Source organism: Nannobrachium achirus (genome assembly GCF_963921795.1).
Source record: "Nannobrachium achirus genome assembly, chromosome: 15".
NCBI lineage: Eukaryota > Metazoa > Chordata > Actinopteri > Myctophiformes > Myctophidae > Nannobrachium > Nannobrachium achirus.
In genome coordinates this window covers 50,082,046-50,226,224 of record NC_137822.1, presented here as the reverse complement: position 1 = coordinate 50,226,224, position 144,179 = coordinate 50,082,046, and the positions used below count along the sequence as shown (strand labels likewise).

At 42.4% G+C, this 144,179-nt stretch overlaps 1 protein-coding gene across 2 annotated transcripts; it reads right to left on the bottom strand.

Annotated features, from left to right (window-relative positions):
- Window positions 1-88,514: 88,514 nt before the first annotated feature.
- scai (suppressor of cancer cell invasion) lies at window positions 88,515-143,923 on the bottom strand. 2 transcript variants are annotated; one of them, XM_080743128.1, is made up of 17 exons: window positions 143,591-143,923; window positions 133,375-133,511; window positions 123,572-123,667; window positions 122,779-122,865; window positions 120,759-120,857; window positions 120,465-120,561; window positions 118,819-118,917; window positions 104,228-104,380; window positions 100,580-100,681; window positions 98,999-99,100; window positions 95,683-95,761; window positions 94,852-94,951; window positions 93,147-93,228; window positions 91,536-91,608; window positions 90,265-90,438; window positions 89,623-89,723; window positions 88,515-89,338 (listed from the first exon to the last, which is right to left on the bottom strand). In XM_080743128.1, exons 2-17 carry the CDS (start codon window positions 133,479-133,481, stop codon window positions 89,189-89,191), a joined length of 1,701 nt encoding a protein of 566 aa, XP_080599254.1. In that variant the 5' UTR covers window positions 133,482-133,511; window positions 143,591-143,923; the 3' UTR covers window positions 88,515-89,188. The 2 variants fall into 2 exon arrangements, with proteins under 2 accessions (XP_080599254.1, XP_080599255.1); XM_080743129.1 differs by lacking the exon at window positions 123,572-123,667.
- Between the last annotated feature and the right edge of the window lie 256 nt (window positions 143,924-144,179).

The window sequence follows — 144,179 nt, the reverse complement described above, 5'->3', positions numbered from 1 at the left end:
ATCATGCCTTTTGTAGGCATGTCATCATCATGTCATCATCATATATACCCTTTATATAGAAAACCCGGACAGACAGACCGACATTTGCTTATGTAGGCCTACCCATTTCATGGGTCTGGCAATAAGTAAGTATAATATTATTGTGCAAGTAACTGTCAGTAGTTTGTCATACTCCCTAAATATGCTTGCACCGCTCACTTCGCACGGGTGCGATTTTTTAAACCTAAATTTCGCATCCACTGGGCCAAGCAAAGCGCTCTGATCGGCTACTTCTCCCTTTGCGTTTGTTGTCTCTTCTTGGTTGGTGCATCGCTATGATCGGTATGCCCGAAACTGAAGGTTCTGTGGTGCAAAAACTAATGCGATTAAAATGCGTTATTTTTTTTAATCGCGTACATTTTCTGTAATTAATTAATCGCAATTAATCAGTTAAAGTCCCAGCCCTAATTTATATACATTTGAGACAAATTTGAATGAATAGAACAGACCTACAGGATGTTAACCTGGTGAATGCTAACCCTAAGCTCAGTAAAACTATGCCTAAACCTAAACCTAAACCTGTAGGACTAATGAGATGTTGGGGGGGGGGTCCGTGGCCAAATACCCAATATCATTTTAGGGGTCCTTCACATGAAAAGGTTTGAGAACCACTGACATAGTAGTCTCTCAAGAATAGACTAACTGAGCTCCAGTTAAGTGAAAAGGACCTTTTCTTTGACGATGGCTGGCCAGATTGCTGACATAGAAACATAGGTTTTTTTTAAAAAAAAGAAAAAAGGAAAATAAAGAATCGGGTTAAAATTCTAATGTTCACGATTTATCAAAAATAGCAGATCTACAAGCTCACAGCGCGGCACTCGGTGCCGCGCTGTGAGCTTGTATATCTGCTATTTTTTCAATAGTTAAAGTATAAAATAATAATACACAATAATGTGCACCTGTTCTGAATGCGTTAAAAGAGTAGTTCACCCCCAAAATGACTTTTTTTTCCTATTGATTACTCACGTCATGGAGACTTGAGTTCAATAATATTTTTTTTGCAAAAATCGTATTACAATACATTTACCCATATTGATTCCTGATGGGGAATTGATTCCGGGAATCCGGAATCCGGAATCACACTTATGTGTGATAAGGGCACAATTGATTCCGGGAATCCGGAATCAATTGAGGTGAATTTACTAAAATATTTGTCTTAGGAATGCGACAAAAAACAAAAAAAAAACGTTTTTGGGGGTGAACTACTCCTTTAAGGATGAGGTCATATGAGGTTATTGATACACATTATTATTATTGACTTTATTCTGGTGGTTTATGGAAGAATTGATTGACAGACTGATTGATCAAAGACTTTATTAGACACAATGTAAACAACACAGCAGTACAGAAACACATGAAGGAATTATTTATGAGAAAATAATAATCAAAATGAAACACATTTGATTTGAACAGTAATTCACATCAGGTGATCAGTAGCTTATTTTTACATACATTACAATATAAAAACTGAAACCCTAGGTGGGGTTGGCTAAAAGGCCTTTCTTAAAAAAAAAAAAAAAAAAAAGAATTATCCCACGATTTTGTAACCCATTTTCACCCAGTGCCAGTTGCCTATGTAATCCTGGGCTCTGCTCTCCCTCTGCCACGCCTGGGGTGACAACAGACTGACCTCATGCTTCCTTCAATGCATGAGGAGTCCAAGTAGTTTCTTTTCCCCTGACAGGGGGGGACTTCCCCCGGGATGGACGTAGCGCGTGGAAGGAACACGTTATTCCAACCAGTTCCTTTCCCCTCCATCAGGCGCCCCGGCTGGCCAGGGGGAGGCAGTATAGAGACCAGGATTACTGCATGTTTTTGTGAGGGTATCAACCCTAGGAGACACGGGGAGAACATGCAAACTCCACACAGAAAGGCCCTATCGCCAACCCCACCTAGGGTGTGGGCGCTGATGATGCGGAGGAGAGAACACGCCCACAGCGCCCACAGCGTCCCCCGGCGGGAATCGAACCCAGGACCTTCTAGCTGTGAGGCGAAGGGCCTTTCTGTGTGGAGTTTGCATGTTCTCCCCCTGTCCCCTAGGGTTGATACTCTCACAAAAAAAACATGCAGTAATCCTGGTCTCTATACTGCCTCCCCCTGGCCAGCCGGGGCGCCTGATGGAGGGGAAAGGAACTATGGTTGGAATAACGTGTTCCTTCCACGCGCTACGTCCAAACAGGGGGAAACTCCCCCCTGACAGGTGATAAGAAGCGGCCTGCTCACTCCTCATGCACTGAAGGAAGCATGAGCTCAGTTCAGGGCTCTGCCCAGGTTGGCAGAGGGAGAGCAGAGCCCAGGATTACAGCTTAGGATATTGGCATTGGGTAGGAAAAATAATGGGTTACAAAATCGTATAGGATAACAAAGAAAGAAAGAAATGAAAAGAAAAAATAAACTAATAAAAAACTAAATCAGATCTAAGCATTTTCACTAAATGGAAACCAAACTATTCTAAACTTAACACGCCCCGAAATTATAATAGTATGATACAATAGGTCACCTGGTCTCTCTGAAAACGCTCTGAAACAGTCTGAAACTCATGTTACAGTGAAATCTGCCCCACGCCCCCCAACAACAGCTGACCAGCTGACCAACAGCTGAGCAGTAAGTAGTCTGAGTACAGTCAATTAATTTGATTGGCTAATAATTGCGCATTCCCACAATGACATCATCACAATATTAACTCATATTTTAAGATTACTTTTTTAAAGTGACAGTATCCCTTTAGGTGACAGTAACCCTTTAACCAAACTCAGGGCCGATTCTAGGGTAGAGCGAACGGTGCGGTCGCACAGGGCCCCGCACCTGCAAGGGCCCCGCGCTAGGCTTGGTTAATTGATTTAGTTTTGTTTTCATATTAAATCTTCACACAAACACCGCAATCTGCAGGACAGAGACAGAGCCTGTCAACCGATTGGCTGTGATATCTCCCTGACAACCAGCAACAACCAGTGAAACAGCTGACTGTCCCTTCAGGCTATGGGATTTACTGTATCTAGTCTTGAGACACGGGATCCTACAACTTGATTCAGCGTTCCCTTCCCTTCCGTTACTTACTTATGAGAGAGTTGAGAGAGAGAGCATCATATCTGCGCGAGGTAGGGCCAGGGTAATGTTCTACAAAGTTATGAGGAATCCCCTCATCTGACAACATGACGATCTTGTGTCTGATTGATAGCCTAGTGAAGTAAATACATGGTCCCATTCAGCTATTGCATTCATTCTGCAGGAGTCTGCTTTGTGGCCGTGTACAATAAAAGCAGCAGAATAAACATGCTTCTGTCTTACCGTTTTAGAGGTAGAGTTGCTGCATAATTCCATAGCATTTATAGATGCACAGCCACAGCAAATCGTTTGCGCACACGCGCATCCAAGTAAAAACAATCGCGGCCGCGCTCGGCGGCGGTGGGGGGGGGGGGGGGGGGGGTGGAACTTCGCTCAGGGCCCCGCATTTCTCCCAGTCGGCCCTGACTAAACTAGCAAAACCTGCTTTAAAATCAAATAAAACGTCAAATGAAAACAAGAAGTGAAAACAAAATGAGAACAAAAATGAATGAAGGATAGTAAATATTACATGTTGTATAAAATAGTGTTGCAGATGAATATTGCTCATATATTTCATAGTTGAACAGCACTGTGTTGTGGAAATCAATGTTTGTTTTGTTTTGTTCACACATTAATATCTTCTATCAATCTGGTGGATTCATGTTCAAGTGTATTTTTCACACATTTAAAGCCCTCAATACTCAGTGAACTTTGACCTGTGGCTCTGTACTTGGTCTGCTCTTTTTCTCCTCTACACCAAAGCTCTGCTGAATTCTGCGGCATTCGTGGAATGAGCAACACAACCAAACGTGTGGGTAGCGTCCCTCCAAAAATGGTCAAAATGGCCTGGCAGGCCTGCAATACTGTTCTTTTGGTGTTTGCCTGTGTTGCTCATTCCACGAATGGCAGATCCTTACAAGCTGTACCTCGTTGTAAAGGTGACAAATCAACGATAACAATGATATCAAACACAATAGCATTCGGCATAATTAAAGGGGGGAAATAATAGACCGAATGTTGGCAAATTTCGCATTGAAAGCCATTTTTGCCAAAAATGTGTCGGCGCTACCCAAACGTTTGGCTGCATGTGTAGCTCATGCCTCGAATGCCCGATGCTTACAAGCTGTACCTCGTTGTAAAGGTGACAAATCAACGATTAAAATGATATAAAACACAATACAATTTGGTATTATTAAAGGGGAGATATAATTAATTATTAAAATGTTAGAGTTTATATACTGTAATACTCTATGGGTTTAACCCATTTAGACTGGGAATGCATTATTACGCGTTATTTTGTGCTTTAACTATTGAAAAATAGCAGCTCTACAAGCTCACAGCACGGCACCGAGTGTCGCGCTGTGAGCTTGTAGATCTATTTTTTATATATATATATTTTAAGAGTTTGTGCAAGTCTTTGAATATAGTTATATATTTAATATAGTTAAAAAAAGCTCAAACCTTTTCATGTGAAGGACCCCCAAAATGATATGTATTTGGCCACGGACCCCCATCTCAAAATATTATTGTTCCAAGGACCCCCCAGAAGCAAAATTTGAGTTACTAACGTTCGCTTAAAAAAAGATACATAGGCTATATTCAAAGATTTGCACACATTTTCACGACTTTTCAAAAATAGCAGATCTACAAGCTCGCAGGGCGGCACTCGGTGCCGCACTGTGAGCTTGTATATCTGCTATTTTTCAATAGTGTTCCACAGATAAGTATTGTGAAAATAGCAGATCTACAAGCTCACACTGCAGATCTATTATAATCATTTATGAAAATGAGTTTAAGACGTTGCAACACAATGTGAGCTTGTAGATCTGCTACATTTATTTTGAAGTATTATTTATTTATTCCTGTTTGTTTGTTTATTTATGTATTTATTTGTGTTTGTTTTTATTGGTATAAACCAGGAACACCAGGGTGAAAGTTTGTAACCGTATGAACCCTAGCGTCCTTGTGCTGGGGAGAACATCAGACAGAAATAGCAGATCTACAAGCTCACAACGAGACGCGCCGTGTGTTGATTTTGTCGACTAAAACTATGATGAAGAATGTTCGTCGACTTCCTTTTTTCACTGATGAAAACTAAATAAAAACTAAGATGACTAAAACTATGACTAAATATAATGACAATTTAGTCAACAAATAAAAACTAGACTAAAATGTCAGGGAGAGACGAGTGGAGAAGAGATCCAGTAGAACTAAAAGACAAGATATTTTATGTTTGTTTTTTATCTTTGGTTGCCGATCACAACGTGCCGCTGTGCGGCGCGTTGTGAGCTTGTAGATCGGCTATTTTCAGCTCGCAACTAAATGTAAATTCAGCCTTTACGACGCCATCAAGGCTCCGACAAAATACATTTTAGTCGAGAAAATCACTGTAGATTTAACTAAAATATTATGATATAATACTAAAACATTTCAGATGACTAAAATTAAATAGATTTTTATTCAAAAGACTATGACTAAACAACACCAAAATGTGCTGTTAAAATCAACACGACCGTGAGCTTGGAGATCAGTTATTTTCGACAAAGAGATTCAGCGTAGGGAGGAAAAGGAGCGGACCAAGTACAGAGCCCTGGGGAACCCCGGTCAGCTGTAGTACAGAGGGTTTAAGAGTTTAAACATGTTTACCAGATCTTACACACCTCTACTGTACCACCAACACTTATCCCTGCATAGAGAGGTCGTGTGAAGGTGGTTCTCTCTGTGTGAAAGAGACTCATTGAGTTTCTACCAGCATCAACACAGTAAAAGCTCAGAACCCCTGCTGGGTGGTCAACAAAGACCCCCCACCTGTTCCTCCCTGTGGAGGGAGCAGGTCCTGACACTGCTGTACGAATGTTGTTGTGAAAGAACCTGTAGCATTTATCACCATAAGGACCCCAGCAACCTAACACCCAGGACTTATCATTGCGTCCAAAGACTGATAGACGCTTCTCCTTCCTGTTGATGTATTTATAACTGACTGCTATCTGAACACCCTCTCCACTCCATTCTACTTCAAAGTAAGAGCGTGCAGACAGACTCTTTCTACTCAACACATTAGAGTAAATGGTAAATCTCTCAGCATGTTCAGGATAACCTTGGTCTTGGTCTGTCCAGGTCACCTTCATGTTGTCCTCTGACAGGATGAGCCAGCTGGCCACTGTGTTTGGGTCCAATGACAGAGGAGAGGCATCTGAGAGAAAAACACATGATAACATATCACAACTAATGAAACACTTTCTACCTGATGACTGTGTGTTATTATGTAATATACACCAACATGAGCTTGTAGATCTGCTATTTTCAGCAAAGGCTTTCCCCATAATATGGATGCTGGGGTTTAAAGGGTTAAACACTTTCAAATAATAATAATAATAATAATAATAATAATAATAATAATAAACAACATATTACAAAAAATGTGAAAGCTATCTGATCTACAAGCTCACAATGTGGGATATCATGATGATATGTAGATCTGCTATTTTCACTATTCAGTTTGAGTCAGGGGTCTTCAAAAGGGGGGCCTGGATCCCTAGGGGGTCCCCACAGTTACTACAGGGGGGGGGGGTTAACATTAACCACTTGAACCCTAGCATCCATATTCATTAGCTGAAAATAGCCAATCTACAAGCTCACAACGCCTCACACTGTGAGGTGTTGTGGGACCCCCCCCCCCCCCCCCTTATCTGAGGGACAGATGAAGCAGGGACCCCCCCCCCGAACCCGACCCGACATTAGGGTAGGGTAGGTTCTAAAATGTATGCTAATTAGTAGGGCCGGGTAGGGCCTCGGGCTCAATGAAAACGGAAAATATTTTTTTTATTATTTTATTACTATTACTCTGTTATAGACCCGACCCGACCCGAAGGTTTTCGGGCCTGGTAGGGCCTAAAATGTAGGCTAACTAGTAGGGCCGGGTAGGGTCTTAAATCTATGCTAACTAGTAGGGTAGGGTAGGGTCTTAAATGTATGCTAACTAGTAGGGTAGGGTTGGGTCTTAAATGTATGCTAACTAGTAGGGTAGGGTAGGGTCTTAAATGTATGCTAACTAGTAGGGACGGGTAGGGTCTTAAATGTATGCTAACTAGTAGGGTAGGGTAGGGTCTTAAATGTATGCTAACTAGTAGAGACGGGTAGGGTCTTAAATGTATGCTAACTAGTAGGGTAGGGTAGGGTCTTAAATGTATGCTAACTAGTAGGGTAGGGTAGGGTCTTAAATGTATGCTAACTAGTAGGGTAGGGTAGGGCCTTAAATGTATGCTAACTAGTAGGGTAGGGCCTTAAATGTATGCTAACTAGTAGGGTAGGGTCTTAAATGTATGCTAACTAGTAGGGTAGGGTAGGGCCTTAAATGTATGCTAACTAGTAGGGTAGGGCCTTAAATGTATGCTAACTAGTAGGGTAGGGTCTTAAATGTATGCTAACTAGTAGGGTAGGGTAGGGCCTTAAATGTATGCTAACTAGTAGGGTAGGGCCTTAAATGTATGCTAACTAGTAGGGTAGGGTAGGGCCTTAAATGTATGCTAACTAGTAGGGCCGGGTCGGGCCTTAAATGTATGCTAACTAGTAGGGTAGGGTAGGGCCTTAAATGTATGCTAACTAGTATGGTAGGGTAGGGTCTTAAATGTATGCTAACTAGTAGGGCCGGGTCGGGCCTTAAATGTATGCTAACTAGTAGGGTAGGGTAGGATCTTAAATGTATGCTAACTAGTAGAGACGGGTAGGGTCTTAAATGTATGCTAACTAGTAGGGTAGGGTAGGGTCTTAAATGTATGCTAACTAGTAGGGTAGGGTAGGGTCTTAAATGTATGCTAACTAGTAGGGCAGGGTAGGGTCTTAAATGTATGCTAACTAGTAGGGTAGGGTAGGGCCTTAAATGTATGCTAACTAGTAGGGTAGGGTAGGGTCTTAAATGTATGCTAACTAGTAGGGACGGGTAGGGTCTTAAATGTATGCTAACTAGTAAGGTAGGGTAGGGTCTTAAATGTATGCTAACTAGTAGGGTAGGGTAGGGCCTTAAATGTATGCTAACTAGTAGGGACGGGTAGGGTCTTAAATGTATGCTAACTAGTAGGGTAGGGTAGGGTCTTAAATGTATGCTAACTAGTAGGGTAGGGTAGGGTCTTAAATGTATGCTAACTAGTAGGGACGGGTAGGGTCTTAAATGTATGCTAACTAGTAGGGTAGGGTAGGGTCTTAAATGTATGCTAACTAGTAGGGTAGGGTAGGTTCTTAAATGTATGCTAACTAGTAGGGTAGGGTAGGGTCTTAAATGTATGCTAACTAGTAGGGTAGGGTCTTAAATGTATGCTAATTAGTAGGGTAGGGTCTTAAATGTATGCTAATTAGTAGGGTAGGGTCTTAAATGTATGCTAATTAGTAGGGTAGGGTCTTAAATGTATGCTAACTAGTAGGGACGGGTAGGGCCTTAAATGTATGCTAACTAGTAGGGTAGGGTAGGGTCTTAAATGTAGGCTAAATAGTAGGGACGGGTAGGGTCTTAAATGTATGCTAACTAGTAGGGTAGGGTAGGGTCTTAAATGTATGCTAACTAGTAGGGTAGGGTAGGGTCTTAAATGTATGCTAACTAGTAGGGTAGGGTAGGGTCTTAAATGTATGCTAACTAGTAGGGTAGGGTAGGGTCTTAAATGTATGCTAACTAGTAGGGACGGGTAGGGTCTTAAATGTATGCTAACTAGTAGGGTAGGGTAGGGTCTTAAATGTATGCTAACTAGTAGAGACGACTAGTAGAGACGGGTATGGTCTTAAATGTATGCTAACTAGTAGGGTAGGGTAGGGTCTTAAATGTATGCTAACTAGTAGGGTAGGGTAGGGTCTTAAATGTATGCTAACTACTAGGGTAGGGTCTTAAATGTATGCTAACTAGTAGGGTAGGTTAGGGTCTTAAATGTATGCTAACTAGTAGGGTAGGGTAGGTTCTAAAATGTATGCCAACTAGTAGGGTAGGGTAGGGTCTTAAATGTATGCTAACTAGTAGGGTAGGGTAGGGTTTTAAATGTATGCTAACTAGTAGGGTAGGGTAGGGTCTTAAATGTATGCTAACTAGTAGGGTAGGGTAGGGCCTTAAATGTATGCTAACTAGTAGGGTAGGGCCTTAAATATATGCTAACTAGTAGGGTAGGGTCCTAAATGTATGCTAACTAGTAGGGTAGGGCCTTAAATGTATGCTAACTAGTAGGGTAGGGTCTTAAATGTATGCTAACTAGTAGGGTAGGGTAGGGCCTTAAATGTATGCTAACTAGTAGGGTAGGGCCTTAAATGTATGCTAACTAGTAGGGTAGGGTAGGGCCTTAAATGTATGCTAACTAGTAGGGTAGGGTAAGGTCTTAAATGTATGCTAACTAGTAGGGCCGGGTATGGCCTTAAATGTATGCTAACTAGTAGGGTAGGGTAGGGTCTTAAATGTATGCTAACTAGTAGGGTAGGGTAGGGTCTTAAATGTATGCTAACTAGTAGGGCAGGGTAGGGTCTTAAATGTATGCTAACTAGTAGAGACGGGTAGGGTAGGGTCTTAAATGTATGCTAACTAGTAGAGACGGGTAGGGTCTTAAATGTATGCTAACTAGTAGGGTAGGGTAGGGTCTTAAATGTATGCTAACTAGTAGCGCAGGGTAGGGTCTTAAATGTATAGTAACTAGTAGGGCAGGGTAGGGTCTTAAATGTATGCTAACTAGTAGGGTAGGGTAGGGTCTTAAATGTATGCTAACTAGTAGGGAAGGGTAGGGCCTTAAATGTATGCTAACTAGTAGGGACGGGTAGGGTCTTAAATGTATGCTAACTAGTAGGGTAGGGTAGGGTCTTAAATGTATGCTAACTAGTAGGGTAGGGTAGGGTCTTAAATGTATGCTAACTAGTAGGGACGGGTAGGGTCTTAAATGTATGCTAACTAGTAGGGTAGGGTAGGGTCTTAAATGTATGCTAACTAGTAGGGTAGGGTCTTAAATGTATGCTAACTAGTAGGGTAGGGTCTTAAATGTATGCTAACTAGTAGGGACTGGTAGGGTCTTAAATGTATGCTAACTAGTAGGGCAGGGTAGGGTCTTAAATGTATGCTAACTAGTAGGGTAGGGTAGGGTCTTAAATGTATGCTAACTAGTAGGGTAGGGTAGGGTCTTAAATGTATGCTAACTAGTAGGGTAGGGTAGGGTCTTAAATGTATGCTAACTAGTAGGGACGGGTAGGGTCTTAAATGTATGCTAACTAGTAGGGTAGGGTAGGGTCTTAAATGTATGCTAACTAGTAGGGTAGGGTAGGGTCTTAAATGTATGCTAACTAGTAGGGTAGGGTAGGGTCTTAAATGTAGGCTAACTAGTAGGGACGGGTAGGGTCTTAAATGTATGCTAACTAGTAGGGACGGGTAGGGTCTTAAATGTATGCTAACTAGTAGGGACGGGTAGGGTCTTAAATGTATGCTAACTAGTAGGGACGGGTAGGGTCTTAAATGTATGCTAACTAGTAGGGACTAGTAGGGTCTTAAATGTATGCTAACTAGTAGGGACGGGTAGGGTCTTAAATGTATGCTAACTAGTAGGGCAGGGTAGGGTCTTAAATGTATGCTAACTAGTAGGCACTGGTAGGGTCTTAAATGTATGCTAACTAGTAGGGTAGGGTAGGGTCTTAAATGTATGCTAACTAGTAGGGTAGGGTAGGGTCTTAAATGTATGCTAACTAGTAGGGACGGGTAGGGTCTTAAATGTATGCTAACTAGTAGGGTAGGGTCTTAAATGTATGCTAACTAGTAGGGTAGGGTAGGGTCTTAAATGTATGCTAACTAGTAGGGACGGGTAGGGCCTTAAATGTATGCTAACTAGTAGGGTAGGGTAGGGTCTTAAATGTATGCTAACTAGTAGGGTAGGGTAGGGTCTTAAATGTATGCTAACTAGTAGGGAAGGGTAGGGTCTTAAATGTATGCTAACTAGTAGGGACGGGTAGGGTCTTAAATGTATGCTAACTAGTAGGGTAGGGTAGGGTCTTAAATGTAGGCTAACTAGTAGGGTAGAGTAGGGTCTTAAATGTATGCTAACTAGTAGGGTAGGGTAGGGTCTTAAATGTATGCTAACTAGTAGGGTAGGGTAGGGTCTTAAATGTATGCTAACTAGTAGGGTAGGGTCTTAAATGTATGCTAACTAGTAGGGTAGGGTCTTAAATGTATGCTAACTAGTAGGGACGGGTAGGGCCTTAAATGTATGCTAACTAGTAGGGTAGGGTAGGGTCTTAAATGTAGGCTAACTAGTAGGGACGGGTAGGGTCTTAAATGTATGCTAACTAGTAGGGACGTGTAGGGTCTTAAATGTATGCTAACTAGTAGGGACGGGTAGGGTCTTAAATGTATGCTAACTAGTAGGGACGGGTAGGGTCTTAAATGTATGCTAACTAGTAGGGACTGGTAGGGTCTTAAATGTATGCTAACTAGTAGGGACGGGTAGGGTCTTAAATGTATGCTAACTAGTAGGGCAGGGTCTTAAATGTATGCTAACTAGTAGGGTAGGGTCTTAAATGTATGCTAACTAGTAGGGTAGGGTAGGGTCTTAAATGTATGCTAACTAGTAGGGTAGGGTAGGGTCTTAAATGTATGCTAACTAGTAGGGACGGGTAGGGCCTTAAATGTATGCTAACTAGTAGGGTAGGGTAGGGTCTTAAATGTGTGCTAACTAGTAGGGTAGGGTAGGGTCTTAAATGTATGCTAACTAGTAGGGAAGGGTAGGGTCTTAAATGTATGCTAACTAGTAGGGACGGGTAGGGTCTTAAATGTATGCTAACTAGTAGGGTAGGGTAGGGTCTTAAATGTATGCTAACTAGTAGGGTAGGGTAGGGTCTTAAATGTATGCTAACTAGTAGGGACGGGTAGGGCCTTAAATGTATGCTAACTAGTAGGGTAGGGTCTTAAATGTATGCTAACTAGTAGGGACGGGTAGGGTCTTAAATGTATGCTAACTAGTAGGGACGGGTAGGGTCTTAAATGTATGCTAACTAGTAGGGCAGGGTAGGGTCTTAAATGTATGCTAACTAGTAGGGTAGGGTAGGGTCTTAAATGTATGCTAACTAGTAGGGTAGGGTAGGGTCTTAAATGTATGCTAACTAGTAGGGTAGGGTAGGGTCTTAAATGTAGGCTAACTAGTAGGGACGGGTAGGGTCTTAAATGTATGCTAACTAGTAGGGTAGGGTAGGGTCTTAAATGTATGCTAACTAGTAGGGTAGGGTAGGGTCTTAAATGTATGCTAACTAGTAGGGTAGGGTAGGGTCTTAAATGTAGGCTAACTAGTAGGGACGGGTAGGGTCTTAAATGTATGCTAACTAGTAGGGACGGGTAGGGTCTTAAATGTATGCTAACTAGTAGGGACGGGTAGGGTCTTAAATGTATGCTAACTAGTAGGGACTGGTAGGGTCTTAAATGTATGCTAACTAGTAGGGCAGGGTAGGGTCTTAAATGTATGCTAACTAGTAGGGTAGGGTAGGGTCTTAAATGTATGCTAACTAGTAGGGTAGGGTAGGGTCTTAAATGTATGCTAACTAGTAGGGTAGGGTAGGGTCTTAAATGTATGCTAACTAGTAGGGTAGGGTAGGGTCTTAAATGTATGCTAACTAGTAGGGACGGGTAGGGTCTTAAATGTATGCTAACTAGTAGGGTAGGGTAGGGTCTTAAATGTATGCTAACTAGTAGAGACGACTAGTAGAGACGGGTATGGTCTTAAATGTATGCTAACTAGTAGGGTAGGGTAGGGTCTTAAATGTATGCTAACTAGTAGGGTAGGGTAGGGTCTTAAATGTATGCTAACTAGTAGGGACGGGTAGGGCCTTAAATGTATGCTAACTAGTAGGGTAGGGTCTAAAATGTATGCTAACTAGTAGGGACGGGTAGGGTCTTAAATGTATGCTAACTAGTAGGGCAGGGTAGGGTCTTAAATGTATGCTAACTAGTAGGGTAGGGTAGGGTCTTAAATGTATGCTAACTAGTAGGGTAGGGTAGGGTCTTAAATGTATGCTAACTAGTAGGGTAGGGTAGGGTCTTAAATGTATGCTAACTAGTAGGGTAGGGTAGGGTCTTAAATGTATGCTAACTAGTAGGGACGGGTAGGGTCTTAAATGTATGCTAACTAGTAGGGTAGGGTAGGGTCTTAAATGTATGCTAACTAGTAGAGACGACTAGTAGAGACGGGTATGGTCTTAAATGTATGCTAACTAGTAGGGTAGGGTAGGGTCTTAAATGTATGCTAACTAGTAGGGTAGGGTTGGGTCTTAAATGTATGCTAACTACTAGGGTAGGGTCTTAAATGTATGCTAACTAGTAGGGTAGGTTAGGGTCTTAAATGTATGCTAACTAGTAGGGTAGGATAGGTTCTAAAATGTATGCCAACTAGTAGGGTAGGGTAGGGTCTTAAATGTATGCTAACTAGTAGGGTAGGGTAGGGTTTTAAATGTATGCTAACTAGTAGGGTAGGGTAGGGTCTTAAATGTATGCTAACTAGTAGGGTAGGGTAGGGCCTTAAATGTATGCTAACTAGTAGGGTAGGGCCTTAAATATATGCTAACTAGTAGGGTAGGGTCCTAAATGTATGCTAACTAGTAGGGACGGGTAGGGTCTTAAATGTATGCTAACTAGTAGGGCAGGGTAGGGTCTTAAATGTATGCTAACTAGTAGGGTAGGGTCTTAAATGTATGCTAACTAGTAGGGTAGGGTAGGGTCTTAAATGTATGCTAACTAGTAGGGTAGGGTAGGGTCTTAAATGTATGCTAACTAGTAGGGACGGGTAGGGTCTTAAATGTATGCTAACTAGTAGGGACGGGTAGGGCCTTAAATGTATGCTAACTAGTAGGGTAGGGTAGGGTCTTAAATGTATGCTAACTAGTAGGGTAGGGTAGGGTCTTAAATGTATGCTAACTAGTAGGGAAGGGTAGGGTCTTAAATGTATGCTAACTAGTAGGGACGGGTAGGGTCTTAAATGTATGCTAACTAGTAGGGTAGGGTAGGGTCTTAAATGTAGGCTAACTAGTAGGGTAGTGTAGGGTCTTAAATGTATGCTAACTAGTAGGGTAGGGTAGGGTCTTAAATGTATGCTAACTAGTAGGGTAGGGTAGGGTCTTAAATGTATGCTAACTAGTAGGGACGGGTAGGGCCTTAAATGTATGCTAACTAGTAGGGTAGGGTCTTAAATGTATGCTAACTAGTAGGGACGGGTAGGGTCTTAAATGTATGCTAACTAGTAGGGTAGGGTAGGGTCTTAAATGTATGCTAACTAGTAGGGCAGGGTAGGGTCTTAAATGTATGCTAATTAGTAGGGTAGGGTAGGGTCTTAAAAGTATGCTAACTAGTCGGGTAGGGTAGGGTCTTAAATGTATGCTAACTAGTAGGGTAAGGTAGGGTCTTAAATGTATGCTAACTAGTAGGGTAGGGTAGGGTCTTAAATGTATGCTAACTAGTAGGGTAGGGTAGGGTCTTAAATGTATGCTAACTAGTAGGGACGGGTAGGGCCTTAAATGTATGCTAACTAGTAGGGCAGGGTCTTAAATGTATGCTAACTAGTAGGGACGGGTAGGGTCTTAAATGTATGCTAACTAGTAGGGTAGGGTAGGGTCTTAAATGTATGCTAACTAGTAGGGTAGGGTAGGGTCTTAAATGTATGCTAATTAGTAGGGTAGGGTAGGGTCTTAAAAGTATGCTAACTAGTCGGGTAGGGTAGGGTCTTAAATGTATGCTAACTAGTAGGGTAAGGTAGGGTCTTAAATGTATGCTAACTAGTAGGGTAGGGTAGGGTCTTAAATGTATGCTAACTAGTAGGGTAGGGTAGGGTCTTAAATGTATGCTAACTAGTAGGGACGGGTAGGGTCTTAAATGTATGCTAACTAGTAGGGTAGGGTAGGGTCTTAAATGTATGCTAACTAGTAGGGTAGGGTAGGGTCTTAAATGTATGCTAACTAGTAGGGTAGGGTAGGGTCTTAAATGTATGCTAACTAGTAGGGTAGGGTAGGGTCTTAAATGTATGCTAACTAGTAGGGTAAGTTAGGGTCTTAAATGTATGCTAACTAGTAGGGACGGGTAGGGTCTTAAATGTATGCTAACTAGTAGGGACGTGTAGGGTCTTAAATGTATGCTAACTAGTAGGGACGGGTAGGGTCTTAAATGTATGCTAACTAGTAGGGACGGGTAGGGTCTTAAATGTATGCTAACTAGTAGGGTAGGGTAGGGTCTTAAATGTATGCTAACTAGTAGGGTAGGGTAGGGCCTTAAATGTATGCTAACTAGTAGGGTAGGGTAGGGTCTTAAATGTATGCTAACTAGTAGGGCCGGGTAGGGTCTTAAATGTATGCTAACTAGTAGGGTAGGGTAGGGTCTTAAATGTATGCTAATTAGTAGGGTAGGGTAGGGTCTTAAAAGTATGCTAACTAGTCGGGTAGGGTAGGTCTTAAATGTATGCTAACTAGTAGGGACAGGTAGGGTCTTAAATGTATGCTAACTAGTAGGGCTGGGTAGGGTCTTAAATGTATGCTAACTAGTAGGGTAGGGTAGGGTCTTAAATGTATGCTAACTAGTAGGGTAGGGTAGGGTCTTAAATGTATGCTAACTAGTAGGGTAGGGTAGGGTCTTAAATGTATGCTAACTAGTAGGGTAGGGTAGGGTCTTAAATGTATGCTAACTAGTAGGGACTGGTAGGGTCTTAAATGTAGGCTAACTAGTAGGGACGGGTAGGGCCTCGGGACTGCTAGTTAGTAAGCTATTCCTCACTAAAATAAAGTAAAATGCCTGTAATATTGTTTTTCGTGATCATTAGAATGAACACGTGCATATGTTAATATTGTGAAAAATATCCCGAAAATGCAAATTAGAGCATGATTTATGATTTATGGCTATAAAACCTTACAAAAACATGATTAATTTTTTTAAACTAGAAGCTGAGCGTCTAGTCGGCGACCTGGCCAACTCGGAACAATGTAAATAGGGAATGAATGCCCCGCCCTTTAATGCAAACCCCATTATACCTGTTTTCATAGGACCCGTTTTGACCATCTGTCTGCCTGTGTCCATTTATGCCCATATATGGAGATATCTGTATCTGTCTGTCTGTCGGCGTCCATTTTATGTCCATATATGGAGATCACTGCAGTTATAGTTCTGGGTCCATGTTATGCCCATATATGCCCATATATGGAGATATCTGTCTATCTGCGTCCATTTTATGCCCATATATGGAGATCTCTGTATCTGTCTGTCTGTGTCCCTTTTATGCCCGTATATGGAGATCTTTGTGATTCTGCGTCCATTGTATGCCCATATATGCCATATATTGAGATATCTGTTTATCTGCGACCATTTTATGCCCATATATGAGATCTCTGTCGCTTTTTCAAACAGATGGTCAAAATGGGTCCTATGACAACAGGTATAATGGGATTTGCATTAAAGGGGGAACCAGCACTGTGTCTGCAACACAGTCGGAGGCACAGACAGATACAGAGATCTCCATAATGGGAATAAAGGGACACAGACAAACAGATGGAGGAGGAGACAAACTTAATGCAAACCCCATTATACCTGTTGTCATAGGACCTGTTTTGACCATCTGTTTGCCTGTGTCGATTTATGCCCATATATGGAGATATCTGTATCTGTCTGTCTGCGTCCACTTTATGCCCATATATGGAGATCTTTGACCATCTGTTTGCCTGTGTCCATTTATGCCCATATATGGAGATATCTGTATCTGTCTGTCTGCATCCATTTTATGCCCATATATGGAGATCTATGCAGACACAGTGCCAGTTCCGGAAAATCCTGATGACATCAGAATCCGAACCTTTCGTGCTGGTTCCAGAAAATCGTGTATCGGGTCGGGTCAAGGCCGAGCACTGCACTACCTGCTGCGGTGGGGAACGCGCGTGCCGAATTTGAAATAGGGAATGAATGCCACCCTTTAATGCAAACCCCATGAATGCCCCACCCTTTAATGCAAACCCCAATATACCTGTTGTCATAGGACCCGTTTTGACCATCTGTTTGTCTTTGTCCACTTATGCCCATATATGAAGATCTCTGCACACACAGTACAGGTTGCGGAAAACTCTGATGTCAGACATCAGCTCCGCATACGGGCATTCATTTTATTCCCATATATGGAGAACGCGCGTGCCGGTGGGACGAACGGTTCTCAAGATATGCGGACTCCTGGCACAAGCATTTCATTGTATGTCTGTACCTGTATGGATGCATGTGACTAATACACCTGACTAATGACTAATGACTAATTACATACATAATACATACACACTCACAGAGATTTTTTGTTGACTCATGTGGCGTACGTAATGTCAGAGCCTTTTATGAAGTGATGTCACAATGAGTCAGCGCTTGCGCCGATTTCCTCCGGAACAGCCTGATGTCACCAATAAGCCCGCATAAGGAGATTCCGAACGTTTCGCGCCGGTTCGGGAAAACCGTGCGTCGGGTCGGGTCGAGGCCCGGCACTGCACTCCGTGCCGCGGCGGGGAACGCACGTGCCGAATCTGAAGCCGGTGGGACGAACGGTTCTCGAGATACGCGGATTACAGACACACAGACACGCAGAGACTTCTCGCATTTATAGATAGATTACATTTTCCTGTGATTAGGACTCCTACAACACCATCTGATTTTAAAAAAAAATATTTGGCCAGTAGAAATTAATTCGGGCCTTGCAGGGTTAACTGAGAGACAGATGAAGCAGGGACCCCCCCCCCCCCCCCACGTTAACTGAGAGACAGATGAAGCAGGGACCCCCCACCTTAACTGAGAGACAGATGAAGCAGGGACCCCCACCTTAACTGAGAGACAGATGAAGCAGGGACCCCCACCTTAACTGAGAGACAGATGAAGCAGGGACCCCCCCCCCCACCTTAACTGAGAGACAGATGAAGCAGGGACCCCCCCACCTTAACTGAGAGACAGATGAAGCAGGGACCCCCACCTTAACTGAGAGACAGATGAAGCAGGGACCCCCCCCCCCCACCTTAACTGAGAGACAGATGAAGCAGGGACCCCCCACCTTATCTGAGAGACAGATGAAGCAGGGACCCCCCCTTAACTGAGAGACAGATGAAGCAGGGACCCCCCCACCCACCTTAACTGAGAGACAGATGAAGCAGGGATCCCCCCCACCCACCTTAACTGAGAGACAGATGAAGCAGGGACCCCCCACCTTAACTGAGAGACAGATGAAGCAGGGACCCCCCCCCCCCCCCCCCCACCTTAACTGAGAGACAGATGAAGCAGGGACCCCCCCCCCCACCTTATCTGAGAGACAGATGAAGCAGGGACCCCCCCACCTTATTTGAGAGACAGATGAGGCAGGGACTGAAGGAGAATTGTATATGTTTATTTCAAACCTTATATTTCACTCTATGCACTCTGAACTTTTGAAACCTGAAATAGTAATGGTTGAAGCCCCATATTCAAACTGGTTCTCCCAGTTTGGCTCACAGACCCCATGTAGTGTGTGTGCTCTTTTGTTTCAGATTGCTAATTAATGTATTGAAAGTCTTTTGACAGTGTTGTCCTCTAATATCCATGTGTGAGGTTTGTCTCAGTCTGCCAAAGGTGTTAGGCCTTGGTCCGGCCTCCCTGGGGTTGTGGGAGGAACTTGGCTCAGTATATGAGATGATGTTTTTACTGTATGCTGCAGAACTTCTCTGAATAAAACCATGTAAGGATCTCCTATTTTGGCCTCGCGTCTTGGTAAATTGTCAGACTAGTAGTTTTTACTCAAAAGTTTTAAAATCCTTTCTTATCAGGGACCCCCCCCCCCCTTAACTGAGAGACAGATGAAGCAGGGACCCCCCCCCCCCCTCCTTAACTGAGAGACAGATGAAGCAGGGACCCCCCCCACCTTAACTGAGAGACAGATGAAGCAGGGACCCCCCACCTTATCTGAGAGACAGATGAAGCAGGGACCCCCCCACCTTAACTGAGAGACAGATGAAGCAGGGACCCCCCCTCCTTAACTGAGAGACAGATGAAGCAGGGACCCACCCCCCACCTTAACTGAGAGACAGATGAAGCAGGGACCCCCCCCCCCCCACCTTAACTGAGAGACAGATGAAGCAGGGACCCCCCCTCCTTAACTGAGAGACAGATGAAGCAGGGACCCCCTCCCCCCCCACACCTTAACTGAGAGACAGATGAAGCAGGGACCCCCCCCCTACATAGTGTATCACATTGTGTAGCAGTGTTGTGTGTTGGGTTCATATTAATGTGTATATCAGACATTTAACCCATTATTAAGTTCATAAAGTTAAGAACATAATAAATGCATTTGAAATTAAATAAAAATTAGAGACTCATTTTCAGGATTCACATTTTAAAATAGGTAAAAAAAACATTCAGAATTCCAATAAAAAATAGCAGATCTATAATCTCAAAATGTGTCGCACTATGACGTGTTTTGAGCTTGTAGATCGGCTAATTTCGAATGTGGAAGAAGGTTTTCAGATAGTTGTTTTAAGGTCATTTAAGGGCAATATCTACGTGGTAAAGTTGCCTTGCTTTGGGAGAGATTAAACCTTGTTTCGGGAGGCGGAGAAGTGTAGCTCTAGATTTGCATAGCGATTTTCACGGGGTTACGATTGGTCTAAGGAATGCATTGTCTCGTATTACACGGTCTGAGCATGCCCATACAGCACAGCGTGCTATCTGGTTGTAAACACACTACACAGTGACTAACTTCATCTCGCTAATGTTAACGTTTGCATGCAGAAGACAGTATTCTGCAAGGTTTTATTTTTTGATGTTTAGCCAACATCGTGATCTGAGTCGCTCGCCCGTCGCACTGAGTCGCCGCTTGTGCGAAGCTAACGCTGGCGTATCTCACAGCTCAGCCTCTCGTCTGTAGTAAAAATAAAGCTCTGACGTTCACTAACGCTTCTTACCTTTTGTGAACATTCTGTCCAAGAAGTAAAGGTCCTATACCCTTCTCCCATCTGTTTACTTCTCAAGCGTGGAAGAAAATCAAAGCAACGTGTTGTGCTGCCATTTTGTCAGCCGGTGCATTATTTTCCCCACTATTAATTTGTCGTGTCTGCCACGTGACCAGTCCGGGATGTCTAAAACACATGGGACCGGCTGACAAAATGAGCGATATGAACTCTTTATTTCAACATGGTGCTTCGATTTTCTTCCTCGCTTTAGAAGTAAACAGATGAGAGAAGTGTATAGGGCCGTTACTTTTTGGAGAGAATGTTCACAAAAGGTAAGAAGCGCTCGTGAACGGCGCGGCTTTATTTTTACTACAGACGAGAGGCTGATCTGTGAGCTGCTAGCTAGTGTGTCTCGAAGCTACTGTCTTGCCGTTAACACAGAGAGAGCGTTACACTTGCCATTTCCTGGGATCGCTACAAGGAAATGGAACTTATATTCAGTGACTATAATGTTAGCCAGCCTGAAACCAGTGTTTGTGGTTAGATATAGACGTTGTGTGTCATGTTAGTGTCACAGAACTAAAACGCGGCGCATGTGGACACTGCACTGTTAAGGACATCAACATCCGGTGTTGAAAGGATACGGAAACATTTCACGTGCGTGTATGTATGTGTATGTGAAAAGTAGCGGATACAGTGGGTGGCTTTAGACCGGATATAAGCCTTGCACGTAAATAGAAACCAAAACAGGCTTGTGTTTTTCAAATGTAATTGTTGTACTTTATAATGGTTTAATGTTAATCAAAAGAACACGTTTTCTACATCTAATTGTGTTGACTTCTTGCAAAATAAGTAATGCAGATGGTAAACAATAATTTAACTCTCGAGGGCGTAAAATGAAAACAATTCATCCATTTGAAAATAGCAGATCTACAAACTTCACAATGCGACACATTGTGAGCTTGTAGATCTGCTAATTTGAAGTGGGCATAATGTAGGCTATGTTTTCCAATAATAATAATGTAAATCTAGTAACTAAAGTTTTAAAATAATTGTAGTGGAGTAAAAGTACAATATTTGTCTCTGAGTAGTGGTCAGTGGAGTAGGAGTAAAAGTAGACATTTTAGTAGTACAAACCTTAAAGTACAAATGCCTAAAATTGTACTTAAATGTACTTAGTTTATTTCGTTTATCTAATTTAGGTCGTTGACAGCTAACTTGTGGGGGTGGTTTAGCATTGGGGGAGTGATTAGGGGTGTAAGTACCTTTGTCCCTCCCATTTCTGGCTAGCAGAGGTGTGAAAATGTTTCTAGTTTTCAGAGGGCTTTTTAAGACCTTTGTGTTTTATGGTGCAACAAGTTTAAAATGTCCATAACTTCTTCAAATATGTTCCAATTTCAACAAATGATACATCATATGAAAGCTTAGATTCTGACCAATGCAAAGTATCAGACTAGTCACATATATACAATGTGGTCCTCTGGAGTGAGTGTGGAAATATAGTGACCCCTAGGGGTCCCCAGAGTTACTACAGGGACCCCTATGGGGGTCCTCAGTGTTACTGGGGGGTCAAATCTCTGTGTGAAAGGATATTTTTTAAACATTAACCACTAGAAGCCCAGCATCCCTAGCCGAAAATAGACGATCTACAAGCTCACAATGCCTCGCACTGTGGGCCGTTGTGAGCTTGTAGATCGTCTATTTTCGGCAAAGAGGTTTATTGTAGAGAGAAAATAACCACCATTTCACTGCTGTGTTGACTACAAGTATACACACACACACACACACACACACACACACACACACACACACACACACACACACACACACACACACACACACACACACACACACACACGCACACTAAACCAACACGTACTCACGTTTCAAGAATGCGTCTCTGCTTGGAGGTGAAGCTGCAACAGGAGAAGCTGCAGTAGGACATGGTGCTTGACATTTGTACATTTTGATGAATCATCAATAGAACAAATAAACTATAAACAATGTTTTTAATAATACTAATAATACATTTCTCACCCAGAAAGTCATTTGTTTAGATGAACCAAGAACAATATCTAAATAATATAATGTAGTCCACACTGCTTGGTGGTGTTTGGCATACACAGTGAAATGAGGTTTAACCATCCTAACTATCAGGAGCAGTGGTATACGTTTAACCATCCTAACTATCAGGAGCAGTGATATTAATACATTTAACCATTACTATTAAAACATTTCAGATGACTCACCAGTCTGTTGGTTCTGTGCAGTCTTTAGTTTCTCCAACTCAACCCTCAGATCACGAACCTCCTTCTTCTTCTTCTTTCGTGTATCATCGTCCTTCCGAGCTGCAATGAGATACTTAAACATTTTTTATAAACGGTCAACAGAAGAAGCAAATTATAAACACAGATTAAAAAAACTATTCATCAGTTTACTATTAAAAACATGTCATGTTACTCACCAGTCGGTTGGTTTGATGATGCAGTGTTTAGTTTCTCAAATTCAGCCTTCAGAAGATCACGCATCTGCTGAGCTGCAATGAGATATTTATACATTTTGATGAACCATCAACATACTGTAACAAGCTAATTATAGTCACAGATTAAAACAACTATTCACCAGATTACTATTAAAAACATGTCATCTTACTCACCAGTCTGTTGGTTTGATGCAACGCTTAGTTTCTCAAATTCAGCCTTCATGTCAAGCATCTGCTGAGCTGTAATGACAGATATTTGTACATTTTGATGAGCCATCAACAGAACAAATAAACTACAGACTTTTATGTAAGTTTTTAATAATCAATTTCTCACCAAGAAGTGTGTTTTCAGCACTGGGGCCTGTTCCTGTCAGAACATACAGAAAGAACATATGTTTAGATTAAACACAAAACAGTCAAATAATCATATCTTTATCTTGTATTTATTGTAATATTGTTATATTGAACTAACTCTCGACATTATAAAGTCAAGTAGTTATAATACTACAATAATGCCTAGGCACTGGCAGCCATTTTGATAACACATCATATTCATCCCATGTTAGTTCTCATGGTTGTAAAACATAATCATTTAATAATTCTTTATAATCATTTTTATAATAATATAAATATTACAGCTGAATGTCACAATGCTGACGATGAAGATCACATGACCAAAACGATTGTTGCACTTTACAATTGAAGCTCTTTATTGAGCATGGAAAGTAAACATACATACAGTATATTTATTAGCCTCTAAAGAGTTTTATGGAATGTGAGACCATTTTCCACCCTTTTTCCTTCATGTTTCAGAAACTCCCACTGGCAATCAACCATAAAGCTAAGGCCAGAGAACTAAGGACCCAACAGTTTATCCTGGACTAAAAGGTTTTATAGACATGGGATGCATAGACAGTGTTACCACATTAACATTATCCATCCTCTCTTCTTACCTGTTGGTGTGTCTCCAAACCTGGGCGCCAGATCATGCCTGTTGACCTTCGGCAGAATGGTGGCCATGATGAGACGTTCTTTACCGGGGAAACTTTGTACGATCTGGTCGGTGACGTCCTCAGCGTCGGCACCCTGCAGAGCAATCTTTGTCAGCGGCTCGAAACCTGCAAGATATTCACGATCTCGCAGATACCACTTGAAGCTCTTGAAGGTCTCCTTATCCATCTCAAGCAGAGCCTTCCGGATACGTTCCCTAAGTGACCCCATGGTGGATTCCTACAAACACATGATGATAACATGTCAGCTTTTAATGTCATTCTCTTGAAGGGATATTTCAACGTTGGTTGAAATGTCATTTTATTGTCTAATCAGGCTTTTGGGAACACCAGGTTTTAAGTTGATCGATTCAATATTTAGATATTTGTTATTCATTCTATCAGTAAGTAAGTAAGTAAGTAAACTTTATTTATATAGCACCTTTCGAAACAAGGTTACAAAGTGCTTTACAGTATAAACAATATAAACAATAACAAGATACAGGGTAAAAATATGAACAAGAATTAGAAATACAAAATACAATACAAAAAGAAACCCAGAAAGAAAGGGCAATGACCTGAACAAGAGGGCAATAAAGTATCAAGAAGTAAAATGAATTTGAAACAGGTGAGTTTTCAACAAACGTTTAAAACTGTCTACTGACACAGCAGTTTTTAATCGCAGAGGTAGGGCGTTCCACAATGTAGGAGCCACCACAGCGAAGGCCCGATCTCCCTTCGTCTTAAGATAAGACACAGGGACTTCCAGAAGGCACTTGTTGGATGATCTAAGAGATCGTGCATTGGTTTTAGGGGGCAAAAGGTCAACAATGTAAAGTGGGGCCAGCCCATGCAACGCTTTAAAAGTAATCAAGAGTATTTTAAAATCTATTCTAGCTTTGATAGGTAGCCAGTGAAGTGAGGCTAACACCGGGGATATGTGTGCTCTGCGGTTAGTGTTGGTGAGGATTCTGGCTGCAGTATTTTGTACAAGTTGAAGACTGAGGGTGGTGTAGAGTCCATTACAATAATCAAGGCGGGAGGAGACGAAGGCATGCATAATTTTTTCAAGATCTCTAAGAAATTTACTTAATTTTTGCAATGTTTCGTAGATGGTAAAAACAGGCCTGGGTAACCTTTTTAACATGGAACTCAAGGTTTAAGTTATTGTCGAAAAAGACACCCAAGTTCTTGACTGTCTGTTTGACATTCATTGCCAGTGGTCCAAGGGATAGCCGCATTTCATTTGAGCTACTCTCAGGGCCAATTATAAGAATTTCGGTTTCGTCTGCGTTTAGTTGTAAGTAGTTATGAGCCATCCAATGTTTTATGCTAGTTAAACAATCATACATGACTGTGAGCTTACTGAGGTTGTTTTGTTTGAAAGAGAGATACAGCTGTGTATCGTCGGCATAGCAGTGGTATGAGATGCCTTCGAAACTACTAATAAGGGTGCCAAGGGGGAGCATGTAAAGAGAGAAAAGGATGGGGCCAAGTATGGAGCCCTGAGGGACCCCACAGGTCAGGGGAACTGAGGAGGAGGCATAGCTGTTGATGGCAACAGACACACTTCTCGCTGATAAGTAAGAAGCGAACCATTCCAAGGCCGATCCAGTTATACCCACACACCGCTGGAGCCTATCTAGGAGGATGGAATGGTCGATAGTATCAAAAGCTGCGCTTAAGTCTAACAGCAGCAGCACTGAACATTCTCCAACATCAGCCCTCATAAGGATATCACTGGAGACGCGGAGAAGTGCAGTTTCAGTGCTATGCTTCTGGCGGAACCCGGACTGAAATTTGTCAAATGTATTATTAGAGTTGAGAAAATTTAGGAGCTGATTGCAAACAACTTTTTCCAGTACTTTTGAAATGAAGGGGAGTTTAGAGATTGGTCTATAATTGCTGTGAACTGATGGATCAAGAGTTGGCTTTTTTAACCCTTGGATGCATGACCAACCAATACCTACACTCTTCCATGAGTGGGGTCAAAAATGACCCCAATTAAAATCAATGTGTTTTTGCAATAAACGACTTGCTCTCACACGTAACTCTGCCATACTTTTGCCTAGTAACGTGATTTCAACTTTAAAACGCTTACACGACTTGTCACTTTTTCCGGCCAATAGGGACGAGCTGTAATTGTAGAAGCCCCGCCCCCCTGTCTTCCTATTGGCTGGGCTTTAAACAGCCATAACTCCAGTTCGCAGCATGGTACCGTCTCGACTTAGCCACAACACGTCGCTGGTGTCTGGACTTAGACAGCCAATATGGACGAGCTGTAATTGTTGAAGCCCCGCCCCCTCTTACAAGTCTGTTGTTTCCACCCACCCTGGCGGTCGCTTCTCGCCCTTAGGGTGTCTTACTGGTAATAGTAGTAATAGTAGTAGTAATAGTAGTAATAGTAGTATATTAGTAATAATAGTTGCGACCATAGGTCACAAGTTTAGTATGTGAACGGTCACAGCTTGTAGGTATGTATGTATGTATCTCTATCATGCCTGACACTGTGGTTCTATGGGTTTGTCGCTCTGACATCATGCTCTGATGTCACTGTGATGTCAGGGGAACCACTCTAACAGAATGTGTTTGCCGCTCTGGCTTCACTGTGATGTCACACTAATCGTTTTTTTGCCCATACATGGAGATCCCTGTCTGTAGAACCAGCCACACAGATATGGGATGTCTTGGCCTTCTGTCTTAGCCATATATGGATTTTGTTAGTGGGTATGTGGCCGATGTGGTCTCCAGATATGGGTATTTCCATATGAAGTCCTGTTAATTAATGACATCAGGGAACTCCATGTATGGGCATAAAAGGGATTCTGTTAGTTGTGACATCATAGTGAAGCCAGAGCGTGAAGCCAGAGCAGCAAACCCATTCTGTTAGAGTGGTTCCCCTGACATCACAGAGTGACAAACCCATAGACCCACAGTGTCAGGCGTGACAGAGATACATACATACATATGGACAAGCTGTGACCGTTCACATACTAAACGTGCGATCTACGGTCGCAACTATGTACTATTACTACTACTATTACACTATTACTACCACTATTACTACTTTTATTACTACTATTACTACTATAATATTATCAGTAAGACGCCCTAAGGGTGAGAAGCGACCGTCAGGGCGGGTGGAAACAACAGACTTGTAAGAGGGGGTGTGGCTTCAACAATTGCAACTCATCCCTATGGCGGTCTAAGTCCAGACACCAAATTTCGAGACGGTACCATGCTGTGAATTAGAGTTATGGCTGTTAAATGCCCAGCCAATAGGAAGACGGACGGGGGGGGGGGGGGGGGGGGGGGGCGTGGTTTCAACAATTACAGCTTGTCCCTATTGGCCGGAAAAAGTGCCAAGTCGTGTTTAAAGTTGAAATCACGTTGCTACGCAAAAGTATGCCAGAGTTATGTGTGAGAGCAAAGTGTGACAGCAAAGTGTGACAGCTGCTGCACGCGTTTAGTAGACAGAGGGGGCGGGGCTTCAACAATTATAGCTCGTCCCTATTGGCGGATAAAAGGCCCAAGTCGTGTGAGCGTTTTAAAGTTGAAATCACGTTGCTAGGCAAAAGTATGGCAGAGTTATGTGTGAGAGCAAAGTAGTTTATTGCAAAAATGCATTGATTTTAATTGGGGTCATTTTTGACCCCACTCATGGAAGAGTGGGGTAGTGATACAAAAACTGCAATTTCTTAAAATGAATGAAAGGAATGATAAAAATGCAAATGGCCTCATGTCACAAACATGTTTTATGAGGAATACCTGGAATATGAATATATTTAAACTTTTAATTTTAAAGATATTGAAGAATAACAACCCCTGGGGTCATTTTTGACCCCACTCATGCATCATAGGGTTAAGAGGGGTTGGATAATTGCGTGTTTAAAGTGATCGGGTACACAGCCGGAGGAGAGGGAGCTATTGATGATTTCCAGAATGTAAGGACTCAAACAATGAAAAACATCTTTTAAAAGTGTAGTTGGGATGATGTCGACAGGACTAGAGGAAGGATGCATATGGGACAGAATAGGTGAAAGGTCAAGCAAAGAGATAGTGTTAAACTGACACAGTGTGGAAACTGGCGGTGGAAAGTCAACTATGGTGTTACTGCTTGGCGGGTTTATGTTGGACCTAATATTGTGAACTTTGTTTATGAAGAAAGATAAGAATTGTTCACAGTCATCATTAGAGAAGACAGGAACTGCGGGGGGAGCCGGATTAACCAAGGTGTTAATGACAGCGAAAAGGGCTCTAGGCTTATTTAGGTTAGAATTAATTACATTTGAGAAATATGTATTTCTTGCCTCCTCAGTTTTAATGTTAAAAGCAGATAAAAGTTCCTTCATGTGAGTGAAGTGAACATCTCCTTGCATTTCTTCCATTTCCGCTCTACCTGTCTGCATTCTCTTTTGAGACTGCGAATGCTATCAGACACGCCCCCTCCCCATACAAACCCATTGTAACTTCAAACTCCATAACCATGACAAATTCATGGAAAACACCCCTTCTTGGTTGTGGTGGCTCATACATACTGCCCTCCTAATACGTGAGAAGGGTGTGTTTTTTATTTCCCCCCCAAAATATTAAAAACAAATGAAAAATGTCATTAAAAACACAGCCTTCTCATGCAAAATGATTCACCAGAACCAAGAACAGGTGTTTTCAATGAATCTATCATGGTTAAAATAGGGTTTGAAGTTACAATGGGTTTATAAAGGAAGGGGGCGTGTCTGATAAAATGAATATCAAATATCAAGTGAAATATCTCTTTAATGCTTTGGACGTGAAGAGACTGAACAAGGCTGTAGTTGAAGTCATGTACGTGAAGAAGTCAAATATAAAGATAAGCATTCCAATGTGTTGCTGTTTGATAAGAAGTCCCGACACACCAAATATAAAGATAAGCATTCCAACGTGTTTCTGTTTGTATAAAAAATAGACACCAAATTTGCATTTGTAGCTCATCGGGTTTAAAAGTTATAGCCAGAACCCTTTTCAATTGCCGGCCATATTGGATTTGGCCACTGTGGTGGTGACACCAAAAGGATGTTGGCCTTGTTAAATCACTAGAGCACTGAACACTAATGAAAAGGGTAAAAGAAAAACATTGTCTTCACACATATTACCGTTGGTGCCTATTGAGCTTGGCACATTTCCTGGGGCAAGCTGCCCAGATCACTCATGTCACTCATACTACTGTGAGGGTACACTGTCCGCTACTAAGGGGCAGTGGCAATTTGTTATCTTGTTACTGTCTTGTATTCCAAATGGTCACTGGTAAGTAGCCTACACACTTTTTGTTAATGTTTATGCTATGTGTATGCCTATGTTTTCCTAAATATGTGAAGACAGTAGACTGCGGGAACGGAGTGAGATGAAAAGAAACCTGGGTGAAATCTGCCGATCTCAATAGGCACCAACAGTAGGAGGATAATATCAGTCACCAGAACCAAGGAAGGGTGTTTTTGATTAATGTATCATGGATAAAATGGAGTTTGAAGTTACAATGGGTGTGTAAAGGAAGGGGGCGTGTCTGATACAATGAATATCAAATCTAAATACCTGTCTAAGTACTGAATCAAGCAAATTAAAATCTATCTGGGGTGAAACACAACAGCCTGAGTAGACGATACAATGACCCCAAACATGAAGTGAAAAATCTCTTTAATGTCTAGACATACAGTAGATGCATTCACATGGTTCCAGGGCAGGAATTTCATGGAGTTCATGGAGGCCATGGCCGTCGTTGCCCCTCAGTTTGGCCTTGTGCCCCTCCAGAAAATGGCATGCCCTGAGGCCACAGTGGCCTTAATGCCCCAACTGACTGTACCACTTTCTCCTGTCTCTTTTTGTCAATATGTAGACAGCAGTAACATAATACATTTTAAAATCATCCGTAACCCTTAAATTCTATTAGGTTCAGGTTCAGGTTCAGGTTTATTAGTCACATGCATATCCATACAGGTACAGACATACAATGAAATGCTTGTGCCAGGAGCACTCTCAGCCTTATTACACACAAAAACATCAACCCACAACAACAAGGCAACAACAAGTCACCCAAGACAACCCAAAAACAACAAAAACCATACAGTGTAACAGTGTACAGTTTAAAAACTGCGTACAGTGCACATGACTACCTAGGTCTCGCTTTCATCTCTTCGTTAAGCAACCTGATTGCTTGAGCATAAAAACTATTACTGAGACGGGTGGTGTGCGATGAGATGCTCTGGTAACGTTTTTTGGATGGGAGGAGATAGAACAGGGAATGGGCGGGATGACTGCTGTCCTTTAAGATGTTCTCTGTCTTTTTCTTACAGCGTGTGTTATAGATTGTGTGTAGCTGTGGTAATTCTGTGCCAATGATTTTGGCAGCTCTCTTCACAATTCTCTGTAACTGTTTACTGTCTTGAACAGTCACGTTACCAAACCACACTGTGATGCATCCTGTCAAAACACTTTCTATGGTACAGCGATAGAAATTTACAAGAGCCTTGGTGCTCAGGCCAAATCTCCTGAGGCGCCTCAGAAAGTACAATCGCTGCTGCGCTTTCTTAAGGATACCTTTGCTGTTTAGAGACCATGTGAGTGAGTTTGTTATGTGAACACCCAGGAATTTGAAACTGTCCACTATGTCTACAGGTGAACCATTTATGGTTAAGGGACTGTGATTGACTTTAGACTTCCTAAAGTCAACGATGATCTCTTTTGTTTTACTAACATTTAGAGAGAGATTGTTATTCTGGCACCATAGGGTTAGCTCTTCAATTTCCCTCCTATAGGCCCTCTCATCATCGTTGGATATTAGTCCTATAACCGTGGTGTCATCTGCAAACTTGAGAATAGAATTATTGCCACACCTGGCAACACAATCATAGGTGAACAGACTATACAACAAGGGACTGAGGCAGCCCTGGGGCGCTCCAGTCCTGGTCAATATCTTAGATGAATGCTTGTTCCCTATTCGTACAGATTGTGGCCTGCCTGTCAAAAAGTCAAACAGCCAGTTGCAGATACTACTGCCAAGACCAAGACCCCTGAGTTTCAACACAAGCTTAGATGGTACAATCGTGTTAAAGGCAGAGCTATAATCTATGAAGAGTAGTCTGACATAAGAGTTCTTTTTCTCCAGATGTTTCAAGGCAATGTGTAGTGCGAGAGAAATAGCATCATCGACTGATCTATTAGCACAGTATGCAAACTGTAGTGGATCAGTATTGGCGGGGATAATGTGCGTTATATGTGATATAACCATTTTTTCCAGACACTTCATAAGAACAGAGGTCAGAGCCACAGGGCGATAATCATTAAGACAGGCGACAGGTTTTTTCTTTGCTATGGGTACAATTATGGTTTCCTTGAAACACAACGGTACCACACACAATGACAGGGACATATTAAAAATGTCAGTAAAGACCCCCGAAAGCTGGTCGTAACACAACTTAAGGACACGTGAGGCTATCCCGTCAGGGCCGGCCGCCTTATGAGTCCCAACGCTTTTAAAAGTTTTACTCACATCTCGTTGTGTCACCTGCAGCTCCACCGCACCGGGTGTTCCCCGCACCGGTGTAACTGGGTCCGTGTTGTGAGTTTCAAAGCGGGCGAAAAAGTTATTCAATTCGTCCGGTAGAGAGTCCGAGGTGTTAATAACAGCCGGCTTCGGTTTGTAATCCGTAATCGCCTGCAGCCCTCTCCACATACGCCGTGCGTCACAGCCACTGTAGTTGTTCTCCAGTTTGTCCCTATATTGTCTCTTAGCGTCTCTGATCGCCTTTCTCAGGTCGTATCTGGATTTTTTATAGCGTTCCTCGTCCCCAGATTGAAAGGCGGCTCGGCGCTCTCTCAACTTCAGACGAGTGTCATAGTTCATCCACGGCTTCTCGTTGGGATAGGAGCGAACGGTTCGCGCTGGGATGCAATTATCCACACAGAATTTAACGTAGCTGGTGACAGTGTCAGCGTAGTCATCCAAATTCTGTCGATTCAAAGCAGCCCTGGAGTTTAGATACATTATCTGTGGACCAGCACTGAACAGACCTCACCTTGGGTTGCTCGAACTTCATTCTCTGCTTGTAGGCAGGTAGAAGTAACACAGCTCGATGGTCAGATTTCCCAAAGTGGGGCCGTTGGATCGCTCTGTAGGCAGCCTTGATGGTGGAATAACAGTGATCGAGCGTCTTGTCGTTCCTTGTTGAGCACTTAACGTGCTGGTAGAAGTGTGGCAACACCGATTTCAAGTTGCAGTGATTAAAGTCCCCCGCCACGATTGATATGGCCTCCGGGTGCTTATTCTCCTGCTTGCCGATGACATCGCTCAGCTCGTCCATAGCCTCCGATGCATTCACTTCTGGTGGGATGTATACAGCCGTTAGCAACACACAAGGAAACTCCCTGGGTAAGTAGAACGGTCTACACCGTAGTGTTAGATGTTCCAACACCGGCGAGCAGTGTTGGGAGACTATGTCCACATTAGTACACCAAGAGTCGTTGATGTGAAACAGAACACCGCCCGCTTTTGTCTTTCCTGTGTTTTCCATGGAACGGTCCGTGCGGAACACAGAGAAGCCATCTAGCTGTACCGCCCTGTCAGGGACGTCAGCTTTCAACCACGTCTCCGTGAAACAAAACACACAGCAGTTCTTTATATCCCTTTGAGAGCGCACCCGGTTTCGGAGGTCGTCCATCTTGTTGTCGATAGCTTGGACGTTGGCCAACAATATGCTGGGAATGGGTGGTCGAGAGGGACGTCCCCGTAGTTTCACTAGAGCACCACCTCGCTTTCCCCTCTTCCTCCTGTGGCCACGCCATGGTGGAACCGGGTTGTTGTTGTTGTGTAGCTCTCTCGGCAAATCCCGAGGCATCAAAACGTCTGAAGCAACAAATCTCATGTCCAGTAAAGTCTGGCGATCATAGGTCATCGTACAAGACGCGTTTCGTGCAAAGACAGTGACATACAACATTAAGACAAACAATAAGGCGAGAGCAGCTCTCAGCGTGTCGCCCTGGAACGGCGCCATCTATTAATTCTTTCAATGGACTAAAATCTTGTTTTATTTGATGTCCTTCCTGTCCTGGCATTTGGCCTTTGTGCCCTCAAAAAATTGACAACACCAAAGGCCTAATGGCCTTGCCCCTAAAATGATGACATTCCAGGCCTGAATGGTTCTATACATAAAGTAATGTATGTAATCAACGCCTAGGATTCGTACCCGGCATGGAAGTTTAACATCTTAAAGGGAGTTTAACATCTTAACATGGGAGTTTAACATCTTAAAAGGATCCCTGGCTAATACGACAAATATGCCTTAATACATTATAATTGTCCTCTATAACTACAATGTAAAATTAAAAACACCTTAAATATTTTATTTCTTGTTTATTTTCAAGTTGATGATCTATCCCTATGGAATTTATGGCATGCATGTGCAAATAAAAACAAACGTAATACTTCCTATGGTTAATATGAGCATCAAATCAATATTTCAAATGTTTTTGTGTTCTGTTTTTTTTGCACATGCATGCCATAAAAATGACACATGACATTTATGACATCATCAACTTGCGACAGGCATTTCCCCTATTGAGTGGCGTGATTCAAAATAACGGCGCAGTTCGGCGAGTGGAGACGCCCCTATACTCTATAGAGACGCCCCTCTTAACAACACACACGCATTAACTGTTAAAGCCTGCACTTGACACTTTTGTGCTGTGCTCAAAATAAACTTGACACTTGTACTTTGAAAGGCCTCTCATTTTATTTATCTTCTAACGGCTCACAACACACTTTGAAAAGATACAAATATACTGTCTTGTTTTGTTCACTACTAGAAAATGCAGACATAACTTAGAAGACATAACTGTTTATTTACAACAGCCAAAAATGTAATACAGTTGTAAAACATGGGCTGTAGGAAACAATTAAGGAAACAATTAAGGAAACCATAAAATGTGAATTAACGTTCATACTCAGCATTTCCTTAAAGCTTATTCGAATTCGCCTTTACTTTAACACTTCAACCCGAACTACTGTCATACTCAAGATAACTTATAACGTGTCGGGTTATTGTTAAAGTAACGCGCTACGTGCCTGATAGAGATGACAGCGTCCCCACCCGGGTGCCGCCACGGGCCAATCAGAGGCAAGCGTAACCGAACTACGGCGTTATTTTGAATCACGCTATTGAGTGAAAGATTAGCTATTTCTAGAAGAAATAAAATATTTAAGGTGTTTTTAATTTTACATTGTAGTTATAGAGGACAATTATAATGTATTAAGACATATTTGTCGTATTAGTCAGGGATCCTTTTAAAGGACAACAAGGGTTCATGTTTCAGATTGTAATTAAAGAAAATATGAGTGTTAAAACATTAACGTTAATGTTAAAAATACCATTGCTACCGTTACTGTGTGCAGTAGAGTCGTTGTTTACCTCCCGCTTCCCTTTCCCAAGATGCACTGCAATCATTCATGGTCAGATTTGACTTATGGAGGCTAGCAGTGTTACTGTAGTAACTAGTAAGACACCCTAAGATCAACCATTCATGGTCAGATGTGACTTATGGGGGCTAGTAGTGTTAAATTAAATAGTAACTAGTAAGACACCCTAAGGTAGGGTGACCATATTTTCAGCCGCTCAAACCGGGACGCAGACCCCTGTGACCTAAAACGGGGACCCTCAAAGCAATGCGCACACACGCCTGCCCATTCTCTACTGTTCGTGCACGCGCACATACACACTGCAGGGTTGCATACAGGCAGTGAGTGATTGACAAACAGCCTCTGCGTTGAATTCAGACACGCAATGAATTTGTTCATGTTTTCTGATTGGTTACCTGAGCATGTATGAAAAGAACATGATAAATGTCTATGCAACCACTGAAAACAGCTACTATTATTTTAATTCTGTCGAAAACTATTTTGTAGTGAATGTTGAAAACCAGGACATATTAGTGTTTTAGAGATATTTGTCGGGACACGCAGCTTGAAAACAGGACAGTCCCGGCCAAACCAGGACGTCTGGTCACCCTGCACCAAGGGCAATCATGGTCAGATGTGACTTATGGAGGCTAGCAGTGTTACATTAAATAGTAACTGTAAGACCCCCTAAGATCAATCATTCATGGTCAGATGTGACTTATGGAGGCTAGCAGTGTTACTGTAAATAGTAACTAGTAAGATGCCCTAAGGGCACACACGTGCACATGGGCGCGTGCACATGGGCGTGTGCACACATCCGCCTGGGTGAAAAATGCACAGACCTGGTTGGTTGTTTAAGTTGGACAAAGTTTTGCCAAAATGTGGACATATTTTCCCAAATATGGAGATGACTGACGTCTGACATCATAGATGTCTGTCTGACGTCATAGACCACATGAGACTGACACAATATGTCCAAAAATGGGCATTCCCAGATATGTGCTTATAATGATGACAGAGCTCTCCATATACAGTATGGACATGTCTAAAAACACATATTGAGCCACTTGTCCCCATGCCCCTGCCCACTGAAGTCAAAATCCCTAAAATGGCTAAAATGAAGAAAGCAATATTTGGCCACCCAAAATGTTCGTCTGGAGAAATAATATCACTGAAAGATGATGATGTGATGATGTAATCAAAGCACGGTGACGAGCATGGTGTGCACGCCAGCTTGCTGACTGACCGACCGACCGACCGACCGACCGACTGACAGTCTGGCCGGTCAGTCTGGCTGGCTGGCTGCGAGGCGTTGTGAGCTTGTAGATTGGCTATTCTGAGTGGTTTGGTGTAGAGTGAAAATAAAAGCAGACTCAGGCAACGTTTAGACGGCAACGCTCTGTAGAGAAAACGGCGAGGTCCAGGGACATCGCCGTCGCGTTGTCGATTTTATCCAGCTTTCACATGAAGCTGCTCCAAGGCATGAAAAGAGGTAGTGTGCATGTCATGTCCATAGAGGGCGCTTTAGGTGGCAGTGACAGCCTATCTAGCAGTTTGTGACACAGATATAAAAAGCTAGATACCTCCCCCGCCGCTGCAGTTCATTGGCGTGACTGGTCAAACAGGACTGGCGGATGTGCGTAACTGTGGAACTGCGGAAGGCACTCTGCCCCCTCCAATGGGAAAGAGGGAGTCCTGCCAGTCCTGCATCTGATTTACTCCAGTACCTGGCTTAAAGTCCTGCTCGCAATTTGGTGTTAGGGGAGTTTCTCACCTGAACTGAGTCAGTGGGTCCCTAGACATGAAAAATCACCGAGGTGCTCGTTCGCCATAGTGCCACGAATGGCGCAATGGCCAAATCAAATATGGCTGCCATCGGCTATGATGAAAATCCAACTTTTTTGTTTCTGGGTGTATGTGCACATATAATACCTCTATTTGGACTAATTGGGGTGTGGGGAATTCATTTCTGATATTGTTTTTACCATTTAGGGTGATTTGGACCTCGAAAAGGTCATGGTCAAGGTCATTTTGCTATTCCAAAGACCGTGGCCATAACTTGGCCATTGTTAGGAGTAAAAACAGGTGCAATAGGTCTAAATCAACTAATTCTGACATGTATAATTCATTTCTGAGATTGTTTTGACCATTAAGGATCATCTTGTCTTTGAAATATCAATGTCAATGCCATTTTTCAAAAACGATTTTGTTCATTACTTGCACTTTTATAGTATTTTTTCATAAGTTTGTTTTGTTTATAACAAAATACATACTAGTGAGAAATACAACAAGTAAACATCCCCATTTAACTTTAAAGGGGGGCGTTAAATGGGTGTTTAAATGAGAAAATAAGACCATTTACGAATAAAAGTGACACAATAAAATCACACAACAAAATCACACACAAAATGAAATAACAATTTCCCTCAAAGTGCACCATAATGTGATTGTAAGTTAATGTGATGTGTTTTTACACGATGGATTTGTCATTGTTACATGGCAAAATATGATGCACAGAACTCCATCAGCAAGGCACCCATATCGTCGAGTGTTACGCTTCAGACATGGCAGGAGTGTACTTAAGTCAAAGTGCTCCTTCCATCCATCAGAGCTTGACATTGCCTTTTTGAGGCACCTATCCTTTGGACAAGTATATTTCCTATTAACTTGTCCGGGCACAAAAGTCACTTGTCTGGATAAAAATGTCATACATTGAAATAGAATTAATAACAAAAGGACAGCTAATGACCCCCCTTGCTCCCTCCACTCCACAGTATGGGCAGTCCATAGTCTGCATACAGCACAAAGCTGCTAGGAGCGCCACAGAAAAAGTGAAACCAAGAGCCACTTGTCCTCATTTTTAATGCACGAACAACAGGACATGCCCTGTTCCATGTTCCATTGGTTCTAGTCTTTCCTCAGGTTCCTTGGCTGTTGCAAGCAGGTGGCAAGAAATGCACTAGAAAGGTGCCTTGTTGGTCTCAGCAGGTGTACTTCTCTGCTACCAATACTGTGTCTTGTTCTGTCAAGGTCTTTGCCTCTCCAAAGTTTGTTAGATATTGTACTCGGTCAGACGGTCTTAGCTATTGGTGCTCCAAGATGAGAGACTGCTTGATGCAGTGGAAGCATCTGCCGATTCTCACCAGTGCCATATTGCTGCCAGATCTCCTTCATCCCCAGCTTGGCAATATGGGGTGTAGTATAGCAGTTATGCGAAGGAGACAACAACTCTCTGGGGTCCGCTCATAGTTCCGGCATCCCATTATTCCGACCATTAGGTTAGTGAAGGTTAGGGATAGGCTTACAGTAGTAATAATGGAGTCAGTACATGCACCAGGTGACAGCCTCCTCAATCCTATTCAAATTGTCTGGGATCTCTTCTCCACCAGCCGCCTATGTCATCATCACCAGAGACAACAGAGCTGACAATGGTAAATTGACTGCATTTACAGTATCGCTTTTCTCCAAAGCGCTTTACTATGTATTTCACATTCACCCATTAACACACACATTCACACATACATTCACACCATGAAACCATGCAAGGTGCTCATCAGGAGCAGTTAGGGGTTCGGTGTCTTGCTCAAGGAACCTTCCACACATAACCAGGAGGAGCCGGGAACCGACCCTGGAACCTTCAGATTCCAAGGCAGCCGTTCTACCTACTGAGCCACTGTCGCCCAACAATGTGGGTAGCATTGCCACAGGCTTGATTGGACACCATATTCCGAACACACAGCTGGTGTTCTCCTCAGACACCCACAATTTGTAAAGTTGCTGAGGGATGGGTGTGTCTGTCGACTCTGTTAGCTCTGATGATAAGGAGCTGGTGGTGAAGAGATCCCAAAGATTGAACTAGATTGAGGAGGATGACACCAAGCTGGTGGTGGAGTCAACTGGCCCCATTATAACTAAACCTACCCATAACCCTAATCTATTGGACGGAATAATGGGACGCCAGGATTATGAGTGGACCCCAGAGAGTTGTCATAGTCTCCTCCTTCGCATTAATGCTATACTACACCGCATACTTCCAAGCACTGGGGATGAAGTAGATCTGGTAGCAGTATGGCACTAGGGGTGCAGCGGCACACGCTTCCACAGCATCAAGCAGTCTCTCATCTTGGAGCACCACTAGCCAAGACAGTGATCAAGGCACATATGCCTTGGAGACTGGAGACGACTGCATTGAAAAATGGCATTGACATTGATATTTCAAAGACAAGATGATCCTTAATGGTCAAAACAATGTCAGAAATGAATTATATATGTCAGAATTAGTTGATTTAGACCTATTGCACCTGTTTTTACTCCTAACAATGGCCAAGTTATGGCCACTGTCTTCGGAATAGCAAAATGACCTTGAACATGACCTTTTCGAGGTCCAAATCACCCATAATGGTCAAAACAATGCCAGAAATGAATTCCCCACACCCCAATTAGTCCACATAGAGGTATTACATGTGCATATACACCCAGAAACAAAAAAGTTGGATTTTCATCATAGCCGATGGCAGCCATATTTGATTTGGCCATTGTGCCATTCGTGGCACTATGGCGAATGAGCACCTCGGTGATTTTTCATGTCTAGGGACCCACTGACTCAGTTCAGGTGAGAAACTCCCCTAACACCAAATTGCGAGCAGGACTTTAAGCCAGGTACCGGACTAATTGGCCTACCGAGCTTCCCATTCTGTGACGCACAAGAAAGCGTCCTTCAGAATTCCCAAGAGCCCCGCCTCACAATTCTGGAGGCTTGCATAGAGTTATTGGGAGGCTTGCCAGCTCCCCACTAGCTTTTTGAGCGGTGGTAAAGCGCTCCAATACGTGGCTGTGCGTGTGTCTGTAGCCTTTTTCCTCAGCGTTTTGCCATAGCAAAATGTGTGTACGTAGCATCATGTTTGTCTAGTGATGTCATATGTCGTATGTCTGTAGCCTTCTTCCTCAGCGTTTTGCCATAGCAAAACGTGTGTGTGTGTAGCATAGCCTGTACATCCTAGACTCAAATCTGAAGACGTTATGCAAGCACGACCACCGCTCACTTCACATTGGGTGTGATTTTTATATCTGTGGCTCTACTTCCTTGTCACAGCGTTTGTTTACATAATCACCATGGTAACGTACAGGCTTCACTGCGCTTCACTGCTGTCGGCTTTGCAGCGTCAGTATGACATCACACATCAAGTGGTTTCCCTGAGACTCACCCGTTGAGATGGAAACACAAGGAGGATCGTTTCACTGAATTTCACAAAGAAATCCGGATTTACTAATTTCCGTTTTTAACCCCCGAAAATGCGCTTTTCGTCGTCTGAACGGCAGGCATATCTGACTTTTCATTTTGCGGAATTCTCGTTGCGAAAACGCAGTGTAAACGAGCCCTCAGTAGGCTATTGATGGTTCACGTCGTTCAATGTCTAAAAATACACATTAAACCAACAACCTGCACTGATAATATTAATCATGGTGACTGAACGTGTTTAGTCGCTGCGAGGCGTTCTTGCCTGTAGGCCTATTAGCCAATATACTGTACAACAAAGAGCTTTTAATTAATGTGTCCTCAAAAGGTGGTCTTTCCCCTCTTTACTGTTTTTAGTTTGAGGCTCCAGCAGTCCTTACCTGTCCTGATGAGTCCTCTGTCCTGATGAGTCCTCTGTCCTGATGAGTCCTCTGTCTGGGTCTGTCGGAGCGGTAATGGGGAACGAGTGACAGAGTCAGATATGAAGCAATACACACGCACATGCACACGCACACGCACACAGCGATACCAGATAATGATCAGGTTTCTATGAAGGGAGGAGAGACGGATCAGACATGTTGTTCTACTGGATTCCTGAACTCATCAACCTGCTGCTTCATCACTAGAACAATGTACACGACTAAGGCCGCACTGACACAGATGCGTGAGACATCTTCTCCGTATCGTCTGAGAATGAGGGGGGAGGGGCAGGTCCAATGCATTGTCAATGGAAGGTTGTTTGGTTTTTTTGTCGTTGCCGTGTCTCTAGCTCAACCACAGGCTCTCTTTTGGCCAAGAGACACGGCAACGACAAAACACCAAACAACCTTCCATTGACAATGCATTGGACTCTCCCTTCCCCCCTCGTTCTCAGACTACACGGACACGATAGCTGTCGCAACTGTGTGTAGCGCGCCTAAGAGCCTGAAGCACCTTTCAGACGGGGCAAGGGTGCCGCCGCGTCCTAGAAATTCATTTTCATTGAGAGGCGGGCGGTTATTCTGGCCGTGCGGAGAAGTTTAGGGGCGGCGAGGTGGGGGGGGGGGGGGGGGGGGGTTGGCGCGGTCTCGTGAAACTCCCGTGCTCGTTCGTGCATGCGCTCGCGAGCGGCGAGAGCTGGATTGTGGTCATCTTTGTGAAACACCGCCCAGCATTCACTCGCTGAGTGAGTGTGTTTGTGTCTCCACCAGTGTGATCCAAGGGAGAAAGCCCGCGGCAACCGCCGACGGTCTGTCTGTGTAGGGCGCTTAACTCACCTCCCCTCACCTCTCCTGACTATGGAATGTTTTTCTGAGGGCTACCCTGTAGGGAGCGCCGCCGCCATTGCCATTGAAAATGGGAAATAGTCAAGTAAAATACAAATTCAATTCAATTCAATTCAATTTTATTAAAGTGTCAAATCATAACAAGTTATCTCAAGACACTTTACAAAGGCTAAAGAGCCGAGAGAGAGAGAGAGGGGGGGGGGGGGGGGGGGGGGGAGGCAGAATGGAGGGGGAGAGAGGGAGAGACAAGGGAAAGGGTAGGGAGGGGAGGGGTGGCAGGAGGGGTGGGGGGGTAATAATACATCTTATTTGTAGCACACTTTATATTCAAATACTCAGGTACTTAAGTAAATGTAGGCTACAAGTTACTTTACAACACTGTTTGAACCACAGCTGATGGCATCAGCGCCCTCTACAGGGAGTCACTCAGGAAATGGGTCTCTAGGATCAACACTTAAGGTATGTCCTCACCGGCGAATTAGCGAAAGCGACGTGAATAAGCGAACCAAAAAGGCGAAGAATTCGCCATTCGCCCTTTTCCATACACACCAAAAAGCGACGCGAATATGCGTATAATATTCGCTTAATTCCCCTAAAAACGAGGGGGCGATATCTGCCTGCATAGCCACAGGAGAAAGGAGAGAGAGGAGAGGAGAGAGGAGAACGGAGACAGGCAAACAAATAAAACAATGGAAACTATATCCTCAAGTGATGATGAGACCTGGCCGTTGTTGTTAGCCTATTAAATAAGAAAAAGAACAGAAGAGACAAGTGACAACACGCGTTCTCCGTTCCCCCTCCCCTCAGCTCCGGCCGGGGGCAGAGTAGACAGGGTCGGTCAGTGTTTTATCATAGCCGGGTCGGAATGGCCGCATTACCCTCAGAATACATACGGTTGATTGATTGATTGATTGAAGAATTTATTAGAAGTTTGCAATAGAAAAAAGTACAGTTTCATGACAGTACAAATCACTGGTACAAGGTCAACTAAAAGGAGATCCTAGAAAGCCGAGGCTTATTTCCTTGAAAGACAGACGGATAGAACATAGTACTTTATCTAGGATAATATCAGTTTCAAAGGCATAACATCAAATGCAAAAAGCAGAATACAAAAATTCTGGGGCTGTCAATCATTATGTGTATTACCCGAGAGGACCCAAGAGGACCCGTACTGTGTGTGTACTTTCTGCTTTTTTATGCAAACTGTAAAGCAATCAATCAATGTGTGTGTGCGCGCGCTGGCGTGCGCTATAAGGAACGAACTACTGGAGTTCTGTTTAACGTGTGTGCTGTGTTTAGGCTGGCCTGACCTAGGATCATGGTCTGTTAGCCGTGAGGCAGCGAGATGAATGGCTGTGTAACAGTGAGATGATAATGCTGGTCTAGGATCAGTTTAACAGCAGGGGTGCGTGCGTAATGCATGCGTGATGCGTAGCCTGCTGGCAGGATGATGAGAAAGCAGCCGCGACCGCGTACAAGTTAAACCATGACTTACCTCTCTGTAGTTAGAAAATAGCCTAAAAGTATTCATTTTAATCTCTGGCTTTTGTTTCGATCTTATAATATTATAGATTCCTTGGTTGCGACCGTAGGTCGCATTTACTACCAAAACCTCCACAGGCTGTCTGTCCGTCAGTCAGTCAGTCCGTCACACTTTTGCCCTGCTCATATCTCCACAACCGTTGCCCCCATCCATGCCAAATTTTGCACACACACTCCTTGACTGCCAAACTACAACCTCCAAGGACCCCCGGAGCCCCAGGGACCCCCAGGTCCCTGGGGGACCCCCAGATGTAAAAAATGACCAAATGTGCTCACACGTCACACTTTTTCCCTGCTTATATCTCCGCACCCGTTGACCCGATCCATGCCAGATTTTACACACACACTCCTTGCCTGCCAAACTACAACCTCCAAGGACCCCCGGAGCCCCAGGGACCCCCAGGTCCCTGGGGGACCCCCAGATGTAAAAAATGACCAAATGTGCAAAAATGACCAAATGACCACCCCAACGGGGCTGCTCACGGGGAATTCCCGGGGACCACCGACTCCTGGTGCTCCAGAACGGATGCAAAAGTGGTGGCGCCCCCAGTGGAGGACCCCCTGCCACTGCAGCGCACATAAAATGCCGTAACTCGGGCTAGGAGCGTCCGGGAGAGCCGGGGCCGGTACCTATTCGTCCGCCAAGGCAACGCGGAGACCCCACCCCTCATTTCTCACATGGCCCTATTCTAGCGCCACCTTCAGGCCGATTTTTAAAACACATTTTTGGACACTGCTCCTACAGTTTTTGCCATAAAATCACGAATATCACTACACAGCATGTCTACACTCATGTCATCAACATGGATCAGGAAGATTTTGGAAAAACAAATTTTTGCCCTATTTGTGGAGATAAGCCACCTACGGTCGCTTATCTCCCGATTAGGGAGTCTTACTGGTAGCCTTCTTCTGCCTGTCAATCAGTTAACAGCGCACGCTGCACGGCTGCAGTGAGTTACATGAAAGAGGGTTTTAATAATGATTAAATGGTCGGGTCTCTCGGAAATAAAAGGATTTCGGTCTGTAAAAAAAGAAAGTCAGTGTAAAGTAACTAAAAGTAGCCTACATTTACTTGAGTAGCCTGTACTTGTAGGTATTTGTACTTGAGTCGAATTTCCAGTACTTTCCTTCTAATCGACTCATTTCGGATCATATTGTAGGCTATTTAATACCCAGCGATTTATTTTAAAACATTAGTCTTTTTGCAGATATAAAGTAGCCTACAATAACAAACACATAAACCATGCTTTTACCGGTAAGACATTCGAGTAGGCTACTTTTTCCAAGCAGCCACGCAGACGAGACACGGAAAAGGAGAACGACACTGTTCCCCTCGGCCTCAATGTAACGTGAAGGTCCCTCCACCATTCTCTCTCTCTCTCTCTTGAAATAGGGTAGAGTGAGCTTACTTTGATACAGAGAGAGAGAGGAATTCGCCTTTGAACGTTCGCTTAATTCGACACAAGGGCGAATAAAAAACAGACGCCTTTTCGCTTTTTCGAAATTCGCGTTTGGTGTGGATGCTTCCATTGACTTTATAAGGTTTTAAACAAAAGGCGAATAATACGCTAATTCGCTATTCGCCAATTCGCCCTCTATGTGTACGGACCTTTAGAGGATCAACCTGAAATATTTATTTGGCCACACAAAATATTCATCCTGAAAAAAAAGGGTTTTAACAGAGAAAAAAGTCAAACCTCGGTTCGAAGTGAAGCGGTGAATTTCTATTCTATGTGTTCTAGAGCAATGAAATCTGTGTTCTAGATCTATACATTCTGTGTTCTAGATCTATACTTTCTATGTGCTTTAGTTCTATGTTTGTCACGCTAGCTTCATACTTGCTCTCTCATTCAGGACAACAGATTGTCATGTGACGCCATAGCTTCATACTTGTGGTTTCATGTGAACAGGTTGTCACGCTAGCTTTGATACAAACAGGTTTTCTAATTATTCTGTGTTGATGAGAAAAGGAGTCTTAAGCGTAGGTGTGTTGATGCATGGCTTGTCTACGAACAATGGAAACAGATCTGATCTGATGACACATTTATGAAGGATGACAACATTTAAAGGAATGCAGACTCAGAGTCTCAACTGGTTTGATGACATCTTAATGTGTGATCACCGTTAGACTGCAGTGTAGAGCAGGGGTTTTCAAAGTGGGTGACGGGGCACCCTGGGGTGACGGGGCACCCTGGGGTGCCGCGAGATCATTTGATAATATTTTGAATTTATTTGGACACTTGAAAAAAATATTTAGTATCATTTTAAACTTGAAGTACAACGTTATTTTCAGTCAGTTCTAACCAAAATGGCTGTTATCTCAACGTTTTCCTCGCAACATAATCACTAAAATATCGTCACTGTCGGGCAGAAACCTCGTATCTCCAAGTTTCAAATGTGTACGTCTTTTGGTAAAGCAAAGCCCTGCTTCATCGTACAAGACTGTCGCACAAAACTAGTGAAAACAGACGATCTACAAGCACTGTGTGCTTGTAGATCGGCTGTTTTCACTAGTTTAGTACATTTTATAGATGATAAATACAAAACGAACGTTTTTGGACATACAAGGTTTCCACCCGACAACGACGATATGCTATAAATATAAGGTGCTGGGAGTGAAAATTATAATGTAGGGGTGCCTCGGATTAAAACAATATTTATGGGGTGACCTGAGACTAAAAAGTTTTGGAACCCTTGCTCTTCACTACACTGCAGCCATCTCTGGTCTTCTTCACGCAATAAAATGTTTTCTCTATCCACGGCTTTCCAACGCCCCATAATGCATTGCGCAGACGTTGTACCGAGCTTCCGGCGCCGCAGCCGAGTGTGATTTACAAGCTCACAACAGGCTGCATCTGCGACGCGACGTGAGCTTGTATGTCTGCTGTTAAACCGGAAGTGTGGTCCAAATAATCTCCAGTAAACTCCCACGGAAACAGGTGGATAGCCTTGTCTACTTTTGTTTATGAAAGGTTTCTAAGATGTTGATAGTGTTGCACTTTTGAGACTCGACAGAAAAGGTTAAATATGTGTGCACAATTTATTATTTAGTATCCTTTTAATGTAGACTGATTAAAATGAAGTGAACGTTTTAATTGTGTTTAACCTAATTAAATTTTGGATCCAAGTCTCTGACTCAAATCCTAGAGATTATATTTGTATTGTTAGAATAAGCCTATGATGTTGTCAGTCACCATCCTAACCCTGGCCTAAGCATATTGTTGGTAGAGAGAATTATGATCAGAATAGTTTTTCTCCTAATCGGGGCTAAAATAAAGTTTAACTATTCATTTGAGCTATTCAATGGCCCTTGGTGGTCTCCAGACCTCATGTTGAGAACCACTGGCTACAAATGACATTGATATAATATAACATTGATACAATGAACCAACGTGGCTCCAGCTGATCTGGACATGGAACGGTCCTGATGTGTAACCCTGCACAAAGGTGAGAGGATTGGAGAAATTCAGACAATGATAGGCCTGAATGTATTTATTTAACAATAGACATGGTAATCTTGTTGGGGTCCGCCCTATGTTCCCCAGGTTCTATGTTCCCCAGGTTCTATGTTCCCCAGGTCCTATGTTCCCCAGGTTCTATGTTCCCCAGGTTCTATGTTCTCCACCCACCCTCCCCACAAAAAGGTTCTATGTTCCCCTCTCAACCAAAAACAGGATCTACTGTAAATGTATGTTCCCCACTCATATGCAGGAAATGGTGGGACATCTTGCCCCAGGTGCCCACATGTCTCCACCCCCTATGTGCCCACTCGTCTATGTGCCCACTCGTCCAAATGCCCACATGTCCCTATTCATACTTGTCAGTGACTCCGCCCCCTGCCCCCCTCCTCCATGCTGTCGGGCACAGAGTTGTAGAAGAGAGAGTTACGTCACTTACGTCGACTCCCATAGTAAGCGTGAAAAGCCTATTTACTCTATGGTGGGAAGCTAACTTAGCCTAGCTTACTGGAGCCTGTTCTCATTCCTAGCGAGCCTCTGCCCCGTCCGCCCCCATTCATTTTTCACTCGCTGGTAAGTAGACTAAATCACGTCTTTTTCACTCTTTTAAAAATGGTATCTACCTTAGAGAGGCCCGTGAATGCGTTACAATGGTGAAAAAGACGTGATTTGGTCTACTTCCAGCGAGTTTAAATGACTCGGCTAGAATGGGGGGCGGACGGGGCATTGGCTCGCTAGGAATGAGAACGGCTCCATGCGAAGCCACTTCCGGTCTGCGGCGAGTTCAAAGCGTGACGCCACTCTCTTATATATCGCTCTGGTCGGGCAGAAAGCACGTAGAACGTCACAACAACAATAGCGTCGCCCATGGAAGAGAATACGCAAGCTGATAATAATGCTCACTGTAAAACACAACACTAACTGATAGGGTTAGTGTTAGTAGTACTACTAAATAAGGACATACTACTAAATATCATCACCCGAAGATCTGGCCGCAAGAAAATATATCGCTCAGCTTTTTCTTCCCGAACGTTTCTAGATATCTAGTAGCAATTGATATTTGGCTCTGTCGCAAACTTATCATACAGTATGAAAGAGGCTGCGCACCCTCAAAGATCTGTGTTAAATGAGAGCAGACAGCATGTGAGCACAGACAGAACTTATGTCTGTCTGTCTGTCTGTCTGTCTGTCTGTCTGTCTGTATGGATGGATAGATCGATGGATAGATCGATGGATGGATATATCATGAACTGAAGCGTAGGGAACGTTAGGCGAACGAGGCGCCCGCCTACTGAGAGCTGATCTCGCCTAAATTAAAACATAAATAAATCTCTATTTCCATTGTGTAAAGACCTGACTGGACAGTACAGTGTGGAGAGGACCTAGGCCTAGGAATGTCGCTCAACCAGTTCCATTCATTGACTATAGTAAGCGGCCGGGCAATTGAGAAAGTGTTACGCTTTTAGAGATGTAAATGTGGGCTGCCATGGCCATTTAACTCAAGTCGCAACAACAGAGACAATAACACACTGAACAAAGTCCACTCTGCTTTCCTCCTACCTGTAGGATATCCTCTGTTCCAAATTAATAAAGTCCTTAATGTAGTAAGTAAACAGCTTCCAAACACAATATGTGATGATCGTGATTCGATTATTGTGTTGTTTAAATCCAGCACTGCTGGATTAAGAATTGACGTCGTCTTGTTGTCTCTCCAGCTGTAGCATATTAAAACTCGTTAAGCAAGCCTCGTCCGTATACATAGAAAATAAAATGTATTTCATAGTTCACCCTCAAAATGACTTTTCTTCTATTGATTATACTCACACCATGGAGACTTGAGTTCAACAATATTTTACTGTTTTTATTACAGACGTGAATAGAGTAAACTATGAATAAACCATGGATTGACACCTACTGCACATACAGTATGAAACAGAGCTGCTACCTTTAAATGCATTTTGAGAAGAAATGCTGTTATTTGTTCCAAAAGCTTTATACCCTGTATATATATAAAATGTCACAATGCGACATAGCTTTACACAATGCTGTTCCCCCTCCCAATGTATAGGCTATATGTTATCCATTTTCAACCGTTTTTATTTTATTTGTGACACTTGCTTTGGCAAGGATCATCCTGGTGAAATATCTGACAGTGTGTGATCAATCTCATAGTGTGAAAACCACAACAATATTATTATGACAGACGATTTCAAGAAAGAAAGTCACTTGTTTAGTGTGAAATAATCTAACGACCTGATGACTCGCCGACCACGCAACATCGTACAGTGTGTTAACACTGTACTACACAACTAACACAACACTAAACACTCGCAAAATAATGCTCCGGAGTTATCTCCTCGTCTATTAGAACACCAATCGTACAACAACTGTCCGGCATGTGGCAAAGTCGCTTTGCAATCCTTTTTGGAGGGCAGTGAAACGCTTCTGTCGGGTTGCAGACTGGAGGTCTGTGCTAGATCACGTGGTTTTCTGCCCGACACAAGTAAACCAGGGGGCGTTCCCACAGCGTCGTTACGACAGCTGACAAGTATGAATTGCCCAGATGTCCAGTTGCCCACTCATCCAGATGCCCACACATGACATAAAAGTATAAGTAAGTAGTGTGGGGATTTAGGGGAGCAAATGCTAATTTCGTGCAATTTTGCACAGATGTAGCCCAGGGCTTGCTCTAATGATTTAGCTAGGGCACCCGAGTCTGCGATCTTCGGGGTCGCCACAGCGGCCAAATCAAGTTGGGCTCCAACTGACTTTCTATACAGGAGGAAAATACCCAGAATTATTTTTTCTTTGCTTCAGTGGGCTAGACATGGCCTCAGAAAACAATACACGTATGGGTGAGTATTCATGTTAGTCGGAGGCCTTAGGGTTTTTTTTCTCATGCTAATCAATCTAAAAGTGCAAAATTGTTTTCTGAAGCCATTTCTAGCCCACAGAATGTTTTTTGTGCAAAACAAATGCCTGCAATGGATTCAGCATCATGACAAACCCATAGTTAGACCCCTCAGATCCTCCTTAACTCTTATACTGCTTTGAACGTTCCTGTTCGCCCCAATTCTTGAGGTCGAGTAGGGCCAATACGGCCGTTCGTTCGTTTGATGTTTTTTATGGATTATGATAAAAGACGTCCTTGCGCAACTTTTGAATGCATAATTGGTCGTCGGTGTCGTTTTGAGGACAGCCGGAAACCTTTTCATAAAAAAAAAAAGTAAACAGACTGTCCTGGCTCCGCCTGCCCAGAGCGACTCTGCGCCTGCCTAGCTGCCAGGGGCGTCAATTGGGTATGGCAGGGGTATGCAGCTGCCATACCTTGACAGGGGGAAATAATAAAAATGTACTTTTCATCGTGCCTGTTGCTAAGGTATGGCAACATGACTGGTGTCTTCACCAGACACCAGTCATGTTGCCATACCTTAGCTTGTTCTGAACTGACGCCACTGCTAGCTGCTAGCAGCCTTGAGGGACTATATTGTTTTATGCATCGGGCTGTTAGTAGAGAAAGAGAGAGAGAAACGTTGGTAAAAGCGATCATTTTGTCGGAAATCAGTTGTTTTATAGTATTAGTAATATAGTAATTGTAGTAGGTAGTAGTATTTAGCAGTACTAGAATATTGAGATGTATTAGGCCAACTCAGCCTCAACTTGCTGGTATCATTCCGCCGAAGTGCGACCCTCCCCCCCTGGCCGGAGCAGCAGCCAGCAGCAGAGCAGATCCACGGATAGAAACAAACTTTGTTAGAATTAGGATTACAAACCTACCCGCGTTGGTGACTCAGGACCAGGCAGCGCCCACGAATGGTGGTGGTGGTCGTGATGATGATCATGATGATGATGATGATGAAGAAGAGAAAAAGATCACTGTAGCCGTTGGTATTGAAGATAAAAAGATTGAAGATGGTGCCAGTCGCGAAGAACCGGGGTCCAGAAGTGGATCAAGAGCCTCGTGATATTGTGGAAACCGATCCCGACGGAGCTCGACCCCCGTGTAGGATGGATCCCCCCGCCCGGGGGCTCACATCGCCGCAGCAGCAGAGACCCATGTACCGCCGCCACCGCCGCGAAGAGACAGACGAACTGGGCGATTTGGCCAATGAAGAATGGCTTCCGCGTAGAGACCCCTCGGAGAACAGAGGCCACGATTCTACTGTCCAAAGTAAGACTTCCAATCCAGTGCATGTATGTATTGTATAGTTGTATACTGTATATAGTTGTATACTGTGTGATAACAGAGCATCCGTGTGGAACTGGAAGCCTGGGATGGGGGGATGGTCAGTGATCAGTGAGATAGGGTAACGGTTTTCCATTGCGACGTGTTGCCACTCCGACATTGGGATCCGGTCTAGAGCCCGCCTACTGCATCCGGCTATTTACACGTACACATACATGCAAGAAATGTTTCCGTATCCGGACCGGATCAGTAACTTGATCCAAGCAGTTAGGATCCACGTGCTTGGTTTGTTTTTGTCGCTACTCAGGACACACGTGGAGTTCCTATCACGCGCGTGCACGTACCGCGTGTAGTGTACGTGCACTGCACAGCCTACTAGGATTATTTGATGGGAATTTAGGATTTATTGGCTTAGTTTGTGTGTGCGTGCGTACGATGCGTGTGTGTGTGAGAGAGAGGGAGAGGTTTCTTTTCATCGTCATCATCATCATCATCATCATCATCATCAGTAGCTGATGATGTAGCTTTTCTGTTCAATTCAAAGGAGCTTTATTGGCATGAGAAAACATACGTTTACATTGCCAAAGCAAGTGTTACAAATAAAAACTGTTGAAAATGGGGAACATATATACAGTTGGAGGGAGTACAGCTTTGTGTAAACAGAGCTATGTTGCATTGTGACATTTTATATAGGTATACAGGGTATAAAGGGAATTTCACTGTGACAGTAAATGCATGGTAACTATTTACTATAACTGCATTTTATGTTATATATGAACTTATTGTAAGTCATTTGCTAAATGTCAAAATTGTAAATTGATTTGTTTAGATATAAACTATTTGATATTTTCCTGGCTATGATTTTAGATGATGATTCGACGATGATGATGAGCCTACTTCTTCATTTCCACATCGTGGAAAAACAAACTTTTTTCTGTAAATCAGACTTAGCACCATGCACATGCTCACATAGACATCAAAGGGGGCTTGAGCCCCTGCCCTTTTATCCATCTGTAAAAAGTGCCCTCTCCAGACCATGAATGCTGTTTTTACATAATTACTATATATATATATATATATATATATATATATATTTGTGTGGTAAGCAGGAAGTGCATAGAATGTTAGAGAGGCAGGGGTTGACATTTCTAAAACGGCCTTTTGATGAAAATAGTAGGCCCCCAACCTCCACGCATTCTGCTGTGACGCGTTGTGAGCTTGAAGGTGTACTATTTTTCATGTATTTTATAGTAATTATGTATTTGTATAATTTACAGATCGACCATGGGCTCGTGTACGAGTTCAGCAGACCCGGTGGAGCCCTTCCGGAGGAGCCTGGCTGGAGTGAAACAGAATGGAGCCCCAGGCCCTGTGCAGGCTGAATGACACACACGCACGCACGCACGCACGCACGCACACACACATATACACTCTGTACTGTAGACATGTAGTGTCACAGTAGTGTCACAGTGAGATAAAGAGAACCCTGAAAGCTGAAGCAGGATTCAGGCTGAAGCTCATGTCACTGTGTCAATGTTCTGCACTGCTCTTACTACTGCTCTTACTTCTCTTACACACTAAAAGTGTGTAAAAAGACACTTTTTCTTGTTTTTATTTTTTTGAATTTGTTTGTAAACAACCACTGATCATAGGTGTGATGTTACTGAAGCCAACAATAAAAGGCTAAAGAGAGATTTCTGCCTGAAAATGTATTCTTCACAAAAATGCATTTTTCTCAGCTTTATGTTCTCAAAGAGCTGTTTTTAGGCCACATTCTGCAGCTTCTAGCTAATGAACAGAACAAGATAAAAACTCGAAATCTTTTTCTGTTGCAAAGTAGACATTCTATTCTTCGTTGCCATATAATTGTTGTCTTTATAGTCGAAACCAAATTTCTCCAGTAGGCCTTCAAAGATGAGCGACAATTCTAAATTTAGCTGGCAGTGGATTGAGCTTTTTGTTCAATTCTGTGGCAGTAAAAGAGTTAAATACCCAGAAAAAAAATGTTTTTCTGGGTATTTTCCTCCTGTATAGAAAGTCAATGGGAGCCCAACTTGATTTGGCCGCTGTGGTGACCCCGAAGGTCGCCGACTCGGGCGCCCTAGCTAACTCATTAGAGCAAGCTCTGGGCTACATCTGTGCAAAATGTTGCGATTTAAGTCAAAATTGCACGAAATTAGCATTTGCTCCCCTAAATCCCCACACTATAAGTAAGTAAGCCTTGCCGAGCCATGAGTCCCATATGACTCGGCCGAGCCATGATAAAATTATGGTGTCCTATAATTATAAAGGAATGTTTCCTGCATTTTTGGATAAGTGGGGAACATAGAACCTATTGTAAGTTGAGTGGGGAACATAGGACCTTTTTTGAGGGGGTAAATGGGGAACATAGAACCTGGGGACCCACCCCCTGGGGACCCCCCAGAAGCAAATGTTCGCTTAAAAAATACATATGTTCAAAGATTTGCACACATTTTCACGACTTTTCAAAAATAGCAGTTGTACAAGCTCGCAGCGCCGCGCTGTGACCTTGTAAACTCGTTCTTCTGCTATACCATAAAAATGTGGAATGCCTTCCCGAAGGCCTTAAAGGAGTGTGGTTCCCTATCATCCTTTAAAATCGCCCTGAAAAACCACTTACAGGCGGCAGCCATTCGCAACTGGCAATAACAAACCTAGCCCAGCCTCCCCTGACCCTTCTCTGTATTTACCTACTGTATATATTTTTTGCACGGTTTATTTTATTTTTTATTTCCATTTTTCTTTACAATATCTACTGCATAGTACTGTGTTCTATCCGTCTGTCATTCAATGTTATATGAGATACTTCAATGGTTTCCTGTGTAAATAAGCCAAGTGCTTTCCTAGAATCTCCTTTTAGTTGACCTTGTACCAGTGAACTGTACCGTCATGAAACTGTACCTTTTTCTATATGCAAACTTCTAATAGTCTTCAATCACACACACACACAAACACACACACACACACACACACATATATATATATATATATATATATATATATATATATATATATATATAAGGAGGTGAATTGCCTTTAGAGGCACCTCCAGGCCTCTAGGGGGCACTGTTACCTTCCACTGTTCGTTCCTGTACTGTGCAGCTTTGACCTTAGTGGTGGGGGGCAGCCATTTTAGGTCAGAACTCTGTTGTTTCTCTGCAGCGTCTGGCGTATGCCCAAGGCTGTCCTGTTCCGGTCTGGTTCCGGTCTCCCCCAAGCCCCCTGTGATTGGCTGAACCGGACGTAGGGAGCGCTCGGTTGTAGTCACTTGGACCGCGCGAGGTGCACCAAAACCCAATTATCATTGCGTTTATCGGGGACCGTACCTATGTTCCCAAGGTTCTATGTTCCCAGGGTTCTATATTCCCCATTTACCACCTAATCCTAACCCTAACCTAAACCTAACCCTAACCCTAACCCTACCCTAACCCTAACCCTAACCCTAACCCTTACCCTAACCCTAACTAACCCTAACCCTACCCCTAACCCTAACCCTAACCCTAAACCTAACCTGGAAACATAGAACCTTGGGAACATAGGGAGGACCCCGTTTATCGTGCGCTTGCCCAGGCCTTACGGCCTGGGCATAAATATAACGATTGCATTCACCACGGCTTCGCGGCCACTCGCGCCTGCGGCGCTCGGGGGCGAAGAGCAGGACCAAGGTCCGCTGGCCTTCGCGCCGCTTGCAATGTCGTGGACAATAACTTAATGTCGTGGACAATAACTGTGACATCTAACCATAAAACGAGCGCTCCCTTCATAGACACGCTTGGTAATCTGCTGGACGCTTCTCTGCAAGGTAGGAGCAAACTCCACTCTCTCTGATCAATCCACTTGATAAAAGTAGTAATATAAGCCATCCATGTATTTTGATTTATAAATAGTATTGCTGGGAAGTATATTGTTGTGGGGGTGATAGTGCATGCACAAATCCACTCTAGCCCAGGTGCTGGACAAACGGCAATACAAGAGAAAGATAGAGTCCGCAACACTGGTAATACTCAGCTCTGCTTTATTGCTTCAACGTTTCGATCCGTTTGGATCTTCTTCAGGAATAATACAGAGAAATGGGTGTGTGTCCTTATAAAGACTAGCTTCCTCATTTCTGGATGCACGGGACACACAAAGCCACTCCTTGGAAGCGGCTTTCACCGCTTCAAAAATATCACCGAAAGATGATGTTGTGATGATGTAATCAAAGCGCAGTGACAAGCATGGCGTGCACCAGCTAGCTATAGCTAGCTGGCTGTCTGTCTGTTTGTCTGGCTGACTGACTGACTGACTGACTGACTGACTGACTGACTGACTGACTGGCTGGCTGGCTGGCTGGCCGACTGACTGGCTGGCTGGCTAACTGGCTAACTGGCTGGCTGGCTGGCTGGCTGACTGACTGGCTGGCTGGCTGGCTGGCTGGCTGGCTGGCTGGCTGGCTGACTGGCTGGCTGGCTGGCTGGCTGGCTGGCTGACTGACTGACTGACTGACTGACTGGCTGACTGGCTGGCTGGCTGGCTGGCTGACTGGCTGACTGACTGGCTGGCTGACTGGCTGGCTGGCTGGGTGACTGGCTGGCTGGGTGACTGGCTGGCTGGCTGGCTGGGTGACTGGTTGGCTGGCTGACTGGCTGGCTGGCTGGCTGGCTGGGTGACTGGTTGGCTGGCTGGCTGGCTGGCTGGCTGGGTGACTGGTTGGCTGGGTGACTGGTTGGCTGGCTGGGTGACTGGTTGGCTGACTGGCTGGGTGACTGGTTGGCTGGGTGACTGGTTGGCTGGCTGGCTGGCTGGGTGACTGGTTGGCTGGGTGACTGGTTGGCTGGCTGGCTGGCTGGGTGACTGGTTGGCTGGGTGACTGGTTGGCTGGCTGGCTGGCTGGGTGACTGGTTGGCTGGGTGACTGGTTGGCTGGGTGACTGGTTGGTTGGCTGGCTGGCTGGCTGGCTGGCTGGCTTGCTAGCTGCAGAGAACAGGGTTACTAGAGGACAAGAGCAGATCCAGTTCTACCTATTAACTATAAATGATGTGTTTGTCACGCTAGCTTCATACTTGCTCTCATTCAGGACAACAGATTGTCATGTGACGCCATAGCTTCATACTTGTGGTTTCATGTGAACAGGTTGTCACGCTAGCTTTGATACAAACAGGTTTTCTAATTATTCTGTGTTGATGAGAAAAGGAGTCTTAAGCGTAGGTGTGTTGATGCATGGCTTGTCTACGAACAATGGAAACAGATCTGATCTGATGACACATTTATGAAGGATGACAACATTTAAAGGAATGCAGACTCAGAGTCTCAACTGGTTTGATGACATCTTAATGTGTGATCACCGTTAGACTGCAGTGTAGAGCAGGGGTTTTCAAAGTGGGTGACGGGGCACCCTGGGGTGACGGGGCACCCTGGGGTGCCGTGACGGCAGTCCAGGGGTGCCGCGAGATCATTTGATAATATTTTGAATTTATTTGGACACTTGAAAAAAATATTTAGTATCATTTTAAACTTGAAGTACAACGTTATTTTCAGTCAGTTCTAACCAAAATGGCTGTTATCTCAACGTTTTCCTCGCAACATAATCACTAAAATATCGTCACTGTCGGGCAGAAACCTCGTATCTCCAAGTTTCAAATGTGTACGTCTTTTGGTAAAGCAAAGCCCTGCTTCATCGTACAAGACTGTCGCACAAAACTAGTGAAAACAGACGATCTACAAGCACTGTGTGCTTGTAGATCGGCTGTTTTCACTAGTTTAGTACATTTTATAGATGATAAATACAAAACGAACGTTTTTGGACATACAAGGTTTCCACCCGACAACGACGATATGCTATAAATATAAGGTGCTGGGAGTGAAAATTATAATGTAGGGGTGCCTCGGATTAAAACAATATTTATGGGGTGACCTGAGACTAAAAAGTTTTGGAACCCTTGCTCTTCACTACACTGCAGCCATCTCTGGTCTTCTTCACGCAATAAAATGTTTTCTCTATCCACGGCTTTCCAACGCCCCATAATGCATTGCGCAGACGTTGTACCGAGCTTCCGGCGCCGCAGCCGAGTGTGATTTACAAGCTCACAACAGGCTGCATCTGCGACGCGACGTGAGCTTGTATGTCTGCTGTTAAACCGGAAGTGTGGTCCAAATAATCTCCAGTAAACTCCCACGGAAACAGGTGGATAGCCTTGTCTACTTTTGTTTATGAAAGGTTTCTAAGATGTTGATAGTGTTGCACTTTTGAGACTCGACAGAAAAGGTTAAATATGTGTGCACAATTTATTATTTAGTAGCCTTTTAATGTAGACTGATTAAAATGAAGTGAACGTTTTAATTGTGTTTAACCTAATTAAATTTTGGATCCAAGTCTCTGACTCAAATCCTAGAGATTATATTTGTATTGTTAGAATAAGCCTATGATGTTGTCAGTCACCATCCTTAGCATATTGTTGGTAGAGAGAATTATGATCAGAATAGTTTTTCTCCTAATCGGGGCTAAAATAAAGTTTAACTATTCATTTGAGCTATTCAATGGCCCTTGGTGGTCTCCAGACCTCATGTTGAGAACCACTGGCTACAAATGACATTGATATAATATAACATTGATACAATGAACCAACTTGGCTCCAGCTGATCTGGACATGGAACGGTCCTGATGTGTAACCCTGCACAAAGGTGAGAGGATTGGAGAAATTCAGACAATGATAGGCCTGAATGTATTTATTTAACAATAGACATGGTAATCTTGTTGGGGTCCGCCCTATGTTCCCCAGGTTCTATGTTCCCCAGGTTCTATGTTCCCCAGGTCCTATGTTCCCCAGGTTCTATGTTCCCCAGGTTCTATGTTCCCCAGGTCCTATGTTCCCCAGGTTCTATGTTCCCCACCCACCCTCCCCACAAAAAGGTTCTATGTTCCCCTCTCAACCAAAAACAGGATCTACTGTAAATGTATGTTCCCCACTCATATGCAGGAAATGGTGGGACATCTTGCCCCAGGTGCCCACATGTCTCCACCCCCTATGTGCCCACTCGTCTATGTGCCCACTCGTCAAAATGCCCACATGTCCCTATTGCCCAGATGTCCAGTTGCCCACTCATCCAGATGCCCACACATGACATAAAAGTATAAGTAAGTAAGTAGTGTGGGGATTTAGGGGAGCAAATGCTAATTTCGTGCAATTTTGCACAGATGTAGCCCAGGGCTTGCTCTAATGATTTAGCTAGGGCACCCGAGTCTGCGATCTTCGGGTCGCCACAGCGGCCAAATCAAGTTGGGCTCCAACTGACTTTCTATACAGGAGGAAAATACCCAGAATTATTTTTTCTTTGCTTCAGTGGGCTAGACATGGCCTCAGGAAACAATACACGTATGGGTGAGTATTCATGTTAGTCGGAGGCCTTAGGGTTTTTTTTCTCATGCTAATCAATCTAAAAGTGCAAAATTGTTTTCTGAAGCCATTTCTAGCCCACAGAATGTTTTTTGTGCAAAACAAATGCCTGCAATGGATTCAGCATCATGACAAACCCATAGTTAGACCCCTCAGATCCTCCTTAAATACCCAGAAAAAAAATGATTTTCTGGGTATTTTCCTCCTGTATAGAAAGTCAATGGGAGCCCAACTTGATTTGGCCGCTGTGGTGACCCCGAAGGTCGCCGACTCGGGCGCCCTAGCTAACTCATTAGAGCAAGCTCTGGGCTACATCTGTGCAAAATGTTGCGATTTAAGTCAAAATTGCACGAAATTAGCATTTGCTCCCCTAAATCCCCACACTATAAGTAAGTAAGCCTTGCCGAGCCATGAGTCCCATATGACTCGGCCGAGCCATGATAAAATTATGGTGTCCTATAATTATAAAGGAATGTTTCCTGCATTTTTGGATAAGTGGGGAACATAGAACCTATTGTAAGTTGAGTGGGGAACATAGGACCTTTTTTGAGGGGGTAAATGGGGAACATAGAACCTGGGGACCCACCCCCTGGGGACCCCCCAGAAGCAAATGTTCGCTTAAAAAATACATATGTTCAAAGATTTGCACACATTTTCACGACTTTTCAAAAATAGCAGTTGTACAAGCTCGCAGCGCCGCGCTGTGACCTTGTAAACTCGTTCTTCTGCTATACCACAAAAATGTGGAATGCCTTCCCGAAGGCCTTAAAGGAGTGTGGTTCCCTATCATCCTTTAAAATCGCCCTGAAAAACCACTTACAGGCGGCAGCCATTCGCAACTGGCAATAACAAACCTAGCCCAGCCTCCCCTGACCCTTCTCTGTATTTACCTACTGTATATATTTTTTGCACGGTTTATTTTATTTTTTATTTCCATTTTTCTTTACAATATCTACTGCATAGTACTGTGTTCTATCCGTCTGTCATTCAATGTTATATGAGATACTTCAATGGTTTCCTGTGTAAATAAGCCAAGTGCTTTCCTAGAATCTCCTTTTAGTTGACCTTGTACCAGTGAACTGTACCGTCATGAAACTGTACCTTTTTCTATATGCAAACTTCTAATAGTCTTCAATCACACACACACAAACACACACACACACACACACACACACACACACATATATATATATATATATATATATATATATATATATATATATATATATATATATATATATATATATAAGGAGGTGAATTGCCTTTAGAGGCACCTCCAGGCCTCTAGGGGGCACTGTTACCTTCCACTGTTAGTTCCTGTACTGTGCAGCTTTGACCTTAGTGGTGGGGGGCAGCCATTTTAGGTCAGAACTCTGTTGTTTCTCTGCAGCGTCTGGCGTATGCCCAAGGCTGTCCTGTTCCGGTCTGGTTCCGGTCTCCCCCAAGCCCCCTGTGATTGGCTGAACCGGACGTAGGGAGCGCTCGTAGTCACTTGGACCGCGCGAGGTGCACCAAAACCCAATTATCATTGCGTTTATCGTGCGCTTGCCCAGGCCTTACGGCCTGGGCATAAATATAACGATTGCATTCACCACGGCTTCGTAACTCGCGCGGCCGGCCCTGGCCCGCTCTTCGCGGCCACTCGCGGGCGAAGAGCAGGACCAAGGTCCGCTGGCCTTCGCGCCGCTTGCAATGTCGTGGACAATAACTTAATGTCATGGACAATAACTGTGACATCTAACCATAAAACGAGCGCTCCCTTCATAGACACGCTTGGTAATCTGCTGGACGCTTCTCTGCAAGGTAGGAGCAAACTCCACTCTCTCTGATCAATCCACTTGATAAAAGTAGTAATATAAGCCATCCATGTATTTTGATTTATAAATATTATTGCTGGGAAGTATATTGTTGTGGGGGTGATAGTGCATGCACAAATCCACTCTAGCCCAGGTGCTGGACAAACGGCAATACAAGAGCAAGATAGAGTCCGCAACACTGGTAATACTCAGCTCTGCTTTATTGCTTCAACGTTTCGATCCGTTTGGATCTTCTTCAGGAATAATACAGAGAAATGGGTGTGTGTCCTTATAAAGACTAGCTTCCACAATGATTGGCTGTAACAATGAGTGGTGATTGAAACCACCCATACCAATCAGGCCATTTCTTCAGTAGCAAAAGGCAATAATAGACACAAGCCCAACATGTTTGCAAATATACATATAAAGAAATACAATATACAAAAAATAGTAATCAGGAGCGGGATCAAGTATAGGACACAAAAAGTACCAGTTAATCACACTTCATTTCAGAATGACTTAATATTTATTATTTTGTTTTTGTTAAAAAACACTGTTGATAAGGCCCAGACCTACTGGTAAAGTAGCTGGGGCCAGAGAAGAATTTCTCACCACTACTTGTGTCCTATAGCGTGAATAAATGACTATATGATATGAGAAAATATTGAATAAGAGGACTAGTAGGTCTTCAGGAGGAGTCCTCCATCATCAGAGTCCCCAACCATTGGATAACCTACAAAGACCATGAGAAAGAGAGAAATGTTAGACAGTTAAAAACAAGTAAAAACATTAATACCAAGATAGTACTCTAAGGTACACTGGACCCAAACTACATTATGGCCTACATAGTAAAGTTACAGAAAAGGTCTAAGGTCAAAATATTCATTCAAGCCTTTCGCCACAGTATTTAGGGTGGACATCCAAAATGCTTCCCTCTGAAGGAGCAAAGTGTCTATATCACCACCCCTAGGAGGCAATTTAACCCGCTCAATGCCCAAATACCTCAATGAAGAAATACAATGTTGGGCTTGGTGGAAGTGTAGGGCTACACGGTTTTTGAAGTTTTTGTTTCGTATGTCACTCCTGTGTTCTGAGATTCTTGTTTTTAAAGGTCTCAGAGTTTTGCCAATGAATGTACGCAAGCCCACACACACATTTTATCATGTAAACCACATTGTTTGTTGTACAGCTAATAATGCCCTTAATTTTAAAACTTTTACCTGTGGTAGGATGACTGAATGTATGACATTTAGATGTGAAATTGCATTGGGCACATCTGCCACACTTATAATTACCATCTGGAACATCTGATAGGAAATGTGTAGGTGTATCCTGACTCAAATGTGACCTGACCAGGAGGTTCTTAAGATTGGGTGGTCTTTTGTATACTATGCGGGGAGGGGCTGAAAAGGTTCTACCTAGGGTGGGAGGAAAGCAGAATCCATGATTGAGCCCTCATCTATTGCTCGTTTGTTTCTCAAGCCACAAATGAGACCAAGGTGATACAAAAAGGAGATCTCAGCTATTGCTCCTGTTTCTCCTCTATTTCTGGGGAGCAACATGCCTCAGATGGAAGCTCTGATGAGCTTTACAGGAGATCTCAATAATTTCTCAAATGTTGCTCAATTTAGCAGAATTGTTGCATCTCAAATTTAGCTCAGAGTTACATAAAAAGGAGCTCTCAATATAATCTCATTTAAAGCTCATTTAAGCCTTTTAGATACATCTCAGATTTGTCTCAGAATGATCTGTAAAAGAGCTCTCAACATAATCTCATTTAAATCACATTTAAGGCTCAGATTGGCCAGTTAATCTATAGCTGTAAATTAGATGCAGTATTCAATCATTCTCATTTGATCAGCCACATGCATGCGTGTTCAATTTGTGTTTAAGTTTACCTAATGTGTTGTCTTATGTAAAACACATTTTCTTATATTACTCCTTCAGATTTTATCCACATTTCATGCAAATCGGTACACATCTCTATGGTCGGATCAGTTAAGATTTTTTTGTCCATCCCAATTGGCTAAGATTTACATAAGATTGACAGGAGTGGCCCGAACAAAATGCTGCTAAGATGCTGATAATACCATGGATACTTCTGTTGGATACTTCTTAGGGCTGTTCTATCGATACATCGATTTTGATATGAGACTAGATATCATCTGGGATCTTACTTATGCTCATTTTGATTTGGTAATAAGTTATTACTAATAACTTAAGATTTACATTATACGTTCAAAAGTAGCAGATCGACGACAAGCTCACAACCAGTGGCTCTCGTCCTTTTCAGGCGGTGACCCCTCAAAATAATCATATTTGAACTGGAGACCCCCGAAAATAATCATGGAATTTAGGAGGGTTAAGGTGTTACATTTAGTTTGACTCGGTTTCACAGATACATGTGAAAACAGCAGATCTACAAGCTTACAATGGCATTGGTGCCATTTTTGAGAGACTATTAGATTAGATATCTTCATTATCCACAAGGGAAATTTGTTTTGCTCGGGTCAATGCATATCAAACATAAATATACAATACAATAAAACACCCAGCAAAGTACTTCAGTTCTATATAAAAAAGTATAAAATGATTATAAATATTAAAAGGTATTTAAAAGAAAGCAAAGTCCTCCATCCAGTGATGATCCTGGCCAAAAGAAAAAAGTCAGTGAGTAATTATAATCATGAAGCATTATGAGTGCTTATGCTGTAACTATAGTGCAAGCATTATTACATTGCATGTACAGTGTGTGATCATAGAATGCTTTCTAATGGGACTTTGTTATTGTTATAATGTTGAGTATTTATCCAAAACCATTAAATGTGGCTTTGAGAGTAATTTCTGTAATATGGGTCTGAAAGAGCTAGGCGGGGTGCCCAAGACAACAGCCAATGGAGAAACCTGACCATTAAATGGTTCTCATAATATGCGAACAAGTCTTGGTTTAATGTTTGCCCTGAATCTCAAATAAACAAAACTGTGAAAAAAAAGAAAGTGAGAAGTGAGTGAAACTAGCCAATGAGGGAGCAGCATTCTCGGTGAAGTTACCACCAACAAGTGTGACCTAATATAAATAACAAGGCGCAAGTTGGCACCTCGACAGAGTGTCAACTTGCCCACCCACATACATATGTACAGCACCGATCATGCATGAATGTATGTGAAATCAACATTGTAAGCTAGCATGATATACTTTTCTGAACATGCTATAAATAAAGCAAGCAAACAAGTCAGCATTCCAAAGTAAAGAGGCTACACCAAGTGTCGTGCAGTAACACATCAGCGAATAAAGCCTGCACAACCCTCTGACTCAGTGTAAAGTATAAAGTATAAAGTATAAACTTACTACTACAACAACTGATAGAGTTACACAAATGGAGTTCATATTTCATTGAGGTTCTAGTTGAAGCACAGTTGAAGCTTGAAACACACTTCACAAGCTGGACAATATACTCTCAAGACTCACTAGAACAGTGAATGCAAACCAGCACTGGTAAGTTGCTAGTAAGATGCATATCTAAAAAACAACTGACTCAATATATTGGGAGATTTACGAAACCATATGTTATGTTATTCATGTCATATTATGTTTTGATACCGAATGTTGCAGTTAGCTATGAAAACGTCACATATTTTCCTTCTGTAATACCTTAATTTGTTGACATTGTGATATAACGTGACATCACCTCATCAAAGATCAAACCCTGGATATCCATACAGTACATGGAGATGATTGGATCATCACCTAGATCTCCATATAGAGCTGACCTACATCTGATTCCCAGATGATTCCCTGTTAGGGCAACCAGCAACCACACTAATAGAATCCCTTTTATGCCCATAAAAAGGGACAAGGACTGAGAGACAGATACTGACACGCACAGATGCATGTCTGGGGTCTCACAGCACACGGTTGGTTCTACAGAAAGGGATCTCCATATTGGCATAAAGGGGATTGTATGTATGATTTCAGACGTCATAGACGTCATACGACTTTCACATAACGAGTGACAGAGTAAGCATGTCTGGGGTCTTACAGCACATGGTTGGTTCTACAGATGCCTCAATGTCTATAGCTGACCTCAGCTGACCTGACCTCAGGTCAGGTCAGCCCATATGGAGATCCCTGATGTCATGGATCTCTATATATGGGGCTGACCAACACTGACATCATCAACTCTACATCACCTGGATTGGTAGTAAATCTCCTGTTCTCCCATATGCCCAAACAGATGGCAAGGGCGAGGTCGCTTTTTGTCCATAGGCGTCTTACTAGTGTTGATTATTGTAGAAATACTGACAGTATCCATAGAATACCACTGTGTTTAAGGGTCCAGAACAGGTCCTACTTATTAAGAGTCCCTGGATTCTCTACAGAATGTTGATCAATGCTGATGTATGTTCTTAGTTTTGCTTATTACGCTATCTGCCTTGTGCCATATGATATGTAGTCAAATAGTTACATCTTATTTTTATCATACGTGTTCTAAATATGATCTTATAATAGCTCAATATCTTTTATATCTAACTATTAATTTACTGAATGTCTGTCCGTCTGACCGTCTCTGTGCATGCTGACATCACTGATACTAACAGTGTCGCCACAATGGTAACAATGCCCAACTGACATCACTGACTGACATCACTACAGTGCCCACATTTGGAGATTACATTACAGACTGGCCTGGACACTGAACACCAGGGACGTGCAGAGAATGTTAGAGAGGTAGGGGCTGACATTTCTAAAAGGGCCTTTTGGTGAAAATATTGAAAATAGCAGACCTGCAAGCTCACAACGCGTCGCAGCGTTGTGCAATTCTCTTGAATGCTGCCTGCAGGTATAGAATGGAAAGAGAGCATTTGCATTTCTTTCACCATAGTAAAAATTGCATTCTTGGTCTGGAGAGGGCACTTTTTACAGATAAGGGCAGGGGCTCAAGCCCCCTTTGATGTCAATGTGTGCACGTGCCTGCTGAACACTATACAGTATATGGGCATAAAAGAGAGCTTGTAATTGTACATGTCCTTACTGCTGTATGCATTGCAAAGGTGGTAGATAAAAAACAGAACATCTCTGTGTAAAGACCCCAGAATTGCGGCCTAAACTCAGGCGGCAATGGCAACAGACAGACGGACAGACAGACAGTGTGTGCGTGCACAAAACACGTACAATACACCGTATGACGCTTATCTAACAGTACACAGCAGCATGCTGCTTTGATAATGACCTCTGAATCTTGAATCTAGCCCCTCTAGAAGGGTTAGAAATCGACCAAAGCATTTTCACGCAACAGGACCTCATTGGACTCAGCGTCAAAAAGTAAGTCAGAATGACTGTCTTTTATCTGAAAAATAAAATAATAATAATTGATGCCGTCTGAATTTTGTCTTTTCCTCGAAATATAAAAAAAAATGTCTGATTTTGATTGATTTTAAGGACTCTACAGAGCCGAGAGAGTGTTTTCTACTGGTGATTCAGTCAGAGTGTATCAAAGGGTGCGCTTGTTTTATTGTCCACGACATTGCAAGCGGCGCGAAGTTCAGCGGCGCGAGTGCCCGCGAAGAGCGGGCCAGGGCCGCGCGGCGCTCCGCCGGCCGCGCGGAGTTACGAAGCCGTGGTGAATGCAATCGTTATATTTATGCCCAGGCCGTAAGGCCTGGGCAAGCCCACGATAAACGCCCGCGCAGTCCGGTGCGCATTTCCGAACGCACCATTTGATACACTCGGACTGAAACACCAGAGGAAAACACCATCCCCTACAGAGCCAGCACAACATGCAGTACAATTAAGTTACAGATAAGGACCAGAAGGGTGACTGCTCTCCATTCTGACATGCTGCCATTTCGACATCAACTTCTTATTGTCGGAGTGGCAGCACTTCCATAGAGGTTAAGTTTAGGGTTAGGGTTAGAGATAGGGTTAGTGTCGGAATGGAGACATGTCGGAATGGAGACATGTAACCGGACAAGAAGTACTGTACAATACAGTAGGTACAGAATAATACGATCACAATAAACACACCTTTAACAAATATAAATACATTGTACAGATGTATACAGTACACCCTATACAATCATCTGGCCTGGTACAGAGCAAGAGACAATGTCAATATATATTTAAGTGTACAGGCATACGTGTACAGTCTATATGTCCAGGATGGAATGAACAGAATTCACTGAGGTACAACTTAGGAGCCTTCCTTAAGTTGAGGGAATTCCTGAACCTCCTTTTGAAGAGAATGATCTTAAAGTTCCTGAGTTGATAAAAGAATATAATCTTTGAGAATAAATACTTAGAGATTACTTAAGAACAGTTGGATACTTGCAAGCTATTAGAACCAATCGGGCCAATCTGTCTGTTCACAGACTTAAACAGACTCAATGAAAGAGAATTGCGTAATGATTAAATAAACTTGACGTCAATGTCATCCACAGTATAGTCTTTACAATCATACTGTCTGATGCAGAACGTGAGAAAATAAGTACCAGCAATTGATTTAAGCCATAGATATGATATCAGCACAGACAACAGGTAACGTTACAGGTGACAGATTGAATAGTCACACACCGTCTAACTCCTACTGCTTACTGCAAGGTTGTGCCATGTCTTGGCCATCTGGCCAGTGATGTATATCGGACCAGTTACCCATTTATAGACCCCTGGACTGGTACACATAATGGAGATCCATGGAGATATGCTGTGAGACCCCAAATATGCTTACTCAATTATTCGGTATGTAAAAGTCCTATGACGACTATCACATCTGACATAATACATACAATCCCTTTTATTCCCAAACATGGAGATCCCTGTCTGACCCAGTCACACAAATATGGGCTGTCTTCCTCCATATATGGGCATTCCCACAAGAAGTCCTGTTAGATATGTGCTTAATATTGATGACATCAGGGATCTCTATATGGTCACCAGTAAGACTCCCGAAGATAAGCGAGATAAGCGACAGTCAGGTCACATGTAAAAATCGGCCTGATGGTGGTGCTAAATGGGACAGATCCATGTTGATGACATGACTCTAACCCCGCCTTGGAGTTCACCTGTGATGTCACAGTGATGTGTCACAGTGACATCAGAGCATGATGTCAGAGCGGCAAACCCATAGACCGTAAAAATGTGTACACATGTACACGACTACACATGGACATCTGTGACATTTCTCATGGTAAACTGCGACTAATTAACAACACATTTTAGGAGTTCAAATAAACATATGTCTATAAGAGTTCATATATATATACCAGTAAGACTCCCTAATCAGGAGATAAATGACTGCCAGGCCCCGGCTCTCCCGGTCGCTCCTAGCCCGAGTTACGACCACTTTTGCATCCGTTCTGGAGCAGCAGGAGTCGGTGGTCCCTGGGAATTCCCTGTGAACAGCCCTGTTGGGGTGTCATTTGGTCATTTTTGGCGGCGGCGCCAGGGGGTCACTGGGGGTCCCTGGATCTCCGGGGGTCCCTGGGAGGGTGGAGGTTGTGCTTTGGCAGGCAAGGACTGTGTGTGCAAAGTGTGACATGGATTGGGGCAACGGTGGCTGAGATATGAGTTGGGGAAAAGTGCAATCTGGGAACCCATCGTCAAAGAAGAAAGGGCGACACCTATCGGTCGGCCTCTCTTCCTTTGACTCTGGGACCAACATAGAAAGGGGCGGGGATACATGGAATTCCCCGGTTGAGAACGAATTTTAAAACTAGTTCCGCTTTGAAGCCTGGTCCGCCCCTTGGTTTGGTTCCCTCCCGAAACTACTATAGCGGAACTGCTACTCTACACACGGAACACAAGTTACACAACAGACAACCACAACAACGACGACGCAACATAGATGCTACTGTGGACGAGGAACTGTTTTCTAGCGTGCTTACAAGTGTTTCTCAGTTACACAATATTGAACAATTAAAACCTCTTCAGCCCATTTGTTTTAAGTACTTGATAGATCGGCGACGACGGCGAGATGTTTGGCATGTTTGGCCGCCTGGATCCTGTTATCCTGCTTTCCCAGAGAGAAGGAACAAGGACCCCATCGTTTTTACCCCATATGCTGCGCTGAATGAAGCTGGATGATCTGCTGATGATCTGCTGCAGACCAGTGACCAAGACACAACGAATTTACCCACAATAAGCAAACGTTTATATAGCCTCGGATGTCATGGTGTGTTGCAATACAGTGGATTGATGTTTTAAATCAATATGGGATGTTATGATAATGTATAACTGCTTTAACCTCGCCTACCAGGCTTTCTCCCGGCTGGCTAACTGCAGTAAGCTAGCGTGTTAGCATACGGCCGTCATGTTTTCAGCTCGTCTTTTTAAACATTTACAGTTGCCTTATATTACTCTATAAATCTATCTGTGATGTGTGCTTTTACTAATACTGGCGTGCTTAGGCAATGTAGTGGGAAAAGTACTCGCATTCTTTACTTAAGTATCATGCAATACGGGCACAAGTCTTGTATTCAAAATGTAGCCCTTGAGTAAAAAAGTATAAAAGCATTGGTATCAAAATGTACCAAAAGCAGAAAGTAGTACTCAAAGTATCCATTGTGCAGAATGTAACCAAGGTGTTTAAATAAGTGTAGATTGTACGCTATTTCAATATCTTGTCCTGTCTCACAAAAGATGATGTTATGCTATGAAACAGTTCGTTTTTATTTATAGAATAATCTCTCAATAACAGACTATTTTTTCCCTTTTATTTGATGATGGTTAGCCGTATTGTTTATAGAATAAACCCTAAAGTTATGTTGCATTTATGTAGGCCTACTGTATACTACGTTTACAATGTGTATGATTATCTGTATAATAAACATTTGGTTTGATTAACAAATGTATCGTTCTATGCACAGATAATGTTGCTTAATGTGTATGCCTATGGTACTGTTAATATTTAATGTTAATGTTAGTATGAAGCTAATTATAAAGCTTACATGAATGATGATGGACTGAAAAGCTAATGAGAAGTTGTGACTCTATTAGCATACAAGCAATCTGCATTTAAATAAGCTGTGTTGGAATGTGTCAAACTGTCAACAATGGCTTGTGAAATCAAAGAATGCCACTTTCAATATGAAACCCATTTAGATTGAAATGGTTCACTTATTTATATGAATGATGGATCTGCTGCAGACCAGTGACCAAGACACAACGAATTTACCCACAATAAGCAAACGTTTATATAGCCTCGGATGTCATGGTGTGTTGCAATACAGTGGATTGATGTTTTAAATCAATATGGGATGTTATGATAACGTATAACTGCTTTAACCTCGCCTACCAGGCTTTCTCCCGGCTGGCTAACTGCAGTAAGCTAGCGTGTTAGCATACGGCCGTCAGGTTTTCACTTTTCAGGTCGTCTTTTTAAACATTTACAGTTGCCTTATATTACTCTATAAATCTATCTGTGATGTGTGCTTTTACTAATACTGGCGTGCTTAGGCAATGTAGTGGGAAAAGTACTCGCATTCTTTACTTAAGTATCATGCACAAGTCTTGTATTCAAAATGTAGCCCTTGAGTAAAAGTATAAAAGTATTGCAAAAGCAGAAAGTAGTACTCAAAGTACCCATTGTGCAGAATGTAACCACAATGCGACGTTGTTGTGAGCTTGTAGATCAGCTATTTTTAAATAGCCTGTCTAGGAATAAAATAGGGCTAGTTGATTAATGTATGTTTTATAATATAATAATTTAATACATGAGTCTTTTAGACTAGAAGTTGCAACGTTTACATTTACTCTATACTAATAATAATACACTAAAATCTAAATTCATATAGGCATATTGCTGCACTTTACTGTGTAGACTAACAAATGTAGTTCTTTATTGTAATGTAGGCCATTCTTCCTTCCATTTAATTCTATTGTTATGCACAACGATTTCCAAAAGCATTCTTTGATTGTGCAAATAGTGGCAATGTGAAACCCATACATTGTGTGGAAAACCGGGTGGGTCAATGAATATTTAAATGGAGCAATTCGCTTGTCTATATAGACTACAGAGGGATTTATTTAGCTGCACAAAGAATATGTACAGTTGAAAGATGGTTTGTTTCCACCCGTGAGGGGGAATGCATAGTCAACGCACACATTAGATACCGCCCACTATGTTTGATTGGTCAAAAGCGCTGCCTGTCACCAGACTTGGGTACCGCCCAAAATCCCTTCCGTGAGTTTGGTGTGTGACAGACTCAGTAGCGTAGCGTTCTCTGAGGCTGTTCTTGAGAGACTAGGAAAAGTGTGATGTGACGGACAGACTGACTGCCGGTGGAGGTTTTCATTGTAACTGCGACCTGACGGTTGCAATGAGTTCATAAACAGAGCCACTAACATTAATTCCAGTGGTGTAAAGTACATTTACTTAAGTACTGTACAGTTTTGAGGTATTTTTACTTTACTTAAGTATTTCCAATTTTCAGTACACTTCTACTCCATTATCTCAAAGGCAAATATTGTACTTTTACTCTACTACAATAATTTTGAAAACTTTAGTTACTATTACTTTGCAGATATAAATGAGTATATTATAAAACATACATCCACTTTAACCTATTCTAAACTTGGCTATTTGAAAATAGCAGATCTACAAGCTCACAACGCGTCGCGATTCGACGTGTTGTGAGCTTGTAGATCACAATGAGAGGAGAGAACGAGAGAGCTAGAGAGAGAGAGAGAGAGAGAGAGAGAGAGAGAGAGAGAGAGAGAGAGAGAGAGAGAGAGAGAGAGAGACTCTGATTGGCTGAAGCATACGTCATCATCTATTTCCAGCTATGGAGACACGCTACGTCATGCCGTTCTCAAGTTTGAAAATAGCCGCCTCCCCTTCCCCAAGCGAGAGAGAACAGAGTGAGAGACGGTCCGTCGCCCGTTGTTATTAATTAATATGGATTGGGAATCATATCCTCCTCTGAATACAGCATGTACAAGGAGCGAAAGTCCAAAAAAGGTAAGATAATTTCATTATGTTTATAAATGTCAACACAGTCGTGGCTGTGGGAACTTGGCTGGTAGCTAGCTGCTACAGGCTAGCCTATATGGCTAGCCCAGGCAGATAGGATAGCATGGCTCGTTTTTTTGGAAGCTTAGCTGTTAGATAATTAAAGCTGCAAATCTGTCTATTGAGGGTCCATTCCTTGTAGAAGGAGTGACAGTGGAAAAAATGTAAGATAATCTTATGTTTATAAATTTCAACACAGTAGTAGGCTATGCTCTTGGGTCTGGGCTAGCAGCTAGCTAACATGCTATATACAGTAGCCTAGCTGTAGGCTGTAGCTGTATATGGCTCGTTTTCAATAGCAACTGAGAAACACACCAAGCTAACATTTGAGCTAAAGAGGGGGTCCACGTCGACCCCCTGGAATCCGGACTTTAGGGGGTCCGTGAAATTGCTTGTTTAAACAGTGTAAAAAAAAGGGGGAAAAAAAACATAGCCTACATTATGCATAGCATTATTTTAGGGTCATTATGTTCTGTATAGTAGGCTCTTATTAGTTGTGTATGGTTGATATTATTTACAGGGGTGTCACAAGGGAGGGAAAGTGGGACTGAGTTACTAGGGCCCAAGGTGGAGGAGCCTTAATTATTTTATACTTTAGCTATTGAAACAGCAGATCTACAAGCTCACAGCACTGCAAGCTTGTAGATCTGCTTTTTTTTTTTTACGTGGGGTCCCTGAAACAAAATATTTTGAGATGGGGGTCCGTGGCCAAATACATATAATTTTGGGGGTCCTTCACATGAAAAGGTTTGAGCACCACTGACATAGAAAATATTCAAAGGCACACATTTTTATTTTTTTCTCAAAAAATGCAGATCTACAAGCTTGCAGCGCGTGCGCGTGCTGTGAGCTTGTATATCTGCTATTTTTCAATAGTTAAGCACAAACTGAGTGAATCATTGTATCCAGGGCTCATAATTGTGCGACACCCCTGATTATATAGAAATTATGATCTGTGATTAGTTGGCTCAGTGGTCTTTAACGATTTTTAGTCCAAGAACCACTAGCTGAGAGATGAAGGGACCCCCCAGTCCCCAGTACATATTGGCTAAAAAAGATTGTGTTGCAGTTTAAACCTTTTCATAGCTTGAGCTTGAGCACAAGCTTATCTTGTTGTGCTGCTAGATCTGCTATTTTCAGCTAATGCACCCCTAATGCACAGAAAATGAATGCGAGGTGTTCAAAGGCACAGGTAAAGATAACATACTCACATACAATGCTTTGTCGAACAAACAGACAAAAAAATACATCTGTCTGTGCCCAAAGACCAAACTGAAGTGAACAAACTATGCTGTAGTGCTAATTACAATCTGCCACACCTGGCACAAATTAAAATTGTTTAACACCTGTTCTAAAAAAAATAGCCGATCTAGAAGGTCACAACATGTCAGTTATTTTCGTCTAAGGGGTTTGGTGTACAGGGGAAAAAGTTTAAGTATTGAAGGTTAAAATTCAGAAAATAAAACATCAACATGAATCCAATATGGGGGTCCATGATGATTACTTGGTGCAGCAGTAGCCTACTCTATAGAAACAGAATAAGTGTATCCAGTGTATCTGCACACTTCTAAACTGTCAATTTAAAATATGGGGTGCTGTGATTGATTAAAGGGATATTCCACTTTCAAAAAAACTTTTTGTCATTGTATGGTCTAATCAGGCTTGTATGAACACCCTGAACAGTTTTTAATTTTCTTCATTCAGTATTTAGATATTTGATGTAAATGTTACCAGGCCCTCCAGGCTCAGGGCCTCTCCCCACACATACTCATTGTAATTATTTGGGAAAATGGAAAAGATTAAATACAATAAAAACATATAAAAAATAAATGAAAAACGTTATGGAAAAATCACGTCCTGCTCACGTATTAGGAGGGTAGTATGAGTCACCAGAAAAAAAATAATGGGTGTTTTTAAATAATCTTTCGTGGTTAAAATGGAGTTTGAAGTTACAATGAGTGTGTGTGGGTAGAGGCACTGAGCCTACACTTTTTTACCATACAGCAACACTGTGGGTGGCTAACTTCAGCTTGGTGTGTCCAACCACCTGACAACCAGGTATACTTAATGAGTTTTATTTTCTTTCTTTTTTTGGTGGTGGTGAAGGATGGGGGAGCCTTGGGAATCCTGCCCGTCTAAGGTCCTGAAGTTACAGCCTCAGCTCCAGAAGATGAAGAATGTAATTTCCAGTATCAGTAAGTTGATTCACACATGTTTTTTTCTTTTTTTGTAATGTAACTTCAATTTGATAGTGTTGCAGTTGTCAATTATGTCAGCTACTTTCTTTGTCTCACTTGAAACTTTACTTAATCCACGTGCCCTGTGTGAGTTCTGTGATGATTGGACAAATATTGGTTGCGACCGTCAAGTCGCAGTTACTACCTCCACAGTCTGTCTGTCAGTCAGTCACAGACGTCACGTGACATCACTTAACACTTTTCCTCTACTCATATCTCCGCCACTGTTGCCCCTATACATGCCAAACATTGCACACACACCCCTTGGCTGCCAAACCACAACCTCCACCCATTTCTCACTCTTCTAGCACCACCATGAGGCCCATTCTTGCAAAACAAATTTTTGGACACTACTCCTAACAGAATTTGCCCTAAAATCACGCAAAGCCGTACAGTAATAGCACAACTTCTCCCCTCATTTCTCTCTAGCGCCACAATCAGGCTGATTTTTTTCAAACACATTTCTGGACACTGCTCCTACAGATTCTGCCCTAAAATCACGCAAAGCGGTACACAGTATATCTAGACTCATGTCATCAACATGAATCTGTCCCATTTCCCATATTCCCTCCTGATTGGTTACCATTGCCTACTAAAGTTTGTGCATGCAACCTGACGGTCGCTTATCTCCCGGTTTTAGGGAGTCTTACTGGTAATATGTCTTGTATGTGTCTATAGAGTTAACATTACTCTAATAGACCCTCAGGTGAGGTTAAAATATGCACATGTCTTCCCGCCCTGTGTATCTTTGGTTTCTTCCTGAAAGCTGAAAGCCTCTGAGTTAAAAAGGCCCAATTGAAATACACACATTAATTACATAAAATCATCCCCTACACTTTTTACCATACAGCAACACTGTGGGTGGCTAACTTCAGCTTGGTCACCAGTCCACCCACCTGACAACCAGGTATACTTAATGAGTTTTATTTTCTTTCTTTCTTTTTTTGGTGGTGGTGAAGGATGGGGGAGCTTTGTGAATCCTGCCCGTCTGAGGTCCTGAAGTTACAGCCTCAGCTCCAGAAGATGAAGAATGTAATTTCCAGTATCAGTAAGTTGATTCACATGTTTTTTCTTTTTTTGTAAACTTCAATTTGATAGTGTTGCAGTTGTCAATTATGTCAGCTACTTTCTTTGTCTCACTTGAAACTTTACTTAATCCACGTGCCCTGTGTGAGTTCTGTGATGAATGGACAAATATTGGTTGCGACCGTCAAGTCGCCGTTACTACCTCCACAGTCTGTCTGTCAGTCAGTCACAGACGTCACGTGACATCACTTAACACTTTTCCTCTACTCATATCTCTGCCACCGTTGCCCCTATACATACCAAACTTTGCACACACACCCCTTGGCTGCCAAACCACAACCTCCACCCATTTCTCAATCTTCTAGCACCACCATGAGGCCCATTCTTGCAAAACACATTTTTGGACACTACTCCTAACAGAATTTGCCCTAAAATCACGCAAAGCCGTACAGTCATACCACAACTTCACCCCTCATTTCTCTCTAGCGCCACAATCAAGCTGATTTTTTCAAACACATTTCTGGACACTGCTCCTACAGATTCTGCCCTAAAATCACGCAAAGCGGTACACAGTATATCTAGACTCATGTCATCAACATGGATCTGTCCCATTTAGCGCCACTATCAGGCCAATTTTTTCAAACACATTTTTGGACACTGCTGACCTTACGGTCACTTATCTCTCGACTAGGGAGTCTTACTGGTATCCCAACTTGAAAAAGCATTTTCTGTTTACTGGAGAGATGGAGAGTTCGCAAGTTACTATGAAAAGCTCCTCCGCCCCTGATTTCTCACATGCCCTCTTCTAACGCCACCACGAGGTTGCTTTTTGCAAACAACATTAATGGCATCAATGGCATAGTTTTACTGAGGTTAGGATCCCTTGCTTTTGTTGCATTGCTAAGACAAAAATTTATAAAAATAAATCTACCCCCCATTGATTCGGGGACCCGAATACATTTGGGTCCCCATCCAGAATCAATGGGAGGTAAATTCACTATAATAAAATGTGTTTCTTAGGAATGCGACAAATACAAAAACAATTGTTGAACTTAAAGTTAAGTCTCCATAGCGTGAGTAATCAATAGAAAAAAAGTCATTTTGGGGGTGAACTATTCCTTTAAGGTTAGGTTTAGGCATAGTTTTACTGACGTTAAGATTAGGGTTAGGTTTAGGCATAGTAGCATTCACCAGCGTGGCCAGATGGTCACTTATCTCCCAATTAGGGAGTCATGGTTTTACAAATACGCACTAGAAACATGTTTTTGCGCTTCATTCCAGGCATTGAGCACCTGCCAGATCTACAGGGGCTTGTTGAGATGGTTGGGGACATTGAGACGAGCGGATCCAAGGTGTTGGCTGTTGGGGTGCAAGAGCTATCCAGGTATGTATAAATTAATTATGGATTTTACATTTTTGATGGTACGATTAGTCTGTCTCTGAGTAAAAATCTAGGTTCCACAAATGTTTTGGTATGCATTCATTTATTTATTTTTCACGACACTACAGATGCTTCACAGCGACCTCACACTTGTTTGTATGTTCAACATACATTTCACACTACAGTGAGAATATTAACTATCTTAACTATATCCCATACTACGTTTTGTGATCTGCTAGAGTTAGGAAGTGAATAGTCTCGCGTGGCCAGACGGTTGCCTCCGCAATTTGGTCAAATGCTCCCAGCATACAGTCTGGCAGACCGGGGAAGAAATGATGAGTGCAGAGATGAAGCGGAAGTGGAGCCCCCTCGTCACTTCCGTTTCCGTCTCACATCACACACATTTATCATTATATAAATAAAAATCTTATAAGCATGTTTAGCTTGCTGCTTAGCAGAAATGACATTTTAAAATTAAAATATATTTTATTGAACGGTAATGCCCGTTTCCGATACTCGCCGTTCGGGAGCTGCTGTTCCAGACTCTATATAGCATTCAGAGATTGTGGAATAGTTGTCTGGCTACGCGAGACTAGGAAGTGAAGGTCTCACAGTGGTCTGTTTCCGTGGTCCACTTGAAGAACAGAAACATTGTGAAATGTGTTAATCATGGCATCTCTATTCACAGGCTGTGGACTCTGTGTCCTCGGAACTGGCAGCCATTCAGCACAGTGCTAAGGAGGACTACAGTCACCTGTTCCACCAGCTGTTTGACAAATTCTTCATGACTGAAGAACTGGAAGGGTGCAGTAGTCACAGGGAGGCATAGAGCTGCTTGTGACTGCAATCTGTTTCTGTTCGCGGATGACTCGGCTCTCCTAGTCTCAGGCAGAGACATTTTGCAGGTTGAAAAGGCCCTTAACTGTGAACTTAACAAAATCTGCACCTGGCTCAATGACAACAGACTCTCAATTCACCTAGGCAAAACTGAATGTATCCTCTTTGGATCTAGTCAGAAACTTAGCCTAGTTGAGAACTTCACAATTAAAGTAGGTGACACTGTGATAGAAAGAAAAAAACACATCTGCTACCTGGGTTGCATCCTGGAGGCTAACCTATCCAGTGAAAAAATGACCACCAAGGTAATTAATAAAGTCAATCAACGAATTCGCTTCTTGCAAAGAGTTGCCCCACTGATCAATATTAAATCCCGAAAGACACTAGGAGGTGCTCTTATTGGGCCCCTCATTGATTACGGAGTCCTTGTCTGGTATCGCGACGCCCCAGCTGCCTTAAAGCTAAAGCTCCAAACAGCCCAAAACAAACTAATTAGGGTTGTGCTTGGTCTCCCTCCTCTGACCCACCTTACCGAGCATCACCACGAAAGCGTGGGGTGGCTCAAAGTAGCTGACAGAGTACAGCATCTTGCAATGGGCCTGGTGTACAAGATACACTACACCTCCAAGATTCCCATGTACCTGACAAACTACTTCTTAAAGGTCAAGGATGTTCACGATCATAACACCAGAGGCAGCTCCACTAATCATCATCAGCGTAGATTTAACACTAAACAAGGCGCTAACTCGTTCTCCTGCTATACCATCAACATGTGGAACGCCCTTCCACAAGCCCTAAAGGAGAGCAAATCCCTAGCCTCCTTCAAAATAGGTATGAAAAGTCAACTTCAGACAGCAGCTACCCGTGACTTGTAAATAGACTAAGCCCCCATGCTCCCCCCCCCCTTTTTCTTTGTATTCTGCCTTTTGTATTTGATGTTATGCTTTTGAAACTGATATTATCCTAGATAAAGTACTATGTTCTATCCGTCTGTCTTTCAATGTTATATGAGATACTTAAAGTGTGGTTCCTGTGGAAATAAGCCTCGGCTTTCTAGGATCTCCTTTTAGTTGACCTTGTACCAGTGATTTGTACTGTCATGAAACTGTACTTTTTTCTATTGCAAACTTCTAATAAATTCTTCAATCAATCAATCAAAGAGCTCGAGTGCAAACATATGCTGTACCCCACCAAAGTGGAAGCAATTCAAAGTAAGTTTACCTCACACTTGTGGGTTTTGTAAAGTATATTCAGATATATGATGTAACCAATGGATTTGTTATATATGGGAAATGTGTGTCTGATACATTGTGCAGTAGATGGTAAAGAAATGCAGCCAACAACATGATGTTGCAGTGGTGGGACAGTCTCTCTGAGCCATATTGGCCATGTATGTGGCTATGCTGTGTCTCAGAGTCTGTGCAGAGCCAATACTTTTTATTTTTATTTTTTCTCCTACTGACTGAGTGAAGGATCGAACGTGGGGAAAACATGTTGAATGTGCTTAGCTCATTACATCTTCTCTGTCTGCAGTCTTACGGTATGGCACCGAAGCTGGATGGAAGGCAGTGTCCGTGGAAAGCATCAAGACTGGTTGGACAACGCCGAGGTGATTCACAGCGAGGGAAAGAGCGGGCTGTTCTTCCTGAGAAGACTGAGATCGTTTGGCGAGTGCAACAGGATGCTACAGATGTTCTACCAATCTCTTATGGCAAGTTTTCTTTTCTGGAATAACGTGCTGCGGGAACAACAGAGTGGGTGACACCTTCAACCTCAACAGACTGGTGAGGAAGGACTCTGTTTTTGGGTTCTCCTTGCAGGGGTGGAGGAATTGGCCAGGGTTCAGGAAACTGGATACAATCTTGAACTCCTCCCACCCCCTCCACCTTGAGATACTCGGATACTGGAGTAAGAGACAGAGGAACCGATAGATTCATGGGAGAGACTGGGATAGTCCTTTGTGAATGTTGTTCTCACGTTATACAATGAGACACAACGGTCGTTTGGTAAGGACAACTTAACTTGTAACTGGAATAGTTGTTACTGTTTGTTCTTGTCCGGTTTAGCTGGGAGCACATGTCACTTCTGCTTTTTGCACTGACCAATGGACACTTTGCACTCTCAAGTCAACTTTTAAGCTCTGCGCTTGTAAGTAGTGAAGTATTATTGCATGTGTTTGACTTAACGGTGAGACACTTATGTAGCAGTGACTATTTTGGACACATTTGATTAGAGTTACTTTTTCTTGTTTGGCACTGCATTCATGTTCAAGTTTGTTTTTATTTTAATTGGAATAAAGACCACTTTGGACGTAGTTTGGGTTGTATAACTAAAATTGATCGTACTGTTAAAAGCACTTCATCCTCAGCCACCCTACAGAAAATAAAGTTTTATTGAAGGAAATTATTGTTTTTATATCAATATCTGCATGTATACTGTATCTCATTTACAGCTCCAAGTGAGAAGAAGGTTCTGGAAAATTAAATCACAATTATTGCTCATTAATGGCTCAAAGTATATAGCCATTAGAGCTCTCACCTAGGTCTCATTTATAGCCATTATAGAGCTCTCACCTAGGTCTCATTTATCGCTCCTATCATCTCAAATGAAGCTACTCAATTATTGCTCATTAATGGATCCAAGTGAGATCTCACCTATTGATCCTAAGGAATTTTAAGAGCAATAAATGAGACTTAAAATGATCTTCAAATGAAACTCAAAGGAGAAACAAAGGAGAAACAAATGAGTAGCTTAGGAGCAATAAATGAGACTTAAAATGATCTTCAAATGAAACTCAAAGGAGAAACAAAGGAGAAACAAATGAGTAGCTTAGGAGCAATACATGAGACTTAAAATGATCTTCAAATGAAACTCAAAGGAGAAACAAATGAGTAGCTCCTTTCTGTCTCAAAGAGCAATAGATGAGCTAAAAATGAGCAGCAAATTTTTCCTCTGGGGGGGTCTGACTTCAAAATATGCCAATGCTTTCTGATCATTGCCTCAAATTCTTTGCCTAAAGGGGAGTACTGTACATAACAGTTAATTTGTTTTTCTTTTTCATTTCTCTCCATGCTTTTGAGACACTCAAGTTGGGTACAGCCACTAAACTTGTCTTTGGCTGGTTTGATCCAATCAACTGGATACCCACGCTGTTTAAAGCGATTTGCAAGGTCTCTTGCATTTGTGGTAAACGATTGGTCCACACTACAGATCCTGCGTACCCGCTTGAACTGACCCATAGGGATGCCCTTCTTCTAAGGGGTTGGATGGTAACTATCACCATGCAAAAGGGCATTTCGGTCTGTCGGTTTTCTGTACAGGTCTGTATTAAGTCTATTGTTTTCTTTGATGACAAGAATGTCAAGAAAATTCATTCGGCAATGATCAGAGGCAATGGTAAACCTTAAAGATTGACTACTGTCATTTAAAAAACTATGGAAGGCTGTCAACTCTGTGAGAGACCCGGTCCAGATAAGAAAAATGTCATCTATGTAACGTTTCCACAACTGAATGTGTGATAGAAATGGATTGTTACTTGATAAGATAACCTCTGTTTCAAGGAGTCCAACAAAAAGATTAGCATAATTTGGTGCCATCTTACTGCCCATGGCTGTACCACATTTTTGTAAATAGAACTCATTCCCGAACAAGAAAAAGTTTTTAGTAAGCACTACTTCCGTGAGATCTTTTAAGCATTTGGTGCTGGGAATACATTCAACCCTCTGGTCCAGAAAATGTTCAATTGCCTCTAAACCACCTTGGTGTGGGATGTTTGTATATAAGCTTTCCACATCCAATGTGACAAGGAATGACTCATTGTCAACTGATTCTATGTTTTGTAGGACCTGAATGAAATCACTGGAGTCCCTAAGATAGGACGGAAGTGCAAAGACATGTGGCTTAAGAAAATGATCAATATATGAAGAAATATTCTCCGTAAGGGAGCCTATACCTGACACAATAGGTCTCCCAGGAGGCACATCAACAAACTCTTTGTGGATTTTGGGCAGAGTATATATCACTGGAGTGACAGGGCAGTCAACCTTCATATAATCAAATTCATGCTTACTGATATCTCCTTTTTCTAAATAGTGCTCAAGAATATTGTGAATATAATTCTTGAACTCTAAAGTAGGGTTAACATTCAGTTTTTGGTAAAACACATCATTATGGAGTTGTCTATGTATTTCACCAACATATGCCTCTCTGTCCAAAAGGACAATGGCACCCCCTTTGTCCGCAGACTGCACAACAACAGATTTGTCATTTTTTAATTCTAATAGTGCATTGCGTTGTACTTTAGACAAATTGTTAGTGACCTTATACTGTTGCTTCTTAGCTAGAAGTTGTGACACTTCACTTTCAACCAATCTACAATACGTATCTATGGATGAGTTTCTGTGTTTTGGTGGAATAAATGTAGATCTCTTCTTAAACGGTTTCTTAGGCCCTATATTGGGCTCAGTAGTAACCTCGGAGGTAACTGATGGAGGCTGTATGTTATCTGAATTAGCCCCCTGTACTATGTTACCGTTTGTGTTAGAAAAGAATTCTCTCAGTCTGAGATTACGAAAGAATTTATGAAAGTCTACTAAAGTGTCAAAATCATTACATTGGGTAGTAGGAACAAATGACAATCCCTTACTGAGAGCTGATAAGCATGTGTCTGTGACTGACCTACTTGACAAGTTGATCACATTGCATTCTGTCTGAGGCTGCGAGTCCAATGAGGGTCTCTTTGAACTCTTCCTCTGGCTGCACCTCTTCCTCCTCTGAGGGGGGGTCGTGTGTCCCCGTGTGGACGGTTGTCTAAAAAAGGGACACTCTGGCTCTGGGTGTTGTGGCTGCTGGAGTCGGAGTCGATCCCTATGGAGGACGCTGAAGAGTAGTAGTCATCCACCTGGCGTCTGAAGCCACGCTGCTGCTGTTGTCTAGGCCGGTAGGGTCTCTTGTTTTGGCGTCTTCTCGCAGGGCCGGGATGAGGAGCGGCTGGGGCCGGGGCCGGAGCGTCTTGGTCCTTGGCCCTATACTTCAGGAACAATATTCCTGAAGTATATTGTTGTGCCCCTGGGGTTATTTGTAAGAGGATGTGAATCATTTTGAGTTTTACTGATAAAAGTGTGGCCATGTGATAACTGTGGTTGAACATGAATGAATGGGTTTTACTGTTAAGTGCAGCAGATGGGCTGTTTCTATGTTTTGTAGTGCACTGTGGAATTGAGTTTAATAACTGAGAAATCACTTTTAAAACCACACTGGTTATGCTTATGTTTAATGCAGTTCTGTGAATTTCTGACAATATTGCAATAATACTACTGTGAAAAGTAAAGGAGAACTCTGTTGTTTCTCTGCAAGGTGACAAGAGCTGATATAAACAAGACTGCTACACTGCTCTACCGCACGATTCCTATGCCTGGTTATTCATTCTCATCTCCTAACCATCAATTACAACTAAATAAATACACAACGCAGAGTCTGGTTTATGAGACAGAGGGTGGGACTTTAAACCATACCAGAGCTAAGGACAATCTTCCTTGGGTTACATATATATATATATATATATATATATATATTAAGGCTTGGACTTTAACCGATTCATTGCGATTAATTAATTACAGAAAATGTACGTGATTAAAAAAATTAAGCATTTTAATCGCACCAACCAAGAAGAGACAACAAACGCAAAAGGAGAAGTAGCCGATCAGAGCACTTTGCTTGGCCCAGTGGATGAGAAATTTAGATTTAAAAAAAAACTCACTCGTTGATTCACTTGTACAACAAAATGTGTTTTACTTGAAAAAAATGTCAAATATCAATGTGCGATTAAAATGCCATTAATTGCGATTAATGTCGAATATATATATATATATATATATATATATATATATATATATATATATATATATATTGTATTAACAATATATATATTGTATTAACTCATTGAGTGCCACCTTTTCACCACTAGAGGGCGCCCAATGACCAGAGAATTCTACTTAGACAGTGCTGGTATATGCACAAGCCCTGCAGCCATGACTTGCCTGAACACTTTCCTTTGTGCATGTACAGGAAGAGGATGAAGTTAGCTTGAAGTTAGCTATTGGCTACCAAGCATTTTAGAAGCCCTATTTTAGGCAATTTAGCCATGATTAAACCTTGCACACCTCATGCATGGGAGAAAAAACAGAGAAAATGAGCTCTAAAGATCCTGGATTGCATTGACGGATTTAAAAAAAAAATTAAAAAAAAATTCGGGATTGGCACTGTAAGAGTTAATCAAGCAAAATGAATGAGACCCTAACCATTCACCCCTCATGCTCCCCAACCCGCCCAGTGTGCATTCTATCCCTGCTACACGTGTCTGCTCCCCCCGGGGGGACCCTCCAGAGGTACCAGGCCCTCCAGGTGAGCTTGACTCCTGAGGCATTTTACAAAGTGGAACAGTATCTCATACTAAGTGAAATAGTAATAAACTAATACTGTATTAGTTTATACATTTTTATTTACATACACCCAGCAATGTATTGGTTTGTGACAAAAGGGAAAAGTGTGTGTTTTCCCCAAAGAGTGGTTTCAGTGCAAATTAAATGCTTGTAATGAATTTAGAATTGTGAGGATTGACCCATCACAAGTTACTGAGGTTTTACATTCTTTAGTTTGTATTAAGGTTGCAGGCACCCCAACTTTCAGCAGCTATCACAGGTTCCCATGGGGGATATTATGATATACACACGCACGCACGTGCATGCATACTAAACTAAGACATGCAGTCATTTCTTGACTTTTCCTGACTATCACATGGCAGCCCTGCTTTTACAAATTTCACAGTGTCTCACAGTAGGCCTAATAATGCATTTATTCCTTATTGGTATCAAAATAAATTAAATGCTTGAAAGCTTTAACAAAATGAAAATTGTAACTGAAATCACCATTACTGGATATTATGGCAAATGGAAAAAGGAGAAACGTCCAATTTCATATGAAAATCTTCCATTTAACATAAATATATGCTTATAACCAATTGTTTTAACATATAATTGTACTTTTAATCACTTGACTATAATTTATATAATGTTAATTGGATTCCTAGATCACCAAAACATGGGATTAAACACCATATTATTGTATTTGTATTTGTCTATGATGAATAATAAAGGAGTAATGGCCTTTTAAAAAACTGGTGGCGGCCATCTTTAATTTCTTACATTTCTAGTGGTCAAATTTTGTCAAACTTTTGATATGTTATTAGGTACACCTGATAAAACAATAAACCATTGAGAAACCTTTTGTTGCAATTTTTTGGGGGTCAAACCATATCTGCACCCGCCTAAAAAATCGAATGCAAAATCACACATTTAAGACGTCAGCGTCCTTTAATGATGCCAAATAATGAGCTTTATTTGCTTCATTAAAAAAAAACGAAAAAAAAAAAACAAACAAGCTACAACAATGTGTGGGATGTAAAAGTGAGCATAATTATACTGTACACACCAGTCTTTGGCACAATCTATTCTAAACAAGCATGCACGCCCTCTGGTGGGCATAATCATCATCATCATCATTTATCAGTGCATTTCATCCACTGGAATATTGAAAATACAGTTTGACACTTTATTGCAGGGGTCTTCAACGTTTTCAGGCCAAGGACCCCTTAGTAGAGAGAGAGAGGAAGCAGGGACCCCCCCACAACCTGTTCATAGATTCCATATAGTTTCATCGTTTGACAGCACAATCATCAGTGTATTTTGGATTCATGTCAATTTGTGTTTTCAGATATTTAACCACTTGAACCGTCAATACTTAATAAACGTGACCTTTCACTCTGTACTTAGTCTGCTCTTTTTTCCCCTCTACACCAAACCTCTACCTCGCGCTGCGAGGCGTTGTGAGCTTGTAGATCTGCTATTTCTGGCTGAAGTTCTCAGAATATGGACGCTAGGGTTCAAGTGGTTGATATAAAAACGGAGAAAAAAGTTTCTATCACAAAAAGATTTGGAGGACCCCCTGTAGTAACTCTGAGGACCCCCTAGGGGTCCCCGGACCCCCTGTTGAAGACCCTTGCTTCATGGACACTATGCAGGGCCATCACAGCGCGACACATGCTCCTTCCCACGTCCAAACCTTTTGATTAGATTTTTTATAAAGGGAGGTGAGATATTTATCATCATTCAGAACTTCTGAAAGCTTTTTTATTCGTTTTTTTTTTTTTTTTTACACCCTCCCCAAACGTCCAGACTTCAGAGCGTCCGTCCGAAGTGGATCTTTACCGACACCGGAAGGAGCACGTAACGTATCGGCATTTTAACACTTCGTTGGACGGCGCGATGCTGCCAAACTAGACCAGTGGTCCTCAATCTGGGGACCCCCTAAAATAGTCATATTCTAACTGGGGACCCCCTAAAATAGTCATATTCTAACTGGGGACCCCCTAAAATAATCATATAAGATCATATAGCACTAAGAATAGAGGAATTACATTTTGTATAACACGGTTCTGTTGTGAAAATAGCAGATCTACAAGCTCACAACACATTTGCGAGCATGTAGATGTGCTATTTTCACAATGTCTGCCTTTAATATTTGACAATTTGCCCAATGTTTAATTTGTCATTTTAGAGGTATTAAAAAGTCCTTAAATTGTCACTTTAGAAAATGTGCAGATAGCCTCTCTATACACTTAAACTTTATGTTGGTTTGTTTACTGTTGAGAGAGAAAAGAAAACAATGTTGCACATTAAGTTAATCATCTGGGGACCCCACAAAATAATTTGAGGAAACCCCTGGGGGTCCCGACCCACAGGTTGAGAACCACTGAACTAGCTGTCCTGTGAGCTCACGTTAGTTCATGTGAGCACACACACACACAGTCACACCGCCATACGACGCGCGGTAAATGTTTTTTATGGCACTGACGAGCATGTGGCATGTTTCGCTCTAAAAAGTTGGGTCAAAATCACTTAATTCATAATTACAGGTATTAAGGAAAAAGGTACAAATGACCCCAGAATGTGCGGGCGAAGACAAACAAGCAAACAAACACACAAACAGAAAGGATCGACTAACTGGCAGTTTTTGTGAGAAAACCCCAACAAGGCTTTGCTGGATGTGTAGACTACGAATGAGAATCCATTCCCGTGACTCCATTCCATGGTTTGTGCTTGTACGTACGTCCACATGTAAAATAACGGTGATTAATAATGAATAATCGATAATGTGCTCTGTTGGGAAAGAAGAGATGCAAAGTTGAAAGTATTCTTTCAACACTGACCATTTTATACACATAATGCTGAACAGAACCCAGGTCCCCATAATGATGAACAGAACCCAGGTCCCCATAATGATGAACAGAACCCAGGTCCCACATTTATAGAACCTCAACCCGACTCCAGGTCTGTGATTCTGGTAAAACCGCCGCCGCGGAACCGTAGGTCTTCGGACCTGTGCGATATTATTCTGAATCGGGGGACTCGTGAAGAGCTCTAGTGTGTGTGTGTGTGTGTGTGTGTGTGTGTGTGTGTGTGTGTGAGAGATTTAAGGAACTTGACTTTTAAGCAGAATGTCCAACCATGGCGAGGTTCAGAGCTCTCTAACTGATCAGCTTCCTTCCACTCATTGTTTTGACGTCTCAAACAAAGGGGAAAAAATACGTAAACAAGGTGAGTTCAGAGACTAGAGAGAAACAACGTGGTGACGTCACACCACTTGGCAAAGGTTCAAAGTTTGGCGCAAAGTTTGGCGCCGGGAGAGGATCCGTTCCACGTTTTCTTTGAACCCACATACAGGTCAGAAGGTTACAGGTTAGCGTTAAAAGGATCCGTTCCACGTTTTCTTTGAACTCACATACAGGTCAGAAGGTTACAGGTTAGCATTAATAGGATCCGTTCCACGTTTTCTTTGAACCAGCTCAGGTTACAGGTTAGTGTTAAAGTGCAAAGGCTGTTTCTATTGATCATCCATTGAAACACAGGGAAAAGAAAACATGCTCCGTCACACAGGGTGTGGTTGTGGGCGTGTACACCATCAGGTGACGGAGCATGACGTGGGATTCATTTATTTATGAATTAAACCAGGGGTTTGAGAAGCCCTGGTTTATTTCAACTAGTGAGAATAGACGATCTGCAAGCTCACAACGTGCCGCGATGCAACATGTTGTGAGCTTGTAGATCGTCTATTTTCACTACTTACTTAACACATTCACACGCAAAGACGTAGATCTATGTCATCTCTGTGATTCGCTGAATGGAATTCTTTTGAAAAATAAAAACGATAAAGTTGCAATTACATTTTAACTCATCACATTTTTTTGGGGGAACTTTTGGACAATCATTTTTGAAATAATAATTAAAAACAAAATGTAGGAAACCAAAAATATAAATAAATAAAAGGGATATTCGACTCGCATAAACAAAAATTGGTCCGCGGCACACATATGGGTCCCGAACCACAGCTTGGGAACCAGCGACATTAAACAGTTCACTTTCCTCGGTCCATAATTCCAAGATGGCCTCCCGTCAACTCTTTGGAATGTTGGAATGTTGCGTTAGATGGAATGGCCTCGCGAACGCTGGAATGTTGAGTTAGATGACTATTTTCATAAATAAATGTGACACATTTGACAGACGTATCACATACAGTTGGCCTGTATGACAACAACATAACTGCCTGCTGTACATTGTCACTGCTCTGTTTAAACAACTGCTCAAATGCAGTACAAATTAGGGCATTAAAAGTCGACAAGTCGACTCAGTCGACTTCATTACACAAGTCGACTACCACCAGAGAAAGTCGAAAGTCGAAGTTGAAAAAAAAATCTATTGTGAAAATAGCCGATCTACATTCTCACAACGCCTCACATCAATTTCTGCCTCTATATATTTGACAATTTGGACAATGTTTAATGTTTAAAGGTATTAAAAAGTCCTTAAATTGTCACTTTAGAAATGTGAAGATACCCTCTATACAGTTTATGTTGGTTTGTTTACTGTTGAGTGAGAAAACAATGTTTCACATTAAGTTAATCATCTGGGGACCCCCCAAAATAAATGGGGGGTCGTGTGTGATGTGATGATGTCATCAAACGATAAAGTCGACTTAAATTCAACTTTTTAATGAGTCGCGTCGACTTGCAAAAATCACAAGTCGTTGATTCCCTAGAACAAACATTGGATGGTTCCGTCACTAGTATGACTAGAAGCCCAGTTAATCCTACTTTCTTTAAAGAGGTGGTGCCATGGTTTTGTATGTGTCTATGGTGTTAACATTACTCTAACAGACCCCCAGGTGTGGTTATAATATGTTTTGTATGTGTCTATGGAGTTAACGTTACTCTAACAGACCACCAGGTGTGGTTATAATATGTTTTGTATGTGTCTATGGAGTTAACGTTACTCTAACAGACCCCCAGGTGTGGTTATAATATGTTTTGTATGTGTCTATGGAGTTAACGTTACTCTAACAGACCCCCAGGTGTGGTTATAATATGTTTTGTATGTGTCTATGGAGTTAACGTTACTCTAACAGACCCCCAGGTGTGGTTATAATATGTTTTGTATGTGTCTATGGAGTTAACATTACTCTAACAGACCCCCAGGTGTGGTTATAATATGTTTTGTATGTGTCTATGGAGTTAACGTTACTCTAACAGACCCCCAGGTGTGGTTATAATATGTTTTGTATGTGTCTATGGAGTTAACGTTACTCTAACAGACCCCCAGGTGTGGTTATAATATGTTTTATAAATGCAAATATGTCTTCTCTGTGTATTTTTGGTTACTTCCTGAAAGCTGAGAGTCAAAAGGCCCAATTGAAATACACTGATTTAATGACATCATAAACTCAGCCCCTCCCCTTTTACCATTCACCCATCACTGTGGGTGTGGCTAACTTCAGCTGGGTCACCACCCACCATGACAACCACGCATACTTAATGAACTGGTGGGTGTGGCCACATAAAAACACCATTTTATTTTTCTTTATGTACACCTTTTTGGAAAAGAAGTTCTTCCTCCACCAAGTCTAATCAAAATCACGGCACCTCGTCTTTAAAGAGACACGACTTGACATGACAGAACAAAATGGCGAGAAACGGGAAAAAACAATCATTCACAAGATACAGATCTTTTGTTTTGCCTGGATGAGAGGGTTGTTTCGTTTTCCTAAGCTTTCTAAGATCTTCAAAGACAAAAGTGCGATGGAAATCTAATCTGACTCCCAACGAGCACTGACTGGACCCAGGATTCATTTAAGAAAAAAATCTGGAAATGCAAAAATGACGTTTTCAGATTGGTGTGCTATCGTTAATCAGGAAGGCAGGCTAATAAATACTAACTGTATTTTGCTGTTAATTATTCTCATCTACTCACAACCGCCCAATAAACCCACTGGCAGCAACCTCTACACCTACCATCTCCAACACATAGCTTGTAGATCGGCTATCGTCGCCAAACTCATGTATGAATGAGGGATCATTCTCCGATCTTTATGCTAGCGCCGAACCTCGAGTATTTGTGCATGTAAAAATACTCGAGGCGTATATATACAAGCAACAATTAAAGGCTCTGTGGAGATGTAAAATGATACAATGTCTCCATCAGAAATATGTTCTATGAACTGTAGGGACGGACGATATGAAAATTAAACCTCACCATTATTGTGCCAGAGATAGTTGTGATTTACATACGCTTAAAACCTAAAATTCCACTTTTGTTGTTTAACCACTTGGGGGGGGGGGGTGGTTATATTTCACCGTGAATTAAGATCTCTGCGATATGATTATTTTCTATTTTTTTTTATCATGATAAACATTATTAACCAGATTATGGTCCCGTTCATCACATGGACCACAGAGTGTTCTAATTAGTATTAAAATAGCTTCTCTGTGGATTCTTCTTCTTCTGTGTGATCATCATGATCTTCTTCTTCTGTGTGATCATCATGATCTTCTTCTTCTGTGTGATCATCATGATCTTCTTCTTCTGTGTGATCATCATGATCTTGCGATGCCGTCTCGAGTTAGAATTGTGAACTTTGAGCCTTTGGGTTAAGCTGGGTTAGGCTTGGGTTAAATTGGGTTAAGCTGGGTTAGGCTTGGGTTAAGTTGGGTTAAACTGGGTTAGGCTTGGGTTAAGTTGGGTTAAGCTGGGTTAGGGTTGGGTTGGGTTGGGTTAAGCTGGGTTAGTGTTGGGTTGGGTTAAATTGGGTTGGGGAAGACAGTTTGGAGGCAAACCATTCTTAAACTGGTTTATTTATCATAATCCTATGCTTGCAGACAGGCAGTGTAGACGACATGTTAAAATTGCAGATTTTACAGCATTCTGTACTGCACTATATTGTATAACAAATGTTTATGAATCCATGTCGCGTTTTAAAACTCGCCCGTGTGACAGGCAAAGGTGCTGGAGATGCGTGTACTTGGGATTACCCGTCACATGGGGGCGCTGTTGGCATACATGTACAAATGAGCTTCTTTTTTTTTCATATACAAGTGTCAACAGTGTGTAGTTGTTATGTACAGCGCTGCCGGCCGGGGGGGGGGGGGGGGGGGGGGGAGGCGGCCATGTTGGGGCCGACCGGGCAGCCATGTTGGTCCCTTTGAGGAAGCCTTGGTGTCAGTAGACCTCCAGACAGTGGGGTGGTGTCAGGGTGGTGTCAGTAGGTCTCCAGGGTGGTGTCAGTAGGCCTCCAGACAGTGGGGTGGTGTCAGTAGGTCTCCAGGGTGGTGTCAGTAGGCCTCCAGACAGTGGGTGGTGTCAGGGTGGTGTCAGTAGGCCTCCAGGGTGGTGTCAGTAGGTCTCCAGGGTGGTGTCAGTAGGCCTCCAGACAGTGGGTGGTGTCAGGGTGGTGTCAGTAGGCCTCCAGGGTGGTGTCAGTAGGTCTCCAGACAGTGGGGTGGTGTCAGTAGGTCTCCAGACAGTGGGGTGGTGTCAGTAGGCCTCCAGGGTGGTGTCAGTAGGTCTCCAGTGAGTCGCTGTCCCAGAACAGGTTGGACACATCCAACATGGCCGCCAGCTCCAGGATGTGTTTCTGAAGCAGAGAACTCTCCACCGTGTCCTGTCTGGGCAGCTCTGGGTAGGACTCTGGGTACGACCTCACTTCCTGTTGAAGACATTACATTATTAATATTAAAGCTCTGGGGCGTACCCTGAACATCTTGTAGTCTCAGAACAACAGATACGTACCCTGAACATCTTGTAGTCTCAGAACAACAGAACTACGTACCCTGAACATCTTGTAGTCCTCAGAACAACAGAACTACGTACCCTGAACATCTTGTAGTCTCAGAACAACAGAACTACATACCCTGAACATCTTGTAGTCTCAGAACAACAGAACTACGTACCCTGAACATCTTGTAGTCTCAGAACAACAGAACTACGTACCCTGAACATCTTGTGCAGTCTCAGGGCAGCGGAGCAGAACACAAAGCGGATCAGCAGCAGTCGCAGGAACTCGTCGCCGAAGAATTGTAAAAAAGCTTGATCTGTGAACAAAACAATACCGTGCTCAGCTGGGACACCCACTGGTCAATCAGAGGCACTGCATGAATGTTTCCATCTCATCATGGAACCAAGAGTTTATTCAGCAAGTTTTACTTTTAGTTTAGTCTGTTTATTTTGATCTTCATCAACAAAATAAAAACCAAACCCTTTCTCACTGTAATCCAACATTCTGTCTGGCTGATGGAAAAGGCATAGCTGAATTATAGGCTAACCTTCCTGCATGAGGACTCAACAGTTAAAAAGGTCGCAAGAAATATTTCATAGTTACATACATACTAATTACACTTTTACATTGTTTTTATCAATATTTACATTCAAGACTTCAAACTTACAATACTTCATAAGTTATCCTGTTTGTGTGTGTGTGTGTGTGTGTGTGTGTGTGTGTGTGTGTGTGTGTGTGTGTGTGTGTGTGTGCGTGCGTGCGCGCACGTGTGCGTGTGCGTATGCGTGCGTGCGTGCGTGCGTGTGTGTGTGAGTGAGTGTAAGTGTGTGTGAGTGCGTGCGTGTGTGCTACAGTACCTATGGTTCGCGATCGAGTGATCAGCTGTCCGATGTCGTGGTAGACCTTTCGTAGGAAGTCCTGTGCGCGCTCCCACAGCGCGTGACGCACGCTGTTCAGGCCGCACACCGACAGGAAGGCCAGTAGGGGGCAGTAGAGGAACAGAGTGAAGAGGCTGCCTCTCTGAGACTGGTCTGAGAACAAGACACACCCATACAGTACTGAGACTGGTCTGAGAACAAGACACACCCATACAGTACTGAGACTGGTCTGAGAACAAGACACACCCATACAGTACTGGTCTGAGAACAAGACACACCCATACAGTACTGGTCTGAGAACAAGACACACCCATACAGTACTGAGACTGGTCTGAGAACAAGACACACCCATACAGTACTGAGTACTTATACCATATAAGTATATGGTATAAGTACTGACTGAGTACTTATACCATATAATACCTTATACATATACCATATAACAGAGTGAAGAGGCTGCCTCTCTGAGACTGGTCTGAGAACAAGACACACCCATACAGTACTGAGTACTTATACCATATAAGTATATGGTACTTGAGTACTGAGTGACATGCCTGTTGTATCATGACAACATATGACAGTATTAATAACTTTACTGAACCTAGAATATGTGAGTCAGTGTTCTTTTGTCTAAAGCATCTTTCAGACACGAGGCAGATGACACGCCCCGGGAATTGATTTTCATTTGGTCATCTTTGTAAAATATCATTTTTGTGTTGTAAATATAGTTTTTGTGTTTGTGTCTCCACCGTGGCGCCATCCCTGCTGATCCAAGCGAGAACACCTCCTGCATCACCCGCCTCAAATGCATTTTAGACTTAATGTCTTAGTCGACTAAATATCTAAATCTTATCTACATTTTCACCATAGACGCTAAGAGACAGTAGACCTACCTTGAACAGTCTTAGGGTAGACACTAACAGTAGACCTAGCTTGAACAGTCTTAGGATAGACACTATAGGAGACAGTAGACCTACCTTGAACAGTCTTAGGGTAGACACTAACAGTAGACCTACCTTGAACAGTCTTAGGGTAGACACTAACAGTAGACCTACCTTGAACAGTTTTAGGGTAGACACTAACAGTAGACCTACCTTGAACAGTCTTAGGGTAGACACTAACAGTAGACCTACCTTGAACAGTCTTAGGATAGACACTAACAGTAGACCTACCTTGAACAGTCTTAGGGTAGACACTAACAGTAGACCTACCTTGAACAGTCTTAGGGTAGACACTAACAGTAGACCTACCTTGAACAGTCTTAGGGTAGACACTAGGAGAAAGCAGACACACCAACGGCTGGCCAAAGAGGTTGGTGAAGTTCTTTATGGAAACACAAAAACACACAGAGTCACAAAGAGACACCTTGTTAGTTGTGAATAATATGCATACTAACAGATGCCTTAACCCTTATCACTAACACTTTTTGCTTTTTATTGATCATTTTTCTAATATCAAACTACATCGACATGTTGTGAGTTTGTAGGAAGAAAATGGGATAAGGGATGAGGCATGGATGAACACAACATATCTGAAGACAGTTATCTGTAGTGTACATTCCTTTAGTTAGTAGTGAATACTATTCACTAAACAGTATAGTCTAGTCAACATCACAGATCTGAGGATAATTACATCTATACTTTCTTTTTCTGCAAATAAGCACTCATTTATGCTTAAGATCCTTGCACATTGGGGATGTTTTTATGGAAGAGACTAACGAGCCTCTTCTTTGCAACGGTGGAGTCTGTTCTCCTCTATGGCAGTGAATGCTGGACCCTGAAGCCAACCCTGCAGAAGTCTCTAGACGGGTGCTACACTAGAATGTTACGATCAGCAAGAGTGCACATGTTACCAACAAGAGCCTGTATGAGGGAATACCAAGGGTGAGCGAGGAAATTACTGCCGGGAGAATGAGACTAGCAGGACACTGCTAAAGACACCAGGAGAATGAGACTAGCAGGACACTGCTAAAGACACCAGGAGAATGAGACTAGCAGGACACTGCCAAAGACACCAGGAGAATGAGACTAGCAGGGCACTGCTAAAGACACCAGGGGAATGAGACTAGCAGGACACTGCCAAAGACACCAGGAGAATGAGACTAGTAGGACACTGCTAAAGACACCAGGGGAATGAGACTAGCAGGACACTGCTAAAGACACCAGGGGAATGAGACTAGCAGGACACTGCCAAAGACACCAGGGGAATGAGACTAGCAGGACATCACCAGGAGAATGAGACTAGCAGGACACTGCTAAAGACACCAGGAGAATGAGACTAGCAGGACACTGCTAAAGACACCAGGAGAATGAGACTAGCAGGACACTGCTAAAGACACCAGGAGAATGAGACTAGCAGGACACTGCTAAAGACACCAGCAGAATGAGACTAGCAGGACACTGCCAAAGACATCAGGAGCTGCCAGCCAGTAAACTGGTGCTGTGGGAACCAACACATGGGCACCGGTCACCAGGACGTCCCACACTAACATATATGGATGAACTCAAGGAAGACACAGGAGCACAAAGCACCAGCGAGCTGGCCAGATGTATGGAGAACCGGGATGACTGGAAGCGACGATGGAAGGCTGGTCTGAGGGCGACCTAGAGAATGGCAGCTGTACTGTGTAGGACTTTAGGAGTCGTCGAGGAGTCATGAGTCATAAATAAGATCATTGTTCAAATCGTCTGTCGTAATAATGGTAATATGGCTTTTGATGATTGAATGATTGATGGGTTATTCCATGCGACCCAGTGTAAATGAAGCACCTTGTAGGCAGACCCAGTGTAAATGACCCAGACCCAGTGTAAATGACCCAGACCCAGACCCAGTGTAAATCAGACCCAGTGTAAATGAGGCACCTTGTAAGCAGAGCTGTTGGATGAATCCACGATGACAAACAGAGGCTTCCTGGTGAAAGGGAAAAGGTCTCCAGGATGGAGGCTGGAGAAACAAACACATAACATGTCACATGTTAGTTACAGGAACACTGTATTATCAGTTCTCAGAGTAAAAGCACAGGACAGTAGGCTACAGTTCAAATACAAGGTCTACTCAAAGGATTTAAAGGACAACAAGGGTTCATATTTTAGATTGTAATCAGAGAAAAGTAAAGATGAGTGTTAAAATGTGTTCCTTTAAGTAACTGCTTACTATTGTTTTAGCACTTATAGCGATTCTGATTCCAGTGGGTGGGGGCCTGCGTACAAGTGGATAAATCTTTTTAGATACAATAAGCCATCAATTTCTTTCTAACTATTTACAGTAACACTACCAGCCCCTATGAGTCACATCTGCCCATGAAAGATTGCGGTGCATCTTGGGAATGGACTTATTGTGTGTAAAAAGACACATTTAGCCACTTGTACGCATGATGCCCCCACCCACTGAAAGCAGTAAATGAAAACATTGAATGAAAGCATCTTTTATTTTCTCTAATTACAATCTAAAATATGAACTCTTGTTATAAAAAAAGAAGAAAAAAATGTGTCCTTTAAACCCAAAGAAAGCACCATGGCTTGTTTACATTTGTGTCTTTTTATACTATCATTTCTTTAACTCTTTCTGTGCCAAGGGCCAAAATGGCTCCAAGGTAGCTGTGCCACGGTTTTGTATGTTTTTCTTTACTATGCAATGAAAAAAAAGTTTTTTTTTTTTCATTTTTCCCCACAAAAAAGAATTTTGTCAATCAGACAAATGGTTCCAGAGATAGAGCTGTTTGAATAAAAAAAAGTGTCCATCCACAAGAATGGACACACATTTTCACACATTTTCTCAATCAGCTAAACGAGGGAGCCAACACACAAACAGAGAAAAGCATCTCTCTGATCTCAGGTCATTTTGACATCTTTTTAAAAAAAGAGAACAAAATTTAAAAAAAAAAAATGTTCTTTCTATATAAAAAACACAAAAACCGTCATAAACCGTCATTGGCACAGGGGGCTATTGGGAAATATCAGTCAAAACCGTCATGTGGCACAGAATGAGTTAATATCCTTAACATTGAGGACAACCGTTCCAATATGAATGTTACCATTGAGGACAACCGTTCCAATATGAATGTTACCATTGAGGACAACCATTCCAATATGAATGTTACCATTGAGGACAACCGTTCCAATATGAATGTTACCATTGAGGACAACCGTTCCAATATGAATGTTACCATTGAGGACAACCGTTCCAATATGAATGTTACCATTAAGGACAACCGTTCCAATATGAATGTTACCATTGAGGACAACCGTTCCAATATGAATGTTACCATTGAGGACAACCGTTCCAATATGAATGTTACCATTGAGGACAACCGTTCCAATATGAATGTTACCATTGAGGACAACCGTTCCAATATGAATGTTACCATTGAGGACAACCGTTCCAATATGAATGTTACCATTGAGGACAACCGTTCCAATATGAATGTTACCATTGAGGACAACCGTTCCAATATGAATGTTACCATTGAGGACAACCGTTCCAATATGAATGTTACCATTGAGGACAACCGTTCCAATATGAATGTTACCATTGAGGACAACCGTTCCAATATGAATGAATGCTTACCAGTGCATCTCTTTCTGGGACTGGTTCCGTTTCTGCACCGTCTCCCCGTTCAGCACGTCTCTGTTCGTATTGGTCAGGACTCCTCCCATTTCATATGGGCCTATAGGAAGCACACAATCCATTTAATATGGTCCAATAAGAATCATTTAATCAATAGTGAGGGGGGATACAGTTCCTGGTGGTCCTTGGGCAATACTCTGAACCCCACATTGCTCCCGGTGAGCAGGTTGGTGCCTTGCATGGTTTCCTCCGCCACCGGTGTATGAATGTGTGTGTGAATGGGTGAATGTAATGCACAATCTCTGTAAAGCGCTTTGGATTAACTCATTGCATGCCAGGCCCGATAGTCCCGAGATTATTTTAATGTCTTTCCCTGCCAGGCCCGATAGTCCCGAGAATTTCCGCCATTTTGAAAAAAAATAAAATAAAAAAATCAAACATTTTTTTTTTTCAAAATCTTTTTTGGACCCCAAAAAATGTAGTAGGCATGATAGAAATCGCGAAATTGCATGTTTAACCCCCATAGCAACCCCATCTATCAAACATGGCAGCCATCTTTGTTTACATTTTAGGAAAACATAATGGCTTGTATCTCATGAATGCCTGAACGGATTTTCATTCGGATTTTTTTGTTTGAAAGCTGTGAGCAATGTGAACACACGTGGTGCATTATCTAGGCATGGGTGTGCATGATCCGTGCACTATGAATTACATGGAAGTCTATGGAGACCAGATGCAACATTGAGTACGAAGGTATGTTAAAATGGCGGGGAATGTGTTAAAAGCGCTATATAAATGCACCATTTACCATTTTACCATTTACAGTATTACCTTCATAGTCCAGGCGTCCGTTGGGGAAGACTCCGGTAGCAGACAGGTACACCAGCAGAACGCTATTAGCAGGAAGCTCCTGGAAACAACCAATCAGTGACAGCCGTGAAAAGTATGAAAAAACACCTCCATCCACTAAAATGTGTTTGTTGGTGGCGCCGTGCACGTTGTGTGCACGTTGTGTGCACGTTGTGTGTGCGGGCGCGGGTGCTCCCGTTCATGACCGCCGAAAGTCTTTACTTTCACATGGAGAAGAAAAATATTCAAACCTCGGTTCGAAGTGAAGCTGTGAAGGCAATCATTTGGCCACATTACATTATATTATATTATATATAATATAATGTAATTATATTATATATAATATAATGTAATTAGGGCCCGAGCACACAGTGTGTGAGGACCCTATTGTATTTGCAAAGATTATTATTCTTCCGCCGAATGAATCGTGTTTTTGAGCCGCAAAACGTACTCCAAAAGTTGCGCAACTTTGCACACACATCACAAGTGGCGAAAAATTTCGTATTTAAAAAAAATCGAAAGGGGGCGGGGCCTAATGGCTCAATAGCGCCCCCTACAAAACTTCGAGCCTCAAGCCCCACCATACGGTTTCACCTACACGTACGAAAATCGCTACACACCTGTATCATGTCCGGACTCACAAAAAAGTCTCTTGGCGCCACTTCCAAAACCAAACAGGAAGTCAGCCATTTTGACTAATTAGTGGCGTTTTGGTGCATTTTTGGCCGTTTTCACGTGTCGCACTTTAACGAACTCCTCCTAGGGGGTTAATCGGATCAACTTCAAGTTCGCTCGGCATACTCAAGACACCTTAACAATGAAAAGTTATCAAAATCGTGAGTTTTCGTAAAACGGCGTGCCCGTGGCGAAGGGTCAAACTTCCTTCACCAAACAGGAAGTGCCCCCTCTTCTGATTGGTCCATACTTGATTGTTCCTTTTTTTGGCTGTTACTCTTCAACCGTTTATCGTACAGAGTTGTGGCTGGTATCATATGACTTGATTAAGAGTCCTTAACCTTAATTGACGCTTCCTTCGCCAAACAGGAAGTGCCCTTCACCAAACAGGAAGTGCCTCTATAACTCATGAACCGTTTGTCGTACAGACTTGCGGCTGGTGTCATAATTTTTTTTCTCTCAAAAAAAATTTTTTCTCAAAAAATTTTTTTTTCTCAATTTTTTTTTTTCTCAAAATTTTTTTTTTCTCAATTTTTTTTTCTCAATTTTTTTTTCTCAAACATTTTTTTCTCTCAAATTTTTTTTCTCAAAATTTTTTCTCAATTATTTTTTTCTCAAAAATCTTTTTTCTCAAAATTTTTTTTTTCTCAAAAAAATTTTTTTTCTCAAATTTTTTTTTTCTCCAAAATTTTTTTTGAGAAAAACTTTAAACTATCGTTAAGTGCGACCCTTGATAACGGCCAAAAATGCGCCAAAACGCCACTAATTAGTCGAAATGGTTGACTTCCTGTTTGGTTTCTGATTGGCTGCTGGCCTTGTGACGTGGGTAGAGCTGCGAGGGCCCGGTCATTGCTGCTTGCAGCTTTAATTATATTATATTCTGCAGGTGGGTTATGTTCTGGACGGGACATGTACGGGACAGACAAAGCCTGTTCATTCTAGACTGGAATGACCATATATGGACATGTACGGGACACACAAAGCCACTCCTTGGAAGCGGCTTTCACCTCTTCAAAAATCCCTTAACGAGTTATGGTCCATAGAAAACAGGCAGTTTTGACCAAATGCGATGTGAGGAATAATTATGTCTGGATTTTGCAGTATATACTGTATATCTCTGCTGTCTGGCCGAAACCTCTGAACTCCAAAATGTTCATTCTGGGGAAAATGATCTCAAGTGGAGTTAGGAGGTTTTGACAGAAGGGTTTTTTACTGCTTTTCATTGGTTCAATAGTATTTTAACCAACACACAGACGTAAAGGGTGTTCAATAGCACATATTTATGAAACAAAGAGAGCCAATCAGGTGGAGTTAGCTGGTTTGGCAGAAAGTGTGAAAGTAAGGGGATTTTATAAGATATTTGACCAATCTGCGAAGTAAATCGTTACCAAGAAATGTCTTCACCAATGTGTTTCTAAAGGTGTGTAATAATATGTACTATAAGGTTGAAATTCAGCTCCCGAGGGGAAACCTCTGATTTGTGTTTGTGTCCCATTAACTTTACTATACGGGAAAACAATAAAAAAAAATAACTATGCTTTAAGTAGCATGTGAGGGGTCAAACTAGGGGTTTTTCATGATGCCGAGTCCATTGCAAGCATTTGTTTTTGCATGAAAAACATTCCTTGGGCTAAAAACGGACCCACAAAACGATGGTTTAGTGATGAATCATCACTTTTCACCGTTTTGTAGGGGCCATTTGTAGCCCACGGAATGTTTTTTGTGCAAAACAAATGCTTGCAATGGATTCAGCATCATGAAAAACCCCTAGTTTGACCCCTCACATGCTACTTAAAGCATATTTATTGTTTGTATTGTTTTCCTGTATAGTAAAGTTAATGGGACACAAACACAAATCATTTTTTTATGAGGTTTCCCCCGGGAGTTGAATTTCAACCTTTTAGTACATATTATTACACACCTTTAGAAACACATTGGTGAAGAAATTTCTTGGTAACGATTTACTTCGCAGATTTTCTTATGTTCCCCTTACTAGTTGGAGGTTTTGTCCCAAGCACTTTTTACTACGTTCCATTGGTTCAATATTATTTTAACCAACACTCAGACGTAAAGCATTGATTTATGCGAAAAAATCTAAAACCTCAAAAATTTAGTTAAGAGGTTTTGGCCAGACAGTGACAATTTATGGAAATGTTTAGTTTGAATGCAGTTTTGCAGGTGTGTACCAGTCACAGTGTGTGCTTAAAGGGGTAGACCACCCATTTTCAATATTGAACTATGTCATTAATATACCTTAGAGGAGTTGTGTGGAAATTAAAAAAAAGTTCCCTCTCTTCTGTGTTGCCTAGAACTGGAGGATTGATTTTGGGGTTTGTATTGTAAAGTACAACTTGATGACATCACCCATTGTACTTTACAATACAAACCACAACTCGTCAAAGGTATATTAATAACATAGTTCAATATTGAAAATGGGTGGTCTTCCCCTTTAACGACAGAACAGTGTTGCAGGGACAAAAGAAATCTCAGACCGAATACAATAGTGTGTTGCCTAAAGCAACCACACTAAGAAGTTACAAATAAAACAACAATAAATGAATGGATGGATGGATGGATGGATGGATGGATGAATGAATGAATGAATAAATAAAAGCATGCTCACCTTGAAGGAGGCAGACAGGAAGGTGAACAGCTGGCTGAAGGTTGGTTTGTATAATAAATATTTATGAGGATTTTCTCTCTTGGCCGGTTTCTCACTGGGTTCCTGGAACAACAGTTTATTAGAAGGTTTCTCACTGGGTTCCTGGAACAACAGTTTATTAGAAGGTTTCTCACTGGGTTCCTGGAACAACAGTGATTGATTGATTGAATTATTAGAAGTTTGCACAGGAAAAGGTACAGTTTATCTCAAGTTTACCTTATATTATGGGTGCGCTCGGAAACCCGCACCGGGTGTGTGCTCAGTGTAGTGAGTGCAGTGGGCGTGACGTTGGAGAGTGTGTTCAGCGTGGCTTATTTACCAACGACCAGTTTTAACAGGCAGCTGTGTGCTTTTTCACTCTGAACTCTGAAGGTAAAACTTTCTGAAAAGCAGCAGTTGCTGAGTATGCTAGCGTAACGTTGCTATTAGGAGATGTAGGTCTAATTCACAACATTGGCATACCTACTGTTAATTTACATGTTGTTGATGTGTGTGAAACTATCAAGCCCAAACGACCAATTAAGCTGCAAGTGCTGTATTTTGCGGTTATTTCCTCCATTGTTCACAGCTGAGAAGCTTTCGAGACACGGCCATGAAAACCAACAAATCAGAACACCGCACCGACGCACCACACCGCCAAACCCCATCTTCTGAGTAGGGTTGGTGAGTGCGTGCACTCAACACACCAGTGCGCACTGGATTTCCGAACGACAACGCACCAAGTGCACCGAATAAACGAATGACAACATGGCACACCAGTGCGTTGAGTGCACGTTTCCGAACGCACCCAAAAACACTTGACATATTTGACATAAATATAAGGTGCTTTAAAGTAACTCAGTAATTCATATGTGACATAAATATAAGGTGCTTTAAAGTAACTCAGTAATTCATATGTGACATTAATATAAGGTGCTTTAAAGTGACTCAGTAATTCAGGGGTGCAGTGGATGAAGCAGTTATTTATAGGAGTGACCTGAGAACTGGAGCTGACACCAAAACCTGGGATGACCTACTGGAAAACTTCAAGGATCTGGACTCTAAAGTGACCTAAAACAACTCCTGTCCTCAGAGTACAGGTGGACACAGTTTAACACTTTGCTCAGGAAACTCTCAGAGATGTTCCCTTTCATGACTTTTCCTGAACATTTTTTAATCAATTACTATTAAACATCTGCATTACTTAGTTTACAAGAAGCCTACACAATTAGAGAATGTAGAAGAATTGTTATCTTGATCATCCTTGGCCTGTTATCTCTGCTATGGCACCAACATCAATACAGCATGGAATTGGGAACAAGATCATTGTTTCTTTTTTCTTCTTTGAACCAGTGTCAATTATCTAATGTAATCCTGGGCTCTGCTCTCCCTCTGCCAACCTGGGGAGATTAACGGACTGACCTCATGCTTCCTTCTATGCATGAGGAGTCCAAGCCGCTTCTTATCACCTGACAGGGGGGAAGTTTCCCCGGTTGGACGTAGCGCGTTTATTCCAACCAGTTCCTTTCCCCCCACACGCTGTCTCCAGAGCGTTGCACTCACCAACGTTCCTTGTTTGTTAGTCTGTGTTGCCAGGTTCACCGGCTCTCTCTCCAGAGCTTGGAGCATGCGGAACATATCGATGGTGAGCTCACTGAACTTCACCTGAAAACAAACACAAACAAACAAGCTAAAGTTAAAACCTGGTTGTTCAGTTCAAGTTAAAACCTGGTTGTTCAGTTCAAGTTAAAACCTGGTTGTTACAGTTCAAGTTAAAACCTGGTTGTTACAGTTCAAGTTAAAACCTGGTTGTTACAGTTCAAGTTAAACCCTGGTTGTCACAGTTGCATTAGAAGGAGTTCAAGGTTTGAAACCTTGTTAAAGTTACAGTTATAGTTGTATGAATGTTGCATTAGATCATACATGGGCAACTGGCGGCCCGGGGGCCACATGCGGCCCCCACCTTCACTTAATGCGGCCCACAGGTTGATATTGGAGTACTGATATATTATTGATTTCAGCTGTTACAATTCCAAACATGGAAAAATGACCGGCTTTAATTACTTCAGTCTATATTAGTAGCTAAAATGTACTAGTATTAAAATGTTTTTGTATTCAATGTATTTGTATTTAAGTTCATAAAGTTAACATAAGAACATATGTGACTCAGCATGACTGAGGGGCAGTCATTTCGGAAGGCAGGGTTTTTCACTACTGATAATATGACTTCTTTTTTTTTTTTTATTCTAAAATGAAAAAAGCCACAAATGCATCTCAAAATATCTAGGCTACATTTCACTTAAACGCCAGAGCTTAACTCTGCATGTAAATAAGACTTTTTTTTTAATTAATGTGAGAGATCGTCAGGTCATTTGCAGGTTAGACATTTATTTAGAACTTGAATATCTCAAAGGTAGTATTTCAGCATGGCATCATTCTATAAGCCATATCTTCAAAACTGTTGGGTCAATCTCCACAACCAATATATCATTTTGTAGCTATGAAAAATGAAAATGAGAAAAAAATGCAATGACTAGCCGTCAGCCGCGCTGGGACACATATGAATGCATTTGAAATTAAAAAAACAGTAAAAATAGCCGATCTACAAGCTCAAAACGCGTTGCAGGGGCGACGCGTTTTGAGCTTGTAGATCGGCTATTTTAGCTATGTATATGCATTGTGGTCCTCTGGAGTGAGTGTGAAAATGTAGTGGCCCTCTCCATCATCAAAGTTGCCCACCTCTGCATTAGATTGAATGATTTAGGTTTCAGTGGCATAGCTCAGGGGTAGAGAAACCGTTATTAGAGCACAAAGGGTTCCCGAAGGGTTCACAGTTGGAATCCGGGCTCCCCCTGAGTTAATGTTGAAGGGTCCTTGAGCAAGACTCTGAACCCCTAGTTGCTCCCGGTGAGCAGGTTGGTGCCTTGCATGGTTTCCTCCGCCACCGGTGTATGAATGTGTGCGTGAATGGGTGAATGTAATGCACAATCTATGTAAAGCGCTTTGGATAAAAGCGCTATATAAAATGCACCATTTACCATTTACCAGTGGTTGGGGGCATGGGCAGATGTGACTTATAGCAGTGTTACTGTAAACAGCAATAAAGAAATCGGCAGTTTATTGCGACCGTTACTATAAAAAGCTCCACCGGCTGACTGTCAGTCCCTCCGTCCCTCTGTCTGTCTGCCCGTCACGTCACGTCACACTTTTGCCCCTACTCTTATCTCTGCCACCGTTGCCCCGATCCATGCCAAACTTTGCACAGACACTCCTTGGATGGCAAATCACAACCTCCGCCCCTGATTTCTCACATGGCCCTCTTCTAGCGCCACCATCAGGCCGATTTTTTGCAAAACACATTTTTGGACACTGCTCCTACAGATTTTGCTCTAAAATCATGCGAAGCGGTACACAGTATGTCTAGAGTCATGTTATCAAGGATCTGTCCCATTTCCCATATTCCCTCCATTGCCTTCTAAAGTTTGTGTATGCGACCTGACGGTCACTTATCTCCCGATTAGGGAGTCTTACTGGTTGTGTCTAAAAAAAGAACCACTTGTACGCATGCCCCCCAACCTACTGAAATCAAAATGGTTAAAACAATAGAAAGCAGTAAAACAGTTGAGGGTTTGAAACCTGGTTATTACAGTTAAAGTTGTTACAGTTAACTCGTTCCCTTTCGCCCCATTTTTCACGGCGGCGCAATGCCAATTGTACGTTCTTTGGCTCGTTCTTTTGTACCTTGTTTTGATGTCTGTAAACTGATGAGGGGTCGCGCGGGTGTGTACCGTAGAGACAGCTCCCGTAAAAGTGCTCTCAAAAACCCACTGGACGTTAGCATCAATGGAGTAACAAAACATATCCTTGTTATTTTCTCTGGGTCTATTGCTCTGTAGCGATTGAGCTGCCTTGACGGACGGCAGCCTACTGCGGCCATTTCACATTAATTCTTGCATGAGGCCGCCCTCTACTGCTAGTATAGCCAAAGTACACCTATTTAAAGAGAAAAGAAAATAATAATGATACAAAAAAATGAATACATCTTTGTCTATAACATCGCAAAGGTAAGGTGCTTTTGCTGGCACAAAACCCAATAAATAAATAACAACATCTGGCAGTAAAACTGTTAATGTCGTTACAGCTAAAGTTAATGTTGTTACAGTTGCATTAGAAGTTGAGGGTTTAAACCTGGTTGTTACAGTTGCATTAGAAGTTGAGGGTTTAAACCTGGTTGTTACAGTTGCATTAGAAGGAGTTGAGGGTTTAAACCTGGTTGTTACAGTTGCATTAGAAGGAGTTGAGGGTTTAAACCTGGTTGTTACAGTTGCATTAGAAGGAGTTGAGGGTTTAAACCTGGTTGTTACAGTTGCATTAGAAGGAGTTGAGGGTTTAAACCTGGTTGTTACAGTTGCATTAGGAGTAGAGGGTTTAAACCTGGTTGTTACAGTTGCATTAGGAGGAGTAGAGGGTTTAAACCTGGTTGTTACAGTTGCATTAGGAGTAGAGGGTTTAAACCTGGTTGTTACAGTTGCATTAGAAGGAGTTGAGGGTTTAAACCTGGTTGTTACAGTTGCATTAGGAGGAGTTGAGGGTTTAAACCTGGTTGTTACAGTTGCATTAGGAGTAGAGGGTTTAAACCTGGTTGTTACAGTTGCATTAGAAGGAGTTGAGGGTTTAAACCTGGTTGTTACAGTTGCATTAGGAGGAGTTGAGGGTTTAAACCCGGTTGTTACAGTTGCATTAGGAGTAGAGGGTTTAAACCTGGTTGTTACAGTTGCATTAGGAGGAGTTGATGGTTTAAACCTGGTTGTTACAGTTGCATTAGGAGGAGTAGAGGGTTTAAACCTGGTTGTTACAGTTGCATTAGGAGGAGTAGAGGGTTTAAACCTGGTTGTTACAGTTGCATTAGGAGTAGAGGGTTTAAACCTGGTTGTTACAGTTGCATTAGGAGGAGTTGATGGTTTAAACCTGATTGTTACAGTTGCATTAGGAGGAGTAGAGGGTTTAAACCTGGTTGTTACAGTTGCATTAGGAGTTGAGGGTTTAAACCTGGTTGTTACAGTTGCATTAGAAGTTGAGGGTTTAAACCTGGTTGTTACAGTTGCATTAGAAGGAGTTGAGGGTTTAAACCTGGTTGTTACAGTTGTATTAGAAGGAGTTGAGGGTTTAAACCTGGTTGTTACAGTTGCATTAGGAGTTGAGGGTTTAAACCTGGTTGTTACAGTTGCCGATGATGAGTGCGTCTGCCAGGGCGAGCTGCCCCACCACCATGCCCTGCTCAAGGGGAGGAACGCAGCCTTCCTGCAGACGGTTACTGGTGACCAGAGATGAGCTGGTGTCCTTCAGTACCGTTACTGGATCAGCCTGTAAGGGAGAATACATTATTACTGTATGTAATGTAATGTCCTTTACTATGGTCACTGGATCTGCCTGTATGGGAGAATACATTATTACTGTATGTAATGTAATGTCCTTCACTATGGAGAATACATTATTACTGTATGTAATGTAATGTCCTTCACTATGGAGAATACATTATTACTGTATGTAATGTAATGTCCTTCACTATGGAGAATACATTATTACTGTATGTAATGTCCTTCACTATGGAGAATACATTATTACTGTATGTAATGTAATGTCCTTCACTATGGTCACTGGGTCTGCCTGTATGGGGATACAATACACATACACATATATCGTCATTGTCGGGTGAAAACCTTGTATGTCCAAAACCGTTCGTTTTGAATTTATCATTTTAAAAATGATTTAAACTAGTGAAAACAGCAGATCTACAAGCACACAACACAACGCCTCGGCGTTGTGTGCTTGTAGATCTGCTGTTTTCACTAGTTTTGTGCAACGGCCTTGTATGATTTGCGAAAGAACGTACAAATTTGGAGATACAAGGTTTCCACCCGACAACGACGATATACTAGTGTTGTTGCTGCTCTTATACCACCATTATTACTGTGGTTGGTGGGGGCCAGACAGTAGCCCCCCGCGGGCCGCAAATGGCCTGCGGGCCGCCTATTTGGGAACCCTGCTGTATGTAATGTAATATATTACTGGTGACCACAGCCGAGCTAATGTCCTTTACTATGGTCACTGGATCTGCCTGGGGATACAATACACATGAAAGTAACTTTTACACACATTTCAGTCCTACTGTATATACATTTCGGCCATTTGAAAATAGCCGATCTACAAGCTCACAATGCGTTACGATGTAAACTTGTAAAATGGGACATGATTAGTATTTTCTACTTTTGGTACTTTAAAGCTATACTGTGTAAGTTGCTAAACTAGTGGTCAGTAGCGGTATTGTTTTTTTCGGACGTTTTTCGCCCGGACCACGGGAGCGGCGCCGCAAACCACCGCGACCGATACAAATCCGTGGAGAGGTAGAACGCATGGTAGAACGTACATTTCTGGCCAGGATTTGGGGATTAAGAGGTTAAGAATCCTTCACCATGGTAAACACTGTAGCTGAGCGAGGCTACTTCCTGAAGACAGCCTGTGACAGCTGTGATTGGCCGGTAGTGTATCATGTGTGTATGATCTGCGATGTGATTGGCCAACGTATACAGATGACGCAGATGACGTTATTTTTCCGCGAAAACCGGACCCCGGCAAGGATCATAGAAAACATATAAAGAGAAGGCTTCAGAAGCTGAAAATAACGGAGTGGGTGTTCTAAAACTTTAGCGATTTAACAGTTAGGACAATTTTAAGATTTGTTTTATAAAAAAAGTATAACTTTAAGTACATTTTGATGCCAATACTTTTGCGCGAGTACATTTGTAATTCTGGACTTCTACTCATCAGTGTTGTTTTTGACAGCAAATTGAGATTTAGTTTTAGTCATAATCTTTTGACTGAAATGTAATTTACGTGTAGTCATAATTTAGTCACCTGAAAAGTTTTAGTTGTCTCCACCAGCCGAAGGCAGGGGGAGAGTATGTTTTCGCCCCTGTCCGTCCGTGCGTCCGTCCTCCGAGTTTGTGTACAGCTAATCTCCGGCGCCGTTGGCCCGGTCGCTGCCAAAATGAGCACACACACTCCCTGGATGCCAATTCAGAACCTCTGCCCCAAATTTTTCAAATGGCCCTCATGGTGGCGCTATAACAGGCCCATTCGTCCTGAGTTTGTGTACAGCTAATCTCCGGCGCCGTTGACCCGTTCGCTGCCAAAATGAGCACACACACTCCCTGGATGCCAATTCAGAACCTCTGCCCCAAATTGTTCTAATGGCCCTCATGGTGGCGCTATAACAGGCCCATTCGTCCTCCGAGTTTGTGTACAGCTAATCTCCGGCGCCGTTGGCCTGGTCGCTGCCAAAATGAGCACACACACTCCCTGGATGCCAATTCAGAACCTCTGCCCCAAATGTTTCAAATGGCCCTCATGGTGGCGCTATAACAGGCCGATTTGTGTGGCCTGGTGGAGACCTGTGCTCGGAAGAGCACTGCTTCTAGTTTTAGTCTAGTTTTAGTCGACTAAATATCATAATATTTTAGTTGACTAAATGTACAGTTGATTTTGTCGACAAAACATTTTTGGTGGGCCTTGATGGTGTCGTAATGGCTGATTTTACACACTTGGTTGCACTCTGAAAATAGCCGATCTACAAGCTCCCGAGTGCAACCAAACATAAAATGACTTGTCTTTTAGTTCTACTGGATCTCTTCTCCACTAGTCTCTGTCTAGTTTTTATTTTTTGTCAAAATTGTCAATATATTTAGTCATAGTTTTAGTCACCATGGCTTAGTTTTTATTTCGTTTTTATTTAGTTTTTGTCAGTGAAAAAAGGTAGTCGACTAACGTTTTTCGTCATAGTTTTAGTCGACGAAATCAACACTGCTACTCATGTAAACCGGTTTGTCTCAGGGCAGCCCTGTGAAAAACACTTTCATCCACAGCAGCCATGAACTAGATAGCAATCAATTTAGGGCAATCAACTGACTCACTGTGGAATCCAGGGTTAAGGCCCTTTTCCACCGGCAGCGATAACGATGACGATAGCCATAAAATATCACAGCGATAATTATGCCTTCACATTGATGTCCGATAAAGTTATCGGACATCAATGTGAAGAGGCGCTAATTAACAGCCGCTCGCTCAGAGCGCACCTCCAGCTGTTTGTCAGAGACCCAGTTCCATATCACTGTGATCTTAACCACATCGTTGTTGATCCTAACGATGTAGTTGTCGGCTATCGTTGTCTTTATCGGTGTTGGGTGGATGCTGCCGATCCACTTCAATTGAAAACCCACTTTTTTAAATCGCTATCGTCATCGTTATCGCTGCCAGTGGAAAAGGGCCTTTACCATGGCTAGATTGACTATGGTACATAATATGGTACATGCAATTAAATATGAAGAGATCCCCTCATTTCTAAAGAGATGTTCTGCCACTTTTTGTGGTCACATGTTCAGATACTGGATTCTGATTGGCTTAAAACAGTGGTAAATAAGTCAACAACCTTGAGTTGGCTCATGGACCCCGCCCACTGTTGTGTTGCAGTTAATTGTAACTAAATAACCTTGCAAGTTACAACTGTGTTTTCTTTCATTTGTATGGTAGAAGTGGTAGAAAGGCAATTTACCCATTCAAGGGTCGTGGGTTGTTGGCTGATTTACCACTGTTTCAGGGTTGTTTGGAGGAGTATCCGTTGTGTATCTGCTGCGTATCTGTTTGTGTTTACCCGTTGTGACCTCATGCCCTTGCTGACGTCGAGCCCAGGCAGGGTTTGAACCCCCGACCTTCAGCATGACAGGCATTAAGCTCTGACCACTGCACCAGGGTGGTCTCTAGTTATGGTTATTGTACATTATTATTATTAACATTGTACATATCATTATATAATTATTACCCCTATCGTTAAATCGGTCCACGAAGCCGAGGTCCTAGGGCTGGTGTACACGACAAATTTCCAAACCCCGCTGTGTGTTCCCTGGGGGCGTGAAAAATAAGGGGGTGGGCTCTACATGTCCTCTGGGACCCCATCTACGTATGGACACCACTTGTTCGCCCATCCGTCTTACGGATGCTTTTTTATTCCATTTTATTTGTTTTAGGGTCCTATCTTGCAGTTCAAGCCTATTTCCACAGGGTGGCAGGCTACTTTCCCAACCTACTGGAGGTGAACATGCAGGGGCGTCAATTGGGTATGGCAAGCTATGGCAGCTGCCATACCTTGGCTACAGGGGGGAAATAATTAAATGTACTTTTCATCGTGCCTGTTGCTAAGGTATGGCAACATGATTGGTGTCTTGCAAGACACCAGTCATGTTGCCATACCTTAGCCTTTCCTGAACTGACGCCGCTGTGAACATGTGTACACAGCCAGCATATTACTCAATGCCAAACTTTGCACACACACTCCTTGCCTGCCAATCCACAACCTCCACCCCTCCAGGGACCCCCAGGGCTTATCTCCCGATTAGGACACTTTCCAGCATAGTGACATGCAGAACAAACTGTCCATATAGTATGGTTTACATAAAAGTCAGTTGTCTTTCACACACACACACACACACACACACACACACACACACACACACACACACACACACACACACACACACACACACACACACACACATATATATATATATATATATATATACACATATATATATATATATATATATATATATCATTTATTTATTTCATAAATATTTTTCATCACAATTGGGTTTGTGGGGAGCCATCCCTGCTTCAAGCTGTCACAGCACGGCACCAACACTTCAAACTAGTTAAAAAACCCAATACAGCAGATCTACAAGCACCTCACAGATCTACAAGCACCTCGCACATGCCAGGGACAGAGTAGGTTGGCCTGCATAAGCCTTGCTGTCAACACACTATACTACACCACTCAGGCCACCAAGCCAGGTGTGGTCAATTAGTGCCTTCTTTTGATCAGTGGCTTCTGCTTGATGAGTGGCACCAGTCTGTCTTTGTTCACTGGTCAGTCAAGTTCACTGGGAGAGAATATGTTTCAGATCAGTGCAAGTGTATTTGTTTTCCATTTGGACTTACTGTGTTTTGTTGGTACAGTATGCGTGCGACTAACTAATATTTCTGATAATTCCAATTTGTTTGTTGTTTAATTAGCCGGATTGTGAATGCCCTGAATTTTTCTTTCATCTTTAGAACCACACGTGTGTAACAAAACAGAGTGGTGATCATTTGGTGTGGGTGAAGAGAAGAAAAACATTTCATTAAAGGAGTAGTTCACCCCCAAAGTGACTTTTTTTCTATTGAACTCAAGTCTCCATGGCGTGAGTAATACATTGAAAAAATAAGTCATTTTGGGGGTGAACTACTCCTTGAATGTCAGTTTTGTGGTGTTTTGACTGGACACCCTGAACATATTGCCAGATAGATAGACAGACAGACAGACAGACAGACAGACAGACAGACAGACAGAGAATTGTAGGCCTTGCATTTATTTGACTTGGTTCCAACAGATGGCGAAAATAGCTAATCTTCAAGCTCACAATGCCTCACTGTTTGGACAAAGAGTTGAGGCGTTACATTTTGTAAAACACGGCCTTGTGAAAATAGCAGATCTACATGCTCACAACACCTCACAACGCAGGGCGGCGTGAGCATGTAGATCTGATATTTTCACAATTTCTGCCCCTAATATTTAATTTATCATTTTAAAAGTATTAAAAAGTCCTTAAATTGTCTCTTTAGAAATGTGCAGATAGCCTCTGTATACTGTTGAGTGGAAAAACAATGTTTCACATTAAGCTAAACATTTGGGACCACCCAAGATCATTTGGAGACCCCTCTAGGGGTCCCATAGTTGAACCACTGACTTATAAGGGGAGTATGGAGACCCCTCTAGGGGTCCCATAGTTGAACCACTGACTTATAAGGGGAGTATATGAGGCTGGATCCGTCTGGAACACTGCACTAGGCTCTCGCCAGCTCTGTAGCTCTCCACACTTGAACAGTTGTGTCCTTAAATTCAATTATAATAATTAACCCCTGTATATACGGGCAATAGTTTTACATGACTTTGTGTACACAGCCAATAGTTTTACATGAACTTGTCTAGGCTTTAGTACTGTACTGCCTCGTATAGCCCAACAGAGCCCAGCACAGAACAGCACAGCCCACCAGAGCCCAATACAGCCCCCCAGAGCCCAACAGAGTCCAGCAAACCTAAGTCCAGCCCAGCCGAGTAGGAGTATAGACCGGGGAAAGGGGGTAGTTAGATGACTCCACCAGGCCATTACTGTCCAGATCTGGCTTGAATAGGCCAGACTAGGGTAGACAGGACTGCACCAGACAACACCAGGCTGCTCCAGCCTGGTGGGACACTCAGAGACTTTGTAAACGCCTGTGTACATTTCCCATAGATTCTATGGGACTTGAACACTTGCTCCTGCCCTTCGTGTACACAATCTGTGCCGTGTCCCCTCAGAGGGACATTGTGGGCCCCCCGACCTCACTTTGAGAACCGGCCATGGACCACTTGATAAGCCCACAGTGTCCCTCTGAGGGTCCCCCGACCTCACTTTGAGAACCGACCATGGACCACTTGATAAGCCCACAGTGTCCCTCTGAGGGTTCATGTAAAACTACTGGTGACTTTGTACACGCCTGTGTACATTTCCCATAGATTCTATGGGACTTGAACACTTGCTCCTGCCCTTCGTGTACACGGTCTGTGCCGTGTCCCCTCAGAGGGACACTGTGGGCCCCCGACCTCACTTTGAGAACCGACCATGGACCACTTGATAAGCCCACAGTGTCCCTCTGAGGGTCCCCCGACCTCACTTTGAGGACCGACCATGGACCACTTGATAAGCCCACAGTGTCCCTCTGAGGGTCCCCGACCTCACTTTGAGAACCGACCATGGACCACTTGATAAGCCCACAGTGTCCCTCTGAGGGTTCATGTAAAACTACTGGTGACTTTGTACACGCCTGTGTACATTTCCCATAGATTCTATGGGACTTGAACACTTGCTCCTGCCCTTCGTGTACACGGTCTGTGCCGTGTCCCCTCAGAGGGACACTGTGGGCCCCCGACCTCACTTTGAGAACCGACCATGGACCACTTGATAAGCCCACAGTGTCCCTCTGAGGGTCCCCCGACCTCACTTTGAGGACCGACCATGGACCACTTGATAAGCCCACAGTGTCCCTCTGAGGGTCCCCGACCTCACTTTGAGAACCGACCATGGACCACTTGATAAGCCCACAGTGTCCCTCTGAGGGTTCATGTAAAACTACTGGTGACTTTGTACACGCCTGTGTACATTTCCCATAGATTCTATGGGACTTGAACACTTGCTCCTGCCCTTCGTGTACACGGTCTGTGCCGTGTCCCCTCAGAGGGACACTGTGGGCCCCCCGACCTCACTTTGAGAACCGGCCATGGACCACTTGATAAGCCCACAGTGTCCCTCTGAGGGTTCATGTAAAACTTAAAACTAATGCCCGTGTACACAGTGGTTAATCGCATGTGCAAGGATCTACAGAGCTGGCTGGAGCAGCCTGGTGGAGTCTGGTGCAGTCCTGTCTACCCTGGTCTGGCCTATTCAAGCCAGATCTGGACAGTAATGGCCTGGTGGAGTCATCTAACTACCCCCTTTCCCCGGTCTATACTCCTACTCGGCAGGACTGGGCTGGACTTAGGTTTGCTGGACTCTGTTGGGCTCTGGGGGGCTGTATTGGGCTCTGGTGGGCTGTGCTGTTCTGTGCTGGGCTCTGTTGGGCTATACGAGGCAGTACAGTACTAAAGCCTAGACATGTTCATGTAAAACTTAGCCGTGTACACAAAGTCATGTAAAACTATTGCCTGTGTACACAGTGGCTTTTTCCTTGACCTTTCGAGTTAGGAGTGTCGTAGAGACACGAGACCGGGTTTGTTGGATTCAGCGTCAAAAAGTAAGTCAGAATAAGTGTCTTTTATCCGAAAGAATGTGTAATCGTGTTGGTGGCGTGCAAATTTCGTGTCTTTTTCGCAATCATAAAGGGTTCAAAGTGTCGGAGAGACACGAAACCCATTCCATCGGATCAGGCATCCTTCAAATATGAAAAGTGTTTCCTGCGTAAAACAAACAGATTTTTTTAGATTTTTTTATTGATTTTAAGGACAAAAATCCGGGTTTCGGTGTCTTTTTCGCAATCGTAAAGGGTTTAAAGTGTCGGAGAGACACGAAACCCATTCCATCAGATCGGGCATGCTTCAAATATGAAACGTGTGTCCTGCCTGAAACAAAACATATTTTTTTGATTTTTGTATTCATTTTAAGGACAAAGGGCCTGTTTTGACGCCTAAAACGACCCTTTTCCTTGACCTTTCGAGTTAGGAGTGCCGTGTACACAGGATCTACAGAGCTGGCTGGAGCATGGAGCAGCCTGGTGGAGTCTGGTGCAGTCATCTAACTACCCCCCTTCCCTGGTCTATACTCCTATTGGGCAGGACTGGGCTGGACTTAGGTTTGCTGGAGTCTATTGGGCTCTGGTAGACTGTATTGGGCTCTGGTGGGCCGTGTTGTGCTGTGATGGGCTCTGTTGGGCTACACGAGACAGTACAGTACTAAAGCCTGAACATGTTCATGTAAAACTATTGGCTGTGTACACAAAGTCATGTAAAACTATTGCCCGTATATACAGGGGTTAATTATTATAATTGAATTTAAGGACACAACTGTTCAAGTGTGGAGAGCTACAGAGCTGGCGAGAGCCTAGTGCAGTGTTCCAGACGGATCCAGCCTCATATACTCCCCTTATAAGTCAGTGGTTCAACTATGGGACCCCTAGAGGGGTCTCCATACTCCCCTTATAAGTCAGTGGTTCAACTATGGGACCCCTAGAGGGGTCTCCAAATGATCTTGGGTGGTCCCAAATGTTTAGCTTAATGTGAAACATTGTTTTTCCACTCAACAGTATACAGAGGCTATCTGCACATTTCTAAAGAGACAATTTAAGGACTTTTTAATACTTTTAAAATGATAAATTAAATATTAGGGGCAGAAATTGTGAAAATATCAGATCTACATGCTCACGCCGCCCTGCGTTGTGAGGTGTTGTGAGCATGTAGATCTGCTATTTTCACAAGGCCGTGTTTTACAAAATGTAACGCCTCAACTCTTTGTCCAAACAGTGAGGCATTGTGAGCTTGAAGATTAGCTATTTTCGCCATCTGTTGGAACCAAGTCAAATAAATGCAAGGCCTACAATTCTCTGTCTGTCTGTCTGTCTGTCTGTCTGTCTGTCTGTCTGTCTGTCTGTCTGTCTGTCTGTCTGTCTGTCTGTCTGTCTGTCTATCTGGCAATATCCTCAGGGTGTCCAGTCAAAACACCACAAAACTGACATTCAAGGAGTAGTTCACCCCCAAAATGACTTATTTTTTCAATGTATTACTCACGCCATGGAGACTTGAGTTCAATAGAAAAAAAGTCACTTTGGGGGTGAACTACTCCTTTAATGAAATGTTTTTCTTCTCTTCACCCACACCAAATGATCACCACTCTGTTTTGTTACACACGTGTGGTTCTAAAGATGAAAGAAAAATGCAGGGCATTCACAATCCGGCTAATTAAACAACAAACAAATTGGAATTATCAGAAATATTAGTTAGTCGCACGCATACTGTACCAACAAAACACAGTAAGTCCAAATGGAAAACAAATACACTTGCACTGATCTGAAACATTCTCTCCCAGTGAACTTGACTGACCAGGGAACAAAGACAGACTGGTGCCACTCATCAAGCAGAAGCCACTGATCAAAAGAAGGCACTAATTGACCACACCTGGCTTGGTGGCCTGAGTGGTGTAGTATAGTGTGTTGACAGCAAGGCTTATGCAGGCCAACCTACTCTGTCCCTGGCATGTGCGAGGTGCTTGTAGATCTGTGAGGTGCTTGTAGATCTTCTGTATTGGGTTTTTTAACTAGTTTGAAGTGTTGGTGCCATGCTGTGACAGCTTGAAGCAGGGATGGCTCCCCACAAACCCAATTGTGATGAAAAATATTTATGAAATAAATAAATGATATATATATATGTTACAGTATGTTCAAGAAACCAGTAAAAGTTGTCAAGGAGCACTCGTTTTGACGTTCACCACACACTAATCACCACCAGATGGCGACGTCAGCCACTGCTCTGCCATTCACCAGAGTGTATATAAGAGAGTTACGTCACGCTTTGAACTCGCCGCAGACCGGAAGTGTTTACTCTTTATTTACTAGCCTAGCCTAGCCTAGCCTAGCCTAGCCTAGCCATTAGCTCCATTGTAGTCACTTGGACAGGGCGTTTAACGTGCGCTTGCCCAGGCCTTACGGCCTGGGCATAAATATAACGATTGCATTCACCACGGCTTCGTAACTCGCGCGGCGCTCCGCCGGCCGCGCGGCCCTGGCCCGCTGGCCTTCGCGCCGCTTGGGGCTTCGTGGACCCAGGGGGGCCTCGTAACTCGTGTGGGCTTTGTGGATACAGGGGGGCTTCGGTAGCCGCTCGCAGTGTCGTGGACAATAGAGCGGCGCACCGCCTGGAGTACGTTGTTGTGGCGACCGCTTGCTCCGCCCCGTGCCGCACCACGAGTGCTCCGCGTCTCGAATGTGCTGTTTCTCTAATATACTATGACATATATATATATATATATATATATATATATGTATATATATATATGTGTGTGTGTGTGTGTGTGTGTGTGTGTGTGTGTGTGTGTGTGTGTGTGTGTGTGAAAGACAACTGACTTTTATGTAAACCATACTATATGGACAGTTTGTTCTGCATGTCACTATGCTGGAAAGTGTCCTAATCGGGAGATAAGCCCTGGGGGTCCCTGGAGGGGTGGAGGTTGTGGATTGGCAGGCAAGGAGTGTGTGTGCAAAGTTTGGCATTGAGTAATATGCTGGCTGTGTACACATGTTCACAGCGGCGTCAGTTCAGGAAAGGCTAAGGTATGGCAACATGACTGGTGTCTTGCAAGACACCAATCATGTTGCCATACCTTAGCAACAGGCACGATGAAAAGTACATTTAATTATTTCCCCCCTGTAGCCAAGGTATGGATAAGCCCACAGTGTCCCTCTGAGGGTCCCCCGACCTCACTTTGAGAACCACCACGGACCACTTGATAAGCCCACAGTGTCCCTCTGAGGGTTCATGTAAAACTACTGGTCGTGGACACCACCTAGGGCCTGTGTACATATGGCTCTCTGCTGCCCCCCATTAAGAAACTATAGACGGCACAGACCGTGTACACGAAGGGCAGGAGCAAGTGGTCAAGTCCCATAGAATCTATGGGAAATGTACGAAGTCGTGTACAAAGTCAGTACAGTACTAAAGCCTGAACATGTTCATGTAAAACTATTGGCTGTGTACACAAAGTCATGTAAAACTATTGCCCGTATATACAGGGGTTAATTATTATAATTGAATTTAACTCATTGAGTGCCAGCCTATCACCACTAGAGGGCGCCCAGTGACCAGAGAATAATAGAGATATGCTGGTAATGCATGCCCAAGCCCTGGAGCCCAAGCCCAAGCCCTACTTGCCTGAACACTTTCCTTTGTGCATGTACAGGAAGAGGATGAAGTTAGCTTGAAGTTAGCTATTGGCTACCAAGCATTTTAGAAGCCTTATTTTCGTCAACTTAGCCATGATTAAACCTTGCACACCTCATGCATGGGAAAAAAACAGAGAAGAATGAGCTCTAAAAAATCCAATGCAATCCTGGATTGCATTGGAGTGGATTTGTGCAGTTTGTTCACAGCTTTCAAACAAAAAAATCCGATTGGAAATCCGTTCAGGCATTCTTGAGATAATCGCCATTATGTTTTACATGTAATGTAAACAAAAATGGCTGCCCTGTATGTTAGATGGGGTTGTATGGGGGTGGAACATGCAAAATCGCGATTGAAATCATGTTCACCAGATTTGATGGGGTCCAAAAAAAAAAAAAAAAAAATCAAAAAAAAAAATTTCAAATTTTTTTTTTTTTTTTTTTAAAAGCCGAACTTGTTCGGGATCGGCACTCTACGATACGCTAATAAAGCCGAACTAGTTCGGGATTGGCACTCAATGAGTTAAGGACACAACTGTTCAAGTGTGGAGAGCTACAGAGCTGGCGAGAGCCTAGTGCAGTGTTCCAGACGGATCCAGCCTCATATACTCCCCTTATAAGTCAGTGGTTCAACTATGGGACCCCTAGAGGGGTCTCCATACTCCCCTTATAAGTCAGTGGTTCAACTATGGGACCCCTAGAGGGGTCTCCAAATGATCTTGGGTGGTCCCAAATGTTTAGCTTAATGTGAAACATTGTTTTTCCACTCAACAGTATACAGAGGCTATCTGCACATTTCTAAAGAGACAATTTAAGGACTTTTTAATACTTTTAAAATGATAAATTAAATATTAGGGGCAGAAATTGTGAAAATATCAGATCTACATGCTCACGCCGCCCTGCGTTGTGAGGTGTTGTGAGCATGTAGATCTGCTATTTTCACAAGGCCGTGTTTTACAAAATGTAACGCCTCAACTCTTTGTCCAAACAGTGAGGCATTGTGAGCTTGAAGATTAGCTATTTTCGCCATCTGTTGGAACCAAGTCAAATAAATGCAAGGCCTACAATTCTCTGTCTGTCTGTCTGTCTGTCTGTCTGTCTGTCTGTCTGTCTGTCTGTCTGTCTATCTGGCAATATCCTCAGGGTGTCCAGTCAAAACACCACAAAACTGACATTCAAGGAGTAGTTCACCCCCAAAATGACTTATTTTTTCAATGTATTACTCACGCCATGGAGACTTGAGTTCAATAGAAAAAAAGTCACTTTGGGGGTGAACTACTCCTTTAATGAAATGTTTTTCTTCTCTTCACCCACACCAAATGATCACCACTCTGTTTTGTTACACACGTGTGGTTCTAAAGATGAAAGAAAAATGCAGGGCATTCACAATCCGGCTAATTAAACAACAAACAAATTGGAATTATCAGAAATATTAGTTAGTCGCACGCATACTGTACCAACAAAACACAGTAAGTCCAAATGGAAAACAAATACACTTGCACTGATCTGAAACATTCTCTCCCAGTGAACTTGACTGACCAGGGAACAAAGACAGACTGGTGCCACTCATCAAGCAGAAGCCACTGATCAAAAGAAGGCACTAATTGACCACACCTGGCTTGGTGGCCTGAGTGGTGTAGTATAGTGTGTTGACAGCAAGGCTTATGCAGGCCAACCTACTCTGTCCCTGGCATGTGCGAGGTGCTTGTAGATCTGTGAGGTGCTTGTAGATCTTCTGTATTGGGTTTTTTAACTAGTTTGAAGTGTTGGTGCCATGCTGTGACAGCTTGAAGCAGGGATGGCTCCCCACAAACCCAATTGTGATGAAAAATATTTATGAAATAAATAAATGATATATATATATGTTACAGTATGTTCAAGAAACCAGTAAAAGTTGTCAAGGAGCACTCGTTTTGACGTTCACCACACACTAATCACCACCAGATGGCGACGTCAGCCACTGCTCTGCCATTCACCAGAGTGTATATAAGAGAGTTACGTCACGCTTTGAACTCGCCGCAGACCGGAAGTGTTTACTCTTTATTTACTAGCCTAGCCTAGCCTAGCCTAGCCTAGCCTAGCCATTAGCTCCATTGTAGTCACTTGGACAGGGCGTTTAACGTGCGCTTGCCCAGGCCTTACGGCCTGGGCATAAATATAACGATTGCATTCACCACGGCTTCGTAACTCCCTGGCCCGCTGGCCTTCGCGCCGCTTGGGGCTTCGTGGACCCAGGGGGGCCTCGTAACTCGTTTGGGCTTCGTGGATACAGGGGGGCTTCGGTAGCCGCTCGCAGTGTCGTGGACAATAGAGCGGCGCACCGCCTGGAGTACGTTGTTGTGGCGACCGCTTGCTCCGCCCCGTGCCGCACCACGAGTGCTCCGCGTCTCGAATGTGCTGTTTCTCTAATATACTATGACATATATATATATATATATATATATATATATGTATATATATATATGTGTGTGTGTGTGTGTGTGTGTGTGTGTGTGTGTGTGTGTGTGTGTGTGTGTGTGTGTGTGTGTGAAAGACAACTGACTTTTATGTAAACCATACTATATGGACAGTTTGTTCTGCATGTCACTATGCTGGAAAGTGTCCTAATCGGGAGATAAGCCCTGGGGGTCCCTGGAGGGGTGGAGGTTGTGGATTGGCAGGCAAGGAGTGTGTGTGCAAAGTTTGGCATTGAGTAATATGCTGGCTGTGTACACATGTTCACAGCGGCGTCAGTTCAGGAAAGGCTAAGGTATGGCAACATGACTGGTGTCTTGCAAGACACCAATCATGTTGCCATACCTTAGCAACAGGCACGATGAAAAGTACATTTAATTATTTCCCCCCTGTAGCCAAGGTATGGATAAGCCCACAGTGTCCCTCTGAGGGTCCCCCGACCTCACTTTGAGAACCACCACGGACCACTTGATAAGCCCACAGTGTCCCTCTGAGGGTTCATGTAAAACTACTGGTCGTGGACACCACCTAGGGCCTGTGTACATATGGCTCTCTGCTGCCCCCCATTAAGAAACTATAGACGGCACAGACCGTGTACACGAAGGGCAGGAGCAAGTGGTCAAGTCCCATAGAATCTATGGGAAATGTAGGAAGTCGTGTACAAAGTCACCGGTTGGTCCACGAGCCATAGTTTTTTCCATTGTAGCTCCCTACAGTGTACACGACTTTGATTATCATTGTACATATCATTAAATCATTATTATTCTACATTATCATTATATCATTATCATTGTACTCACCTCCACAAACGCTGCCACCTCCTGTAGAACCAGGTTCCATTCCATCTGATCCTCAGTGTTGAACCTCTGAGTGTAGTCCTCGATCTCCTCTGAGAGTTCCTTTAATAATAATAATAATAATCAGACTCAAAATAAGACAGACAGACAGACAGACAGATAGATCCAGTAGACTACTGGAGAAGTGATCCAATAAAACTAACTAAGTGGCTCAGGGGGTAGAGTGTCCGGTAGAGCGGCCGGATGGTGAACTGCAAGGTTCCCGGTTCAATCCCGGGCTCCCCCAGAGTTAGTGTGGAAGAGTCCTTGAGCAAGACTCTGAACCCCTAAGGGCGGCCTTACACTAGCAGATAATCGGGCGCGATTGAATCGGGTAGAATTAAACACTACAGGATGATTATCTGACACGCTCTAACACACTCACACTAGCCGTTTTGAAAAGTCGGGCGCTCCGCACGCTACAGGATTCTATCCAGATTGAGTCGGGCCCGAACACAGCAATAATAAATAATAATGAATACAAATGTCACGGGGGCTGTTGTTTCGCCTTGCAACATGCACGCACACGCACATAGAAACAAACACATTATGTTATCCACTCACTCAACACACCATCGCCTCACACAACAACAACAAAAAAGCTTCAATATGAAGAGTCCAATTTTGATGACATGAGTTCACTTTGACAAGTTTCATGTAAATCCATGGATCAACTCTGACATTCCCTCTGTGTGCTGTGTGTCGCCTGCTTCTCATGGTGCCTGATTTATGATCAGTCGTATGACTGTGTAGCGCACAGAATATATCAGATCTCCAAGACCAAACTATGTCCCTCCGCGCCACGTTGTAGACTTGTAGATCAAGCTGGGCGTGTACTTTGACTTGCAAGGGCAAAGCGAGATGTGTGCTGTTGTTGGCAGTCTGACTGAATGCAGTGACTGCTGACTGGTAGCAGTTATTTCTTCTGTTTGTGTTTGATAGCGTCCTAAAACAAACCCGCTACAGTTGAGTTGTAATTCATTTCCCAATCATGATACAACCTAATGGACGGGACGAACGGTATGAAAAGTGTGTTTGTGTGTGTGTGTGTGTGTGTGTGTGTGAGTGAGAGAGGGAGAGATGGAGAGAGAAACAGAGAGAGATCTGTCGCTCAGATACCAAGCTCAGACTTGCGTCCATCAGCGGCTGTATTTTCTCTCTGGACCCCCACTGCTGTTCCAGTCTTCCAGACCAGTAGTGATCCAGGAAAATACCAAAGCTTCACTAAGACGTTGACCATACCTTCACTAGGATTTTGACCATACCTTCACTAGGACTTTGACCATACCTTCACTAAGACTTTGACCATACCTTCACTAGGACTTTGACCATACCTTCACTAAGACTTTGACCATACCTTCACTAGGACTTTGACCATACCTTCACTAGAACTTTGACCATACCTTCACTAGAACTTTGACCATACCTTCACTAGGACTTTGACCATACCTTCACTAGAACTTTGACCATACCTTCACTAGGACCTTGACCATACCTTCACTAGGACCTTGACCATACCTTCACTAGGACCTTGACCATACCTTCACTAAGACTTTGACCATACCTTCACTAGGACTTTGACCATACCTTCACTAGGACTTTGACCATACCTTCACTAGGACTTTGACCAGGTCCATCTTGTTGAGCAGTAAACAGACCACTATGTAGCGAGCGTAGTATCTGAGCTTCTTCACCACCAGCTCAGGCCTGGAAGAACAAGAAGAGGTTGTTTAACACAGTAATCTCCTGAGACAACTTCTAAAAGGTCTTCTCAATCCTAACAGTCTACTGAAATGTTTTTATGTCAGTGGTGCTCAAACGTTTTCATATCGAGGACCCCCAGATTGAGATGGACCCCCATCTGACCTGTCCTCCTTGTTGACCTGGTAGTAGTAGGACCTCACCTGTCTTCCTTGTTGACCTGGTAGTAGTAGGACCTCTGGCGGATGGCTGAGTAGAAGGAGAAGGCCTCGTTCAGGTAGCTGGTTTCTGACGTCCGAAGACTGGAGCACAAAACAAGAAGGACTGCATCAACTCATCAACCCACTAATCATCAAGTCATTGATCATCAATTCATTGATCATCATGTCATTAATCATCAAGTCATTGATCATCAACTCATTAATCATCAAATCATTGATCATCAAGTCATTGATCATCAACTCATTAATCAACTCATTGATTATCAAGTAATTAATCATCAAATCATTGATCATCAAATCATTAATCATCAACTCATTAATCATCAACTCATTATGATCATCAACTCATTGATCATCAACTCATTAATCATCAAATCATTGATCATCAAATCATTGATCATCAACTCATTGATCATCAAGTCATTAATCATCAACTCATTGATCATCAAGTCATTAATCATCAACTCATTGATCATCAAGTCATTAATCATCAACTCATTGATCATCAACTCATTGATCATCAACTCATTGATCATCAACTCATTAATCATCAAGTCATTGATCATCAACTCATTGATCATCAACTCATTGATCATCAAATCATTGATCATCAACTCATTAATCATCAAATCATTGATCATCAAATCATTGATCATCAACTCATTGATCATCAAGTCATTAATCATCAACTCATTGATCATCAACTCATCATTGATCATCAACTCATTGATCATCAACTCATTGATCATCAAGTCATTAATCATCAACTCATTGATCATCAACTCATTGATCATCAAGTCATTAATCATCAACTCATTGATCATCAACTCATTGATCATCAAGTCATTAATCATCAACTCATTGATCATCAAGTCATTGATCATCAACTAATTGATCATCAAGTCATTGATCATCAACTCATTAATCATCAATTCATTAATCATCAAGTCATTGATCATCAACTCATTAATCATCAATTTATTAATCATCAAGTCATTGAACATCAACTCATTAATCATCAACTCATTGATCATCAACTCATTGATCATCAACTCATTGATCATCAACTCATTAATCATCAAATCATTGATCATCAAGTCATTAATCATCAACTCATTGATCATCAACTCATTGATCATCAACTCATTGATCATCAAGTCATTGATCATCAACTCATTGATCATCAACTCATTGATCATCAACTCATTGATTATCAACTCATTAATCATCAACTCATTGATCATCAACTCATTGATTATCAACTCATTAATCATCAACTCATTAATAATCAACTCATTAACTCATTGGTTGTTTACGGCTGAGGGATCCGAAGATTTTTCTAAGTCTTTCACTGCTGGCTTCTCCTACCTGTTAAAGCGGGCGCTAATCCAGTTCCCACAGTGCGTGATCGGACACTGCTATGCATCGTGTGTTTGTGTATCCCATCAGCTTCTCAAATCCGTTGAAACTTTGAAAATGGATCAATCCGTTCTCCATCTGTAAGCCGTGGTGTTTACACAGAAAGCTAACGGGACGGAAAATAGATTGTGGCCTCAATGTTAATCGGCCCGCTCAATAATGTGTCCGTGTAGAAAACGATCCCAGGAGCATTTAGTTCCGGCCTATTTTAGTTCGGCTTCAATAAAAACATTTTTTTAATTAAAGCTTATTAAATCTTCGGGTTCCTCGGGCATGGCAAAGAAGCCCTACAGTTGTGTTAATCAGGGTTCCCACTCATGTTTAAGAGCATGGAGATCTTTCACAACACTGAACACTCCCACATAGCACTGCACAGTGTGAACCCATCGAGTATATCTGCCTGAACTAACCTCGCAAGCTACGTATCATTCATCACTACTACTTACTAGTAGTAATAATAATCATTATTATTATCATTATTCTAATCATCACTACCACTTAGTAGTAATGGTAGTAAACCTATCATTATTACTAGTAATGGTAGTAAACCTTACTAGTAATGGTAGTAAACCTATATTCTTACTAGTAATGGTAGTAAAGTTGTCCGATCTTGGATGCAACCTCTCCGATCTGCCATCTCTTCAACCCATAGCGGCTGTCCAGCACCTGCCTGATCACAAAACAACAACAACACGTTCATTACACTCATGTTGGCTTGAAGTACTGTAAGTGATATGTTTAAACGGTTGTTTTTGTTAAAAGCTCTATATTGTGACAGAAATCATTGCTTGTGTGGGTAAAGTTTATTCGCTATAGAGGGTTTTAGAGGGTTTTGTGGGTAAAGTGTATTCGGTATAGAGGTTTTAGATGGATTTGTGGGTAAAGTGTATTCGGTATAGAGATTTTAGATGGATTTGTGGGTAAAGTTTATTCGGTATAGAGGGTTTGAGGGATTTGTGGGTAAAGTGTATTCGGTATAGAGGTTTTAGAGGGATTTGTGGGTAAAGTGTATTCGGTATAGAGGTTTTAGAGGGATTTGTGGGTAAAGTGTATTCAGTATAGAGGTTTTAGAGGGATTTGTGGGTAAAGTGTATTCGGTATAGAGGGTTTAGAGGGTTTTAGAGGGATTTGTGGGTAAAGTGTATTCGCTATAGAGGGTTTTAGAGGGATTTGTGGGTAAAGTGTATTCGCTATAGAGGGTTTAGATGGATTTGTGGGTAAAGTGGGTATAGAGGGTTTAGATGGATATGTGGGTAAAGTGGGTATAGAGGGTTTAGAGGGTTTTGTGGGTAAAGTGGGTATAGAGGGTATAGAGGGTATAGTGGGTATAGAGGGTATAGAGGTTTTGTGGGTAAAGATACTAAAAGTCAGCTGACCTGTGCTGCTGCTGGAACTTCCACAGCTTGGTGTAGACGTCAAACGTCCGTCCAAAATACGACTGCCACTGTTTGTGTCCGTACTGAGGGAGGTCTCTGGAACATATCATAACATAATATACTGTACAATACAACTGCCACTGTTTGTGTCCGTACTGAGGGAGGTCTCTGGAACATATCATAACATAATATACTGTACAATACAACTGCCACTGTTTGTGTCCGTACTGAGGGAGGTCTCTGGAACATATCATAACATAATATACTGTACAATACAACTGCCACTGTTTGTGTCCGTACTGAGGGAGGTCTCTGGAACATATCATAACATAATATACTGTACAATACAACTGCCACTGTTTGTGTCCGTACTGAGGGAGGTCTCTGGAACATATCATAACATAATATACTGTACAATACAACTGCCACTGTTTGTGTCCGTACTGAGGGAGGTCTCTGGAACATATCATAACATAATATACTGTACAATACAACTGCCACTGTTTGTGTCCGTACTGAGGGAGGTCTCTGGAACATATCATAACATAATATACTGTACAATACAACTGCCACTGTTTGTGTCCGTACTGAGGGAGGTCTCTGGAACATATCATAACATAATATACTGTACAATACAACTGCCACTGTTTGTGTCCGTACTGAGGGAGGTCTCTGGAACATATCATAACATAATATACTGTACAATACAACTGCCACTGTTTGTGTCCGTACTGAGGGAGGTCTCTGGAACATATCATAACATAATATACTGTACAATACAACTGCCACTGTTTGTGTCCGTACTGAGGGAGGTCTCTGGAACATATCATAACATAATATACTGTACAATACAACTGCCACTGTTTGTGTCCGTACTGAGGGAGGTCTCTGGAACATATTGATAAGATTAAAATGTTTAATATGGTATAGATATCATTTTCAGTGTTAAAAGTCAATGCCATGATGTTTTGAACAAATAACTAACGCAGGAGAATGACGCTGAGAGATGCCAATCAGGTCAAAATGCCCAGGACACTGGATAACGGATTGATAATGCCAATCCATATCTGGCCTTGTCCTTCTCTTTACTGGGCCCACGACAACATGAAAACATCTGATATCTATTGTTATGTTCTACATTGTTATTTTCTATTGGCCAATGAAAGTCTTCTATGCTGTGTACACTCAACTATATATGTGAAATCATTATGCTTTGTACTGGGAGAGCTACGATGGGTGATTTTGCTCTATTGTACAGTACAATTTAAACTGACTATATTTTCAATACAACTTATCAAAAAACGCATATTCCCCGGTGTGGTCTCATTCATTGTGTGGAGTACTTTATTATGGTTGGGGAAAACTGTTTATCCATATGGAATATGATCCAAATTCCATCAAATGGCCCATTCGATTGCCGGATTAGCTCCGAGGAGATATTGGGGACTCAACTTTGTTGGACTCATTCTCTTCTCCGCTGCTAGAACCAGTTACGGATTTCTACTGAGTTGACGTTTATGGATTCGATACAGCTGGACAGTTTGTTTTGGAATCCCACTTCGTTCATCTCTGCTAGTAACAACCAGCCGAGGATATTATCAGACGTTTCCCCTGCAAGCAAACTAGCTTTTATTTCATCCTCCACCTACCCGACCAGCTGCAAAATGGGAAATGCACAGGGAGGCAGAGAACACCTGCCGAAATCTAAACAACCTTTTTACAAACGGAACAACACCTTTGAGTTTGAAGCGTCTCTTCAAAGCTTGGAGAATGAACTGATAACAGCTTTAATGGCTAAGATAGACAATGAGGAAATGAAACAGGTTGTTTCTAGGTGCCCCACAATTGCACCATTTTTGCCCATATGGAGAAAGGAATTCGGATATGATGACTCTCTCCCACATCAACATATCGATAAAATCTCACAACGGTCTGAAGAAAGCCGAAATGGAGGCGGCCAGGTTTGGCTCTGGCACAGCGTTCCACACCAGGAGCCTTTCACGGACGGTCTCTCTCCCCTCATCTCTCCGCACAAGAGACTTGAGAGGCGGGCTCCATTCTCACACACTAAGTCCTAATTCACCACAATCCGGGGTTCAGACGTTTGTACCTGCTAAGTTAGAGACTAGCTATCTTTAGCCCAAGCTGCGTTTTTATTGTTTAATGTTTTTAGTCTATTGTTTTGTTGCTTTTTGTTGCACGAAGGAGTAACAGAATAGAGACTGAGGTTTCCTATTCTGAAGACATAGCAGCCGTTTGGCCACGGAGATTGCTTGTCAAGTTGGTGTATCAGTACGAGACTTCAGTATAGATTTCATTTTATGCTCCAGAACAGCTGTTTCAAGACGTTCTGACGGAAATCTTTTTTTTGGGGCCAGAACATATTTTGTTCTGAAGGAATGTCTCTTCGGCCAGTACGGTACCCAATACGGCTGATTAGAGCCACTTAATCACATAAGAAATAGCGTGGTTATTTTAATTAGTAGATTTCCTTTATGGTCCAGAACAGAACGTTCTGACGGAAATCTTCATGCTTTACGCTTACACGTCTTCGTTTTCGTCTCAGTCTTATCTTATTTTATTTTATTTAATTTACGTCTCAGGTCACTGAGATGTTGAATACAGGAGCTTTTTATCTCAGCGCTCCCAAGAATTTTTTTTTTTTAAAGAAACATGACCATTCAAGCTAAAAAAGCCCCCTGCTCCGAGAAGCAGTGTTTTTATCGTGTAAAACCTGGACCCACACGGATGAGATGTTAATACCCTGACCCAATCATTTCCTGGAACATTTCAATGGATATGTGCGGCGCTGCGGAGAAATCGGACATTATTTGCCACTGGATGCCTTTCACTCACAACGCGATGGGACGCGTTGTGAGCTTGTAGATCTGCAAACCTCATTAGGAAGGAACAGACAACGCAAACAATGTTTTCTGAAGGGCTTGACATTGCCCCCCCCCCCCCCCCCAGCCGAACCTGGCTGGCATTGCCTTTCACAACGCGTCACGCGATGGGACGCGTTGTGAGCTTGTAGATCTGCTACGTGACTTTCATGGATTACAATGTCCCGAAAAGAACAAACACTCTGTTGACCCTGGGGACGCCCCGAGACAATGGTACTATATATTTTATTTACTTTTGACTAAGTACGACTTCTGAAAAAAAAAATATATATATATATCAAGTTCTGACTGACAAACCCTTTTATTAGTGTTAAATGTTTTTGATATATTGTCTGTCTAATCATCTCTAATCCAATTTTCCTCCCCTGGTTACATTTCGGTTTGTCTATTATGAAAGCAGGAAAATCAAACCAAGTATGAAGTGAGCAGTGCTACGGAATTCATGTGTTCTGTGCTTATCTTGCTTATGCTGCTGGCTCGCTTGCGCTTCTGCTTGCCCGCGCTCGCTTGACCGATGCTTACATTTTGGTTTATGGTTTATTATTGTTCTATTTTGAAAAAACTATGAGGGGATTTTATTTTGAGAAGCCACAAAGTCGCTTCTCAGCATTTTGACTCTGTGTTTGACCTTGCTCCCTCTCTCGAAAAGGGTCTCACTTTCTTTTGTCTTAATAATTTTTTTTCCCCATCAATGACAGGTGGGCTTGATTTTATTTTAGGGGACAGGACGGACTAATGACATGGCAGAACAGGTATAGTGGAACTAACTCCACCAACTCGCTACCAACTTGACTAACTGATTATCAGACACTCGATCAGGTGACTGACTGACGGACTGCTTTATTTTAATTTTATTTTAACCACTTTAATTTCATGACTGTTTATTTTATTTTAACCAGTTTTCTCCTGTCCTCCTGTTTTGTCGTGAAAGACACTATTTCCTGTAACAACTGAACGCTGCTGACTTGTTGAGATTGTTTTCATTCCTTTTAGAACACAACAAAAAACAACTGATAGTGTGCCTGTCTGCTGGAAGACAGGCCTTCAAGGTTAGAGGGTCTGTGTGTGTGAGATTTATTATTAATGTCAACATCCCCCAACCAACTCAAAATAGATCCTCAATTATTTAGACATGTACCAAAAACGTTACTTTCACCAATATTTGCCAAAATCCATCTTTAACACGTAAACTGCAGTATGGGTTAAAGATGGAAGAGGCCTATCAGCCCTGTGTTTCTATTTTATTTTTCTTATTTTATTTCTTTAAGTTTCATTCATTTTCTGGTTTTCTAACCTTTTTAATAGAGAGGCCTTCAGTAGGCCTCACTAACGGTTGTTTTGGAAAAGCCTATCTTGTTATGGTACACTCCACCCCACAGGCCCACAGGCCTGGTAGCTCACTCTGAATCACTGTCATGTCCTGATGTACTGTACTTCCGTACAGTAAATGACCACCTAGACCATATTTTAACAAATTATCCAAACATCAACAAAACAATTTTTGTCACACCCAATTTTCAATGTTTGGCTGTGCCAAAACGGGAGGGAATGTGTTTGGAGAATTAATGTGTTTGTATTAATGTGTTAATATTTTTTCATTTTTAATTTATTTTAATACCTTTCAATTTTAATTTATTTCATATTTTCATTTTTTCTGAATTCATATTTCATTTTCTGATTTCATATTTACATATCCCACTTTGTTTTCATCTCATTTTATTCCAGAATATATATATATATATATATTTCATTTTGCTTAACCATGCTTAAATCTGTTTCCCCCTAACAGAACAAACTTATTACAATTAGACACAAATTGTGTCCCTTGGTGATGTATATCTAAAACAAATCAAACATAGTCTCACACCACTGCTCGTCGGTGCTGGAGCACTTAACACTACGGTGCAGACCGTTTTACCTACCCAGAGAATTTCCTTGTGTGTTGCTGACGGCTGTATACATCCCACCAGAAGTGAATGCATCCGAAGCTATGGACGAGCTAAGCGATGTCATTTGTAAGCAGGAAAATAAGCACCCGGAAGCCATTTCAATCGTGGCGGGGGACTTTAACCACTGCAACTTGAAATCGGTGTTGCCGCACTTCTACCAGCACGTTAAGTGCCCAACAAGGAAGGTAAGGACGCTGGATCACTGTTATTCCACCATCAAGGATGCCTACAAAGCGGTCCAACGGCCCCACTTTGGGAGATCTGACCACCATGCGGTGCTACTACTACCTGCCTACAAGCAGAGAATGAAGAGCGAACAACCCAGGGTGAGGTCTGTACAGTGCTGGTCCACAGATAATGTATCTAAACTCCAGGGCTGCTTTGAATCGACAGAATGGTCCATCTTCAAAGACTCAGCCACAAGTTTGGATAACTATGCTGACACTGTCACCAGCTATGTTAAATTCTGTGTGGATAATTGCATCCCAGCGCGAACCGTTCGCTCCTATCCCAACGAGAAGCCGTGGATGAACCAGGATACTCGTCTGAAGTTGAGGGAGCGCCGAGCCGCTTTTCAATCTGGGGACGAGGAACGGTACAAAAAATCCAGATACGACCTGAGGAGGGCGATCAGAGACGCTAAGAGACAATATAGGGACAAACTGGAGAACAACTATAGTGGCTGTGACGCACGGCGTATGTGGAGAGGGCTGCAGGCGATTACGGATTACAAACCGAAGCCGGCTGTTATTAACACCTCGGACTCTCTACCGGACGAATTGAATAACTTTTTCGCCCGCTTTGAATCTCACAACACGGACCCAGTTACACCGGTGCGGGGTACACCCGGTGCGGTGGAGCTGCAGGTGACACAACGAGATGTGAGTAAAACTTTTAAAAGCGTTGGGACTCATAAGGCGGCCGGTCCTGATGGGATTGCCTCACGTGTCCTTAAGTTGTGTTTTGACCAGCTTTCGGGAGTCTTTACTGACATTTTCAATATGTCCCTGTCATTGTGTGTGGTACCGTTGTGTTTCAAGGAAACCATAATTGTACCCATAGCAAAGAAAAAACCTGTCACCTGTCTTAATGACTATCGCCCTGTGGCTTTGACCTCTGTTCTTATGAAGTGTCTGGAAAAAATGGTTATATCACATATAACGCACATTATCCCTGCCAATACTGATCCATTACAGTTTGCATACTGTGCTAATAGATCAGTCGATGATGCTATTTCTCTCGCACTACACATTGCCTTGAAACATCTGGAGAATAAGAACTCTTATGTCAGACTACTCTTCATAGATTATAGCTCTGCCTTTAACACGATTGTACCATCTAAGCTTGTGTTGAAACTCAGGGGTCTTGGTCTGGGCAGTAGTATCTGCAACTGGCTGTTTGACTTTTTGACAGGCAGGCCACAATCTGTACGAATAGGGAACAAGCATTCATCTAAGATATTGACCAGGACTGGAGCGCCCCAGGGCTGTTGCCTCAGTCCCTTGTTGTATAGTCTGTTCACCTATGACTGTGTTGCCAGGTGTGGAAATAATTCTATTCTCAAATTTGCAGATGACACCACGGTTATAGGACTAATATCCAACGATGATGAGAGGGCCTATAGGAGGGAAATTGAAGAGCTAACCCTATGGTGCCAGAATAACAATCTCTCTCTAAATGTTAGTAAAACAAAAGAGATCATCGTCGACTTTAGGAAATCTGAAGTCAATCACAGTCCCGTAACCATAAATGGTTCACCTGTAGACATAGTGGACAGTTTCAAATTCCTGGGTGTTCACATAACAAACTCACTCACATGGTCTCAAAACAGCGAAGGTATCCTTAAGAAAGCGCAGCAGCGATTGTACTTTCTGCGGCGCCTCAGGAGATTTGGCCTAAGCACCAAGGCTCTTGTTAATTTCTATCGCTGTACCATAGAAAGTGTATTGACAGGATGCATAACAGTGTGGTTTGGTAACGTGACTGCTCAAGACAGTAAACAGTTACAGAGAATTGTGAAGAGAGCTGCCAAAATCATTGGCACAGAATTACCACAGCTACACACAATCTATAACACACGCTGTAAGAAAAAGACAGAGAACATCTTAAAGGACAGCTGTCATCCCGCCCATTCCCTGTTCTATCTCCTCCCTTCAAAAAAACGTTACCAGAGCATCAAATCTCACACCACCCGTTTCAGTAATAGTTTTTATGCTCAAGCAATCAGGTTGCTTAACGAAGAGATGGAAGCGAGACGTAGGTAGTCACGTGCAATATACGCAGTTTTTAAACTGTACACTGTCACACTGTATGGTTGTTTTGTTGTTTTTTTGGGTTGTCCTGGGTGACCTGTTGTTGTCGTATTGTTTTGTGTGCAATAAGGCTGAGAGTGCTCTTGGCACAAGCATTTCATTGTTTGTCTGTACTTGTATGGATACGCATTTGACTAATAAACCGAACCTGAACCTGAACCTGAACCTGAACATGTCTATACATAAATACACACAATGGTCTTAACTTAAGTAATTCTGATGTTTATTTTATTTTTCAGATTAATTGACTTATCTATGACAGACGGTCCATATCTCTTCCCATGATCTGTGACGAAGGATCATTTTTCGTGAGTACGAGGATTCAAGTCACATGAGTTCCTATATCATTTTTGTTAATATTTACAGCTGTCTTGTCACAACATACAACTCTCTTATTTTGATAAGATCTCATAGCCTCGTCTTGGAAATGTTAAATACTGAAATGTCATATTGGGTATAAAACCTTACTGAAATGATTAGGACAGAGGTCCTACCTTACTGTTGTGGAGTCAAAAAGTCCACCCTGGCTGGGACACCCTGGCGAAGGTCATAGGTCAAGCAAGGAATGGACCATGACCGCCACCACACTAATCAAATTTTCAAAATTCTACATTCGTCAATCTCAGGTGAGGCAACTTCACCAAACAAATCAAAACTTCAAAAAAAAAAAAAAAAAAAAAATATATATATATATATATATATATATATATATTATTCTCTTTCATTAAAGGCACTCTTTGTAGTGCATCCCACCATAAACCCAGGTGAGGCTGTGAAGCTGTTTATCACTAAATTTAGTGATAAAGTTTGTCATGGTGCGACAGGACAATGTTTGTTATTGATGGATCAAAGGTTTCCTTTTTCTATCAATATATTTTAAGGAACGTGTGATTTTCTCCTCACTCTCATAAAAATATTCTAACTCATGTTATCTAAACTTAAACAGGCCCCAAATTAAACAGGCCTTATTTGAGAAAATATCCTTGGTTTAATCTCAGACGGCCCTTTAACACGCTCCCCCCAATGAAACATTTTGTTAATTATTCATTTTAGGAATACTGATTCCAAATTATACAATCTTTAATTATGATATTCTGATTTAAATACCTTTGGAAATATACAGTTCTTTTGACTCTCCTCTTTAAAACTTAAAGCTATCGACTTAAATTGTTCAATTATTATGTTCTGTTTCAAATACCTTTAAAAAGTTTAACCCGTGTTTTCTTCCCTTGTTTATGTTCCTTTGACCCTTTAACACTTCAAATGCTATCTCACGGGGGATTGATAAGATTAAAATGTTTAATATGGTATAGATATCATTTTCAGTGTTAAAAGTCAATGCCATGATGTTTTGAACAAATAACTAACGCAGGAGAATGAGAGATGCCAATCAGGTCAAAATGCCCAGGACACTGGATAACGAATTGATAATGCCAATCCATATCTGGCCTTGTCCTTCTCTTTACTGGGCCCACGACAACATGAAAACATCTGATATCTATTGTTATGTTCTACATTGTTATTTTCTATTGGCCAATGAAAGTCTTCTATGCTGTGTACACTCAACTATATATGTGAAATCATTATGCTTTGTACTGGGAGAGCTACGATGGGTGATTTTGCTCTATTGTACAGTACAATTTAAACTGACTATATTTTCAATACAACTTATCAAAAAACGCATATTCCCCGGTGTGGTCTCATTCATTGTGTGGAGTACTTTATTATGGTTGGGGAAAACTGTTTATCCATATGGAATATGATCCAAATTCCATCACATATCATAACATAATATACTGTACAATACAACTGCCACTGTTTGTGTCCGTACTGAGGGAGGTCTCTGGAACATATCATAACATACTGTACATACTGTACATACTGTACATACTGTACTGAGTAGATCTCTGGAACATATCATAATATACTGTACATACTGTACATACTGTACTGATAGACATACAGTACTGAGTAGATCTCTGGAAGATATACCAGTGAAAACAGCCGATCTACAAGCACACAACGCCTCGCGCCGCGAGGCGTTGTGTGCTTGTAGATCGGCTGTTTTCACTAGTTTTGTGCGACAGTCTTGTATGATGAAGCAGGGCTTTGCTTTACCAAAAGACGTACACATTTGAAACTTGGAGATACGAGGTTTCTGCCCGACAGTGACAATATTTTAGTGATTATGTATGTGAGATAACAGCCATTTTGGTTAGAACTGACAATTACTTCAAGTTTAAAATGATACTAAATATTTTTTTAAGTGTCCAAATAAATTCCAAATATTATGAAATGATCTCACGGCACCCCTGGACTGCCGTCACGGCACCCCAGGGTGCCCCGTCACCCACTTTGAAAAAAACCCTGCTCTAGTCTACTATAACTGACCTGAGACCATTAAACAGTTGTTTACTCTTGTCCAGAAGGTAACAGAAGTCTATTAAACTGACCTGAGACCATTAAACAGTTGTTTACTCTTGTCCAGAAGGTAACAGAAGTCTATTAAACTGACCTCAGACCATTGAACAGTTGTTTACTCTTGTCCAGAAGGTAACAGAAGTCTATTAAACTGACCTGAGACCATTGAACAGCTGTTTGCTCTTGTCCAGAAGGTAACAGTAGTCTATTAAACTGACCTGAGACCATTGAACAGTTGTTTGCTCTTGTCCAGAAGGTAACAGAAGTCGGTGACCGTCTTCCTCTCTCCCAGTGGAATGTCCTCCTCTGTCTCTGCTCCTGTCATCACTCTGATCTCCTTCTCCTGGTCGCTCACCTGAGAGGACGCACAGACACGCACGCACACGCACGCACGCACGCACGCACGCACGCACGCACGCACGCACGCACGCACGCACGCACGCACGCACGCACGCACGCACGCACGCACGCACGCACGCACGCACGCACGCACGCACGCACGCACGCACGCACGCACGCACGCACGCACGCACGCACGCACGCACGCACGCACGCACGCACGCACGCACGCACGCACGCACGCACGCACGCACGCACGCACGCACGCACGCACGCACGCACGCACGCACGCACGCACGCACGCACGCACGCACGCACGCACGCACGCACGCACACACACACACACACACACACACACACACACACACACACACACACACACACACACACACACACACACACACACACACACACACACACACACACACACACACACACACACACACACACAGACAGACAGACACAGTGTTATTATTTGTATATATATATTTTTTTTCCAATTGGGGCCAGAATTGTTACAGAAAGACTCAAACTATCAAACAGACTCTATTGGTTAGACGTACAACCAATCAGAGTAGTGCCAAGGTGACACACTCGCCCTATATTTGCATACTGGGCCCTGGTTGGTTCCTCACGACTTGTGAGCCGTGAAATATTTGAATAACTGAGCAAGTTTTCTTGGCTTAAATCCTAGATTATGTAATGATGCTGCCACCATCATGTAGCCTCGCCTTGTCAGCGATTCTGAGCATTTTTACTAAACTTTGGAGATCCACAGATTTATGCTTTTTCCCCCAAGGAGACGTGGATAATGATGTCAAAACACTGGAAACCATGGCAGAGGAGGAGCAAGACATTAATGAATACAGTATATTAGTTGAATGCTTGATTCTGATTGGTCGAGCGCTGAAATCAGCTGTGAATTATAGGCGTATAATGACCGCTCCGCTCTATAATTCACCGCTGCCTAATCAACGGCTCAGAGCAGCTGTGTTTTTAGTGCCGTATCCAACATGTCAGCCATGTAAACAAACACACAGCGACATTTACAACCAAACATTGCTCTGAAGAATGTTTTTAAAAACATTTGAGGCAGTAACAGAAAATGGATTCTATTTGATCAGCACTTCCTTGTTTTCCAAGGCGACCGTGTTGCGCTCGGAGGGGACGCACTTTCAGCCGTCTGTAAACAAGGAAATACTTTGTTTTTAGTTTTGAGTCAAATTATTAATTTTATTTATTAGCCGGGTAATAAGTGCGATAAGGTCTTGCTGCTTGGTCATTATGGCTTATATGGACACTTCCGTCGTGTCCATATAAGCCATAATGACCGCGCAGCAAGACCTTATTATCGCATACATATTCTAATAGACGGACAGAGTGTTTTACAGTATTAAAGTAAATATTCTAATAGACAGGCAGGGTGTTTTACAGTATTACAGTAAATATTCTAATAGACAGGCAGGGTGTTTTACAGTATTACAGTAAATATCCTAATAGACAGGACAGGGTGTTTTACAGTATTACAGTAAATATTCTAATAGACAGGCAGGGTGTTTTACAGTATTACAGTAAATATCCTAATAGACAGGACAGGGTGTTTTACAGTATTACAGTAAATATTCTAATAGACAGGACAGGGTGTTTTACAGTATTACAGTAAATATTCTAATAGACAGGCAGGGTGTTTTACAGTATTACAGTAAAAATCCTAATAGACAGGACAGGGTGTTTTACAGTATTACAGTAAATATCCTAATAGACGGGGCAGGGTGTTTTACAGGTGGCCTAGTTGAGTAGAAATAGAGTAGGAAGTCAGTCACGTGGAGGTCTTTTTTAGGTTGACCCGACAATGTCCCACATTTGGATCCTCGAGCAGCCTGTGGCTTTATGGAACAATATATACTGTATGCAGCCTGTACAGTATGTAACAATATATACTGTATACAGCCTGTACAGTATGTAACAATATATACTGTATGCAGCCTGTACAGTATGTAACAATATATACTGTATACAGCCTGTACAGTATGTAACAATATATACTGTATACAGCCTGTACAGTATGTAACAATATATACTGTATACAGCATGTACATTATGTAACAATATATACTGTATACAGCCTGTACAGTATGTAACAATATATACTGTATACAGCCTGTACAGTATGTAACAATATATACTGTATACAGCCTGTACAGTATGTAACAATATATACTGTATACAGCATGTACAGTATGTAACAATATATACTGTATACAGCCTGTACAGTATGTAACAATATATACTGTATGCAGCATGTACAGTATGTAACAATATATACTGTATACAGCCTGTACAGTATGTAACAATATATTCTGTATGCAGCCTGTACAGTATGTAACAATATATACTGTATACAGCCTGTACAGTATGTAACAATATATACTGTATGCAGCCTGTACAGTATGTAACAATATATACTGTATACAGCCTGTACAGTATGTAACAATATATACTGTATACAGCCTTACAGTATGTAACAATATATACTGTATACAGCATGTACAGTATGTAACAATATATACTGTATGCAGCATGTACAGTATGTAACAATATATACTGTATACAGCCTGTACAGTATGTAACAATATATACTGTATACAGCCTGTACACTACAGTATGTAACAATATATACTGTATACAGCCTGTACAGTATGTAACAATATATACTGTATACAGCCTGTACAGTATGTAACAATATATACTGTATACAGCCTGTACAGTATGTAACAATATATACTGTATGCAGCCTGTACAGTATGTAACAATATATACTGTATGCAGCCTGTACAGTATGTAACAATATATACTGTATACAGCCTGTACAGTATGTAACAATATATACTGTATACAGCCTGTACAGTATGTAACAATATATACTGTATACAGCCTGTACAGTATGTAACAATATATACTGTATACAGCCTGTACAGTATGTAACAATATATACTGTATACAGCCTGTACAGTATGTGACAATATATACTGTATGCAGCCTGTACAGTATGTAACAATATATACTGTATACAGCCTGTACAGTATGTAACAATATATACTGTATACAGCCTGTACATTATGTAACACTATCAATATATACTGTATACAGCCTGTACAGTATGTAACAATATATTCTGTATACAGCCTGTACAGTATGTAACAATATATACTGTATACAGCCTGTACAGTGTGTAACACTATCAATATATACTGTATACAGCCTGTACAGTATGTAACAATATATACTGTATACAGCCTGTACAGTATGTAACAATATATACTGTATACAGCCTGTACAGTATGTAACAATATATACTGTATGCAGCCTGTACAGTATGTAACAATATATACTGTATGCAGCCTGTACAGTAAGTAACAATATATACTGTATACAGCCTGTACAGTATGTAACAATATAAACTGTATACAGCCTGTACAGTATGTAACAATATATACTGTATGCAGCCTGTACAGTATGTAACAATATATACTGTATACAGCCTGTACAGTATGTAACAATATATACTGTATGCAGAGCAGCCTGTAGATCAGCGGTTTTCAAAGTGGGTGACGGGGCACCCTGGGGTGCCGTGACAGCAGTCCAGGGGTGCTGCGAGATCATTTGATAATTTGGAATTTATTTGGACTCTTGAAAAAATATTTAGTATCATTTTAAACTTGAAGTACAAAGTTATTTTCAGTCAGTTCTAACCAAAATGGCTGTTATCCGGATCTACAAGCCGGATCTTAGCCGGATCTACAAGCACACAACGCCTCGCGATGCGAGGCGTTGTGTGCTTGTAGATCTGCTGTTTTCACTCTTTTAGTACATTTTAAAGATGATAAATAAAAAAGCTGCATTAAGCTTAGTTTTATCTGAAATCAACGGCATCTCATAACTTAAAAACTAACAACAGTTTGCACCTTCGGAATTTCTGTCTGGAAAAGACGTATTTGCTGTTCTGCCGACGATGTTTTGATGCGCTGATGACTACTGACTGGACCTGTCAGTCAAAGTGAGTAACTACGTCATGGCGTAATGCGTTGTCTATGGAGGACTCCCAGACTCTCCCCAGGGAGAGTCTGGCTGTTGCGAGGCTACCCATGACCCATGTTTCTCCCACACATTTTGTGAGCCTAGGATGGATCAGCGTTGAAGACAGGGTTAAACAACTGAAAATTGGATTGACTTTCAAAATAGTCAACATAAATCTGCCCTCCATCCCCTCAGTACCAGCATATCTGACCAAACACCTCCAACCACACCCACAACACCAGAGGGAGCAACACAACGATCTGATAACACAAACCATTAAGACACATATGGGTAAATTCTCCTTCTACAACACTGCCACTCAGGTGAGGAATTCCTTGACTACCTCCCTTAAAACATGTAGCTCGCTGGCATCCTTCAAAACTACCCTGAGGAAGAATGTAAACATAAAGTGTCTAAAAAGCATTCACAAAAAAATAGAACTTAAGTAAAATAGAACTAAAGTAATTAGGAGTAGGGTTGTCACAATTATTACATAATCGTCTAATCGCAATTAGACATAATTGCGATTATTTGACATAATCGCGATCATTTTTCATAATCGTCATAATCATTTCCATGACGAAAAATTTTCATATATATTTTTTTAAGTAAGAAATTGTGGAAATAGCATATCTACAAGCTCACAACTCACGTTGTGAGCTTGTAGATCAGCTATTTCCACTAACAATGTTCTTTTTTAAGTGTAAAGTTGTGAAATATGTAAGTAATTTCTTTGTACGTTTAAGAGTTAAGATCTGTTTATTTGACAGGGACCTTGCTCATTAATGGACATGTCAGTTTTCACTTCAATGTAAATGAGCCAGATTTAGCCCGCTGTGGGCTAATTTCCATCTGCAGTCCCTGGACCCCCATTGGTGGTGATCAACCCCCCCAATCCAACCCTTGATGCTGAGTGCCAAGCAGGGAGGCATTGGGTCCCATTTTTATAGTCTTTGGTATGACCCGGCCGGGGAATTGAACCCCCGACCTCCCAGTCTCAGGGCGGACACTCTAACCACAAGGCCACTGAGCTGGTCAGTCAGACAGACAGACAGACAGACAGACAGACAGACAGACAGACAGACAGAATCCCCATTGGTGGTGGTGATCAACCCCCCCAATCCAACCCTTGATGCTGAGTGCCAAGCAGGGAGGCATTGGGTCCCATTTTTATAGTCTTTGGTATGACCCGGCCGGGGAATTGAACCCCCGACCTCCCAGTCTCAGGGCGGACACTCTAACCACAAGGCCACTGAGCTGGTCACAATTAAAAAATCACAATTAAATCCTTAAGCGTTTATCGCAAGCCTGATAAACGTATAAAACATGCACAAAATTCACCAGAACACAGAAAAATATATATCTGTTAAGAGGTTTTGGGGAGAGGACCCCCAGACCCCGGTAGAGGAGTTCCGCGCACCCCCCAAAAAATAAATCTCCTGGATTCTGACCGTCCAATGTTGACAACCCTGCCATGAGGCAGATTCTTGCAAAACACATTTTTGGACACTGCTCCTACAGATATTGTCCTAAAATCACGCAAAGCGGTACACAGTATCTCTAAGTTAACATAAGAACATAATTATAAATGCACTTGAAAATAAATAAAACAAATTACTCTTCAGAATTCCAATTCAATAATTGCTAAAAATTCTGGATTCCAATAAAAACAAAATAGCAGATCAACAAGCTCAAAACGTATCGCACTGCGACGCATTTTGAGCTGCTATTTTTGACAGTATATGCATTGTGGTCCTCTGGAGAGAATGTGAATATACAGTAGGACATTCACGAATAGTGATTTTTAGTATTTGAATTATTCGACCTCAAAGTATTCGAATAGTCGAATATTCAACAGGTCAAATATTAAGTAAGCAAGAGGCAAACATTGTGAAAATAGCAGATCTACATGCTCACAACGCCTGGCGTTGCGAGGCGTTGTGAGCATCTAGATCTGCTATTTTCACAATATTTATCTGTGGAACCGAGTCACATTAATACCTACAATTCCAAGTGCTTGTCAGGGTGGGGGTCCCCAGTTCAAATATGTTTATTTTGGGGGTCACGGCCTAAAAAGGTTTGAGAAGCCCTGGTATAGAGCATTAACAAATTCATCCACCAGGGGCATTGACAACTCATTCTTATGACTTCCTATCTCGCCAAGCTTTATAACCTATATATTTTTTAAAGAGAAAACAATCAAAAAATTTAAATAAGCGAAAATTCGACTTCGGTGAACAACGTCGAACAGTGACTTTGATATTCGAGTATTCGAATATTTGGTGAATGCCCTAACATACAGCGGTCCTCTCCACCATCAACGTTGCCCACTCCTGAACTACTGTAGGGGTTCAGAGTCTTGCTCAAGGACTCTTCCACACTGACTCTGGGGGAGCCCGGGATCGAACCGGGAACGTTCAGGTTCCCAGCTCTACCTCCGGAGCCACTGCTGCCCCAGTTTAGATCTTGAAGTCTTGAGTGTAAAATTAAAGCTAAAGGTGAACAACACAAACCGGCCTGTTTAGGGCCTGCACATCAGGGGTTCCCAAACTTCTTTGTCTCAGGTCACCCCATAAATATTTTTTTTTATCCGAGGCACCCCTATATTATAAATTTCACTCCCAGCACCTTATATTATATCTATACCCTTATATATATTATATATTATACCTTATATTGTCGTTGTCGGGTGGAAACCTTGTATGTCCAAAACCGTTCGTTTTGTATTTATCATCTATAAAATGTACTAAACTAGTGAAAACAGCAGATCTACAAGCACACAACGCCTAGATCGGCTGTTTTCACTAGTTTTGTGCGACAGTCTTGTATGATGAAGCAGGGCTTTACTTTACCAAAAGACGTACACATTTGAAACTTGGAGATACAAGGTTTCTGCCTGACAGTGACGATATTTTAGTGATTATGTTGTGAGGAAAACATTGACATAACAGCCATTTTGGTTAGAACTGACAGGGAAATCGCACATGATTTGAGGCATCACTGAAGCCAATCTTAGCCAATCAGGACAGAATATGAAAAATCCTTTTGGTTTAATGACTATAGAGATACTGTGTAACGATTTGCGTGATTTTCCGACAACATATGCGGAACAATATCAAAATATGTGTTTTGCACACATCAGCCTCCTGGTGGCGCTATAGCCTAACAGGCTCACTGGGGGCAGAAGTTGTAATCTGGCATTCAGGGAGAGTGTGTGTAAATGTCTGCTGCGATCGGACACACAGGCGCACACACACAAGCGCGTGTGCACACACACACACACACAAGCGCGCGCGCGTGTGCACACACACACACACACACAAGAGCGCGCGCGTGCACACACACACAAGCGCGCGCGCATGTGCACACACACACACACACACACACACACACACACACACACACACACACACACACACACACACACACACACACACACACACACACACACACACACACGTTTAACATCGTTTAATGCAATCAGATAGAGCAAATCCCTAGCTTACTTCAAAACTGGTATGAAAAGTCACCTTCAGACAGCTGCTACCCGTGACTTGTAAATAGACTAAGCCCCCATGCTCCCCCCCACCCCTTTTTCTCTGCCTTTGTATTTGATGTTGTGCTTTTTCTGCTTTTGAAACTGATATTATCCTAGATAAAGTACTGTGTTCTATCCGTCTGTCTTTCAATGTTATATGAGATACTTAAAGTGTGGTTCCTGTGGAAATAAGCCTCGGCTTTCTAGGATCTCCTTTTAGTTGACCTTGTACCAGTGATTTGTAATGTCATGAAACTGTACTTTTTACTTCTAATAAATTCTTCAATCAATCAATCAATAGGACTTTTCCGTGGATGTTTGGGCTGTCAAGGCCAGAAAGTTGTTTTTTGCCACTCAGTAGGCGTTCCTCTATAAAATATTGTCAATAATGTAATGTCTCTGTTAGATACATACTGTATCTTACACTGTCACTGTTTTCACTACTTTTGTGCGACGGCCTTGTACAATTTGCGAAAGAACGTACACATTTGGAGATACAAGATTTCCACCCGACAACGACGATATACTAGTGTTGTTGCTGCTCTTATACCACCATTATTACTATACCACCATTATTACTGGGGTTGGTGGGGGCCAGACAGTAGCCCCCCCACGGGCCGCAAATGGCCCGCGGGCCGCCTATTGGGGAACCCTGAATGTGTCTCAGTTCACTGTTAAACGTCAAAGCAGAAACCAGGCCAGTGCAGCTTAAAAGGAATCCATAAACACACCAGGAGGAAACAATACAGCAGCAGAGTAGAGTACATACTTCATACAGTATCCACATTCAGGGGCGTCAACTGGGTATGGCAGGGGTATGCAGCTGCCATACCCTGGGTCCAGGGGGGAAGATAAAAGTTACTTTTAAATATAAATCCATGGGGCGCCTGGTGGCCTAGTGGACCAGGCGCATACCATATAGGCATTGCCATTTCGGCATCAATGCCTGTCGGCGTCGCCGGTTCGATTCCCGATCCGGGCGACCTTTGCCGCATGTCACTCCCTGTCTCTCCCCCATTTCCTGTCAGTCTACTATCCTATCCATTAAGGGCAAAAAGCCCAAAAACAAATCTTTAAAAATATATATATTTATAAATCCATGAATGTCTCTTTGTCTATCTGTGCTGGTTATTATGTTGTTAAATTACAGTAAAATAACTACACATGCAAAATGTAGCAAAATGGCCACTTTAACAAGGTATTATAATGATATTATATATAATTATATATTATTATGTACTTCTTCTTAAAATAAACGTATCATGCCTGTTGCTAAGGTATGGCAACATGACTGGTGTCTTGCACGCTTGCAAGACACCAGTCATGTTGCCATACCTTAATGTTTTCTGAACTGACGCCACTGTATGCATTCAACCATTCATTTACAAACACAGTTCTTTCATTCATTCATTCATTAATGTGTTCATTCATTCATTAATGTGTTCATTCATTCATGTAGCGTATATTAATTGACTGATTGATTGATTTATTCATTCATAAAGCACCCATTCATGTAGCCTATATTCATTCATTCATTCATTCTCAACATGAATACTAACATGCATCACATCTGTGAATAAAAGCACTGCAATTCATTCAGTACGGTATTTACACTATAGCAATAAATATCATTATCATAAGTCTCAGTCTGTGTGAATAATAGCACTGCAATTCATGTACACTATAGCAATACATATTATCATTATCATAGCCTACGTCTCAGTCTGTGTGAATAATAGCACTGCATTCCATGCATATAGCAGGTATTGTAACAATGAGAATATTATACTAAATATATAAATAAATAAATACCTCACGCTACACCTTATCAGTACAACAATAAAGCATATCAAACAAAATAGCATTTAAATAAACAACAATTATATATTTTTTCTCTACATTTATTTGTGTTAAACCTGAATATAATTCAGATTCAATTCAATCAATTAATCAATCACTACTGTTAATGCAACATGAATAATACATGAGTGAACTGACATTATTCACTTCACAATCATGTTTCATAATAAATATCAATATTCACAACGCGAGCACAGGAATAAAAGGATGCCCTGGGGAAGATCTGATCTGCAAGCCCACAGCGCGCCGCCTCCATGAAGAGCTGTGGGCTTGGAGATCACATATTTTCATCCAAAATCAAAACCCACTGAAGCCAGACAGACAGACAGACAGACAGACAGACAGACAGACAGACAGACAGACAATCACTGCTCGCCAGTGTGTGTGTGTGTGTGTGTGTGTGTGTGTGTGTGTGTGTGTGTGTGTGTGTGTGTGTGTGTGTGTGTGTGTGTGTGTGTGTGTGTGTGGATCGGCGCTACAAGGCTGTCTACTAGAACCACCGCCAGACCGAAAGAATAAATAAAGCACAGATCAGATCTGCAAGACTACACGCTGTTTAGTCAGCGAGCGAACGAAGGAAGGATGGAAGGATGATACATAATGATCAGATCTGATCTCACCTGCAGCTGTAGATGTTAGATCTCCATCCATGCACCCGTCAGCCTCACACAGACGTTTATCAGATCTCCAAGACGTTTTAGATCTCCAACGATATTAGATCTCCATCCGTGCAGCGCTCATCAGTCTCATCTTCCTCATCATCACCGCTCCTGAACACATCGTCACCATCCTCATCCTCACCGTCAGGATCTTCATCATCGTCACACTAACCGTCACAAACCGTCTAACGGTCACAAACCGTCTAACGGTCACTAACCGTCTAACCGTCAGTAACTGTCCTACCGTCTCTCTAACTGTCAACCCTCTCTAAACGTCTCTCCTCCAAACGGCAGCATTCTTCTGAGATGAAATGAACCCGAAAGACTGTGACAGACAAAGAGGCACTTCCGGGTCACCTTTTGCTCTTTCAAAATAAAGGTCTAGCTTTATTTCCTCCCCTTTCTTGTTTCGTTGATGTGTTGAAATTATGTTTTCATCTGGAAAAAAGAAAAACTCAATAGACATAAAACCGAAAGGCTTATTTAGCCTACTAGTGTTATGCACCCTGTCTGTCCGTCTGTTACCAGCTAATCTCCGGCACCGTTGGGC

Excerpts from the sequence above, each read along its gene's own strand:
- scai (XM_080743128.1), bottom strand. The coding sequence starts at position 133,481 with ATGACAGGAGCAGAGACAGAGGAGGACATTCCACTGGGAGAGAGGAAG. Across the intron at positions 123,668-133,374 it reads CAACTGTTCAATGGTCTCAG|AGACCTCCCTCAGTACGGAC; the intron begins GTCAGTTTAATA and ends GATATGTTCCAG. Across the intron at positions 93,229-94,851 it reads TCCCAGAAAGAGATGCACTG|CCTCCATCCTGGAGACCTTT; the intron begins GTAAGCATTCAT and ends TTGTTTCTCCAG.